General features: G+C 43.5%; 2 protein-coding genes across 8 annotated transcripts; both read right to left on the bottom strand.

Annotated features, from left to right (window-relative positions):
- Positions 1–6,370: 6,370 nt before the first annotated feature.
- lrrc71 (leucine rich repeat containing 71) lies at positions 6,371–25,000 on the bottom strand. The gene is made up of 18 exons (XM_023839744.2): positions 24,604–25,000; positions 24,142–24,230; positions 23,877–23,915; positions 23,412–23,543; positions 16,473–16,589; positions 15,354–15,429; positions 15,025–15,099; positions 14,781–14,849; positions 14,377–14,536; positions 14,184–14,267; positions 13,955–14,029; positions 13,432–13,545; positions 13,036–13,123; positions 10,588–10,700; positions 10,268–10,294; positions 9,740–9,851; positions 9,459–9,550; positions 6,371–7,974 (listed from the first exon to the last, which is right to left on the bottom strand). Exons 2-18 carry the CDS (start codon positions 24,221–24,223, stop codon positions 7,858–7,860), a joined length of 1,572 nt encoding a protein of 523 aa, XP_023695512.2. The 5' UTR covers positions 24,224–24,230; positions 24,604–25,000; the 3' UTR covers positions 6,371–7,857.
- Positions 25,001–25,246: 246 nt separating this feature from the next.
- LOC111858202 (histone-lysine N-methyltransferase ASH1L-like) lies at positions 25,247–104,540 on the bottom strand. Of its 7 annotated transcripts, XM_072705607.1 has the most exons (29): positions 103,311–104,539; positions 96,946–97,122; positions 96,778–96,826; positions 95,474–95,558; positions 94,568–95,309; positions 82,054–86,281; positions 70,890–71,715; positions 69,719–69,892; positions 69,183–69,277; positions 68,619–68,692; positions 68,453–68,498; positions 68,259–68,367; positions 63,875–64,081; positions 63,623–63,769; positions 62,960–63,068; positions 62,042–62,182; positions 61,034–61,104; positions 58,797–58,963; positions 47,321–47,473; positions 45,532–45,586; positions 45,248–45,380; positions 44,329–44,610; positions 44,016–44,102; positions 39,147–39,237; positions 38,716–38,854; positions 38,343–38,515; positions 34,824–34,990; positions 31,710–32,082; positions 25,247–27,145 (listed from the first exon to the last, which is right to left on the bottom strand). In XM_072705607.1, the coding sequence occupies exons 5-29, from the start codon at positions 95,126–95,128 to the stop codon at positions 27,054–27,056; spliced, it is 8,700 nt and encodes a 2,899-aa protein (XP_072561708.1). In that variant the 5' UTR covers positions 95,129–95,309; positions 95,474–95,558; positions 96,778–96,826; positions 96,946–97,122; positions 103,311–104,539; the 3' UTR covers positions 25,247–27,053. The 7 variants fall into 7 exon arrangements, 6 of the variants coding, with proteins under 6 accessions (XP_072561708.1, XP_072561707.1, XP_072561709.1 ...); XM_072705606.1 differs by lacking the exon at positions 96,778–96,826; XM_072705608.1 differs by lacking the exons at positions 96,778–96,826; positions 96,946–97,122.
- Positions 104,541–119,449: the final 14,909 nt, after the last annotated feature.

Here is a 119,449-nt window from a genome sequence, read left to right as displayed (position 1 = left end):
CCTGCTCTGCCTGCAGTCCCTGCAGCTGCCACCACTCTGGCTGCGGCACCCGCCGCGGTGGCCCCTGCTGGCCGCGTGATGGCGGCACCCGCCGCGGTGGCCCCTGCTGGCCGCGTGATGGTGGCACCCGCCGCGGTGCCCCGTGATGGCGGCGCCCCCTGCTGGCCGCGTGGTGGCGGCGCCCGTCCTGCCGGCACCTGAACTGCCTGTCTCGCCTGTCCTGCCGGCTCCTGACCTGCCTGTCTCGCCTGTCCTGCCGGCTCCTGAACTGCCTGTCTCGCCTGTCCTGCCGGCTCCTGAACTGCCTGTGGTGGCCACGGTGGCGCCCCCTGCTGGCCGTGTGATGGCGGCGCCCGCTGTGGCGCTCCCTGCTGGTCGCGTGCTGGCGGCGCTCGCTGAGGCGCCCCCTGCTGACCGTACGCCCGAGGCGCCTGCCCAGGCGGCCCCTGCTGGTCGCACGCCTGCAGCTGCCTCCGCTCTGCCTGAGGTGCCCGCCGAGGCGCCCCCTGCTGGCCACACGCCCGCGGCTCCGTCCGAGGCCACCTCTCCCGTCCTGCCCGCGGCTCCGTCCGAGGCCACCTCTCCCGTCCTGCCCGTGGCTCTGCCTGAGGCCGCCTCTCCCGTCCTGCCCGCGGCCCTGCCTGAGGCCGCCTCTCCTGTCCTGCCCGCGGCTCTGGCTGCCCCGCCTGCGGCCACGCCCGAGGCTCCGGCTGCCCCGCTTGTTGCCTCCCTCCTGACTCCCTCGCCCTTACCCCGGCAAGGCCGACGCCCCCCAGGACCCCGCCTTTCGGTGTCCCGTAAGGGACGGGGACATAGGCGTCGGGCCCGGGTCCCGCCCGCCCTGCCCCCTGGCTCGCCCGTTCGGCCCCTGGCTGTGGCTCGGTGGCTGCCTGCGGGTCCTCCAGCTCGGGGTCGGCGGTCGCCTCCGGGTTCCCCCCTGGTTCCTCGGTGCCGGTCCTCGGTCCCGCCTCCAGCTCCGTGTCGGCCGCCTCCGGGACCCCCTGCTCCGGCTTGGCGTCGGACGGCGCCTTCGCCGGCTCCGGCTGCGCCTCCGCCTGCCGCGGCTTCTCCCTCCTGCCTGCCTGCACTGGTGTTCCCTTCTGCTCCCTCCGTGTCCCCTCCGTCACTCCCTCGTCCCGTTCCCTTGGCCCCTGGGTGGTCCCCTTCGGTTCCCTTCTCCCTCTCGCCTGCGGCCCCTCCGGCCGCTGCCCGTCGCCCGCCTGGGCTCCCTCGGGCTCCCCTTTGTCCTCCTTCCGTTCCTGTCTGGTCTCCCCTGTCTGCTCCTCCTCCCTTCGTCCTGCCTGTGTCTGTTCCTCGTCCCTTTGTTCCTCCTCTGTTCACTCCTGGCCCCTTCGTGTCGCCTGTGGGTGTTCCCTCCGTGTCGCCCTTTTCTGTCTGCCTGTCTGCGTTCCCTGTTCTCTGTCAGGTCTTGTCGTTTTTCTCGTCTTTGTTCCTGTTCTGTGTCTCTGTCCTGTTTCCCTGGTCTCGTTGATGGTTTTGTTCTTGTCTTCCAGGTCCTGTTCCCCGGTCCCGTCCGTCGCCTCCTCTCGGGCGCGCCCGGTGTGCGCGCCTTTGGGGAGGGGTTATGTCACGCCCCGCTCCGTCCGCTCCCGATGTGTGCCACGCCCACCTCGTTACCTCGTGTGATTCCCTGATTGTTCTTACCTGTGATTCGTTACCCTTAGCCTGTGTCTTGTATTTAGTCCGTGTCTAAGTCAGTGTACCCCAGATCTGTCATTGTATTGTCCGTCGATGTCCGTCCGTGGTGAATTAAACCCAGTTTACCTGACTTCCTGGCTACGATCGCCTGCTTCCCTGCTCGCCTCCTTTGCCTGAACGTGACAGTTTCTTCATTACCTCCAACTTAAAGCAGCCCTGAAATCTAAGATCAGTCTGTCTAACAACAATCTACAGCCATCCCAATTAGTAGAAGAAATACTCAAAATAACAAATCAGAAAATTCATTGATTTCCATTCCAATCGAAGTCTGGGAAAAAGATTTGTCATTCACTCCTGATAATGAATTCTGGCTCCAAATCTGTAGGAACACCTTCACAATGACTAATAACACTAATCTTCAACTTATACAATATAAGGTGATCCACAGAGTACACATCATCCAGCACAAAATGCACAAGATGGGATTTATAGAGTAATATTTGTTCACACTGTACTTTAAAAACTGTAGATGACTATTTCCACTCCATCTGGTTGTGTCCCCCAACTCAACACTTTTGGCAAAAAGTCATCAACACAATGTCTTGTATTATGGATCGTAGCATTCCACTATCCCCATCCCTCTGTCTGCTTGGTGGCCACTCAACAATAAATCCACCAATCCCAAATTTCAGACCGCTACTCGTTGCCTTGGCAATTGCCAAAAAAACAATCCTGTTAAACTGGAAAACTAGAATCACACTAAACATCATGCAGTGGTCAAACCTCCTCAGAGAACACATATCAATGTAAAAAATAACATTACAGCATCAACTTCCACATTTCCAAGAAGTCTGGGGTTCTTTTAACACCCCTCTAGACTTGCCTGTGAAATAACTCTCAATAAACACATATATTACATTCCATTCCAACTTAAAACTATTAGCTAACTAATCTAATTAATTCCCAATATTCCCACACATCATCTATTTATTTTTTTATCTGATACAAATATACATACACCTTATTTCTGTCTATCTATTTGTCTGTCCGTCTGTCTGTCCATTTTTGTGTCTTTGTCATAAGTCCTGTCAAGTCTCTCTCTTCTCTCTCCCTTCCTGTTTAATTTTTTTGTGTTGTTTTGGGGGGGGGGGTGGGTTGTGTGTTGTTGTTGTTTTTTATGTCTTGTCAAGAGTATGTGGGTGGGTGAGGTACAACTTCACTAAGGTTTTGTAACTGAAACTCTCATTAACAATAAAGTTGTCCTCCAAGAGGGGGGGTGGTGGCTGGGCAAAAAAAAAAATATATAAATCAAATGACTTTCATTTACACAATGTGATACTCATAAGATGGGGAAGAGCATAGGGAGAGTTGGTGTACTGTTGTCTATCCTTTTAGTGACACCTCACCCAGAAGCACAGGCGATGGTCACATGGCACAGGATGAAGCCGTCAGATGTTCAGGTGATCCTCATCAAGCTAAAGGGCCCTATGAGGAGGACAAGGAGGACGAAAGCAATTCACCTACATGTTTGCATTGATTGAGTGTTGTTTCCTGGAATTTATTGTAAGAGATATAAATGTCCCTTTCTCTAGGATGATAGCAAAGATTAATTGGCCTCCTTTGAGTGTCCTAGGATTGAATAGTGTAGAGGACACCAAGGAAGAAAAAATATACATGAAATTAGCTGTAATGTTCTATTACAAATGCCATGGTTTTTTTCTGACTTTGAGTCTTACTGATGAATTGCTGATATTTTGATTTTCCGGTGTCAATATAAATATGCAGTTTCTTTTGCTGCACCATATAGTCCATCCATCTTTGTGGACACCAGCATTTCATACATTGTCCAAAACACTGCTGTCTCTCTTTGGCTCTGATCCTAACACCAGCTCATGAGTTGGCCAGACACAAGGCTAAGTTTTATAGCTTTTTTGAAACTCTCCTTGTGAGATACTTGATTACATTGAGGACACTGCTCAGCCTTCCATCTCATAAAACCTGGGCATGGTGCATTTTCCTTATTTTTAATGCTGGATTAAGACCAGTATGTTTTCGTTCCAACTTGGCATCCATTTTGAGTTATTAATCCCCTTGTGTATTTTTTTTTCCATTATTCAAAGATGTTAATGTTCTTCAGCTCCCTCTCTTGTGAACCATCATTTTATCATACAAGACATTCCATTGAACTATGGATCCCTCTCTGTACACCATGTAGACTAAACTTGTGATCATTTTGGTTATGCACACTTATTTGTTATTAAATGTTTTGGACATATACTGTATAAAGGAACAGACTCCAGATTCTCTGCAGCCAGATACTGAATAAACGCTGGAAGATGAAGGAATAGATAGATATTTAAAGAATTTGTCAAGAAAACACCATTTTATAATTAGTTGTAAAAAAAAATCCTGTAAGATCTCTGTTGCATTTTCTTTAACAGATTTCATGCTTTTATCCCCAATACCTTGATTTTTATCAAAACCCATGTTATAATCTGTGACACTGCTGGAAAAGTAACTATACAGCATATGAGGTAAAAACTTCACTGAACTACATCATTAAAAATAAATACATTTTAAAGAACAGCCATACATATATGTCTTGTGGAAAGTTTGTGTTCTCTCATTCTTGTATGGATTTTTGCGCAGGTGACATTTGACAGCTGTGTGCCCTTGACTGCTGCTGTCCTCAGATACTCCTTTTTCTGATATTCAGCTTTTATTTATTTCAGCTCATTTATTTCAAACTTTTTCGAAGACATGCAGAGGGTTCCTGCTTCTTTGTGAGATACCAGCACCTGCTTTTATGAGTCCATGGTGTCCAGGCTGCTTCTGCAGGACCATGGAGAAGTTACTCCTTCACTTTAGAATTGATCAAAGTCTCCTTGAGCATGATTACCCCTTAATGCTTAATAATCAGCATCATAAACTCAGAACATGTGTACTTCAGAATACCTGACCATTGCTTTGCAGCTAAGCTACAGTATGGATGCTCTTGTTTTTGTAGGCTATATTTTTAATCAATAATATGACTCAAGTAGATTAATAAGAAGATAATAATGGTCAAAACAAAAATAAACAATTGTTATAGCTGTTAAAAGACATCCAGCGGTGTGAGTTTGCCATTGGCCAATGAAGGCTGTTTGAGGGTGCAGACCACTAGCTTGAACAGCACGCCGCCCAGCTTGGGTTCATTCTGGATGTCTGCTGTCAACAGTCAAATTACGACATTTATAATTGCACTGTGCCTTTATTGGCTTGCCGAGAAGTGCACGCACCTCAGGGTAGCTGGTGTTTCCCCGGGGGATACTGCACAGATCAATGCCATGCTGTTCTAAGTTTCCTTTTCCCCTGTGCTATGCTGACCCTCTCAGCAGTATTAAAATCAGCCATCCGTTTTGAGTGTTTTCATGATTTTAATTAATCCCCAGACAGTGAAGTCAAATCTCACTAGTATTACTACTACTCTTATTAGTAAGAACTGCCTTGGTTGTGAAAAGCTACTCCTCACCATTTATATTTACATGCACAGTAAGTAGGACACACGTTGCAGGTTTGACATGGCAGGTGGAAAGTTGTAGACTTATTTTCTCTGCACCAACAAATGTCTCCTTTCACTGACTAATCTCCCACTGGCTCACTGTGCCTAACCTCAGGCATCACATTTTATCTCACCAGCCTGCTGCTTTCCAGAACCCTGCGCACGCACACACACACACACACACACATGCACACACACACACAGAACACACACAATCCTTCCCCTTCAGGCACACTAATGTGCTGTGACACAGGCCTGCAGCAGCCAGCTTGGGTATACCATGTCTTCTCATCAGTCTACCTATTATCACCTACACTTGCCCCCACCCCATACTGCTGAGATCTAACTGATCATGGAGGTACCTAAAGGTGTCCGTTATTCCACGGCTTGTTCAAAATGAGACTCACTCCTCGTCTTATGCTGAAGGAAAACACATCATTGTGATTTGGTATCTCTGATGTGCTTGGAAAAGGAAAACTAAATCAACCCAACCCCACAGTCCAGTCAAAACAAATCACACGCATGCTGCAACTGATGTAAAAACCTTTCTGAATGGGCCCTCTCAAGTCAGTAAGTAATGACAGAAATCTACTTTTAGCAAATCAGTAGATGCAAGGCAAGTGTTATAATTTTGCATGAAAAAATGAACAATACATGAAACTGACAGCTGGAGAAAATGGACCTTAATGAGCAGAAATGATGTACAGACAGGGACACAGTATAAGGAACAGGTACTGAGCTCCATGGGAACATCACATACCTATTGCTGCCCAGCTATGATGTGTCTGGGGCTGGCTAATGTAATGTGTCACCAGGGTTTGCAGCACATTGTCACCACCTTCTTCTGAGCCGTACAATGAAATAAACCAATCAGAGGAAGGGTCACACTGTGGCCCAGTGGGTGGCACAGCCTTACACCTTCAAGGTTGGGAGTTTGCGCTTCTCTCTATTCCGTATTTATATGTAGAATTTGTTCTTTCTGCATTATGCAGGCTTTCTCCTGCAGTCCAAAAACACAGTGAACACAGTGAAGTGGCATCTCTGCATTTCCCAGAGTGTGTCAGGACGTTTGTGCATGTGTCCTGTGATGGGCTGGTGTCCTGACCACTGAACAGATTGACAGAAGAGTTATTTCTGAATGGTTCATGTTTATTTTTGCCCCAGTTCACAACAATATTCTAGCTCTTTACACATGAATAATTCCAATGGTTTCCTAAAGCTAAATTATCTTTCTGGGGACATAGGTTTTATATTCTCTTTCCTCTTGCACCAAACGCTGGGAGTTCAGGGGAATGCTTGTATTTTAAAGAAAAACATACCCAATGTTAACCAAAGTTTGAAAAATTACTAAATATATCCACATATCATTGGATTAATTCCCCTGTAATTTAATACAGTCTCTTGACAATTGTAATATTTATGCTACTGGATCTAATGTGTGGTTGTCAGATAAATACAGTAGGCACCTCCCAAATCACACAGTAAAAAACATGGGGGGGGGGGGACGCAGTGGATGGAAGATGGTTTCTGTACAACAGGAAGCTGAGTTCTCTTAATTTTTTTTTGTTTTTGTCAAGTCTCCAGTGAACAGAAAAGACCATGCCCCATTTGTCTTTTTATAAGAACATAAGAATCAATGTTAGCGGAATAGCTTGAGAAGTCAGCCCAGACTTCCTCAAAGAAACTCTGTGGGTAGCCACTTTTAGCTTTGGCACCAACCTCCATATTTATCACTTGCAAAATGTCATCCTGTTGTCTGGGACAGAAGACAACAGCTTGAAGGTGCTAACAGGTGGCTCAGTTTGAATCCTGCATCCCTGAAGAGGATGTTAAATTAATCTGCTCCATTCCCAACGTTAAAACCTATTCTTACTTCAAATTGTTTTTCTGTCATCTTCATTTGGTATTTCCTGGATGGGTGAGTCTGTGACGAGTCCCCAGGCCAAGAGTTTGCATGCCTGTCATTGATCCTCGTGCCCATGAAAGGCCTGCACATGCATGCTGCAAAGGGGCTGAATGGGGAAATTTAGGTGTGTTATCAATACCCAGTACCCTGAGTACCTAATTTGGCCATTTTATTTTGATGTTCTTTCGACATGCCTCACCCGTAAAAAATAGCTACTACAGATTTCTGACAGGGATCTCAGGAAGAAAGTCCTGCTTCACCTGCTGTTTAGAATGTCTTTGTGGGCTGTATCTGTACTGTGGAGACTTCTACTGTGTTTTCTTTCATTCACCAGTAAAATTATGCTGTGTAAATCTGATGGAGTTTGTGTATGTGTGAGTGTATGCATGTGTGTTACATTGTGATTGCTTGCATAGCTAATTTTACCCAGTGTGCAGCAGATGCAATTGCACCCCCTACTCCTCACATGAAAATGCTATTTGAACACATAAATTTCAATAAAATTATATTGTGTTATAAAATTATATTATGTTATAAAAGTACAGTATTTGAAAATGTGGCTTGTGTTAGTCATATCAATGCATAATAATAATTTATTGTAAATGCATTTGCTATTTCTTTTTTACAAATGTATTTATTTGGATGAATGACTGGTTGGGCTCTCTCACCTTGCACCTTCTGGGAGAGTCGCCTATGATTGTGTGTGTGTGTACGAGTGTACAGCTGTGCATATGTGTGTGTACCCAAAATGCTACACCGCCTGTTCATGCTCCTCGTCTCCTGGAACAGTTTTGCTAAGAGGATCTCTGAGTGTCATCAATTCCTGTAACTTTAGAAAAGCGTCACAGTCCTCTTGGAAACAATTTCTCTGCAAGAAAAAAAAAGATACAAAATGACAGAAATCATGACAAAAGCACAACTGACTGGGGGCAGACGAGAGTAAGAGATGCAACAGGAAAGTGGATAAATACAGGAACAGAGGGGGGTGCTGGACTGAGTAGTAGATGTACAGTATAGGCAACAAGAGGACAAATAAATAAATGCAGAGAAAGCAGTGAGGCAGTCAAGTAAGAGAAACATACATACATACAGCACTGTGCAGAAGTCATAGGCAGCCAAAGAAAATGATGTTTAAATGAGCTTCGTGTTGGTGTAACACTATGCTATTATGCCTAGCAAAGTGTGCTAACTTAGCCATTTCAAAACATCTGCTAACATCACCCCAGTATTTGCACCCATGTATTTTTTGGCTCAACCACTAACACACCTTGTATAGCTAATCTATAAAATATATATATATTTTTTTTAATTAATCTAATTAATTAATTAAGGGAGCTGGTGGTGAAATTTAATAAATACACGAAATGGCTGAAGTGCTCCTGAAGAGAGTTTTGGGAACTGAAACAGTGTTCATCTAGCCATCCAACTAGATATCAGTAACTTTTTGGAGAATTGAAGTAATTCTTACAAATTTTTATTGTTATTCTTAATTTGCATATGTTCTAATGTTAAATTGTGTTTTTTATAAAAGTACACCTCCTACCTAAATAGCTTTAAACATTTCTATTGATTTCCTAAGACTTTTGCACAGTACTGTACATAGACATATATGTCAGGATCTCTCCTTGTCTTGCCCTGGTCCATGTGTTGTTTCTTCAGTTCCCATTTCCTGTCATTTCCCAGGTTTATTTTAGTTCCTAGTGTGTGGTCTTGTTGCCTGGGCTGCCGTGTAGCTCAATGGGCTGAGCCATGGCAACTAACCTGGGGAAATACAGGACATGGGATGACCAGTGACACCTGCTGGGCCAAATGGGGAAATGACAATGGACTGGGGCAGGACAGGAAACAATCCTGATACCTACTTGTGTGTGTGTGATATGTGATGTTTGGTCTGGACTCTTATTTTCTGGACCTGAACCATCCACCTCTGATGAATGATAATTTCTTGAAGAACAATAATTACACATTGGCGCCATTACAACAAGAAATAGCCGTGTGTATCACGTCACACAGCAAATGCATAATTGCGTACCATTTATGTGCATCCCTGTATACATGCATGTGCTCGATGCCGTGTGTGTTGTGACACATTACTTATGTGACCATCATCAAAATAATCTGTCACCAAGAATCGACAAATCCTGGCCGCTAAACACCCTGTCAGCAGTTTGTGGTTTTTCCCTTCTGGGATCATTCTCAGTAAGAACTCACCACAGCTGACCATAGCTGACTGTCATGATGATTTGACACTTGTCAAAGTCATTCAGATCGTTATCTCTGCCCATTTCATATAATGTAAACATGTTGTGAAAAGAACAGGAGGCAAAGTGGTCTTAAGACAGAGACACTCACAGAGAGAGAGAGGCGAAGCAGCCCTCCACCCGCTGGCTGCTGACTGACAGATGTGAGGAAGGAGCTCAGTGACTGCTCCGTCAGCCTGTTGCCTGAGAGCAGAAGGGGAGCAGGCACCCCCAGAGAAACATCACTCAGGGGCAAAGCTAGAGCACTGCCTGCCTGTGCACGCAGAAGTGGCTAAGGCTGAGCTAAGGCTGTGCTAAAGTTGTGTTAAGGCTGAGCTAAGGCTATGCTATTGGACTGATGTCCTGCTGAACTGTCATACTGAAGGCAATGACCTGAAAGGTTCAGGGATGTCAGGACATCGTTCCCCAGCACAATGACCTTCCCCTCACGGTATTGTACTTCTGTCTCCAGCACAGGGATTTCCGGCTCTGAGGTCTCGGCTACCTGAGGAAAACAGCTTCAGAAAATATAACAAAGGCCACAGCCCACTTCATACTGCTGTTATTCTACTGTTTTGGAGTTTTTGCGTGTTTGGAGGTTACATCATATGTCTGGCGGCTTACGTCATCTCATTCAAGGTTCTTGTGGTGTGTTTGAAGGTTACAGCATATTTTTGGAGACTTCTGGAGGTTTATGTTAGATGGCTTATGGATTACATCAGTTAATGTCATGATGTGAGGTTTATGGTGTATATTTGGAGGTTTATATATTTAGTACTGTAGGTGTACTTCACGATGCTGTTGCTGTAGCAGTTGAATTAAACTGCATGGAATGGAATATTAAAAAGGAAAATTGGTAACAGAATTTCATACACACAACCATGCAGGGGTGAAGGAATACGTGGAGCAGTAACATTGTACCTTACTCACAGGGATCACAGTCTTGTCCTGAGGATGAAACAAGACAGAAGCCTGTGTGACTACAGCAGATATACAGAAGTGTTTTCTACAGTTTGTAGTTAATATTTCATAAAGATGTGTAGAGATATGGTAGAATTTTTAGTTTCAGTTTCAGGTCTAGGCACACATTTTTATAGTTTACATTTCATTTAACAATGCTGCTCCATGATTCTGGCCTGAAATGAAAACAACAGATTTGCGAGAAACAGGCTTGGCTTGGTGCAGTAAGGAGGCAGATGGGCGATGATGATCCATATTTGAGAAGGCGCTGTGTTCAGTACCGCGTGCGTGAGTCTGCTCCCCTGATCTGCTACCTCTTGTTTAAACACAGAAAGATTCTTTTCTTTGGCAGCAGGTTTGACCCCCTTTCCCCGAGCCAACTTGGTGTCAGGACCTGGTGACAGGAAAGTAAGGTTAATGCATGACAATAAATAAGGCTTCATGCACGGCCTGTTGTGCATTAACCTGCTTATACCATGGTTAATACACATTTGGCTTGCAGGTTGGCACCTAAAGAAATTATTTCAAATTTATGAGTAGAACTACTTTTTTCTGCCAATGATTAAACATTTCCATGTAGTTACTGTTCATTTTACATTGTTTTCAACATTTGGAATTTTAAGTAAGAATTAAAGATTAAATATAAGTGTGAATTGATTTACTACAATGAAATAATAAACACCATTCTAACCAATCAGATTTGAAAATTCAACAGCGTTGTGATATAATGGTGGCTAATAACTCCCCAGAATTACTGATAAAAAGGTGACATTTTAATTTAATATATACAAAAAAGCATACAACTTAAACTGCTTCCAAAATGTATGAAGCCAGTGCTACTCACTGAAAAGTCAGAGAAGTTTCCAGAAATTGGCCCATGGCAAATGTGTTATCTCTTCATTTTTTTCCTACAGCTCAAGCATGTGAGTAATGAGGATGAATCAGGATGCACCATAATTGAACAGGCATTGATTTGCCATTCACTTTGTGTTCACAGTACTCCAGCAGAATCTCTGATAATTGTTCTTCCTGTCTGCAGAAAGAGGCCACTTTCTGCTTGGTTTCCATCATGTTCAGTTCAAGTCATATTCATTTTCATAAGGAGCTGAATTCTTTATCACTTTGTGAGCAAAAATTTATTAGGCTGCCCTCTTTGTTGTATATACATTAAGCTGCCCTCTTTGTTGTATGTACATTAGGCTGCCCTCGTTTTTGTATATACATAAAGCTCACAGTTAAATTATGACACCCAGCGGTAAATGGGCAGAGGTGGCTTGATGGTTAGGGTAGCGCACTTGTAATTGAAAGATTGTGGGTTCGAATCCCCCACCAGCAAGTCATCACTGAGGTACCCTGAGCAAGGTACCGTCCCCAAGCACTGCTCCCCGGGCGCTGAATTAGCTGCCCCCTGCTATGTCACGAAAGTCACATGTGGGTCAAGTGCAGAGGACACATTTCGTTGTTGCGCACTGTGTGCTGTGGTGTGTTGACACTGATCACTTAATTCTAAATTTACAGAATTCATCCTACTCCAGAATTAGGGCAGCTCATATGACACATCGGATAATACTGGTACTGTTTGGGCGATTACAGAGTAGATGTGGAAATTGCATGGAAAAGACAGCTCTGGGGTAACTTAGTACCCTGTTTAAATGTTTTCTATTCATATTAAAATGGCCTCCCCTGCCACAGTTTACAAGGGAAAACATGTTCTTCTTGTAACCATTTTCCCCGAGACAATGTCTGTTTCCCTTCAAGGAGGTCAACATCAACACAGCTATCCCACTTGAAGCAGCCACTCACTAAGAGTGCTGCATACCTGCCATGTGATTTCTGGTGAGCTATAGGCTGTAGGGCTGTGGTCTGCCAAATGGCTGGGACAGCCTCCAAGACAGAAATATTCAACAAAGCAGGACTTATGCCCCCACCCCCAAAAAAAACACAGAATGGGGACAACACCCCATTTAATGAGAGGCACAAAGAAGTAAAGGTGACTTCAAAAACCTTAAAAGAATCCCTAGGTAAAGGAGACACAGCACACTACATCAGTCCTTCAACCAACACACGTAACACACACCTGAGATCACACCTGTATCTATACCTGTAAGCTTAACTCAGAACATGAAATCCTCAGATAAAGCAATTTGTCTGGAAGTGGTAGTGGCAAATCACTCATTGGTAGGTAGATTTGGGTGAAGAGTGGAGCAGGAGCGCCCCCTGCTGACACTCTGCAGAATGTGGAGAGTTTTTCCTAAGGCCTGAAAGCATCACTTCATGATTGTTTTTTCATGCATTTCACTTTCTGTTTACACAACATTCTATGCAGTATAAATATGGTACTGTATTAATCATATTTGCTTTTGCATCAATAATAGAAAAAATCCTGCCCTCTGGTGGTTTCAGCGGTGTATTGCAAAGTTTCAGGAAAAAGTATCTCCATCCACTACACCAGGTTATAGCAGGCTCTGCTGTACTATGACTGATGCATGTCTTCAAATTCTAGTAATAGCTCATCCAAAAACACATACAGATTGTCAGAGTAAAATGTATTGTCACTCTGCTCATTTTGGAAGAGTTTATACCCAGTTCGGGGTGGGCTGATGGGGCTCCAGCCTGGCCTGAGGCACTTGCACACCTTGGTGGAGGCAGCTGGAGTTCAGCCACACCCCAGTGAACTCAGACAGCACCATGTACACTAAGCTGACATCCCTGCAGTACTGCTCCTGTACCTTTGCCGGTTAGCTTGGTCTCCTCCTTCCTTCCAGGAGTCAAATTTCCCTCACTGGCTGTCTGGTTCTCCTCCTTCTTGGGCATGTCCTGCATGCAGAGAGTGGAGTCAAACACACTACACACAAGGGCCATCTGGAACAGCACCCTCAGCACTACAATTATAAACCCAGCCATTTTCATTACATGAACTGCCCAGCTGACACGTTCTGTTTGAGGCTCTGTCAATGTGCAGGGTGCTAAGAGGGGTGGCTGGCCCCCCTCTGCCACCCATCATTGTAGTAACCTCATCTAATTGGCCTATTTTCACATCTGTTCACTGTAGAGCATGGCAGAGCGCAGAGAAGCTGGCAGAGCGTGAAGGTGAAGTTGGCAGAGATCTACTGCTGTAGGGATACCTTCTTCCTTGTGGAGCTCCTAGTGGTGTTGCTCATGCTGGGCTCCAGCGAGGAGCTGCTGGCAATCGACAGCCAGCTCTCATTTTTGGAGTCTGCAATCTGGGTCTGGCTAGGCTGGAGAAGGGGGCACATGGCTCTGAGAAGCTCCCTTTTCTCTGTCCTCTCAGTTTTTTCTCAGTTCTACCCCAACCCCCCCATTTCCTTGTGTCCTGTTTCTGTCTCTATCAGTCAAACATTACAGCTCCATTCCAAGCCTACCAGTTCTTTATACTGAAGGTACAATGTAGATGCAACATTTGGGGTTAACACACAGAAGTTCCCAACAATGTAATGTGAATAATGGACAATAAACAAGACAAACAACAAAGCAATACAGTGCAGACAGAGTAGAAATTATCAATGGTATTTATATGGAGAGGAATCTTACGAAAAATAATCATGTCCTTGTCAGTACATGTGCTTCAATCAGTACATATGTTTGTGTCAGTGGACATGTCCCTATCGGTAGGTATGTCCCTCTCACCAAGGAATTCCACTTGCCCATCTGCCTTCTCCTTTCTACGATCTCATCATGAGTGAGTGCAAAGGGCCCCAGCACCTGTGGAGAAAGCACAGAGAGGAGGCACCAAAGAATATAAGACCTGAGCTCCAGACTGTAGAAACAGGGGTCACCAGAATATATGGCACACAGTCTGCATACAGACATATCACAGCATGAATTTACAGAGCAACAAGGCTCAGATGATACATACCTCTGCCAGATATGCAGCGCCAGCATCTCCAATGCGATTGTAGGCCAGGGAGAGACACAACAAGGTCCGATTTAGCCGCAGTCCCTGCAAGTTACAGGAAGAAGGTATTTTGATGGTTTCTTCAGCTATTCGCATTAAGCTGCAAAGTGCATCACAGTCTAACTGCCTTTTGGCTTTTAGTGCTATACTGTACCTGGGCGATGTGTTTGGCTCCTACATCCCCAATTGAATTGAAGGCCAGGTTAAGGTACAGCAAGCTCCTGTTAGCCACTCTTGCTGTGGACAGTGCAGCACCAATGAGATGAGCTCCTCTCTCCCCTATGCAGTTGTTCCGCAGGGACAGGTGGGTCAGCCTAGGAATAGGGCAGGGTGGTGATCACTGGCACAAGGACCAAAGCAGATGTTCGGAAAGCTCAGAAAGGACCAGTAAATTATGTACTGTACCTGAACCCGCTTTCCAATGTGCCTGTGCGCGTTTGTGTCCGTGTTGTATGTGTTGTGTGTGTATCTTTCTGTACATCAGTACATGTGGTGTGTATTTCTGTGTGTCTGCATTCATGTGTGTGGAGCATTTGTGAGAGATTGATAAAGACCCACGGGCTGTCTTCAGCGATGAGGATGTGGAAAGCTTGTTCTGGAAGGGGATTTCCTTCTAAAACCACAGTCCTGTCAGAGAGATGGGGGAGTGCAACCTGAGTGGAGGGCAGACAGTCCTTGTGGCACCGATTTTCGGTTACATCTTAATTCATCTACAGGAAAAGTGCTACGGTTAGAGCCAAAGAGGCCGGGAGGCTTAATGATATCCAGGCTAATGGACACACTGCTCCCAGGGGCCAATTACCTGAGGTTGAGACAGAGAGACACAGTGCTCTTTAACGAAGTTAGAGTTTGCTCAGTCAAGCCTGCTCTCCATAGACTGTATGAATGATACATATGCATATTGTCAGATCACAGCTTATTAATAGTTATAAGAAACACATGTATTTAGAACTTCAGTTAAAAGCAACGTATCTCGCACTAACAAAGAATAAGGCTTTATTTCACTCACTACTACTTCTCTTCTTTACCTCCTGGTTGAGTTTGTCCTTCAAAATTTACCTCTATTCCACAGCACATGCCTCACTGGCCACTCCCACTCCCCTCTTTGTGCCCCATCTCCACAAAACTCACTGCAGCCTTTGCAGGTTGCTCAGGGATGGCAGTATCTTGCTCAGGGCCTGCATGGTCAACTCGTCAGCCTTCCAGCCTGATTTGAGGAACTCATGTTAATACTGGAGCGTTTGGATAAGTACTCTGTACTGTGCGTTATTACCTGTCTCAACCCAGATCTCTAACACCACAAGAAGTATCCAAAAAAGAGTCATTATTAAACATCAGACTGCCCACTTCTCCCAGAAGTTCCAGGAGGCTCCCACAAATTGACAGTAGCTCCCTGACACCCGCAAATGACAGTCAATGTCCCAGAAATCTGTTGTTCTGCTATTTAGTAGAGTTAAAATTAACTAGCAAGATGGTTTACTGCTGCAACCCTGCTCCACCTGGTCAGTAAATTTAATACCATCACCTTTTAGCCTTAGTTGGCAAATCTTACCACCAGGCCCCCCCTCTCCCAAGTCAACAAGTCTTGCAACACCCCAACCTAGCTAGCACTATGCTTGGGCGGTATCTCATTCTGAATAATGCTAGACCGTACAAGACATTATACTATGATATATGGTATTTTTATGTTATTTTAAAAATCAGTACTTCCAAATAAAATGTGTGTGTGTGTGGGGGGGGGGTGTTACAATGCATTATATAATAATGCCGCATTATTTAATAACTCCACAAAATGTAACAATTTTTCATCACATAATGTGAGGTTACTACATTATGCATTGTCACACACCATGTAACAACACATTATGCAATAACACCACATTATATAGTAATTCGATAAAATGTTACAAATTCATGACTACATTATAATTTTATATTGTAACATTACCCAATTAATATCATCATCATCATTATCGTTATTATTATCATCATTCAGTTCATTGCAATCTGTCGAGTTATTACATAATGCGCCGTTACTACATATTGCGTTGTCACAGGTGGGTATTTTTGAAACAAAATACAGCAGTATACCCAAAATACCAATAACACCCAAGCCAAGCCAGCAACCCCCTCCTCCCTGTTTCCCTCATCTTGAATCAACATGCCTAAATAGAGATGGCAGCAGCAAACTAGCTGAGTGCAGACACTGTGTTGACACATTCAGCAGGTGGTGCTAATTGACGTGCTCACCAAAGATCCTGAGCTCCCTCACGCTGTGAGGATCCTCTGTCTCCAGCTCTGCCTGCAGACAGGGCTTAGGAGACCACTGGGTGGTGGCTTCATCACGGACTTTTGCCAGACTGTCTTCTGCAACATAAAGGAGAGATTTATGCTTCTTACTTTTGGAATATCAGTATTTAAATAAGTATTTTATAATGTTGACCCTGGGTGCATGTAGCCCAAGTTTCATACACATTGGTGGTTACATTTCACACTGTAGCACTGAATTCACAATTTTGAGCATGATGGGATTTGGGGACTTTATGGTATATATGTCATATTCGTGCCAGCAAAAAATACTGCTGTTTACAGTGGTCTGCAGTGGTAAAGATAAATGTCAATAACGAAACCTACAAAACCAACATAAAGAAAATATGTTTTAATGTAACAAAATAGCACAGTACAGGCACTGTATATGAATCGTATCTGCTTATTGTAGCTGTCACACATACATTACTGTATGCATACTGTGTTACAAGTTAGATATGGACAGTGAGCCATTATACAGTTGGCAGCGCTGCCCATTCTCCTGCACATGTTGCACTAAGCGATACATCCACTAATGTTCTATTACGTCCGCTTACAGGCATCTCTCAGTCAGTGGGTCAGTGTATATTATGTATTATGGACCTGGGAGGTAATCAACTCATCAAACATGACTCAGTCAGGCAAAATTCAACATGAGGTCATATGTGGGGTGGTGAGTGGCTCAGTGGGCTAAGTCTTAGCAGGCCTTCGCAGAAGAGTCTCACGTTCATGGGCCCTTAAGCATGGCCCTTAACCCCAGCTCCAGGGGTGCTGCATGTTAGCTGACCCTGTCCTGTGACCCCCCCCCCCCCCCCTAGCCATGGAGAACAAGATGGGGTCAATGAAGAGAAGCATTACAATATACCTGTACCAGAGCATGTGAGCGGAGCGGAGCGTGAGCGAGGAGCGGAGCGGGCGGAATTTGGTCAGAGCGCGGAGCGGGTTTTCTAATTAAGGCTGGAGCGGTCGCTTTGTCTCGCTCCAATTTCGCTCCGATACCGCTCACACTACAATTCTGAGGCGTGCCCAAATCTACCCAGAATTCATCTGTACAATTATCAAGACTGTTACACAAATTGGCCGAGATGGAATTCGCAAAGTATTTCACAAAGAAAACTGATAAATCATACAAGTGTACTATTCTTATCAAACGTATAGATGACAAGAATGTACAGCAAGAACAACAATATGGTGAAACTGTTTCAGTGAGTAAAGATTCACTTTGGAATCACTTTTCTCAGAAACATGAGTGTGCTACACGAACAAGCGGAAGCCAGAGCAAAACGCGTGCAAGTTTTATATGGTTGTAGCATATCAAGTCTATAAAGTAAATTAATTAAGTATAAAAGCCTATAAAGTAAATATTGGTAATCAAATAAATTCGTTTTGTCATTCAAAGTAGGTCTAATAAGATTTTTTTTTAATTTCACGTAACGTAAAATTTTATTTTAGATACGTGCTGCATCAACAGAAAAAATTGAGGAATTTAAAACGTGTCTGTATATTCTTTAGGCTATTAAACCCACTGATTCCTTTATTTTTAAGCCTATTTTTGTGTGGAATGCCATTTCCAAACCTGTCCGTTGTTGCCGATAGGTTGCTTAAAAATAAACATTTTCTGTTCTGACTGGCAATGTTGCCGTTGCTCATATTTCTTTATGACATAAGGCTTCGGTTTAAGGTGACATTTGTTAGGCATGCAGATTATTTGTTCCTCTTTTAAATTGGAGCGAGCGTGGAGCGATTTGACTGGAGTGGGAGGACATTTTAGTGGAGCGAGGAGCGGTGTTGAGCGGAGCGGCTTAGTGCAAATTAGAGCGGAGGAGCGGGCGGAGCCAACAGCCTCGTGAGCGAGGAGCGGAAATTCTCACCGCTCCGCTCCGCTCACATGCTCTGACCTGTACTTGTGCAAATGGCAAATAACACACCTTTGTTTTGTTTAGGGCTATGCATGTTATTCATTCACAGCTCCACTTCCATCGTTGCCAATAAAGAGAACTGGCCAAACCCACATTCACACCGAGCCTTGCTACTCACTTATTTGCATCAACGTTTATGGATTCCAGAATAAGTCCATTTTACCCAAGAGTGAGTTCACACACCACATCATGCCGTGCATTTGACCTTGATGTAGTATGAGTAAACAAACTTAGGTTTACTGTTCCACCCCATTTCCATCCATCCATCCATCCATTATCTCCCGCTTATCCGAGGTAGGGTCGCGGGGGCAGCAGTCTCAGCAGAGAAACCCAAACTTCCCTCTCCCCGGCCACTTCATCCAGCTCCTCTGGGAGAATCCCAAGGCGTTCCCAGGCCAGCCGAGAGACATAGTCCCTCCAGCGTGTCCTGGGTCTTCCCCAGGGCCTCCTCCCAGTGGGACAAGCCCGGAACACCTCACCAGGGAGATGTCCAGGAGGCATCCTAATCAGATGCCCGAGCCACCTCATCTGACTCCTCTCAATGCGGAGGAGCAGCGGCTCTACTCTGAGTCCCTCCCGAATAACCGAGCTCCTTACCCTATCTCTAAGGGAGAGCCCAGCCACCCTGCGGAGGAAACTCATTTCGGCCGCTTGCACTCGCGATCTCGTTCTTTCGGTAACTACCCACAGCTCGTGACCATAGGTGAGGGTGGGAACGTAGATCGACTGGTAAATCGAGAGCTTCACCTTTTGGCTCAGCTCCATCTTTACCATGACAGACCGATGCAGTGCCCGCATCACTGCAGACGCCGCACCAATCCGCCTGTCGATATCCCACTCCATCGTCCCCCCACTCGTGAACAAGACCCCGAGATACTTAAACTCCTCCACTTGGGGAAGGACCCCATCCCCGACCTGGAGAGAGCATTCTACCCTTTTCCGGCTGAGGACCATGGTCTCGGATTTGGAGGTGCTGATTCTCATCCCAGCCACTTTACACTCGGCTGCGAACTGTCCCAGCGAGAGCTGAAGGTCACGGTCCGATGAAGCCAACAGGACCACATCATCTGCAAAAAGCAGAGACCTATCCCTGAGGTCATCAAACCGGACACCCTCAACACCCTGGCTGCGCCTAGAAATTCTGTCCATAAAAACTATGAACAGAATCGGTCACAAAGGGCAGCTAACCCTCACCGGAAACAAGTCCAACTTATTGCCACTCATGCGGACCAGACTCTGGCACCGGTCATACAGAGACCGAACAGCCCTTAAAAGGAAGCCCGGCACCCCATACTTCCGGAGCACCCCCCACAGGACTCCCCGAGGGACACGGTCGAATGCCTTCTCCAAGTCCACAAAACACATGTAGACTGGTTGGGCAAACTCCCATGAACCCTCCAGAATCCTGCGGAGAGTATAGAGCTGGTCCACTGTTCTACGGCCGGGGCGAAAACCACACTGCTCCTCCTGAATCCGAGGTTCGACAATCCGGTGGACCCTCCTCTCCAGAACCCCCGAATAGACCTTACCAGGGAGGCTGAGGAGTGTGATCCCCCTATAGTTGGAGCACACCCTCTGGTCCCCCTTCTTAAAAAGGGGGACCACCACCCCGGTCTGCCAGTCCAGAGGCACTGCCCCTGATGTCCACGCGATGCTGCAGATGTGTGTCAACCAGGACAGCCCCATAGCATCCAGAGCCTTAAGGAACTCCGGGCGGATCTCATCCACCCCCGGGGCTCGGCCACCGAGGAGCTTTTTGACCACCTCAGTGACCTCTGCCCCCAAGATAGGGGAGTCCACACCCAAGTCCCCATACTCTGCTTCCACATTGGAATGCATGTCGGTGGGATTGAGGAGGTCTTCGAAGTACTCCTTCCACTGACCCAAAACGTCCCGGGTTGAGGTCAGCAGCACCCCATCCCCACCATAAACAGTGTTGATGTTGCACCGCTTTCCTGCCTGGAGCTGCCGGATGGTGGACCAGAATCGACTCAAAGCCGTCCGGAAGTCATTTTCCATGGCCTCACTAAGCTCCTCCCAAACCCAAGTTTTTGCCTCAGTGACCGCCGAAGCTGCAACCCGCTTGGCCTGCCGGCACCTGTCAGCTGCCTCTGGAGTCCCACAGGCTAAAAAGGCCCAATAGGACTCCTTCTTCAGCTTCACAGCATCCCTCACCACTGGTGTCCACCAGCGGGTTCGCGGATTGCCGCCGCGACAGGCACCGACCACCTTACGGCCACAGCTCCGGTCAGCTACCTCCACAATGGAGGCGCGGAACATGGCCCATTCGGACTCAATGTCCCCCACCTTCCCCAGGACATGGGAGAAGTTCTGCCAGAGGTAGGAGTTGAAACTCCTCCTCACAGGGGATTCTGCCAGACGTTCCCAGCAGACCCGCACTATATGCTTGAGTCTGCCAGGCCTGGCCGGCTTCCTCCCCCACCAGCGGAGCCAACCCACCACCAGGTAGTGATCGGTTGACAGCTCCGCCCCTCTCTTCACCCGAGTGTCCAAGACATGCGGCCGCAAGTCCGACGACACGACTACAAAGTCGATCATCGAACTGCGGCCTAGGGTGTCCTGGTGCCAGGTGCACATATGAACACCTTTATGCCTGAACATGGTGTTAATTATGGACAATCCATGACGAGCACAGAAGTTCAACAACAGAACACCACTCGGGTTCAGATCGGGGGGGCCGTTCCACCCAATCACGCCACTCCAGGTCTCACTGTCATTGCCCATGTGAGCATTGAAGTCCCCCAGCAGAACAAGAGAGTCCCCAGAATGAGTGTTCTCCAACACCCCTTCCAGGGACTCTAAAAAGGGTGGGTACTCTGAACTGTCGCTCGGCACATAAACACAAACAACAGTCAGAACCCGTCCCCCCACCCGAAGGCGAAGGGAGGCTACCCTCTCGTCCACTGCAGTAAACCCCAAAGTACAGGCGCCCAGCCAGGGGGCAATAAGTATGCCCACCCCCGCTCGGCGCCTCTCCCCGCAGGCAACTCCAGAGTGGAAGAGGGTCCAACCCCCTTCGAGGAGACTGGTTCCAGAGCCCAAGCCGTGCGTCGAGGTGAAGCCGACTATGTCTAGCCGGAACTTCACAACCTCGCGCACCAGCTCAGGCTCCTTCCCCATCAGAGATGTGACATTCCATGTCCCAAGAGCTAGCTTCTGCAGCCGAGAATCGGACCGCCAAGGTCCCTGCCTTTGGCTACTGCCCAGCTCACAACGCACCCAACCCCTATGGCCCCTCCTCTGGGTGGTGAGCCCATTGGAGGGGGGACCCACGTGCCTTGTTCGGGCTGTGCCCGACCAGGCCCCATGGGTATAGGCCTGGCCACCAGGCGCTCGCCATCGAGCCCCACCCCCAGGCCTGGCTCCAGGGGGGGGCAACGGTGACCCGCGTCCTAGCAAGGGAAAACATGTTTCCATCATGTTTTTCTTCATAAGGGGTCTTTTGAGCCGCACTTCGTCTGGTTCCTCACCCAGGACCTGTTTGCCTTGGGTGACCCTACCAGGGGCATAAAGCCCCGGGCAACTTAGCTCCTGGGATCACTGGAACACGCAAACCCCTCCACCACGATAAGGTGGCGGCTCCAGGAGGAGCCTCTGAACTAATTTGGATCTGGGTGTTTTTTTAAAGATTTTTTAGAATAAGCATGGTTCTCAAACTGTTAAAACTCCTTTAAAAATATCTGTGAACTGAAAAAAAATGAGTTTCAAAATGAATATCTGCGTAACAAAAGTAAAATAAATGAATATTATTATAAATGAATAATATTAGTAGTACCACCTATCTTCTCTGGTTTCTGTCTGCCCTTTAATAATCAATATAATCAATAAGTAAAAGTGGCTTACCTTCAGCCTGAATAGTGGGGGGGCAAGTGAGTGGTTTGTGAAACGTACTGTTACCACAATGGAAGGAGTCTTCTTAAACAGAGCAGTCTCCCTGTCAGATATTCCATACTGAAACTGCCTAATCAATGTTTTCTCTCTGAATACTGGCTTCTTTAAGGTATTTATTAGCTTGAGGATTGCAGCCTGCTTCAGCTCAACTCTGTAACACTGATCTTGGTCAGAGTGCTGCAAGTGATGCATCATATGGAATATTACGAAAACAGGCATTAGTACCAGTCGGCTTTCCCCCTTAGTGATCCTTCTGCAGTTGAGTTTTATCTGCTGATGCAAGGGATTTGGAAAAGCTGTGACTTTAGCATGATCAGTCAAATCAGTGAGAAATACCTCCTTTATAAGAGTAATACATAGCAGCACTTTCCTAAGGCAACGTGGTACTGATGCCTTCAAAAGATGTGATTGCTAAGACTTTTAAAGAATGAAATGGACCAAAAGGAAAACAAGCATGTGGATTTTGATCATTTCAAGCCTAAACATTCACTTGAAGCCAAAATGACCAGATTGAACATTTTGGGCACATCACCATGGGAAGGCAGTAGTGGTGGGGCAGTGGTGGCCTAATGGGTAGGAAAGTGCACTTGCTATTGAAAGGTTGCTGGTTTGAATCCCCAACCAGCAAGGTACCACTGAAGTACTCTGACTAAGGTATTACTCCCAGGTACTGAATTAGCTGCCCCCTGCATCCCATATGGTTGTCTAGATTGCTAGTTGATGGGAGCAAATTGCTAATAACCATGTTTTTCACAGTATTGTGCTATGCAAAATTAATACAATGCAATAGCAACATTTGCTATAGTATATAAACCAGGGGTCTCCAACTCCGGTCCTGGAGAGCTACTACCCAGTAGGTTTTCTGTCCCACTCGGCTTCTGATGAGCCACACCTGCTCCTGGTATTTACCTGAGAACAGGTGTGGCTCATCAGAAGCCGGGTAGGATAGAAAACCTACTGGACGGTAGCTCTCCAGGACCGGAGTTGGAGACCCCTGATATAAACAGTGCTTTATTGGTGTACCTGAACTGTTTTTGAGATCTGCACCTACCAGTGGGGATGGACTCAGCAGTCGGCGATGAGGCCTTAGGTTGTGTGGTCACCACAGGTATCCTGTTCATTCCCAACAGAGCACAAACCTCTGGAAAATCAACCTCCAGGCTACCACAGCAATGGTACTCATCTGCAGATAGTGTGTTTAAAGGCATGGTTTTAAAGCTGCCATTGCAAGTTTTACTGTGTGTTGTATTAAAATGCCAAATCAATCCACCACCCACAGACTCTCAATCAGTACAGGACTGAGGTGAGAGCAGGACACATGGTGGACAGGACCCCAGGCCACTGCAGGCTACACACTCAAACACAATCACATGCAAGAGGGGAATTTGAGACTCTAATTCATATAATGGCAAAATATCAGACTATGGGACGAAACCAGATTATCCAGAGGAAACCAGCACAATGAAATTATAAAATAATACTTAAAAATTAAAAGGTCAAATGAATGCAGCCTTACCAATACTTTGGGCTGAGGGTTGTTCTTGAATATTCAGTGCTTGTGGAATAATGCATGGAGTGAGGAAAAGGGAAAAAAAATTATATTCAAGTTAAAGTTGGCACCTCTACCAAAGACAGTTGGAAACAAGCACAGAAACACGCTTGAAGGACGGACAGCTGGCAGACACAGATAGAGTCAGAGAGGGGAAAGCCAAACCCAATAGCCCATAAATAATGCACAGTTAGCTAATTAAACACAGATGTCTCTTTAACAAGATCTGTACCCGCTGTTTCTTCTTCAGCTGCTGGCAACCCCCTGTCTGTCTTTTCTTTAGGGGGCTTCTCCCCTCTCCTTTTCATATTCATACAGATCCTGCGGTGACATCAGCAGAGATCTCAAAGCAGCAGGTCACAGACAGAATTTCTATCACCAAAAGGAATCATTTCTAATGTTTTCAACGTTTCTGGTAAATACTGTAGCACGTTTAAACTACACAACGAGACACCGGTACTTATTCTATTCGTTAAGTAGCGGGGTCATAAAGCTGCATAGTCAGGTAACTGAATATTGGAACCCGAGCCCGTTCGGCAAAATTTACCGAGGGGGACCTGCTCTAGGTACAAAGATAATTATATATTCGTATATAGAAACTTATTTCGCTCAGAAAGATTTTCAATATATGAAACACGTACCATATATATTTGGTATGAAGGTGCGTTGGTAACCTTTGTATCTATATACATACCTCAAATGTGCTTACCGGACAGCGTCTTTGGTGTTTCCATAGCAATGTCGCTGGAGATCACGTGATCTGCTGTTAACTCTTTACTTCAAACCCCAGAATAATTTGGAAACAGTAGTCTATGACTTTGGACTTGGGGAGGATACCCGCTCAAACAGAACGAAGGCAGGAATCGAATCCCCAGTCTTGTAAGCGTGCGGCCATTGCCACTAACAAGGGCTATACACGCCCCAATACTTCAGACAAAATGTACCCAAGTTAATCTCCTACCCGTAGCCTATAAATTACTCATATTCTAACAATTAAACTTAGATGACAGCTTATTTTCTGTTATTCTACAGATATCGCTGAACAGAAGTGTTTATTTATAGAAGGCTTTGTTATTGCCTGTAGCAGAATGGGCAACTGAAACAATGTTCCGCCTTCAGATTATACCTGGGTAGTCTCGAAATATGTTTTTAAAAGCTTAAAGCAGTACACCACATTATACAATATAAAATGTAAAATGTATCTCTGAACAATCAAAAGCAGCATTTTTGTTTAGCAAGAGAGATGTATATACGAATTACTCACTGGATAAGTGACTGGAAGTAAGAAAAGGAAGTAGGATAAGTAAACGTATTTTAATGACAACAATAATCGTCTGTTTACTGTAACGTAGTGTTTATTTAAAAAAAATGAATAAAATATAAAAAGTAAAAACAAAGAGCATTGTCAAGACTTTAGAATCATAATTACAAACTTTTAACCAGAGTGGAAGAACTCGGGACAAACTTTTGAATCCCACACAATGTCCATCAGTCTGTCCATTTAAATTAGCATTAGTTTTTTGCGATTGTCTAAAAAATTAACAAAAATAAAATTACACAAATGCACACAGAAATACAAGCAACACATTTATTACAGCTTTCACAAAATTAGAATAGTTTTTATTAAAAAGATATGATATCGAGTTAACTTTTTTTTTTTGCCTCTTACAAATATCAATACATCACCATGTTGGGTTGCTTTTTTAGTGTTCAACACTTTTGCAGCAAATCAGGGGTTAAAGTCCTCCTCAGGAATCATGAACAGGACAGTAGGTTACTGCCTCCCCATCTTCCATCTTATACGAAATTTGTCTCCTCTTTGTTCCCCACCCCCCACCCCCACTTCCTCAGCATTTAGATACAATTAATATATATGCAAAAAAAAAAATGCTTAAGGAAATTGTATGTCACAAGATAAACACCTTCTTGCTGCGTCAAGCTTACATTTGACAACAATACTAGCAACCGCAGCAAAATTATTAATAACAATAATAGTAATATTAATAATAATACAAGTAGGCTCCATTGTCCGGATCCTGTACAATACATGAAAAACCAAATCTACCATATGATATTGCTATTTCAGACTCCATTGTAGCCTACACCAGCAACACTAAGCAACTTAGCTTGCAACAATTTGTTAGGCCAGCCTTATTTTGACAGTCCAAATTGGACAGAATGGATCAGTCCAGTGGATTTCCTACAGTCTTGTCCCAGGTCATCCATAACCTTATTAAACTTTAAAATGAAAACATAAATTTTACCATGGAAACAAAAAAAAAAGACTCTCTGGGAAAAACGGCCTTATGAGCAATCTTTCACAAACAACCTTGCCCATGCTCACATACTCAAAACCTGTGTTAGTCTCACATATCTTCTTTTATTTTGGCATGTGACTTTAAGCATTTATCAACTCTTACACCCATAAGAGTCTATGAAGTCATGCCAAATGAGCATGCACAGATGAATGTATGAAAGCATACATGCTGGCCACTGTGCTCCCAGAGCTCTGTTCTCCCCGTGAGCTGACTGCTCAAGTGAGAGAGAGAGAGAGAGAGAGAGAGAGACAGAGACCGCCAACCTGTGCTACTTCACCTACACGTCAGTCCTGTGAATTCATGCCCTTCAAGCACAGGTCCTTCATCTTCTCCATCATCATAACTCTGCTAAATATATCTGAGGATTCATCAGCTTATAGGTCATTCTCAGATTATGACACAGGTCCCTGTGTGGCACTACAGGTCACCATATCACCCTGTGACATCTCCCACCCTCCTAGTTTTTCTGTGACTGTGCTGAGGCTTGCCAGTTTTTCTGTGTTTACTTCCTGCTTTATAGTGTTACCACTTTATTTCAAGTTTTTATCGAGGACCTTCTGCTGCAGCTGGGGTTTTTGTTACACGTTTCGGATAGATTGTACTGTCTGTAATACAGTACATCGCTCTGCGTGTCTGAGTCCTTACCCTTAGCCCTTCCATCGCCATGGTTCTCTCAGGCTATATTCTGTCTTCTAGCTATCCATAATGTCCTTCTGTGTATTTTCATCTCCTTTGGAGAAAACAGAGAAGACAGACTTGAGGAGGTGACAGTGCAAAGTTTTTCCCCTGCTGCTTCTTCCCCAAGCTATAAGTGCATGTGGTGGCATCATTTCCTGCCGCTGAAGTCAGCTAATCCTAGTGTCCGTCTGCGCAGGCGGCGCCCTGGTCCCTCCTCCAGGAGGTAGGTCACATCTATAGCTAAAAACAGAAAAAGACAGTAAGAAAAAACCAGTAAGTAAGGAGGATAACACTGATTGATGCTGCTATATCGGTACTGGCTAAATCCAATAAATGTGCAATAGGTGAACCTAAGTATAGTCAAATAAAACATTCTACATGCTTAGATCATCCAGTTAACTCATACAATTGTATGAATACACAAAGAAAAAGGTATGTTCAATTTAAGCTCTTCAGACACTTGCAATGCTTTGCCAAAGTTATGTTGGTCATGTTTTATCGGCACTAAAAAGCAAACTATAGAGTCACATACTAGTGCTGGTTTAATAATTTTCATAATTAGGTACATAAAGGCAATAATTTTGTTGTCTAAGAAATATTTTACTATAGTTTTCGTGGAAGGATCACTGTATATCTGGTATATCCATTTTCAGAAGCAGACTTAAATAATATTTTTGGGCATCTAGAAGCTGTATTTATCGTAGCTTCAAAGGGAAAAATAACATTCATGTTGTCAAAAGTAATTCCCATGGAACAATCAGTGCTGTGGATCAATTATTAAGACAGATTACAATTTTAATCTTTTGACAATTTGAGTGGGCGACTTGGTGGTGCAGTGTTTTGCACTGTCTCCTCACACCTCTTGGGTCAGGGTCTCCATGTGAGTGGAGTTTGCATATTCACCCCGTGTTATGGTGGGGTTTCCTCCAGGAATTCTGGTTTCCCCCCTCAGTCCAAAATATGCTGATGCTAATTGGAGTTATCAAATTGCCCATAAGTGTGCATGTGTGTGAGTGCGCCCTGCAACGGATCGGCACCCTATCCTGGGTTGTTCCCTGCCTTGCGCCCATAACCTCTGGGATGGGCTCCAGACCCCTAGTGACCCTGAATAGGACAAGCAGTTTCAGAAAATGGATGGATGGCAATTTTATGGGGTAAGCCAAGCTTCCTATGTAGTCTTAGAGCGATCACCTGTGCTAGATAATCTTGAAAAGAATCAATCATTAAAATTGCACAGATAACTAAGTTTTGTTTCCTACAAATTAAAAATGTTTTAGTGAAACATAACCCCCATCTCCCCTCTCGCATGCGCTCTGTGAATTTTATCACCAACATTTCAAAATACCGGAACTGTATTGCAAAATAACATTATTTTAGAAAAATCTATATACTATAGATAGTAGGAAAAAGCCTGATCTCCTCTATCATGGGCCTTGCAATGTCAGAATGACATGTACATAACATGCAATGTCACAAATCACTAGGCATGTAACGAAGAATCGCGAATTGGTTAAAAATTGATGTAAATGTATGACGATTAAAACCGGCTGATGAGGAAAATGAATCGCTACTTTAGAAGTACTTCACAGTACTTTAACAGAAAGTGTAATATTACATTTGATATCACGATGTCAGTTCAATGTCAGATGTCACTGCGTATTCACGTCGATGTCGGACGTAAGTTTTTGGTTTTGACCGAATGCGAGATGGCGAGCGAATCTGAAATTGAAGACGGTGCTGTGGTGCAGTGGTTAGCGCTGCTGCCTCATAGCAAGAAGGTCCTGCTTTCGGTCCCGGGTCCTTTCTGTGTGGAGTTCGCACGCTCTCCCTGTTTTCGCTGAGGCTCCGGTTTCCTCCCACGGTCCAAAAACGTGCAGGATAGGTTGATTGGTGAGTCTGAATTGGTAGTTGTGTGAGTGTGTGCGCCCTGTGGTGTATAGGCGACTGCCTGGAGGTTGGTTCCCGCCTGCGCCCATTGTTCTCGTGATAGTCTCCGGTCCCCCCTGTGACCCCAGTTGGAATTAAGCGGTTTCAGAAAAAGGATGGATGGACGCACCGCCCAATCTTATATGGTCAGTGTGGCAGCATTTTAGCTATCCGGTAATCACAAACGAAAACAGCGAGAGAAGCACAGACAAGACAAAAACTGCATGCAAACATTGTAAAAGACTGATAACATACACAAATAGCACGATGAACATGCTTTAGTACGTCCACCGGCATCACAGTGAGCTGAGCGAAGATTATTAAAAGGGCAAACCATGCTAAAAAGCAGCACATGCAAGCCTTAGTTTAGTAGATTTTTTCAAATTTATTTACTTATTTTGATTTGAGATTTTTTTAAAACAGTATTTTATTAAATTTCAGTTGCGCTGTTAAGAAGAGGACACGTTTTGCAAAGTTTAGAAAGATAATTAAAGGAATATTTTTGAATAAACTTGTCTGCCGCTCATTCTGCTAAAAAATCATGAGAAAATCGTATCGTGAATTCAGAATCGTGAGTTGTATCGAATCGTGAGTTGAGTGTATTGTTACATCCCTACAAATCGCCCAGCCCTATTTTGGGACATTGTGTTGAAGAGATAGAGACTGATTCAAAAGAATGGTCAGATGCAAACTGAGAACAAGTAGGTGGGCCTTATCCAAAGAGCAGGCAGTGGTCTTGGAGGCACTAAATATATCAGATAGTTGAGAGGAATCAAGGGGAATGAAGAATGAGAGCCAACTTTGGGAGGAGAGTGGATAGCGATAGGAGACAGGCAGTGAGATCAGGGAGAAAGGCAGATATGAAGTACTGGCAGCCAAAGAGCTCTAAATAGTGGAAATTTTATCCTGGAAAAAGCAAACGAAGTTGCAATGATCAAATTAGGAAGGATTGGTATTATTGGGAGGTTGTAGGAGTTCTTTTAACAGTAGAAAAAAAGAGTGTGAGAATTTCAGTTTGTGCCTCTGACTAGGCTGAAACAGCAGGTCGAGGAGCTGTACAGGCATCTGCAATGAGACAGAGCAGATTGGCCTACCAATCTGCCCCTCCTGTTTCTCCCTAGTGTGGCTTTAACAAGCCACACCTGTTATGCATCAGTCTTACTTCTCGTTCCTACCCTTGTGTAATGCACTCCCACTGCCTCGCATTCTACTCCCTTGGTAGTCTTTGTATAATGGTGCCTCCCAGTCCTGTGTTCCCCAGTCTTAACATTGATGTTGTCCTTTGCCCTGATTCTGGCTCCTGTGTCTTTCGTTCCAAACCCTCACAACATTCTCTCCTCTGTATTTGAGGTCACATCAAATCCTTGCCTCATTGCAGCAACTGCAAAAAAACCCTATGCTTGTTTATACATTATGGAAAAATTTTGAGAAATGCCCTGCCAAATTTGGCACATAGCACAAAATATCATGGATTTCAAAATGCATTTTTTGAAAATGTTACATTAAAATTTGACCAAATTTTGATGGGAAGTAGTCTAGGACCTTGCCTTTGAGAAAGTATAAGAGTTGTTTATACCTTATGGGAAAATTCTGAGAAATGGCCTGTCAAACTGGACTCATAACACAAAATATCATGGATTTCCAAGTACATTTTCTTAAAAATGTAACCATAAAAGTTGACCAAGATTTGCCTGGAAATAGCCTTGGACCTTGCCTTTCAAATGCTATATGACTTGTTTATACATTAATGGAAAATAAGAAATTAATTGTATTCAAGTACATCCTATACTTCGTACATATGAGTATTAATCCTTATGTGCAACCGCTTAGAGTCTGTTATTTTCCTAAACGCGAGCTGATATTGTAATGTCTATGTGTGCACCACACATTTAAAGCGCGGATGGTTAGACCGTGTATCGGCAAAGCATGGATAGCTTGACCGCAGTTGTCAGATATGGGACATTTAGGTAATAGTTTTGAACCAAAAACTGGAAATAGACGACCGGAGTGAACACTTAAAATGACAAGCAAAGAAAACGGATTGTCTATTAAGTCAGCGTAATCATTAACATCAGGAGTCTGTATTATGTTTCACAAATGATTCCTGCTTAGCTGGATAACTTGTCAGATTTAAGGTACACCAATTTAAATGGATTTTATCTTTGTTCACTTACATTTACCACAGACTACCTTAATTACAATAAGCTATCTGGCTTATTTCGCTGTAAATGTAGACAATATGATTCATCGTAAAATGGCATGATGTAAGGATGGAGTGGTGCAAACGTGCGAGGTAAAATCAGGTACAGTAGGTGGTATGGATTGGGTAATGACAACGCTAAGGGGGTTAGCTTCTTTGTTATTTATCTCATATCTGCCCAGTACATTTTTTGTTTACAAAGCTTAAAGTAAAAATCAATTTTTTATTTATATGTTCCAGTATTCAATATTCAATTCATTGTAAGGCTGATAATGTTATAAAATGAACAAAAAAGACAATTAAATCGTTATTCACAATTATTTGTATTTCATGACTGTGATGCCCAATGACTCCAATACACCCTGCTCCTCACAGCCCTCTTTCCTCCAGGAGTTCAAGGATATGCAGTTTGGCTAAGTGGTACCCCTAAACTGCCAATAGCATGTGGGTATATGTATGTGTGCCCTGTGATGGGCTAGCATCCTAGTAAGGGTGTACCCCAGCATCGTGCCCTGTGCACACCAGAATAAGTGCCTGGAAGATAAAAGAATAAATATAAAACTGGTGCTCTTGTAAAATATGACATGTAATCAACCCACTGCTTCAGGCTTGTTTGAGATGTTCACACTCATTCAGGCCTTGGAGATTGGCTGCAGGCAGAGCCTCCACGCTACTCACTGGTCTTGCTAGGCGTTTGATGCAGAAGATTCAGCAGAATCTTGTTCAGACGCTGCCTCTGTACCTCCCTCCTTTCAGATTCAGGGAGGGTTACGGAAGCAGAGGAGAAACTCAGTCTCTCGCCCTGGTCCCCTTGATCATCGGCAACACACTCCTGCACAGGAGGGGCTGGAGACATCATGGTGGAACGGGACCGTGGGAGGGTGTCGCTGGGAGTGTCTGAGTCGCCCTCCTCGCCGCTGAAGCGTGGCCCCCCACCTGTATCACCTGGGGACGGGTGACCCCCCACGCCTGCTGAGGCCAGCTTGGGCCGCTCGCTTTTCCAGGACGGTCGTCCTCCGTTCCTCCTGTAGCTGTCAGGCACATGGTGCGGCTGGGGACACAAACACTGTATCAGGTGACTTCACAGTGCCTTCCAGCTACACAGCACATGGAGTAAACCCATCTACATCTACTTTAATGGGGTCATTCAGGCAAAGGACCCTGGGAACAACCAACTGACCACTTTTAGGCTGAAGCCTACCAGCAAAAATGACTATCAATTTTTATTATATACACTATTTTTAACATCTGATTTGATTAAAAAATTATTTTTGCTACCAAGCATGATAACCGACCTTCCATTAAAAATTTAAGAAGACTCCTCCTGCTGCGTTGAAACTTGGCACAGTGGCCTCAGACTCAGGAGTGTGAACTCCAGCCTCACGCTGTGTGTGATGAGTCTACATGTTCTCCACATGTCATGCAACTGGTATCTGTAAATTGCCCATAGTGTACTACTGTGTATAAACAGATGGGATTCAGAGCCTTCTGAGATGGATGGACAGGTGGATGGCTCTGTCATGTTGATGTGCTGATAGACTGGATGGCCCCTGACAGTGAGAATGAAGGCGTGCAGGGGCGGGGGGGGGAGATTTTCAGGTTATTTTTTCAGGTGTAGATTTTCATCTTTCATCTCTGAAGAGACAGGTAAATAAAATAAACCCCCCTGTCTGGGGCCACTGTCCCTCTCATGACACTATCCTTAAAATGATAAAGGTGCCATGCGCTGAGCATTACACTGAGTCCACATGAATGAAGTGAGAACTTTCTGTTATACTATGGTGATTTTTTTGCTAAAACTGTAATAACACGTTGGTGGTACATATGGAGCTCTTCTTCTTTTCAATTTTTTTTCCATAAACACAAAATACTAAACTGAGCTCACAAAATCCCTAAGTTGTGTACATGATAATTTTTCTCTGTTCCCAATTTGATATTTTGAATCCTTCACTTAATTTTAAATTTAATTAAAGTTAACATTTTACTTATTTGTGTTCTTGTCTATAGAAAATGTGACTGGATAATCAGAAAATGGAATGAAGTGCATGAATATATGAAAATATGTTTCAGATCTTGCAGTCAACCCCCCTGAACCTATATCTTGATAAAATGTCTCCCATTCCAAATTTATTCTCCTGTATATTTTTCTAATGGACAAAATCTATGTTTTGTAGTCATTTAGTTACCATTTACTTATTTATGTGTCAGGTATTTTGTTATGAATTTGTCTTTAATTTTAATGAGTAGATTACACAGTTGTACCGTTTTGCTTTACATTACATTGCATCCCAAACACACAACAAAAGCCAGAACATTGTCAAAGCAGGAAAGCACACCCATAGATTCCTTTGCTGTCAGAGTTTTCAACCCCATCATCCTCTAATTGCCAGCTCCCAATTAGTTAAATAATTAACTTGACCTCAATCAGCATTTTCAGAATCTCATGGTCTATCCATGTCATTGTGTCTAATATGTGGGCTTTTGGCAGTTTTTTGATTGCAGTCACAGATCTTTTTATAAAATTAAGGTTTCCCTTGTGGGGATGAAATAACCCCCACGCACTCAGACACACACATACGCACACACGCGCACACACACACAGCTGTTTCTGTGACTAGTGTTAATGTAATTAGGTCCACCGGATTTATGCATATTCTTTCATATGCCATCACTGACTAGACCAAGCCAGGGGGGGTCACCCACAATACATTTTTCCATGAAAATACTGTAGTCGAGCAACAATATTATTAATACAAGCCTACCTTATGCACTCTCCCCACCTCTCCAAAAAACAACAAAAAAACATGGTAAAACTAAATTCTCCCACAATAAATTTTGGCAAGTTTCCTGCAATACATTTCACCGAACAGCTACCGGAGTGCTACTGATAAAAATTGCCGAATGCGGGGACTAGCAACAAAAAATTCACATAAACTTTATATTTTTGGGAAGATCTATCTCTAAATTTTATCATTTCCAATTCACGACCCTACAATGTGCCTGAAAAGTTAGAAAAAGCTGCTTCATTTTTGGCATTTTTGGGGCAATTTAACATAAAATGAAACTAGATCTTCATTCATATAATGTTTTTGTTAAGCAGTAACAAGACCCTTCAAATACTTTTTGACTACTTTTTCACATTCAAAAAGTAAAATGTTGTCTGCTTTCACCCTTCTCTTTGCTGCCACTAAGTAGGGTTTGAAAAAGTTTGAAAAAGATCCACAAAAACTTTTTGAATTACCATCTTAATGGCATCGAGTGTCAAAACTGCCTTTATTTTGTTACCACTATGCAACGCTTCCACTATCTCAAAATTTAATCTGTTCCAGCTAGTCACCCATACCATGCATCTGCATAGTTTGAAAAAGATCCAGCAAATGGTTTTTAAGTTATCGTCTTATCAAAGGGTCTGTGGCAGTGGTAGCGGCGGCCCAGTCCAAAAACAACATGTAATCTTCTAAATCCCAGTAATATAATTAGCACTGCCAGTCACTGTCATTTACTGTTATATCCTCCTGAGACCCCACCCACTCATTTATGTCCATTGTAGTGGACATGTTGTTTTTGCATCTATCTTTTCACTGATGTAAGGAAACGTATTTATTCCTGTTGTACACTAAAGAGGACATGCTGTGAAATTAAAAATAAAAATAAATTTGAAAAAATCTAAATTGTAAGATGCCTTATTTCCTCCAAAGACAAATAACCTAAAATTGAAGCACACTTTTTTCCTTGGGTCTCAGGAGGATATAGTTTGGCATCAGTAAGTCACCCCTCCCCCGCCTTCCTTACTGAAAAATCCCTCTTGGGGGCTAGCCGCTTGGGAAAGTGGCTGAAGGCGTACGGCTTGGTGCACGCGGGGTAGCGGTTGCGGTGGATCTTGTAGAAGAGGTGAGCTGACTTGTCCAGCCGGTAGTCGCAGATATAAACATCCTGCTCCTTCACACTCTTGGGCCGCCCTGCAGAGGAGGCAGCTGTGTGTTGGAGCATGTAGCCGTACGCGTTCCTGCATTAACGGTATTCTGCATTCTTGTGGGGTGTGACCGGCAGGGAAAGCAGTAAAGATTACGACATACTCTAACACTCACAAAGATGCCACCTCAGTGCAGATTACAAGATCAATAATACATTTCATTTCGATGGGGGGGAGATTCAGAGGTATGTGTATGTACTGTATATACATTCATTGGCCATTTTATTAGGTACACATTGCTAGTACTGAGTTTAACCCCCTTTTGCCTTCAGGACTGCCTTAATTCTTCATGGCGTAGATTCAGCATGGTGCTTGTAACATTCATCTTAGACTTTGGTTCATGTTGACATGACAGCATCACAGAGTTGCTCCAGATTTGTTGGCTGCCCCTTCATGATGCAAACCTCCCATTCCACCACCTCCCATAAGTGCTCCATTGCAGTGGTTCTCAACCCAGGGGACTGCAGGCCACTAGGGGGGCTCAGCAAGGACAGAGGGGGGGCACGTAATATACTTCAAAAGCATAGAAAAAAGTATAATATTGTAAAAGATATATTTTCAAAATGAAATGCAGGATGACACAATACCGTTTATATCAATACACACATACAATGCATTAAAATGAGGGCCTTATTAAGGATTTTTAAATAGAAACTAATAGTATTTCTTCCCGATTGTAAACAGTATGAGAGCTTTGGTTGTGACATTACATAGAATCCCAGAATTTACAGCTAAAATCAGGCCATTTCCTTAGCGGTGTCTCACAGGGAAAAGCGTGGAATCATTGATAGATGGCTATTTCATATTAAAACAATTCAAATAATAATTTACAATATTTGTTTTACAAATGCCTTAAAATGAGGATCTTTGCAGTTATTAAGTTTATGTTTTCTGCTTGTTAGGCTTCTGATGTTAGAGCCATTTGCTAAATAGGTTTTAGATTTAGTTATTTTATCCATAAATATTCAAAATATTCACCTTCTGTTTTGAGAGCAATGGTATAGACTGAGAGAAAAAAAAAGTATTGGTGGATGCAGGGGCTTCATGGAATAAAAAACGTTGAGAACCACTGCTCTACTGGATTGAGATCTGGTGACCGTGGAAGGCACTTGAGTACAGCATCATGTTTAAGAAACCAGTCTGAGATGATATGATCTTTGTGGATGTTATACTGCTGGAACCGGCCATTAGAAGCTGGGTACACTGGTCAAAATATCTTTGTCAACGAACCTTTTTGATGTGACGGAGACGAGACACAACGTAAATGCTGGTCATGTGATGATAATTATAACTAAATATATCGTATAATATTGTTGACGGATAAAAAGGAGACTGAATTTGGTTTACAAAATAAAAACTATACTAAAATGTCTCTTCATTTTCATTGATGAAAACGAGACGAGACGTTATTTCCTCTCATTTAATCGCGCTATTATTATTATGCAGTATTTCTGTTTCCTGTGTCTCCCATTCTGGCGCACAGATGGCGGAGAAATGCGGCCACAAAATATCGGGAAAAAACACCACAAACCTTAAAACCTTAAAAGACATCTCAAGGCATTCCACAATGACATTGAGGTAAGTGAAGACTTACCTCAATATTTTAGAAAGCTCATGCCAACTGTGGTTAACATGTTATCATTAGCAATAGATGTTTTCCTGCTAGTTGGACACTTGGCGATTTGTACAAAACATCTTTTTGATAAGATGCTTGATAAGAATACGTGGGTAAAGGGAACACTTTGAAGCTATGTAGGCATTTTAGCAAGCTAAAGCTAAGTAGTAAACTGAGAATGAGCTCAGTTGTCTTGAATCCTGGTGATCTAAACTTTCAAGCTTTCATTACTGCGTGACTAGATATATGTCTAAAGGGGTAGTGTTTGAAACATTTAAAGAGCGTTTTTCGGAACATCGTGCGTGGGTCTGGCTTGCCAGGCTAGTTACCATCCACGGAGAGGTAGGCTCTGGCTACAGCTCATGTAAATACCTGCTAATTGTGAAATAATGTTCTTGTGGAAAGGATGTTCGTGAATGATTCAGAGCATGATGCATTTTGGTTCAAAAATGTTTGGTTGGCAAAAAAATTTTTATAAATTCAAATCAGACCGTCTTCCGTGTCTGGAATGGATTCAATGTATTCTTGAGTCTATAAGGTAACAATAACATAATAATAAGAACCTTGTATTAATTGTGAAATGCGTTTGACTAAAAGAAATTTTTTTTTTTGTCTATTCTACTTGGTACTTGTACTATCTTGACTAGGTAAAATAGAATTGCATTACTAAAATAAAGAGACTAAAATACAATTTTCATTGACTAAAACTAGACTAAAATGTCATCAGTTTTCGTTGACTAAATCTAGACTAAATTAGTCATGAATAATTCTGACTAAAATATGACTAAAACGCCCAGACTTTTAGTCAACTGAAACTTGACTAGACTAAAATGAGTATGGACATGACTAAGACTAATAATAACTAAAATGACAGCTTGACGCAAAGACTAGACTAAAACGGAAATTAAGACAGGCTGCCAAAAACAACTATACATAAAGGGATGAACATAGTCAGCAGTAATACTCAGGTAGGCTGTGGCATTTAAAAGATGCTCAAGTGGTACTAAGGGGCCCTTAGTGTGCAAAGAAAATATCTCCCACACTATTACACGACCATTACCAGCCTGAACTGTTGACACAAGGCAGGATGGATCCATGCTTTAATGTTGTTTACACCAAATTCATTCAATCGAATTTTGGTGAGCCTGTGGCCACTATAACTTCATTCTCCTGTTCTTAGCTGACAGGAGAGACACCCAGTGTGGTCTTCTGCTGCTGTAGCCCATCTGCTTTAAAGTTTAATGTGTTGTGCATTCAGAGATGCTTTTCTGCATACCTTGGTTGTAATTAGGGGTTATTTGAATTAATGTTGCCTTTCTATCAGCTTGAACCAGTCCGGCCATTCTTCTCTGACCTCTGCTATCAACAAGGCATTTTCACCCAGAGAAACATTACTCACTGGATGTTTTTTTTCTTTTTCTGTCCATTCTCTGTAAACCCTAGAGATGGTTTGCATGAGAATTCCAGTAGATCAGCAATTTCTGAAATACTCATACCAGCCCGTCTGACACCAACAATTCTGCTACATTCACAGTCATGTCAATCACCTTTCCTCTCCATTTTGGCATTTGATGTGATGAAGGTCCTGACCTGTATCTGAACGATTTCATACATTGTGCTGCTGATATATGATTAGCTGATTAGATGTACCTGGTGTACCTAATAAAGTGGCCAGTGAGTGTACATATACTGCTAGTGGCAGAGCTCAGCAGCTGGGCCTCACCCTTGCAGTAGGTGTAGAGGTCGAGGACACAGCAGGTGCCCACCACTGCCTCTAGTGGGATGATCTCATACAGCGGAACCCGGAAGAGCTCGTTGTGGTAGAAGCGGCGTGAGGGCGAGTGGTGTGTCTCATGAGGCCGGAAGTAGTGGTGGCCAAACGCAAAGCGCTCACCACTAGTGGACAAAAAAGTGGAGAGGGAAGGGGAGGGCAAAGGGGCATATTTCAAGCATCATTTTCACCATGCCGTGCTACGTCTTAAATTGTTGACAGGCCCCATCCTGCAATGAGACATGAACTGTTTTGCCTGCAAACTGGCATTTACTCTTGGAAATATTAGACCAATACCAACTCAACTGGCGCCCTTTTCTCTTACTTCTCATTCTTCCAGAGCTTCTCGATGCGAAAGATATCCAGCTTGTCCCTGTTTATGTGAGACAGGAGGCGGTAGGACTGTCTGACCGGCTGACCATCCTGAGTGCGTCGACTGTCCCTCATCAGGTACACGCAATCACCTACGAAGGCGTCAGGCTTGGGAATTAGCATCGTCACTGACACACACAAACACACACACACACAGATACAGAGACAAACACATACACAAACAGGCACAGAGACACAAAAACACAGAAAGACACACACACAGACGCAAAGACAAACAGACACAGACGCAGACACACACACATACAGACACACAGGAGACACAGACAGAAAGACAGACATACATGCACACACAAACACACACAGACACAGAGAAAGACAAACAGATACAAAGACACAAAGAGAGCAGCCTCCAGCCCCACCCACCTTGGTGCAGCAGCAGGTCATCACGCAGCAAGCAGATGTAGTAGATGGATCCAGACTGGGCGTAGCTTGGTTGTGGCACCATGGGTACTTCCTGTAACAAAGCAGGCAGCATTTTGATGGGACTTGTTCAGAGACTGTCTCAAGAACGCTGTTGGGTATTGAGTGATAGGACTGCCATAATAATAATAATAATAATAATAATAATGATAATAATAAGAAGAAGAACAAGAAGAAGAAGAAGAAGAACAACAACAACAACATCAAATCTGTAAAAATTGAGTAGGAAAGTAAAACAAATAAAAATAAAAGAATAAGAAAATAAATGCTTTTCATTATTGCTTTTTCTATATTGCTTTTGTGTTTGTTTTCTTGAAGGGTCAAGCTGTCAATCAACTGGCTTTGGGTGGGCCATCCTACCACGACACACCCCCTGAGATGGACTGAGAGGCAAACATGCCACAACATAGCCAATTTTAGCGGGGACTGCAAAACAAATGATTCTCTGCTCAAATTAAAGGCGGCTGGACTCAACAGGGATCCAAACAACTTCCCAAAGGATCAGTGGACCATTAACATGGATATTATAAATAAATAATTATATTATATAATTATATGATTTTATTATATTATATATATTATATGATTTTACCCAAACATCCAACATAATTCACACAAAATGACTGCAAATCCACTTTTCGGAGCTCAGACTCCAGTTGTTTCTGTCTGCAAAAAAAGCTGCAATTTCTTGTTAAATCATTCTGAACAATCAATCTCACAGCAGATCCTTCTCATTTTAGATGTGTTTTCTGGGCATTCAAGCTGAATGCTAATTCTGCCACAGTTTTTTTGCCCCTCAGTGGGCATATTCCACCTACTGTGACATCATGTGCATACCCACTATTAACTACTCAGTCTGGGCAGGAAGCCCCCCAGAGCCAGCTGATTGACAGCTTGGCCCTTCAAAAAAAGCAAAAGCAATAGGGAAAAAGCAACACAGAAAAGCATTTATTTTCTTATTCTTTTATTTTTTATATATATTTTACTTTCTTACTCAATATTTATTTTTTTATTCTTTTAAAGATTTATTCTATTTAAGACACTCCATGACTCCATAGATGGGAACCCTTGGTGAGGTTATTAAAATATGCTTCATTAATTGTTCAAGGGCTATATGAGATTCTAACAAATTATTATTAAACTGTTATTAATTGTTATTAGCTTGAAATAGCAAAATTAAGTAAATCTGAAAGTAATTTTTTAATATTTCAATTATTCCTAACAGCAGTTTTATTTAACATGACTGGAACATTTAAGGAAGCCAGCTAACAAATCTGGTTTTAAGGGAACTTTAATTAAAATCTTTAAAATTTAAGCAATTGATTTAGTGTGTGGCTTAATCAGGCCTAATCAGAAAGCTATCAGAGCTGAAAGCTAACAAAAACGGTCAGGCACAGGCCCCAAGGCTAAGGAAACACTATTTTTACGATGAGCATGTGGGACATTCGTCAGTGAAATAAAAATGTTGGTACTCTGTTGACTGTGAGAAAGGCGACGGGAGTGTTGGGAACAACAGAAGCGCCTCAACAACACTGTCGGTACTGTGCCCGGTGCCCCGCCACTCTCGCATGACACTTGTCTCTGAGGAGCAGAGTACTGTATCTTTGTCTCTGGTGATTATATCTCAAAATGCTTTGGACAGTACATTCTGTGTGGCAAAGTTTACTATCTGAGCAAGTTTCATTTGCGTAGCACCAACACAGCCAGAATTCCAAAGGGGGTGCACCCCCCTTCATCTTTGTCTCAGATAACCTTATAATATTTTCATAACACACACACTGGACCTAAAGTTATCTGAGAAAGCTTCACAGATTTAGCTTCAGTGCAGCTAGACTTGAAAACGGTGCATACCCTTATACATAAGGACACACCCCCCTTCACCCCTGCATGTGTGTGGGTGTGGGTGAGTGTGTGGCTCAGTGGGCTAAGCCGTGTGCCAGTAATCACAAGGTCGCCGGTTCAAGCCCAGCCTCAGCACATCTGCGGGTCCTTGAGCAAGACCCTCAATCCCCAGCTCCCTGGGCGCCGCTACGGGTGGCTGCCCTTCGCGGACAAGTTGAGGGAGGCGTAAAAACAATTTCCCCACGGGGATCAATAAAGTATTAATTATGTTCCTGTCAGTTGATCTTCTCCTAATATGCTTTTCATAAATCTACACAATAGACCAACATCAATAAACAGTGCGAACTTTGTAAGGTACTAATAACAGAGTTATTGAGCCAGTTTATGAAATACGAAACAAGCTGCCGTAACATGCACCCCCCCCCCCCCCCACCGCATGCTGCACGTGATATGGATTATTATGCCATCCATCCATCCATCATTTGCTGCTTGTCCGGGGTTCGGGTCGCGGGGGCAGCAGCTTCAGGAGAGGCACCCAGACCTCCCTCTCCCCAGCTACCTCTACCAGCTCCTCGGGGAGGACACCGAGGCGTTCCCAGGCTAGCCGAGAGATATAATCCCTCCAGCGAGTCCTGGGCCTGCCCCGGGGCCTCCTCCCTGTAGGACATGCACGGAAAACCTCTCCGTGTAGCTGCCCAGGAGGCATCCGCACCAGATGTCCAAACCACCTCAACTGGCTCCTTTCGACGTGAAGAAGCAGCGGTTCTACTCTGAGGCCCTCCCGGATATCCGAACTTCTCACCCTATCTCTAAGGGAGAGCCCAGACACCCTGCGGAGAAACCTCATTTCGGCCGCCTGTATTCGCGATCTCATTCTTTCGGTCATTACCCATAGCTCATGACCATAGGTGAGGGTAGGGACGAAGATGGACCAATAGATCGAGAGCTTTGCTTTTTGGCTCAGTTCTTTCTTAGCCACGACGGACCGGTTAAGCACCTGCAAAACTGCAGACGCCGCTCCGATTCGTCTATCCAGCTCCCGATCTCGCCTACCCTCACTCGTGAACAAGACCCCGAGATACTTAAACTCCTCCACTTGAGGCAGTACGTCTTCCCCGACCCGAAGAGGGCAAACCACCCATTTCCGGCTGAGAACCATGGTCTCGGACTTGGAGGTGCTAATCCTCATCCCTGCCGCTTCGCACTCGGCTGTGAACCGCCCCAGTGCATGCTGGAGATCCCCAGCAGATGAAGCCAACAGGACGACATCGGCTGCAAAAAGCAGCGAGGCAATCCTGAGGCCACCAAACTGGACACCCTCAACACCCTGGCTGCGCCTAGAAATCCTGTCCATAAATATTATAAACAGGACCGATGACAAAGGGCAGCCCTGGCAGAGCCCAACCCGCACTGGGAACATGTCCAACTTATAACCGGCAATGCAGACCAAGCTTCTGCTCCGTTCGTACAGGGACCGAATCGCCCACAACAGCGGACCCCGGACCCCATACTCCCGAAGCACCCCCCACAGGGCCACCAATAGCCCCACCCCAGCCCGGCGTTGCTCACCCGCCGCAACTCCAGAGTAAAAGAGCGTCCAGCCCTTCTCCAGGAGATTGGTTCCAGAACCCAAGCTATGTGTTGAGGTGAGCCCGACTATATCTAGTCGATACCTCTCAACCTCACGCACAAGCTCAGGCTCCTTCCCCACCAGAGAGTTGACATTCCATGTCCCGAAAGCCAGTTTTGTCAGCTGGGGATCGATCGGACTGCCAGGGCCTCCCTTGGCCGCCACGCGATCCACAAAGCACCGAACCCCTGACATTCCCCCTGCGGGTGGTGGGCCCACCTGGGGACAGTCCCGCGTGCCTCTTTCGGGCTGTGCCCGGCCGGTTGCTGCCAGGTAAGCTGAAAAAGTATAATAACAAAGTCCCGTTTCCCTCGCCCGGACTAGGGTCACCGGGGCCCCACCCTGGAGCCAGGCCTGGGGGAGGGGCCCGTTGGCTATCAAAATTTATTTAAATTTTTTTTTATTTTTTTTCTATTATGTCCAGCAAAACTTCCACCACATTCTCAGTGAAATTCTGCTTTTCCCCATGCACTTTGTTTTTTTTTTTACTTTATTGCTTAATAGCAAAATACAGTTACAAAATCACAATACAAGTGTATAGTGCAATATATCACAAACAGGAATAAGGAGATAAGGGTATACTGTATGTCTCTTCACAGTTTCCAGTTATGATGGAACACGGGAGTATACCCATACATGGTTTCTTTATTTAAATTAGTGTTACTGTGCATGTGTAGTCACATTTAGAATATGTGAGATTCAGAAACGTTCACTTTGTATGGCTGTTTGTAGGCAAGAGTGATAAAATAAACAATTTGCCGCACACTTTTAGGAACTCTTCTAAGCTGATAAATAAGTCCCCAGGTTTCGAACACCACATTCCAAAGTGTCAGCTTCCCAACAACCAGACATTTGTGAACAGAAAATACAGTGACAATATAATCAGAGTTAGATAAAGCAAACATGTATGTGTAAGCCTTTAAAAACATATGTTTTATTATAATTACAATTAAAAGTGAAATGTCAACTACAGTCTTTGCAATGATTATGAGTATGCTGACAAATTACTAAAATGAAATGTGGCACTTTGTTTGTATTACAGTCAGTTGGTTGGCAAGACGTTACCTTTGCATTATGGTACACATGGAGCATATACATAGTAGCACACTACAATTTGAAATGCATTGTGGGTATTCTATGGTGCACTACACTGGAATTTACCATTGAGAATTTCAACAACAGATTCCAGCAGAACTACAAAATGGCAGATGCACTATTCTGATAATATGCAGAGATTTTGAACACAGCCTGTGTGCAGTCTACGCAGACATTTACATCACAGAAGATTCCCATCGTGTGTCTGAATCTTTTAGCCAGGCCTCAAGGGGGCTGCTGCTTACCCTGTCCATTGGCCGTGGGTCACACTGCTCACATAGATAGTGCTCCACCTCGGCCTCCACACGCATGCAGTCGCAGTGCTGCCATACCTAAAATGGGGGCACCAGCAGATGGTTACTCTGCACCACCTCAACCACAAGCTCTATCTTTATCCTGGACAGGATAAAGTTAATTCAGTTAAAGCAAGACTAAAATGTAAACCCCTAATTAGGCTTGGATGTGCTGACGTTGCCAGTGCCATGTTTCTTTTCAGTCTAAACCCAGGCTATGGTCACAGAGGCATCATATCTAGTGTGTATGATGTAGGCTCCTTACCAAGCATTTCTCACACTGGATCATAAGGCCCTCGTCTTTGTACATCCCGCAGATGCAGCGGATGACATCTTCGTCCTTGTCGTGGGGGCCTGATGCCCCGCCCCCGTGCTGGTGGCTGGTGTTGCCATGGTCCCGGTCCAGGGAGTCGGAGCTGTCAGCCTCACTGGCCGTCTCCCCCATGATCTCGTCAATCTGCACAGCAGCCTCGTGGCGCGCCCCATAGTAAGCCTTACGCAGTCGGCACACATCCCGGCCAATGGCTGACTTTCTCCCATAGAACTTCTGCAAGACGAAGTGTGGAATAAATGGATTACGGACCAGATTGGTTTGATGCTCACTCACCTCCCAACAGTAGATAATGACCAAAGTTACATCCACCTGCCAGTCTGGATTAGATTATAACATTTGGGATAATTGAGTTAGCAGGGTGGACACAGGGGGATCTTTCAATAATTGCTGGTTGCACCAGAGCTTGATTAAGCCACGTTTTAAGTTAGCTGTCTATTCAGACTTCTATACTGCGATTTTTGACCAGTCCTGCGCTACAACATTTGTCATCAGTTTTCAAAAGTGCTGACAAGTTAGCAGGGTGGACACAGGGGGATCTTTCAATAATTGCAATAATTGCTGGTTGCACCAGAGCTTGATTAAGCCACGTTTTAAGTTAGCTGTCTATTCAGACTTCTATACTGCGCTTTTTGACCAGTCCTGCGCTACAACATTTGTCATCAGTTTTCAAAAGTGCTGACAAGTGCTTTGGGCTCTTTGTGAGAAGCTGGTGGTGAGGGTTATATTTACAAAGGCCCTCACTTGCAAGCAAGTGTAAATTCATTCCAAACAGTGAAACTCACTCATCAAACTCACATCCAAATAAAGGAGTGCAGGCTCTCAGAAAAATATTATCAGTGTGAAAACCAACCTCTGCATTTCGAAACACTTTGAGCATGTCAGTGTCAAAGGCTTCCACAGTTTTGTAGTGTCCTGTGAGGATTTGCTTCTCAATGGTACTAAGGTCCAGCGGGTCTGACACTTTCTCATAGTACTGTGCATTCCTAAAACACATAAAATGCACCCAGAACATTATGATACACAACCAATAACAGAGACGCCAACCCCATAGTCTAATTCTACATCACAGGAAAGCCCAGATATATACATCACATATACATCACAGTTACACACATATTCAGGAATGTAACTCACCGTTTCCTAGAGGGCAGAGTGAGCAATGGAGCAGCAAGCATCTGATTGGTTGAGTCTAGAGAGAGAGCGAAAGTCCATCAGTCAGGGCCGGAATCCTTGATCGTCATTAAGTCATAATAATATCAAATAATAATAAATAATAATAATAATGAAACTAATGTTATGTAACAAGCTACACAACATTTACATACAGTATCTTGTCATATCTTTATACATCTTCATAGAGAAAATGGTCGCTAACAGAAATAGAATGTTACACAGCCCTCTTGAAATGAAGGTGACTGGATTTCCTTGGTGTTCCTGCCAAGTCAGGTCTGAATTAAACCTTTCCTACAAAATAAAAAACACACAAATCACTGGCCAAAAGAGGTGCTAATGAAAGGTTAGCATCAGGGAAACCACAGCCTCCAAATACACACTGCTGCCCATCTCAAGCTTGCTAAAGATAACCTTGAAATTCCATTGCACTGCTACAGCAATATCATAAATACATACAAAGTGAGGTTTTTGCTAAATGCACTGTACTGTAAAGTCCAATCCCATCGAAAAGCTGTAGTGTAATCTGAATCAGGCTGTTCAAGCAAGACCTCCTGAAAATATAAATAAAATGAAACAATTTCGTACTGTATAGCTCATATATTGATGAGGTTTGTCAATAAAGGTTCCACTAGTTACTAAACATACTTTTCCGCATCAGTTATCTTATTGTATAACCTATTTTTAAATAAAGATATGGCTGTGTAAGATGTGGGCTAGGACTGTGACGGGAAGCTTGCTGGTTCAAGTTCAAGGGTCAGTTGAGGAAATTCAACATTGGGCCCCCAATCATAACTGCTCCAGGGATTGGTTGACTCTGCTTTCTCAAAAATGCATGTCGCTTTGGGTAGATGAATGAATGAGAGAATGAATCAATGAATGAATGAGAAATGTTATGGTTTAGATCAGCATGCTATCACTGCACGTGAAGTTGGATGAGGGACCACTCAAAAGAGATGCAGTACTGAGAGTACATGTAAATAGATTTACTTCATTAGCTTAACAATGTTAACATAAATATGGTCTTAGGTTACCAAAATGTATCATAATGTAAAGGTCCATTTAGACTGAAAAAAACTGCTGCAAAAAGATACTTTTTAATAATAATAATTTTTAATAATCCAAAATCCAATTAACCTACTCCTATCATATCTTAGCTAATACGATACAAACAAGATACAGCTGCCTAACATATTAATCTGTGTATGGTCCTATCTGATAATGCCTGGGCAACTCTTCTCTATTAGAGGCCCAGATACAAGATTCACCATGTCAGCAAGGCCATTTTTAAACAATTATTTTCATGTCCCCATACCTCTAATTGTATGTGGTGTTTTAATCATAATTTTTAAAAGAATAATAATTAGTTGAAAAAATATTTTTGATCAGTAATTTTTTAATTAATTACTAGACATTTCATGGGACCCCATTTGAATTTCATGCAACCCCACAAGGGATCGCGACCCCAAGGTTGAAAAACACTGGTTTAGATGAAGATCACATTTTATAGGCTATTCCTGCAAAAATCCATACATTTAAAATTGTTGGCAAACTATTTCTCACTATAGTACCTAAAACACCCCTGACTGCAATCTGACATGGGTCTCTCAAATAAAAAAATGCATGGGGATGCACAGGAGGGTATTCGCAGCTGCATGTAGTCCTTGCGTGGCCCCGTCTCCCAGGATGAGCAGGAAAGCGCACAGTAGGCAGGAGAAGCTGCAGGGGCAGGCGGGGCAGGCGGGGCACGCACCCTTGTAGCTGATGATCATGTCAGAGATCTCCTTGAGGATGTGCGCCAAGCGGGCAGTGCGTGTCACTTCTGTGTTTTCCTCAGCAGCAGCCAGCCTCCGCGTGCGCACCGACCGTGACGTTTGCAGTGCTGAAAACTGCGTCAGGAACACATCTGGAATGCACAATCCAGCCGGTGAACATACACAGATGAAAGCACATGCACAGCTATATACAACCAATAGTGTCAAATACATATCCTACATATACAGCAGCACAGATGACACATCTTCACACCCTAAATGCACCCTGACACACAAGCACACGCATATACTGTGTATGTATACAGTACTCAGCAGACTGTACAAAGATAGCTCCAATGTCTTGATAAATCGTTTTGGACAATCAATTACACAACAGCTCTTTCCCATTTTAGATGCTTTTGTGGCATTGAAGCTGAACGCAGTCTTTTTGCCACTCAGTTGGCGTAACCAGAGTATATTCCGCCTAGTGTGACTGTGTTGCTTAACTCAGCAAAAATACTGCAGATTTATTAGCTTATTCATTTGTTTACAAAATATACAGTTTCCTCCACAATTATTGGCACCCCTTGAAAAGATTTGTGAAAAGGGGTAGAAAAAAAACATTGTTTGGCCTCAAGTCACACTGAAAAAAATTAGAAAAATCCAACCTTTCATTGACGCCAGCATTTAATGCTTTGTACAACCTCCCTTTGCCAGTATAAAAGCACTGAGTCTATATAAGGCTGGATAGTAAAGAGCAGGGCATCTAAGACCATTCCTTTTCACAGAATCTCTCCAGATCATCCAGGGTTCTAACCATTTTTGTGTTGATTTGGACATGTGCTTAGTATCACTGTCCGACTGGAAGATCCAATGACAACCCAGTTTTCGTTTCCTGGCAGCAGCAGCCAATTTTTGATTTAAAATGTCCTGGTATTTCATGGAATCCATAGTGCCATGTACCCTAACGAGGTTTCCAGGGCCTTTGGAGGAAAAACAGCCCCACAACATCACAGAATCTCCACCATGTTTTACAGTTGGGAAGAGGTTCTTTTCATTATAGCCATCCTTCTTTTTACGCCAAACCCACCTTGAATGTTTATTGCCAAAAAGCTCCATTTTTCTTTCATCAGACCATTGAATTTGGTTCCAGTCAAAGTTGCAGTAGCGTTACACAAACTCCAGGTGCTTATGTTTGTGGTTAACTGTGAGACATGGCTTCTTTGTTAAATACCTTCCAAATAATCTGTTGGCTTGAAGATGGCATCTGATGGTTTTTTCGGAGACATGGTAGCCCCAAGATATTACTTGGTCTTGTAATTCACCAAGTGATCCTTGGGTTTTTTTTTTGCCTCTCCCTGACATATGAAGGCCAACACACTTCTCCCTCATTTGGTTTGTATGTTCTCTTATCTTTCCTACATTGATGGATGACTAAGGGAATTTTAGCTCTGTCATCTCATGTTTTCAAGAATTATTTCTTGAAGGGTTTGTTTTTCTTTGAGTACATTTATTTCAATGAAAGGTTGGATTTTCCAATTTTTTTTTCAGTGGGAGATGAAGCTACTTCACTGAAAGGCAGATTTTTTCTAACCCTTTTTACAAATCTTTACAAGGGGTGCCAATAATTGTGGAGGGCGCTGTATATTAGAAACAACTAGTAGTTATAGGTAAAACATTAATTTCAAATAGTAATAAACTAAAACCAAAATCAGACTTCTAAAAGAGCTGTTCGGAGTAAAAACTGACAAGCAGCTTCATTGAGTACATTTTAATTGGTAACACCATTGCAATGACATAAATCATGTGTGTTTAGAATTCCTTTGGGAGTCAGTGACTACAATTGCAATTAATAGCAAAATGGCACAAACAGAACTGAATGAGTCATTCAAAAAAGACATTAACGACACTTACAACACTTAATAAAAAGAAAATGTCTGTCTGGAAGATATGTGCAGATATGTTAAACATTGCTTGTCAAAAGATATTTGTTATGAAATTGATACATCTGCAACATTTTTACATAATTAAGTGTCCCAAGACTTTTTGTGAACACTGTATATACAGCATCATAAAAAAAAATTGTTTCTCAAATATATGTGTTACTCTCCTGTGTGGTTTTAGGGACATGGAAATTAACTAGATCAGGAAGTAGAAAGATACCATCTAGATATATAGTAGTTGACCTCACCTCAACGCAGATAAGGGCCAAACTAGAGTGACCATATTTTACTTCGCAAAAAAGAGGACACCAGACACAGGGTGCAAAGAGAGGCACTACAAATATGCACACTGAAAGTATTCTGACTGTAGAAAGCAAATGTCAACATGACAAAAAGTGAAATCCTGCCCAATTAAAGCATTTTTAAGACCCAAAAAAATAGGACAAGTCTGAGAAAAAGAGGACGCATGGTCACCCTAGGCTAGACCTTAATCTACTCTGGAGTCGCCTTGGGTGAGAGGTGTCCAGCAAATGTGGGTTTATTCATAACCACTTGTTCCTTGCTTATACATTGGAGCTCCCTATGGTGAACGAGTGGGTTGCCTCATTTCGATTAAGTAATATTACTAGCATGGACTGAAAAATATGCAATTAACTGCATAGTCCAAACAAGCTTATACTCTAAACAATGTGTAGAGTTTATTGGCACACAAAGATTAGCGTTACACTATCCACCCATTCACGATCTGCCAGTTTAAGGGTATCAGGATAAAGGCTAAATATTTAACAAACATGGCAGCAAAGGGATCACTCTGATCTACTGCAGCGGTTCAGAGTTTGCTGGAAATTTTGAGTAACTAGAGTATCCAGGAACAACTGGATGCAACACACAAAAAATCCAAGATAAATACGGGAATATCTTCTTACACATGCAGCATAATTAAATGAAAATTGCTGCATTGCAAATTCAATAAATTTGAAAGAGGGCTGTGTGTCATTGTGCCCAAAACAATTCAAATAAGACACAAAATAAGGACATTAACATGAACTCCATTGTACTGTGTGCAGCACTTCTCTTCCTATGTTTTCTTCAACACAAAAAGTCACACGATAATGATGAAAATGTGCTCAGGTCAGAATCATTAAGCACAATGTGACCGCAGACCAGTGGGGGAAGTGGAGAGGGGAGACTATTGTGCTCAGACAGGGTACAAGACATCCAGGCCAAGTGTGCGTACGTCCTGAATCTAGCCTAATGGTAATACATTTGTATATACTAATATATTTCTATAAACTATTGTGTTATATAACACATATAATTATTCACATGCATTTTTTATTGTAACACTTATTTCTAAATGTGTAATATATGTAGAAAGTAAAGTTTTAGCCAGCCGGGGATCGGACCGCCAGGGCCTCCCTTGGCCGCCACCCGATCCACAAAGCACCAAACCCCTGACATTCCCCCTGCGGGTGGTGGGCCCACCTGGGGACAGTCCCGCGTGCCTCTTTCGGGCTGTGCCCGGCCGGTCCATCTTCGTCCCTACCCTCACCTATGGTCATGAGCTATGGGTAATGACCGAAAGAATGAGATCGCGAATACAGGTGGCCGAAATGAGGTTTCTCCGCAGGGTGTCTGGGCTCTCCCTTAGGGATAGGGTGAGAAGTTCGGATATCCGGGAGGGCCTCAAAGTAGAACCGCTGCTTCTTCACGTCGAAAGGAGCCAGTTGAGGTGGTTTGGACATCTGGTGCGGATGCCTCCTGGGCGGCTACCCGGAGAGGTTTTCCGTGCATGTCCTACAGGGAGGAGGCCCCGGGGCAGACCCAGGACTCGCTGGAGGGATTATATCTCTCGGCTAGCCTGGGAACGCCTCGGTGTCCTCCCCGAGGAGCTGGTAGAGGTAGCTGGTGAGAGGGAGGTCTGGGTGCCTCTACTGAAGCTGCTACCCCCGCGACCCGAACCCCGGACAAGCGGTAGATGATGGATGGATGGATGGAGTAAAGTTTTATTACATGCTTGACATTTTGAACATTGCAATATTGCGCTTGGCCATGTAGAAGTTCACAGAGTGAGTGGTGAAAAATGTAATTAAAAGTGCTTAAGTCACTGGCAGAATTCACGTAAAGATTATTTACATGGGACATACTCATATTCTGCTGCATCTCTGCCCATAGGGGTCATCTCTCCCATGCGTAAGTCAAAAATGCACATAGCTGTGTACTTTTTTCACATTTTTCACCATCAACTTAAGTCTGGGGTTTATGTGTATTTAGGTCATTTACACACTTTGGGCAGTGAAACACCAAAATATGGGTGCTTTAAGTGCTTTTTTGACTTAAATGCCCAATAGAATAGACCAAACTGCTACACTTAAGTCAATGCAAAAGCACACTTACGTGAAAAAAGTGCACAGCTACCCACTTTGTTGATTAACAGCCATTGCATACTTCATTTTTGCAACATGTGCTTTCGGTCGCACATAGGGAGAAGTGATGCAAATTTTATCAACAGGGCTTTGTTGCAGACAGCTGTGGTCAGTTCGCATGTACCCCACATTTTTGTGTTTAGCAGCGATTGTGCCCCCCTGTGTATGTGAACTGTTAATGTGTAAGATAATTGACTAGGTATTTCTAGTAGGTGGCAGCATGACCTTCCACAGATCAGCGTCAATGATAAAAGGGTAAAGAAAAAATAATTGCTGTCATTGTTGTAGTTATGTGAGCAGCTGTATGAGGAGGGTTGGAGGTACCCGCATATCAAATTTTTCATACAGTCCAGACATTATACCAAGGTATACGGTATTTTAAAAAGCACATTTTAAAACATACTGGCATTTTGAAATCTTGACGATAACATTCACTAAGCAGGGATGGAGAGGGAGGGCAGTCCCAATTCATTTTGTTATACGGATTTCAAAATACTGCAGTATGCCACATTACTTTAATACTACCCAAGCCTAGACTAACAACATTAAAACGGTTCATAAAAAAGTTCCCATCTTGCTAGACTGCTTGTATTTTTGTTTGTTGCAATACATCTGGCCTCTCCTGGTCTGCAGTCAAATGTAGTATGAACACAAGCTGCTGTGCACACGACCATCTGCAGCCGAAAGCACACGCAGAAATGTGAAGTATCAAGGCTTAACATGCATGGGAGACTTGTCCCGAAGTGAGAAGCTCAGGCATTCCAGAGCGGTTCGAAGTAGAACTGCTGCTCCTCAGCATTGAAAGGACCCAGCTGAGGTGCTTCAGGCATCGGTCTAGGATGATTCCTGGATGCCTCCCATGCGGAGGAGCTTCAGGCAAGTCCAACCAGGAGAAAACCCTGGGACACACCCAGGACATGTGTGAAAGAATACATCTGGCTGGGCATTACTTTTCAGACTACTGCCTCTGCTATTCGGACCCAGATAAGTGGTGGAAAATGGATATACAGTATAATCCCGGTATAGTGGACTCGCTTATAACGGAATATTGTCTATAACAGATGAGGTCCGCTGGTCCCAGTTGTGCGCCTTTACGAACATGCAGAAAAAGTGTCGGATATAGCAGACTCACATATAACGGAATTTCGCTTATAACGGACAAACAATTTGGCCACTTTTAGCTGTAGTTTTCTTCGGCTATAACGGACATGCAGGCTCCACCTACAAGGTGCGTGGTGTGCTGGTGATATCCAGCGCAGATACATAGTCGGGATTATTAATAGTCACGCTCTATAAATAGGCATGGCGTAACAGCAGGCAACACTGATTGGTCTGTGTGGCTGTCCATCACCAGGCACGCTGTGCGTCTGCTGGAGGGATGCAGTAAGCAATGAGGTCAAGGTTACTACTGTACCGTACATGTATAACCACTTATAGGCCATGTATACTTCCAACAGTCAGGTAAAGTTGGATTACTACATGTACAATATAATAATCTATACCACAAGTGTGTCTGATTGGGTGTGGCATGAGTAAATGGTCTCCTGTAGTTGTGTTCTGGGCATACAGCAACTCTGGATATAATGGACTTTGGATTGTACTGTATGTGGTATTTAATACTGTATGTACCCTTTACCAAAATATGAGTCTTCTTTGATGAGATTGTGGAAACTGAGACCATTGCTCAATAAGAATCACTCCAGATCCAAAAGAATCATAGGTCCTCTCTTGTTGACTCACCCCCAGGTTCAGTGGGGTTTTGGTCAGGGAACACCACCCTGACTGAGATACCCTTTTTACTATAATATATTTCAATTGACAATGGTCATTAGGTGTTGCATTTTGCAAGGCTAACAATTTAACTTCAACTGCAGTAATTTTCCTTTTGTAAACCAATATAGAATAAAATGTCAGCCTGAGCCTGGCTAAGGCCTCTCCCAAGCCCAGACATAAATGGAATTTCTCAGTCTGACTTAAACCTGACACCAACTTTTATGATATGATACTAGGTAAACTCAAAGACACAAACACATAGGTACACTGTCTTACACACAAATGTAATGTTTCAAATGCATAACTAAGCAACTGGCGTCTTAGCACAACAAATAAGTCGTGAGCTGTCCATTTGAGAGAGTTCCTTGACATATTAGCAGGGATGTCAAATGACTATTGTATAAAATTGGGATTAATTGCGCACCTTTTCAATTGCTTGATAATTAAGCTGCAGGTCTCTTCGTTTTTGCAATTTAAGAAAGTAACGGAAAATCATGCACACTCCACAATCCCTGCAAGGTCTTGAAATTCGAAATCCGAAAGAACCCCATGAAAAAGTTAAAAATCAAAGTCCCGTTTCCCTCGGACGGACTAGGGTCACCGGGGCCCCACCCTGGAGCCAGGCCTGGGGGAGGGGCCCGTTGGCGAGCGCCTGGTGGCCGGGCCTTGGCCCATGGGGCCCGGCCGGGCACAGCCCGAAAGAGGCACGCGGGACTGTCCCCAGTTGGGCCCACCACCCGCAAGGGGAATGTCAGGGGTTCGGTGCATTGTGGATCGGGTGGCGGCCAAGGGAGGCCCTGGCGGTCCGATCCCCGGCTGACAAAACTGGCTTTCGGGACATGAAATGTCACCTCTCTGGTGGGGAAGGAGCCTGAGCTTGTGCGTGAGGTTGACAGGTATCGACTAGATATAGTCGGGCTCACCTCAACGCATAGCTTGGGTTCTGGAACCAATCTCCTGGAGAGGGGCTGGACGCTCTTTTACTCTGGAGTTGCGGCGGGTGAGCGACGCCAGGCTGGGGTAGGGCTATTGGTGGCCCCACAGCTCGGTGCATTAACATCGGAGTTTACCCCGGTGAACGAGAGGGCTGTTTCCCTGCACCTTCGGGTCGGGGATAGGTCTCTGACTGTCAGTTCGGAGTACCCGGCCTTCTTGGATTCCCTTAGCGGTATGCTATTTGGTGTGCCGCGGGGGGATTCCATCGTTTTGCTGGGGGACTTCAACGCTCACGTGGGCAATGACAGTGTGACCTGGAAGGGGGTGATTGGGAGGAACGGCCTCCCTGATCTGAATCCGAGTGGTGTTCAGTTATTGGACTTCTGTGCAATGCATGGTTTGTCCATAACGAACACCATGTTTGAGCATAAGGGTGTCCATAAGTGGACATGGTACGAACATGCCCGGGGCTACAGGTCGATGATCGATTTTATAATCGTATCAACTGATCTGCGGCCCTCCGTCTTGGACACTCGGGTAAAGAGAGGGGCAGAGCTGTCAACTGATCACCACCTGGTTATGAGTTGGCTCAGGTGGCGGGGGAGGAAGCCGGTCAGACCTGGTAGGCCCAAGCGTATAGTGAGGGTCTGCTGGGAACGTCTGGCAGAGGCTCCTGTTCGCTGAAGCTTTAACTCGTGCCTCCGGCAGAATTCCGACTGCATGCCGGGGGAGGTAGGGGACATTGAGTCCGAATGGACACTGTTCCGGACCTCCATTGTGGAAGCGGCCGTACGGAGCTGTGGCTGCAGGGTGGTCAGTGCCTGTCGTGGCGGTAACCCCCGTACCCGATGGTGGACACCAGAGGTGAGGGGGGCCGTGAAGCTGAAGAAGGAGGCTTACCGGGAATTATTAGCCCGGGGGTCTCCGGAGGCAGCTGACGGGTACCGGCGGGCCAGGCGGAACGCGGCTCAGGCGGTCGCAGAAGCAAAAACCCGGGCGTGGGAGGAGTTCGGTGAGGCCATGGAAAGTGACTTTCGGTCGGCCTCAAAAAGGTTCTGGCAAACCATACGGAGTATCAGGAGGGGGAAGCAGCTCCTGGTTCCTACTATTTATAGTGGGGGGGGGGGGGGCTGTTGACCTCACCTGGGGACATCATCCGGAGGTGGAAGGAATACTTTGAGGACCTCCTCAACCCTGCCTCAGATACATCTACGCATACTGCCTTTGAGACATCTGAGGGCGCAGAGCCCGAGGGTGCTGGGGGGGGCTTGCCCATCACTGAGGCTGAGGTGGCCGCGGCGGTTAAACAACTCCGTGGTGGCCGGGCCCCGGGGGTGGACGAGATCCGCCCGGAGTACCTGAAGGCTCTAGATGTTGTGGGGCTGTCGTGGCTGACACGCCTTCTCAACAGTGCATGGAGGTCAGGGACAGTGCCGCTGGATTGGCAGACCGGGGTGGTGGTCCCCTTATTTAAGAAAGGGGACCGGAGGGTGTGTTCCAACTACAGGGGGATCACACTTCTCAGCCTCCCTGGGAAGGTCTATTCCAGGGTACTGGAGAGGAGGGTGAGATCGATAGTCGAATCTCGGATTCAGGAGGAACAATGCGGTTTTCGTCCTAGTCGTGGAACACTGGACCAGCTTTATACCCTTGCAGGGGTACTGGAGGGGGCCTGGGAGTTTGCCTATCCAGTCTACATGTGTTTTGTGGATTTGGAAAAGGCTTACGACCGGGTTCCCCGAGGTGCTCTGTGGGGGGTGCTTCGAGAGTATGGGGTCCGGGGTCCACTGTTGTGGGCGATCCGGTCCCTGTACGAACGGAGCAGAAGCTTGGTCCGCATTGCTGGCAATAAGTCGGACGTGTTCCAGGTGCGTGTTGGGCTCCGCCAGGGCTGCCCTTTGTCATCAGCCCTGTTTATCATATTTATGGACAGGATTTCTAGGCGCAGCCAAGGCGTCGAGGGTGTCCAGTTTGGTGACCTCAGGATTGCCTCGCTGCTTTTTGCAGACGATGTCGTCCTGTTGGCTTCATCTGCTGGGGATCTCCAGCAGGCACTGGGGCGGTTCGCAGCCGAGTGCGAAGCGGCAGGGATGAGGATTAGCACCTCCAAGTCCGAGACCATGGTTCTCAGCCGGAAACGGGTGGTTTGCCCTCTTCGGGTCGGGGAAGACGTACTGCCTCAAGTGGAGGAGTTTAAGTATCTCGGGGTCTTGTTCACGAGTGAGGGTAGGCGAGATCGGGAGCTGGATAGACGGATCGGAGCGGCGTCTGCAGTTCTGCAGGCACTTAACCGGTCCGTCGTGGCTAAGAAAGAACTGAGCCAAAAAGCCAAGCTCTCGATCTATTGGTCCGTCTTTGTCCCTACCCTCACCTATGGTCATGAGCTATGGGTAATGAACGAAAGAACGACATCGCGAATACAAGCGGCCGAAATGAGGTTTCTCCGCAGGGTGTCTGGGCTCTCCCTTAGGGATAGGGTGAGAAGTTCGGATATCCGGGAGGGCCTCAGAGTAGAACCACTGCTTCTTCACGTCGAAAGGAGCCAGTTGAGGTGGTTTGGACATCTGGTGCGGATGCCTCCTGGGCGGCAACCCGGAGAGGTTTTCCGTGCCTGTCCTACAGGGAGGAGGCCCCGAGGCAGGCCCAGGACTCGCTGGAGGGATTATATCTCTCGGCTGGCCTGGGAACGCCTCGGTGTCCCCCCCGAGGAGCTGGTGGGGTTAGCTGGGGAGAGGGAGGTCTGGGTGCCTCTACTGAAGCTGCTACCCCCGCGACCCGAACCCCGAACAAGCGGCAGATGATGGATGGATGGATGGATGGCCTTGAAATTTTTTCAAACTGTAACTTTTCCACAAGAAATTGCCAAATCAACAGTCCACTCGCATTTGGACCACGACACGTGATGCTATCGTAATATGCATTCATCTGTGTTTTTTGCTAGGTGTCACTTGGGGAAAATGAGCACAGCAAACACATCTCATTTAGCAAAAAGTTGAGGCACTGCAAGTTGCTAAGTTGAGCCATTATATAGTGCACAGATAAGCATAGTTCATAACACATAATACATTACACAAACAATGGGGACTTTGGAAATGTGAGGCCATGACTGAATGGATTCCCAAGCACGGACAATGATTATGTGTGTGAGCTAATCCTTTTTTTTGCTATAACAACACATCCAGCAAGAGTTTTGAAAAACTGATAGATCCAGGATCATGCCAAATCGTCAACAATATTATCTGACTAAACGAGTAATCCATGTACGGAGAATACCCCCCTGATTGTAGTTCCTCTGAGGCTGTTCCAGAACCCTTTTTTAGTCCCTACTCCAGACTAGGGTGATGGTCGAATAGTGGCTGCTTTCACACCAAAGCTCCTGGAACATCTCAACTGGTTATATATTGAATTTTCCAATGCAGAAATATGGAGACATAAGAAAAAAGGTATTCACTGATGTGCTAAATGTTATTGAGGTAAAAAAAATTGTTCCATCTGCTCAACTTTCACTCTGCTACTTATCTCTTTTCCCCAGCGCATGATTTCCAAGTTAGAATATATCAGGGAAAATCAGGAATATAAAAAATAATCTTTTGTGTGATTCACAAGTAATGGATTTTTGACAATTATTCCATCAGATAATTTAAATGTTAGAGGGCCCTTTTGGGGTCCCCCTTCACCCAGGGACTGGGGACCACTGACCTGGTTTCCCCCCCATCAGTGGCCCTGTTGGGAACCAAAACTCAGTCAGAATAGCATATCCCATGAACTGAATGAGTTTTGGAATCTTGCTCTTCAATCGTAGCTCACATATATTCCAGCATATAAACACACACGTTTGTATTCATATCTTTGAGGGGACTGTCCATTAATTTCTATGAGAAAATACCAACAATGACAATCTTAGCCTCTACCTAGCCATAACCTTTACCATCAGTAACCAAACAAAAGACTTTTGGCATTTTTAATTTTTTGATTACAGTCACAGATTTTTATAAGATTGAGTTTCCCCTTGCGGGGACAGACTCCATAGCCCACAACATCAAAATAACAGGTTTTTTTTTTATCACATTGTGGGGATATTTGGTCCCCACGATGCATGTTTGCGTACCTATCTAAATGGGGACTTTTCATTCATTTATATGGGAAAAACCCCAATTATGACACCCTTTAACCCTACCCAGCCCTAATGTTAACCAAAAGTAACCAAACAAAAAACAAGACTTTTTACTTTTTTGATTGCATTCACAGATTTTTATAATACTGAGGTTATCCAAATGGGGACCTGAAAAATGTCCTCAAAAGTAAGAAGGTTTCAGGTTTTACCACACTGGGGAAACACACACAACAGGCAGAAGCACATAAAAACACGGACACTGCCATGCAGTGGAGATACACACCTGACTTGATGTTTCCATCATCCCGGATGACCCCTCCCCAGCGGGAGTACAGTGACAGGCCACAGCCTTCCCTGTCACCTTCTGCCTCCCTCTTCAACATCTCCTGTTTCTCTCGAACCCGCTCCCAGTTCCGCACAAGAAACACCCCGTGCTTCAGCACAAAATTCCTGTCAAGATGAAAACAGTATTAAAGCACTCATCATGTCCCTGAGGTGATGGCTGGTCAGCTGGGTAGTGGGTTTCTCGATGCTGGCATTGGTATATGGGCATTGGTGTGGAGCCAGACAGCTAAACATCAGCACAGTATCAGTAAATGGAAAGAGAAGGGTGATTCAGACAGTGTAATTGTGGAACAGAGAGGAGCAGGTCAAACAAACCCAAAATGTTTTACGGGGAATTAAATCAGAAAAGAATGTGCTGGGTGGGGTTGCTTATCTCTACTATCTCTGTTTATGTACAACAATCCAGAAAAAAACAACCATGGCAAAATGGATATGTGCATCAAAATGTCCATTATTAAAGAGACGTGATTCTTGATGTGAGTTAAAAAAAGGTAATACAGCAGTCTCTGTGTTAAGAATTCCCGACTTATGGACAACTAGGGCTCTCATGATAACCGCAATATTGCAATACCATGATACTGATAAGCCAAGTGCATGGGATGTCAAATAACCACCACAACCGCAAAGTTCACAAACCACAGAATCATACTTTTACTTATATGGATAAAAAAAATACTTAAACTGTAAGGTCGCTGCCCAAAATTATTATGTGTTTTTGGCATTAGAAATATTTTGCTTACCCTGGCATGGTGACTTCAAAGATATAACCGTCGGTAGAATTCTATAAGATTCTAGGAGAGATCACTTCAGTCTGGCTGGCTTTGAAAGGTGTGAATCATGTGTATATGATGTTTACATATTGAAATCCATGTAAACACGGATGACTTCACTGACCAGGAATAAGCAGGAGTAGTTTTTTCTAGGTATACCCAATTTAGCTTGTTTTTGAGTAAAGGATTATGACAAATATCAATCATTGGGTCCTTACGGAGGTACCAACGCCGATGTCAACATTTTTTGAGTGGTGGGTGCTTTGCTATTCATGTAAACAAACTAGAAATGCACAATTCGACTGGTGTCCATGTTGAAATATTATAAATATTTATTTTAATGACATTTAATAGACTTAAGAATGATTGGAACTTTAATTTTTTTTATTTAATCATTTTCAGACCTCTATTATTTCGAAATAACAATGTTTTTTTAATTTTTTTATATTTATGGCCAACTGGAACTGCAGACAGGCCCTAGAACACTCATATTTACAAATCAACCAATTACCAAATAATAGCTTAACAATTAAGTACTTATAAAACATAAAAATCAAGATAAATGAATTTGCAAAACAACAACAAAAAAGGCAATAATACCGCATATAGCAATAATGAGCCACCCTAAATCCTCGCAGGAGAAATTCCTTCACTGCATCAGCCCTATGGACAACTCATACTTACGAAGGAACTGCCATAAAGCTTATTATATAAAAATTTCGGGTTAAATACAATGGATAGTACATACAGTACAGCACAGTACTTTAAGCAGTAACTTTTATTATTATTGTATTATTATTATTATTACTACTATTATGTACTGTAGTATTATTTTTCCGACTTACCAAATTATAGACAAACTTAGGGAACGGATCTTGTTCGTAACCTGGTGACTGCCTCTAAAGTAAGGACTTGGGGGCAGAAGAATAAGCAGTCTGATATATATGTTCTTTTTTTCATTGTGATAACTTATCTCTGATCCTGTGAGATTAGTTAAAGCAGGATCAGTACATATTATCAGCCAACCTAACATTCAGAGACCAACACTGTCCAGTATTTTCACTGCCCTGTTATCAGGCTGTCTGTTCTTAGTGATCTCCAATCACAATATCACCTCTTAGAGATGAGCCACATACTGTATCTCCCCAGCTTAGCCTGTGCCTCTTTCTGTACCTCTCTCTTACAAATAATGAGCCGGTGAAAGAGGCACTCTGGTTAAGCTGGTGCTGTACCTCTTTTTCTTTCTGTTATTATGAGCAGGTTGTGTACTCTTAAAGTGATGCTGTACCTCTCCCTGTTGGTAATGGTATATGAGCAGGTTGTGTACTGTCAAAGTGACACTGTAATTGTCCCGTTTGTTACTTGTTTTATGAGTATGTTGTGTACTCTTTAAGTGATGCCGTACCTCTCCCTGTTAGACATCGGCTTCATGAGCACGTGAGAGCTGAACTTCCCACTCTCGCTGGCCTCTTCCTCCTGTCAACCAAAGAGAGAGTTTAAGCATCAAATCATAATTTAATTCAAAATAATTAGGCATAAAATAGGGATAATAATTATAATGAGCCTCTGTCTCTTAGTGTGGGTTTAATTTGCAATTGACCAATTGCAGATCACTCAGCTCATGAGTATCCTTATTCTGACACAAGGTGATGTATTTAACTGCTAAGAAAATGCCCTTAGTCGATAGTAAAACAGTTTACGATTCATACAGTGGTGTTTGAGTCTTTGAGTCTGGTTCCTCCCAAGGTTTCTTCCTTCAGGGGAGTTTTTCCTTGCCACTGTTGCCTCTGGCTTGCTCAGGGGGGGCTTTGGGCAGGGATAATGTTGTGAAAATGCGCTATACAAATAAAATTGAATTGAAATAGAACTGAGTATCCCTTAGGTCATTCTTTTGGCGGCATCTGATCATTCACTTATAGGCCCAGATCCCAAGACCAGCTGGTGACATATATAAACATTTATACAGAGGTCATGTGACAAAGTGACAAAAAGGCTTTTATGCTTCAGACCCCTGGTACAGTGCCGCTCAGGCTACACGGAGAGAAGCTGCAGCATTACAGACAGCTCAGTCGGGGGTGTTCCACTTCTCCATGGCAGCAAGCTGCTGGCTCACTGGGTTGGCAAGGCAACGGCACTCTGTTGCTATGGAGACAGCACAGCTTTAGGGTCCATATAATGCCAATGCGTCAACTGGAAAATTCGGACTTTCCTTTGATCCCAGATTCCAAAAATAGCATGGAATTTCATAGAATCTGTCTTCTAAGCCTAAAATGGTGTGTCCTGTCAAAGCTCAGAGGCTCGCAAACTGCCTTACTGTATGCAGTTTGTCTGACAGGGGGAAGGGCAGCTGGTGAAGTGTGAGTGTGGTACAAACCCAGCATGCCACGCCGGCCTGAGCCTCTCCCTCCCTCACCCGCTTCTTTAGCTGCTGCTTCGGCTTCCTCTTCTCTTTGAGGGTCAGCCCCCGTCCTGTCTTCCCTGGCAGGGCACTGACCCGCTGGCTCTTGCCCCCAATAATGCCCCGGCATTGTTCCGAGCCACACCGGCAAACTTGCTGCATAGGAAGTTGGGGGGGGGGGGGGGAGAGAGAAAGGGCAGGAGACAACATTAAGAATACATCTGTGTGCAAAGCATTTTAACCACATTTTACCATGATCTATGAGGTACAGGGGCCACCTTCACAGCTATACATACTAAACGTCATACATTGCCAGTAGCCATACCACCTGCAGTTCAGACTAGGTAATCCGACTGAAACTAAGCAGGTTTGGGCCTGGCCTGTACTTGGATGGGAGACCAAATAGGAAAAGCTGGGGTGCTGCTGCAAGAGGTGTTGGTGTGACCAACAGGTTAGCCCATCATGTGGTCTTTGTGGGTCGCAGTGAAGGGGACGCAGCTGTAAAAATGGTGCCATTCTTTGGGTGAGATGTAAAACCAAGGCCTTGACTCTCTGAGATCATAAAAGATCCTTGAGCATCTTTGGAAAGAGTAGTGGTGGTACCCCAATATCCAGGCTAAAACTGTCCACTGTGGCCCTTTCAAATCTGGCCTCCTGTGTGGTGAGCATATTGGCACAGAATGGCTGCTGTTGCATCATCAAGTGGGTGCTACATGGTGGTGGTGGTTGTTGAAGCGGCTCTCCAATGGTTCTATAAAGTGCTATATAGATGCAACCTTCATTCATAAATAACCACATTTTCCAAGACTGACCCTGTCCTAGTGGTTAGATGATGGATGGGAGACAGGGAATGCTTTATAATGAAATTAAAGAAATGTGTGATGTTCCCTCGGACTGGTGAAAGGAGGGCAGAGGCTTGCACAGGAGTTTCACCTGATCGTCCGTGTTGAAGGAGTGGAAGTTGTAGTCGTAGGTGAGCTCTGTGCCGCTGCTCATATCCTTCAGGGCAAAGAGGCCGATCCGGTAGACCCCATTGACCGACCTGTAGGGGGAAGACCAGCCAAGTAAGAGGCGCTCTCATAAGCACCTAAGGGTGCTTTCACTATGCAATGAAAAAAATAAGGCCCCTGGATTTCTAGAAGCCTCTCTGGCAATCCATGAATTCATATAAATCCTTCAGTATAACTCTGTATCAGTCTATAGGGACATTTAGCCTCAACAGTGAACAAGGTCAAAGGGAACTAATCGTGTTTTGGAACGTGCCCTTGGCTGGCAGCGTGATTTCACCTCTGGGTCTGTGAGCTTCAATGACACTGTCTGACCCTGCTTTCTCCAAAATGTATGTTGCGTTGGATAAAACCAGCTGCTAAATGAAGAAATGTAAATGTTTCCAAAGTGTACATCCCATACAAAATTAGAGTAGCAGGCATTCCAGATGGGTGGTGCTGATTAATCAAGACTGGCCCTGAACTTTGAGCCCTGTTGGTGTGACAGAGACCATGCTCAGGAAGCAGCTGGATCCCTATCATGTCCCAGGCCCCGCCCTCCCAGGCCCTGCCCTCCCAGGCCATGCCCTCCCCAGCCCCGCCTCCTTACCACTTCTGCATCTCACAGTTGGGCTCACAGCTGTGGTTGATGAATCGGGCCTCATTGCCCATACGGTAGCTGTCGATCACCATACCACTGTCCAGGTTCAGGCAATAGTGGTCACTATGTGACGAGTACTGTTCTATCATGCGGTTCCTGTGGCCCAGAAGACAAGCACAGCTGATTAAATTCCAGGATGTTCTTAATGGATTTACCAAGGGGCATGGCTAAGCTCACCTGCTCATTCAGCTAGTCCCTCACCTGAACTCCTGCTCGCTGACCACCTCACCCAGGTACTCGATGATGAACTGGCCGGCCCGCAGTGGCTCCTTGGTGCGGATGCCCCAGCCCTTGCCCTCGGCGCGGAAGCGCTCCAGGCACTGCACCCATTCATGCCGCTGGACGCGCTGATTGTCGCAGTGCTCTTCACAGGGGCATGTACTTGGGGAGCACTCTGCAAATATCATCCTGAGAGATTGAGGGTGGGGACGTGGGGGTGAAGAAATAGCAGGAAGACTAAATGGTCGTAGAGCACCGTACAGGGACATAAACCGGGAGCTTCATATAGCGATTATTTAATGTGATGTGCGCTTACACAAGGTCAAAGTTCAGATACAGACTACAAAGGAAGCTGTTAAAACGGCAGCATTGTATTCCCAAGACAGCCATGTAACCATTATAAAAAAATAAAAATCAGAAATTTGATGCAAGTAAGTATGTTTTTGAACCTGTACGTATGATTTTGACCCTGTGTTTGTTTCAGGTCGTATGAGGGTCTGATGTTTACTAGGAGAGTAACAGTACACGTATTTGCACTGAAAATTTTCGGTACGGGTCTTTCAGTTTGGTATGCATATGTACCGAACGAATGCGGCAAATGCAGAACCTTTGTGTATTTGTGTGTTTCCTCCGAGTAACATTCGGAAAAGGGCGGATGAAGCCGCACCACTAGGCATGCGCGTGTATCCTAATGTGAAGCTGGGTTGTTAATGTGAATACAAGTACTGCACACATATTTTTTTAAATGCTGCACCATAAGGGATATTTATTTTGTCATGCTTTGTATTTTTGAGACAATATTTGTCTTGCACAGTTCTAATATGAAGCTGAAAGCTGCTAATGTGAATACTGTACAGATTAATTTTCTAAATGTGCACCTTAATGGATATGTATTTTATTTTTATTTACTTGAGAGAATATTTAGATTTATTTTAAGTAATTTTTAGCTTTTTATTAGTAGATTGCATCTGTATTGACTTTTTATTTAAGAAAGACAGTCATACTTTGTTTGGTGAACCACTGTTTAATAAAGAAAAAAGCAATTTACGTTTTGTTTCTTTTACCTCCACTGTACCAAAAATGTACCGAACCATTACTTCAAAACCAAGGTACGTACCGAACCGTGATTTTTGTGTACCATTACATCCCTAGTGTTTACCTGTTCAGGTGAAGAGGGTATGGCTGTGTTTACCTGATCAGGTAAGGAGGGTATGGCTGTGTTTACCTGTTCAGGTGAGGAGGGTATGGCTGTGTTTACCTGTTCAGGTGAGGAGGGTATGGCTGTGTTTACCTGTTCAGGTGAAGAGGGTATGGTTGTGTTTACCTGTTCAGGTGAGGAGGGTATGGCTGTGTTTACCTGATCAGGTAAGGAGGGTATGGCTGTGTTTACCTGTTCAGGTGAAGAGGGTATGGCTGTGTTTACCTGTCCAGGTGAGGAGGGTATGGCTGTGTTTACCTGATCAGGCGAAGAGGGTATGGCTGTGTTTACCTGTTCAGTTGAGGAGGGTATGGCTGTGTTTATCTGTTCAGGTGAGGAGGATATGGCTGTGTTTACCTGATCAGGAACGGAGGGTATGGCTGTGTTTACCTGTTCAGGTGAAGAGAGTATGGCTGTGTTTACCAGTTCAGGTGAAGAGGGTATGGTTGTGTTTACCTGTTCAGGTGAGGAGGGTATGGCTGTGTTTACCTGTTCAGGTGAAGAGGGTATGGCTGTGTTTACCTGTCCAGGTGAGGAGGGTATGGCTGTGTTTACCTGATCAGGCGAAGAGGGTATGGCTGTGTTTACCTGTTCAGTTGAGGAGGGTATGGCTGTGTTTATCTGTTCAGGTGAGGAGGATATGGCTGTGTTTACCTGATCAGGAACGGAGGGTATGGCTGTGTTTACCTGTTCAGGTGAAGAGAGTATGGCTGTGTTTACCTGATCAGGTGAAGAGGGTATGGTTGTGTTTACCTGTTCAGGTGAGGAGGGTATGGCTGTGTTTACCTGTTCAGGTAAGGAGGGTATGGCTCTGTTTACCTGTTCAGGTAAGGAGGGTATGGCTGTGTTTACCTGTTCAGGTGAGGAGGGTATGGCTGTGCTTACCTGATCAGGTAAGGAGGGTATGGCTGTGTTTACTTGATCAGGGGGGTATTCCAGAAAGCAGGTTATGTGACATACCCGGGTAAGTTTAAGGGTAAGTTAGTGGATAACCTCAACTTTCGGTTCCAAAAACGGAGGTTAACTTTCTGGGTATGTACTGTACGTAACCATAGCAGCTTACTCTCTGAAGATAACCTGCTACTGAGCAGGTTATGTTCCAGGGTCAGTTTGTTGCAGAAGGTTACTGAGCATGGCATGCCCTTTTGATGACGATCCTGTGAACGTGGAGGCATAAATTATACAAGGTTTTTTTCGCCGGGAGAGAGTTATAAGACCGCGTATTGATGTCTTGTCATTTCCTAATGATTATTTGAAAAAGCGTTATCAGTTTTCAAAAGAATCGTTCATTTACTTAACATCTCTTGAAACCGCATATTGCAAATGTCACAAACCCAAACCGCGGGTCTGCGCTTGGCACAGAAAACATTCTGTGCATAGCACTTCGGTTTTTTGCGTCAGGGCATTTTTTGTACAATATGGGCGACGCAGAGCATATAGGAAAGGCAACTGTGTGTAGAGCCGTTCGCACAGTATGTCTGGTACTTAATGCTTCTTACACACGTTTATACAGTTCCCTGTCCATAAAGCTGTGTGTGTTATTAAAGAGGAATTCCACAGAGTGGTAGGTTTGTCCTTTGTAGTAAAATCTATGATGCATATTTAATATGTAGTCATACTATTTATATCTATAGCCTACATGTATTCATCCTGCACACACACACATTTGATACTTCCCTATATGACTTTCTATTTCAGGGTTTCCAAATGTAATTTGGAATACATGTAATACATGTATAGTGACAATAAAAGGCATTCATTCATTCATAATTGGGTGCATTGATGGCACCTACATTCCTATTAAAGCTCCTTCAATAAATGAGGGAGACTATGTTAATAGATAGATAGATTGATGTCTTTATTGTCACTATACAAGTACAGCGAGATAGCGGAGGAAATCTATTCATAGTATCAATGTGCAGGTAACTTGATTTTGTATCCTTAATTTTTTGCCTTGTTAATCAAACTCAAACTCATTACTTTTTTCCACTAACTATAGGTAATCATTACAGGACAGTACAATGCTGGTTACCACTGGTTGCCCTCAGATGGGGTGAGGGGAGGTGGTGGTGGGCTCCCGCCAGTTAGACGGGCTTCAGCCTTTTTTCTATTAGCTACATGACAGAAAGAATATACTAAATCGTGTTTAATAAATAGTTAAGTGATCGTGTAATCAATTACCTTTTTGCAGAATGTTTTTGTGTTTCATTTTGACTTGGCTCAAAGTTCTTCTGTCTCCAGAAGGATTACACCTTATTAAATAAGAAACCATATATTCCTAGTCGATACACATTGTTATTTTAACCTAAAGAAATGAATGGCAGGAAAAGTAAATGCTTTCATAGTGATTTAACAGTAAAAAGGATGCGGAAGGGTTATGTGTTTAATTATTTTGCATTATAATAAAAGGGGAGGCGATGTCAAATTTGCAATTTAATACACACGCATTTACTCTGTCCGTTATTTTTTGCCAAGCCAACTCTTTCTTTAGCCGATGCAGCCGTATTGCTTTTTTTCATTATTATTGGCTTGAATTCCTCATATGCGTGCATTAAAACTTCCAACTCCGCCTCTGTGAAGTATGCCGCTCTCTTTTTTTCACTTTGATTTTCCATTTTGACTCGTGAAATCGGCGATCAATTGAAAACGTCTTTATGTATGCACGGTGCACGCGCATTAACTCTGGGTAACCAATAGGAGGTTGATTGAACTTACTCTTCTCAGGTGTTTTGGAACCGACATACTCATGGTATGCGGGTTTGGGGTATATCAACCCCGAGGTTAAGATTTACCAAATGGTAAGTTAACCAAGCTTTCTGGAATACCCCCCAGGTGAAGAGGGTATGGCTGTGTTTACCTGTTCAGGTGAAGTGGGTATGGCGGTGTTCACCTGTTTAGGTGAGGAGGATATGGCTGTGTTTACCTGTTCAGGTGAGGAGGGTATGGCTGTGTTTACCCGATCAGGTAAGGAGGATATGGCTGTGTTTACCTGTTCAGGTGAGGAGGGTATGGCTGTGTTTACCCGATCAGGTAAGGAGGGTATGACTGTGTTTACCTGTTCAGGTAAAGAGGGTATGGCTGTGTTTACCTGATCAGGTAAGGAGGGTATGGCTGTGTTTACCTGTTCAGGTGAGGAGGGTATGGTGTTTAAAAAGGTATGATGCTCACCTGTTTAGGCAGTCCTCTGTGCAGCCCTTTTCACTGGGGTCCTGGGGCAGGTTGCAGTTACAGGTAGTGGCTTCATACCCAGATAGAGGCTTTACATCCACATACACATCTGCATGTAAGACACACACACATACATGAATGCAACAGGTGGTGTTTGGACAACATGGTGTTGTGGGAGCAGGTTTGGTACTCACTGGAGCGGATCTTCTTGTACAGTGGAACGTCAGGCTTCTTATACAGCTGGAAGAGACATGGACACAATGACACCGTTACCTACATATGATGAGGATGATGATGCTGCTAGCTGCCCCTCCCCAGGCCTCAAAGGCAGGAGTCAGACCCACCACCCCACTACCATACCTGATCATGCTTCCATAACCACAGGATGTCATAAGGCAGCTGGAAGTCCCTCCGTTTTAGTCTCAGGTGTTTCCCTACCAGACACATTAAAAGACTTCGTCAGATGAAGCTGTGAGCAGCTCCTCTCAGCTATGACCATGACAGGCAAGACGACAGCACTTCTCTTGTCACCCTTTCCTACAAAGCCTAATGCAATCCATGCATAAAAATAAAACTATGTGAATTCAGATCTGATGGTAAAACATCCCGCCTGCAGGACTTGCTCCTTTTCCTCATAAAGACAACAGGTTGACAGACAGGCAGAGAAACTGACTGAAAAAGAGATACTCAGAGCCTAAAGTGGACAGACATAGACTGATAAAAGGCTGAAATTCACAAAGAAAAAATACATCAAGTCACACAAAAATAAAGCAGATTAACAAAGACATAAAAGCACTTTTTCAACTAAACAGGCATTCTGATAAGACAGACAGACAACAAAATAGCAAAAAAGCAGTGATATACCAATAAAAACACAAAGAAAGCCACAGACTGACAGAGAGAGACAGGAAGAAGGAGACTGACCGACGTGGATAGGCGCTGGGAGGAGGCCAAATGGATGCTCCTCGGGTATATACACCAATCTTTCCTTCTTCAGCTGCAGGATCTGGCTACGGGGGCTGGGGGGTAATAAGAGGCAAGGTTCAGCTGTATGGAGAGGGATCGGGGAGGAGCAAACAGAGACATCTGCACACAGGCCACACCAGACCATACAATCAGGGATGTCTGTTAGCAGGCCACACCAGACCTTACAAACAGGGAGGTCTGCTAGCATGCCACAGCAGAACATATAATCTGGGATATCTGCTAGCAGGCCTCACCAGACCATACAATCAGGGATGTCTGCTAGCAGGCCTCACCAGACCATACAATCAGGGAGGTCTGCTAGCAGGCCTCACCAGACCATACAATCAGGGATGTCTGCTAGCAGGCCTCACCAGACCATACAATCAGGGAGGTCTGCTAGCAGGCTACATCAGACCATACAATCAGGGATGTCTGCTAGCAGGCCACATCAGACCTTCAAACAGGGATGTCTTCAAACAGGCACCCAGACTCACTCAGCATTTTTGTAGACATCCGAAAAGAGCCCCGCCTTCTGAAATTTCTTTTTGGGTGGCCTGGGTGCCCTCTTCTCCCGTTGGCTGGGCATGGTTGTGGGTGGGGCTTGCTTGAGTGCTGGCAGATCTGTGCTTTCTGTGGAGGCACAGCCTTGGAGATTGGTGCCCAGAGCTCTGAGAGGGATGGAAACATGCTCAGTCTCCAATGAGGTTCCTGATGTACACTTCGGAGTGACCACGGTGCTTGTGATACTTCTCTGAAAGTCAGCAATTTTAATTATATGTAAAGTCTGCTATTAAATCCTTGTCTTATGCTATATTTAAATTATTTAAATGACTGTATTTCTGTTTTAAACATCTTGGCCTACCAACTGGACCAGATCTATAAGGTATAAACATTATGCCTAATAGACCCAGAACATTTTCTTGGAAACCTGTGTAATTTGAATCCAAAAAAGAAAGTGAGATCTTTCATGCTGTGAAATATTTTAATGGTTCACAAAATATCAAAAGTTGATGGTAAGAGAATGTTTAAAAGTGACAATATACACTCACCTAAAGGATTATTAGGAACACCACACTAATACGGTGTTTGACCCCCTTTCACCTTCAGAACTGCCTTAATTCTACGTGGCATTGATTCAACAAGGTGCTGAAAGTGGTTATTTCAGTCAAAGTTGCTCTTCTATCAGCTTGAATCAGTCGGCCCATTCTCCTCTGACCTCTAGCATCAACAAGGCATTTTGGCCCACAGGACTGCCGCATACTGGATGTTTTTCCCTTTGCACACCATTCTTTGTAAACCCTAGAAATGGCTGTGCGTGAAAATCCCATTAACTGAGCTAATTGTGAAATACTCAGACCGGCCCGTCTGGCACCAACAACCATGCCACGCTCAAAATTGCTTAAATCACCTTTCTTTCCCATTCTGACATTCAGTTTGGAGTTCAGGAGATTGTCTTGACCAGGACCACACCCCTAAATGCATTGAAACAACTGCCATGTGATTGGTTGATTAGATAATTGCAATAATGAGAAATTGAACAGGTGTTCCTAATAATCCTTTAGGTGAGTGTAGATAAAACAGTGCAGTTTTCCTTCATAAGGGCACAAAGCAGTAAAGTGATGTGCAAGATGCGAGTCAGAATGGAGTCTCCGAGGTGGCTCTCACCTGTGCAAGTGTTGCACCTCCTCCTGGGGGAGCCACCCTTCTGCAGAGTTCTTCTCAGACGATTCACCCCTCTGCTCAGAGTCCACCTCTTGCTCAGGCGGTTCATCCTCCTGCTGCTCCTCACCCTCTCCCTCATCTTCGTCTCTGTCTCTTCCCAAACGTTTCCTCTTTTGACCTTTGCCACGCTGGCCCTGCACCACCGCCTCTATCACATTTGAGACAGTGTCGTCTGTGGCTTGCCCGGCCACCCCAAGGCCAGGTGGAGGGGTCACAGACTCTGGTGGGTGGTAAGGCAGGGGGTGCTTCCTGGGGCGCCCCGGGCGCCGCTTCTTCACCATGTTGTTGCCAGTGCGCGCCTGTCGCTGCAACTTCTTGGCCCGGAGGATTTTGTTAACATGGGTCAGGCTGCGCTTGGTGGAGAGAATGCTGTCACTGGCCAGGCCGGGGGACCGGGGATAGGGGTACAACGAGGTTGGCAGCTGGTTTGGACGTGGAGATGAGGTGATGGACTCTCCACCACTAATACGACCCGTCCCATGAAAAGCGGGGTCAGAGTAAGCCGGCTGGGGGGAGTGCAGGGAGGGGCTCGCTTGCCGACTTCCGCTGCTTCCCCTCTCGTGACTCGACGGCCTCCCAGGGCCATGGCCCTCTCCACTGCTGGGCACTTCAGAGGTGCAGCAGGGATGACAGGCAGAGCAGCATGTGGGGGAGGGGGCACACAGCTGGCTCACTGGGGGGCTAGTGCTGCAACAGGTGTGCAATACCCCTCCTGGACATTCAGGAGTAGTAGAGTGACACCCACAGGTTTTGGCACCCGGCACAGATTCTGCAGAGGAACAAAGGAAACACCAGAACATGCAGCTGATTACATCATCATCACAAGGAAAGCCCTGAATGACTCATATTTAATGAGTCACAAATGGCTAGACTAATAACTAATAATATCTTATATATTTCATCATTATCATTATATAGAAGCAGAAATTCAGTTGTTTTTTTAGACTTAACTCAAAAATAATTTCTCTCTAGAGAGCAAAGGCAGATGAGTGAGTGTGGAGCCAGAACACACCAGAGCACCGTACACAAGGGTCACATGTTAGTTTATCATGAGTTTTATACAGCTGTCAGAGCACTGGAATCTGATTTTAAAGGAATAAGAGAGGGTGAGCTCGTGAGGATCATCCTTAAACCCTAGAATAAACAATGTCCACGTTTACTGTGATGTAACAGTAAGATCATTACAATCACCTGAGATTGTCACTAATGAATGGGAAGGCATGAGTAAAATAACATCACACTGAAATACAAGTCTAAGGCAGCAAAAATTTTACCAAAAGAAATATTCTCCTCACAGCTCCCCTCCCAGTCTAATGTCCTGGTTCATACTTCCTGCAAACATAGCTAAACCACAACACACACAAAGTTGTGCTGGACAATCCACGGTCCTGAATGTTCATAGTTATCACTAGTGATGTGGATGAGACCAGCAAAACTGAGTCTGATTCAAGACCAAGACCTTAAAGCGCAGAGTGCAAGTCAAGACCAAGACTTTGGTGGGGGCGAGACTGAGAAAGACCAAGACCTTAAAGCCAACATGCCAGGCAACTGTGCATTACTCCGCCAGACCTGGGGTAGCGCTGTAGAGCAAATCTGAAGTCACATTAATGTTGAATGAATGTTATATTAAATATGAATTTTACTAAAACTAACCATTAGCGCAGGATGATTTATCGATTTCAAATCAAAATCGCGATTTGAAACAACACAATCAGCAAATCGCAAAGGCTGCAATTTAGGATATAAATTATACAGCACCCAGGGTTTAAAACTGTTGTGACAATGGTTTTACAAATTCATGCCGTGCTCCTTGTGTGACAATCATGCTCACCAATCACAAGCGCCGTGCTTCTTGCGTGCCAGTCATGCTCACCAATCAGAAGTAGCCCAAAAAGACTGCGTATAGACCCACAAACAGCAAACACGTGAAACCCAAGGAAAATGTTGCATTCGTGGTGCGGAAAAAATACTAATTCCACTACTGAGCTATAAGTGAATAGCCTTCTTATTTTATGGTCCGAGATCTGAAAAGGTCCTTTCTGAAAGGTCCTATCATCAATAGAACTGGTGACCTCCTTTTAAACACCAGCAGCGACATACTTCAGCATATCATACCTTTTGTTTTTGTTAATGGGCAATAGCATTAGCATACCGCTAACCCATCAAAACAACAATGAGACTAGGGTTGCCAACCGTCCCGAATTGTCCGGGACATCCCGAAATATGGGTGATTTTGATTCGTCCCTTCACTGAAATGACGACAGTCAGTAATCCTCACAGCAGCCCCAAAAAAGCTGTAAAACCCATAATACAGTCGTGTTTATGTCATACGTTTTTATTCTTATTAATTTAAGTATTTCCAAAGATTAAAAGAATAGATTGCTTTAATTGCTATTACATTTGGGTATGGGCACGCGGTCTTATTATTTAGAAAAGATACAAAAAGAGACACATATAATGTTTATTCATTCATTTTGTATTTGTCCGAGTAACAAAGCAAAGGAATGATAAGCCACTCGAAAACTGCATTTTACTTCTCATTTCAAATAAAATGCAGGGTTGCCAACTTTGGTCAGCTGCATGGAGTGAGACTTTCTGTTCTCTGTTCCGCATACACATTTACATGTATGTAGAAGTTTTATTACCTTGCAAATAGTCTGTAGGGTTTGCAAACTGCCCTAACGTTTTTGATGCAGCTAATTTTAAGTTCAGAATGGAATAATATAGACTTGCTGTTAGATTTCTTGCATGAGAGTCTGAAAGAGTTTGCAACCCTGAACACGTACATTTTTTTGTTTCACCTGAATTGATTTATATATAAGATAACCATATACAGTTGTTAAAAAGTAGAAACTTTGACCAACATGAAATCACCTATAATGTCACGACCAGCTCCGTACGATCCTCGTGTGTGCCACGCCCACCTCGTTACCTCGTGTTTGTGCCTGATTGTTCTCACCTGTTGCTCGTTAAACTCAGCTTGTCTTGTGTATTTAGTCCACGTCTCGGTTAGTTTCCCCCAGATCTGTCATCGTCCATACCTTGTGTGAGTACCAGTCCTGTCTGTTTGACTTTAACAAACCCCGTTTTCCGTCAGCCTGGCTGCTCTCGCTTCCCTTGCCTGCTCGCCGCTCGCACAGTGTGACAGGATGACAGATCTCCCAATAGACGCACCGCAGCAGGGCGAGGACCTCTGGCTCGTCCTGCTGCATGAGACTGCGTGTTGGCGAGAGCAGCCCGAGGTCCAAGAGGACCCTGACTTATCCGCCCTCGCCGAACAGAGTTGGAACCTCTTGCAAGAGGTTACCCCACGCACCGAGGAGCGCGTAATGGCGGAAGCAAGCTCCCTTCTGCAACTAATCGACGACCGCGTAAGAGAGAAGCTGCTCCAGCCCCTCCCCTGCATGGAGGCAACCCCGCCTCCACCTACCGGTCGGCGCAAGAAGAAAAGGCGTGGAAGAAAGGGAGAAGAAGCCCCAACGCTCTTCGTTGGAGCCTGCTCCCTAGTTCCCGCCTGGGAAGATGCCGCTGAAGCCGGTAAGCCTCACGTTGAGGAAAAGCCACCTCCGTTAGAGGCTTACCATTACCGGCCAGCGCGCCTAGGTCAATGAAGAATATTCTCCGTAAAAGACGCGATTCCCCGGATCCCTAAGGCGCTTTAAAGGGGCAGTGTCTTCCTGCCCGATGTTCCGGATGTGCCTGTCCCGGACCTGCCTGTTGCTGCTGCCGCCGCACTGCCCACGGCAACCCCTACTGCAGCTGCCGTCGCCGCTCTGCCCAAGGCGCCTGCTACGGCCCCGCCTGCTGCTGCTGGCCGCACGCCCGAGGCGCCCCCTGCTGGCCGCACGCCCGAGGTGCCCGTCGAGGCTCCCCCTGCTGGCCGCACGCCCGAGGTGCCCGCCCAGGCGCCCCCTGCTGGCCGCACGCCCGATGTGCCCGCCGCTCTGCCCGCGGCCCTGCCTGTCAAGGCCGCCACTCTGCCCGCGGCCCTGCCTGTCACGCCCGCGGCCACCTCCCAAGGAGAAAGAACTCCTGACCCCCCAGCACTAGACCCAGTACCCGAGGAGGTCCCGGACAACCAGGAGCCAGCTCCTTTCTCCAGTGAGGACGAGGAGCTTGAATAGGACCCCTCGGGGACCTTCCTATGGACTCCCGCTCCCTGGCCCTGCCGGGATCAACACCCCTCGGGACCCCGCATGTCAGTGTCCCATAAGGGACGGGGACACAGGCGTCGGGCCCGGGTCCCGCCCGCCCTGCCCCCTGGCTCGCCCGTTCGGCCCCTGACTGTGGCTCGGTGACTGCCTGCGGGGCCTGTGTCGTCGGCTTGGTGGTTGCCTCCGGGCCCTCCCCCAATTCCTCGGTGCCGGTCCTCGGCCTCTCCTCCGGCTCCGTGTCGGCCGCCTCCGGGCCCCCCTACTTCAGCGGGGCGTCGGATGGCGCCTTTGCCGGCTACGGCTTCCCCTCCGCCTGCTCCGGCTTCCCCCTCCTGCCTGCCTCCGCCGGTGTTCCCTCCTGCTCCCTCTGTGTCCCCTCCGTCTCTCCCTCGTCCCGTTCCCTCGGCCCCTGTGTGGTTCCCTCCTGCTCCCTTCTCCCTCTCGCCTGCGGCCCCTCCAGCCGCCGCCCGTCGCCCGCCTGGGCTCCTTCAGGCTCCATTTTTTTTTCCCCCGTCCATTCCTGTCCTCCTCCCTTCGTCCCGCCTGTGTCTGCTCCTCGTCCCTCTGTTCCTCCTCCATTCACTCCTGCCCCCTTCGTGTCGCCTGTGGGTGTTCCCTCAGTGTCTCCCTTCTCCGTCTGCCTGTCTGCGTTTCCTGTCCTGTGTCAGGTTTTGTCGTGGCTTTTGCCTCTATGCCTGTTCTGTGTCTCTGTCTTGTTCCCGGTCCCCCGTTGATGTTCTGCTTTTGTTTTTCAGCTCCTGCCCCTCGTCTCGTCCGTCGCCTCCTCCCCTCGGGCGTGCCCGGTGTGCGCGCCTTTGGGGGGGGTTCTGTCACGATCAGTTCCGAACGATCCTCGTGTGAGCCACGCCCCCTCATTACCTCATGTCAACTCCTGATTGTGCCCACCTGTGTCTAGTTAATTCCAGCCTTAGTCCGAGTCCAGTCCCGTCAGATCTGTCATTGACGTTTCGTGTATTGTCATGTTCGATGTCTGCCCGGATCCCTTAATAAACCCCGTTTGTGCGTATTACTGGCTACTCGCCTGCTTCCCCGCTCGCCTGCTTGCCTATATGTAACAGCTGCATCATATGTTTTAAATTTACTACACACTGAATATTGAACTGAAGCTTGACGTAAAAAATTATATCGCAAATCAAATCGTAATCGCAATGTCTGTCAGAAAAATCGCAATTAGATATTTTCCCCAAATCTTTCGGCCCTACTAACTATATGTACTTCTAGTACACAAAGCAGGGTTATTATGGCTAACAAAAACGATAATAAAATAAAAGAATAAAACAAACTAAATGGAAACTATATTGCTTTCGGAACTAACTGAAATAAAATAACAAATGTCATAAACTTTCCAGTACTATTTTTAAATACTATTTCACTAAAGTAATAAATTGTTTCTTTGGGCCACTTTCATGCAATGTAGTTGAATCGTAGAAATAACCAATGGCACTACACTGAGAAATTTCATAGTAGCTAGCAAGTCCAGCTAGCAACTTTCCATCTATCCCTGGTAAAAAAATTACCAAAACTTAAACTGAAACTAAATCATATAAAAAACTAAATATACATTTCCATTCATCAATTTTCTGCAACCACTAGTCCTATTCAGGGTCATGTCAAGGTCAGAGCCTGTCCTGGAGGCTATGGGTGCAAGGCAGGGCACAACCCAGGGTGGGGTGCCAACGCATTGCAGGGCACAATTTGGTAACTCCAATTAACCTCACCATGTTTTTGGACTGCAATGGGTGGGGGGGACCAGAAGACCCTGGGATAGGAAGAACATGTGAACACCACACACAGGGAGCCATGGTGGAGACTCGAACCCTGATCCCAGAGACAGGGATGGGGGGGGAAAAATCGATTCAGTTATATATCGCGATTCTTTTGTGCAGTATTTCATGTATCGCCACACTAACCCCATATTATATGTTCGGATTCAAGGTGGAGAAACATTGCAGTTCCTTTATGATCCTACAGGTGGCACACTCTAAACTATTCCTACATTGACAGGCAGTATAGCATCCCATGCAGTAGGAGCCAAATATTTTCTAAATTTGTTTAGCAATAACGACATAGCAGAGATTCGTGCTGCTCCTCCAGTTTAAATCCAATCTATGGAGGAACTTTGGCTTTCAAAACTTAAAAGGTAAAGAGGAGTTTGACATGAGAAATGTTAAATATTGTCGTAATACGATGAAAATATGGGCACATACTGCATCCTGATAAAGACAAGGCAGCGGAGAAGCATAAAAGCTTGGTGTAGTTTATGCCACAACTGCAGGAAATGTAGGTTTTTGTTAATTTTTAATTTTAAGCTAAAATTTATACTGTTGTATTTGAAGTTGTTTTGCATTGTTTCAATGCTGCCTTTGGTTTTTTGAGGAGGAAAAATTATTTGGAGTATGCTACGTTTACTCATGTTCAATTCAGCTGTGTAGCTATTGAATAAAAGTTTACCATTATGACTCAACTTTTTTTTTTTTTTTTACATGTTCAAGGTTTTAAAATTCTAAAAAAGAAAAAAATCATAATATCGAATCAGGACAATCATAGAATCCTTACATAATCGCAATACATATCGAATCGGCACCTAGGTATTGTGATAATATCATATTGGGAGGTCACTGCATGGTGATTCCAACCCTACCCTGAGGTATGAGGCAACACTGCTAACCACTCTGCTACCGTGCCATCGTGCCACCCCACTAGATATGCATCTTTAAATTATAAACTAATAAAACTAACATAAACTAAACTGGAATTCATATGACAATTGAAAATAATATAAAGACTAAATTTAGTTTGCAGCCACCTGGGAGTCTTTATACTCTGGTAGCAAGGAATCATATAAATGCTGGCATTTCCTCAGCCAAGCTTTATTTGATTCTGCTAGCTAGCAGAGAGTGTAGAAAAGGTGTTTACAGTATATGCAATCTTTCGTCAGATCTCCTATCTGACTATCTATGGAGGGCTAAGAGTGCCAAAATTAAATAAATAAATACACCAATAATTAATTAATTAAATGTGCCATGAATTGTTTAAAATGGGAAATATAAAGATAAATTATTACTTAAATGTGTCATGAATTATTTAAAATGGGAAATAAAAATATCGTTAATTAAATGTGCCATGAATTATTATCTACCATTAGAAATAAAATCATTATTAATTAATTACATGTGTCATTTACAATTATTTCACTATTTATTTAATTTTGGCACTTTCACCACATCATGAATTAATTTTATCTGTCAGTGTGACCCATCAAAGTCAGTAGGCGGGACAAACAATGATCTATCTGGATCTTGTGCAGCCGATTGTTTTGGTCTGAAGCTGTGTCATTTCCAACATGGCGCTACCAATCATGGACCAGGCCCAATACTGCGCATGTATTCACTTGATTCACGTGATTCAGGGCATGGATATCGTGTATCATCATTCATTGGTCACGTATTGTGAGATGGGTCATTGATGTTTATATTTATAGTTCAGCCGTCACTTTATTGTGGTATTTAAACCATATTGCTTTGCCGATTGTAATATTTGCATCTGTGTGCGCGTTGCTTTTAGTGCCGGACAGTAATCTTACACTTTCCCAATTGGTATTGCTGAATAGATGCCTTTTCTTTAGAAATCGTAATAAAATTGGGGTATATATCAATCTCGTGTACCCATATTGCTTATCAAGGGGCTGTGATATATGTACAGCATTTTCTAAAAAAAAAAAAAAAAAAAAAAGTCACTCCAAAATAATAGTTAAGAACTTTTATTTGCAGAACATAAACAATGTTTAAGTTGTGCGGTTTGGCCCAAGATAAAACAATCGGTCGTCTGTCAGAAACAAATATAATTTGCTTCATTTAGCACCACAAGACACAGCTGCCATAACTGACACGAGTGTGTGGTAATTACACTGATACAATTAAGAAAAGAAATGACTAAGGAGAAAAAAGGAGGCTTAGTTTAAGAAACTTCACAGCACATCGAACTGGGAGTAGTACATAATGGTAACATTAAATTAATGTCACCTTTGAATAAAATTGATGGCCATACCCTGTATTTTACGTTGCTCCTTCTGAAGCACATTAGGTATTAAAGGCCTATGCGAAATAAAATCTTTTAAAGTCGAAGGACTCCATCATTATCCGGTTAATTCTCTTTCCTCTCGCTGTCGACATTATCATAAAAAATCAACAGACGATGAAATGTGACGCGATGCCATAAAAATAGCACGCCTTCTTCCAGAAGTCGCAAGCGTGTGCGCATGCGTAGTAGCGGAAGTTACATTTTCGGTAGATGTAACATTTTCGGTAGTGACACCCCTACCTATATCGCTCAATTAAGGCCGTTGCGAAATTCTTCTTCTTCTTGATTATTATAGGTAGCAATGTGAAAACAAATACTGCCATCTATTGTCTCGGAGTATGTTGACGGGTCCCGTACCGATCCATTATCTGGGATCTATTTGTTTTGACTTGCTGTACAGGGTAACCAATCAGATGTTACTCTCGGTTGACGACCCGCAGTGACAGATAAAATTAATTCATGATGTGGTGAAAGTGCCAAAATTAAATAAATAGTGAAATAATTGTAAATGACACATGTAATTAATTAATAATGATTTTATTTCTAATGGTAGATAATAATTCATGGCACATTTAATTAACGATATTTTTATTTCCCATTTTAAATAATTCATGACACATTTAAATAATTTATCTTTATATTTCCCATTTTAAACAATTCATGGCACATTTAATTAATTAATTATTGGTGTATTTATTAGGGGTGCACCGATTGCAGTTTTCTGGCCGATCAACGATCACCGATCCTTAGGCAACCTTACCTGCCGATCTCGATTTTTTTTTGCCGATCTTGTTTCTTTCATAACTAAAAGACAGTTACTTCAATGTTTCCATTTTTATTGAGTAAATTGATATGAATACTCACAAAACATGAGGTAGTGTCCTCAAATATAAACAAACATATAAATGAGCATTGCTGTTTGAACTACAAAATCATATTTTTTCTTCCAGACTTTAATTTCTCTAATTTTGTAAAAAATATATATATATATAGCTGTTATGACACACTTGTCCAAAAAATAGGGAGGGAGGCAGCCTGCACTGCACCTCTCTCGGGAATGGGAGAAAAGGCTGATTTAACCCTCTGGGGCCTAGGGGTAGGAAACACACTTTCACTGACTGGGGCATGATCACACATTTCATCACACTTAATTCATGGCAAATAAATTATTTCTTATATATTTGTTTTGCCATTACACTCATCTTTATTTTAATATATATTGTAAATATGTCAGATTTTTGTTAAGTTTGAAACTTGACATCAAAGTATAGACATTGCAAAATGCAGTTTGGAACACTTGCAGAAACATTATAAAAGTACATAGTAAGCAATGCTGGCAGTTTGTTTTGATCCCAGATATCTGATCACCAAAGTCTTGGCTACATGAAGATGACTAAATGGTGTAGATGCAACATTAATTTGGATAAATAAATAAGAAAAACCTAACTCATGTAACTATTTCTGGCTCCTTTCATTGAATATGTAGCAACTTTCATGTGTATGAATGAGCCATTGTCACCTGGCCACGTCCCCAACCCCCTTTTATGGCGCTGAAGGGGATGTATCTGGATCGCGTTTCACCGTTGCGCTGTTAATCAAATTACCATGCGAATGCGATTTGAATACGCGCTAATGCGGCTATTTAGAATGTGAATAGCGATCTTCGGGTGAGAGCGGTACTACACGCCCCCGATGTAGGTAAAACAAAGTAAGATGACATGGTTTACTTTTTTGCCGATTTAACCTAATTTTTAAAACTTTAATACTTCCGACAATGGACGTTTTGAAAAGAAGACAAATTACGGATTTAGCCAGCGTTTTTTTCATGATTATACATTAAGTTTTCAGCGAGATATTTATAAACTGAAATAGACGCGAAAAGTATGCGATGTCGTCGACGACATACTCGACCCCAAAGAGTTAAAAGCATATAACTAAGATCGGTGGATCTCATGGGAATATGGTCGATTTCTGATCCCCTCAAATTAACGTGATCGAGGCCGATCGATCGGTGCGCCGATCGATCGGTGCACCCCTAGTATTTATTTATTTAATTTTGGCACTCAGCCCTCCATAACTATCTGCTACTTTCCCACTGGCCAATGAATGACCTAGGCTCACTGAATCACTGAATGGACCATACACATTGTTTCAATTTTCTAGTGGTACGCACCCTAGAGTGCAGCCACCCTATGTGGTCTCCATGCCAGCCCCTGTAGCAAAAATGATGTCACCACAGCCATGCACACCGTTGCACGTCCGCATGAAGTATGAACCAGTCCTTAGCTGTCTTTCCTCTACATGCCGCCATCTCTGAGCAGCAGACATTCACAAGCTTCACACTTGGCTACCAAAGGGCAGCTTTACATCACACAGCACTATAAAAGTACAGAGCCCCTGAACTGGAGTGCATCTGAAGGCAAGTCTCACTTCTGTACCACCATAGATATTGCATAATTTTTAATATTATACCAATCCAGGTATTACATCATTAAAGCCTGTTAAGTTATAATATTTACTTGCATTTGATTTTCAATAAGAACAAAAGAACAAACAGATAGAACAATCCATGATAAATGATTAGCTGTGACCTTGTTTGTTGTTTTTGTGGGTTGTACCTACATACATTTTAGGCTTTACTAAAAGGCCATAAAAACACTGTGCAAAGTGTTTCTTATTCACTGTTCAGTGGTAAAAATGCCAGTTACGGGACATTTAGTTCTAGCAATTAAAAGTTAATTAAAAGACTATACTGCTATGTGTAATACATAAAAATAAACTTTGTAGATATCCCTAATACTACAAACACTCCAAAACATTGCAAATCAAATGTACATAAGCCACATCTTTACCTGTGTCTCGCCTCTCAGTCGATAAGTGTCGGTCTTTCCTGAGCACCCTGTGCAGTCCAGAAAAGGTTAGTGTGCTCCCTGCTCCACTCTTGCCATCTCCCCCACTCAGAGCATTGCGACTCAGGGCAGAGAACAAGTTTGTATGCTGTGCAGGAGTGCACGCCTGCAGAGATTTTGGTCGAACCAAGGGCTCCTCTTCCTCACTGTCGGAGTCACCAGTGAGATTCAATGGCTGTCCCCCTGGGAAAGATTCTTGGTTGAACCTGGAGCTCCTAGACAAGTTAGTGCAATCAACATCAGAGCCACCATTCCTCTGCCAAAGCTCCTGGTGATAGTGGCCCCTACTTCTCCCTCCAGAGGATAAACAAGAGGAGCTCAGGCAGGAAAGAGGACTTTCCTTATGCTTATATCTTTCTGCTGCTGATGATGAGGAGGAGGAGGAGGAAGGGGAATTAACTAAGGGTGCAGTTGCTAAACTATCATTGCTGGCAGAAGCAGTGGAATCCTTGCCATACTGGTAGCACTGGCGAGACTGTGCAAATTCCCTAGCACTCGTACTATGCCTCCCCGTGCTTCCGGTGGCTCCATCTCCTATGTCTACCATGCCATCTTCACCACGCCAATCCCGATGCTTATGTCTCCGCTTATGTTTATGAAGCCAGCCACAGGAAAGTTCTGGGGGCACAGAAGAGTACAACATGGGGGACCGGCCCCCTCCCAAAAACTCCTGTCGCAGGAGCTTGTGTTTCTTCTTGTGAAATTTAGTTTGATTCAGCAGGAGGTGTGATGGGTGGTGGTGTATATATGGAGATGGAGGCGGGGGAGGGAATGATGCAGAGTGGTGGGCTTGGTGTGGAGAAGCGTGTGGATGTGGATAGAGAGCTGCTGCTGGAGAGTACCCTCTGTAATAACCCAATCCTAAAGAGGATGAGGAATAGGGAACACTATAGGAGGGGTGATAGAACCCAGCCCCAGAGAGAGGGAACCCCATCCCATGAACAAATGGTACCTCAGCCATAGCTTGACGCAGTTTTGGTGGACGACCTCGCTTCTTCTTGAGGTCAGGCTTACGGACATAGTGCAGAGTGTCACATGGGTAAGCAGGGTGTGGAGAGTAGAATCCACTGAAGTTTATTCTGAAGATGGTCGGGAGAAGATCTCTATGTACATAGTGATGAGATGGAAGACCTTTGCTGCCACTTCCTCCTCCATGACCTCCTATGCCTGTTCCTATATCTGATCCATTCTTTAGCCCTACAGATGTGCTGCGGTGAACTATCCGAATCTCACTCAGTCTCACAACTATGTCCTCGAGTTCAGCCAAGAAATCTGGATCTTGTCTGCAAGACCTAAGCTGCAGGTATTTCTTCTTGCGTTTGCGTTTCTGTCTTTTCAGTTTGTCATGCCCCTGGCAGCTATGGGCCCGTCGCTTGCACTTGTGCCTGTGTTTCTCTTTATGACCAAGGGTCAATGCTGAGGAAGGTGGGGTCAAGTGAGTCCGACAGATGTCTGGAGAATCCCCATGGCTTAAGGAGGAGAAAGCAGCTGATGGACGGTCCAGCAACACTGAAGAACAATGTTTGCGTCTTTCTCTGGGATTTCCTTCAGCCACCATCCCAACCAATGACCCTATTGCCTCAGGCATGACAAGCCCTCCTGACATTCCCTGGGATATGCTTATGCTTCCCAGTCTACCAACTCCTCCCCCTTTCTCTCCCCGGTCAGAAGTGCTGTTGTTGTCTGTTCCTATGCCACTATCGCTGGGTACAGTCTCATCACTGTGGGACTCACTGACAGGTGAAGGTGTTGCTTCCTTTAGCTCACTCAGGTGTGCTGGAGACGCAGGTAGAAGGGGTGGGGTGGGAGAGAGCTTGCGATAAAGGTGCTGTTGCCGGTAATCATGATGGTAATATCCCCGACACATGGGCTTTTTTAGAGAGGTACTGGAGGAACCCAAGCTTGATAGGAGCCGACTGGAAGAGGTTGAAGATGAGGGCAATTGGGAGAGGGAATGGCGAACATAGCTACAAGATGTGTGTGATGAGAGGTGAACTGTACCTGAGCCCACAAAGCCGATGTCACTATTGGGACTTTGCCCTCCACTGGATTGTGAGAGAGATGGTGAGGGAAACATGTCAGAGGATGGCATTTGTTGTTGAGGTTGTTGAGACTTCAATTGATGGTGCTGCAAAGGCAAAGCAGAAGTTGTGGGCAGTAGAGGTTCAGCAGGGAGAGAAGGGGCACTAACAGAGGTGTTAGTTATTACTTTTGGCTTGCGTCCTCTCCTTTTTCCCATGTATATTGTCCCCTTCTTGCTAACATTAATTTGGGAACCTAATCTCCCCCCAAAAGAAGCTGCCAGGGATGATAAGGAGTGTGTGGCTGCCGTTACAGATCCAATGACCCCTCCAGGGGACACAGTAGTGGATTCCTCCTCTGATTCAGCCCCGGGACCCAGTAGAATCTGTTTGAGGAGGCGCTTTCGTTTCATGGACCTCATCTTATTAATTTTGCCAATGATTGTTCTCATTATATGCTGCCCACTGCTCCTCCTGCATAGGGAACTCTCTGGTTCCATCCCCCGCCCCATTCCTCCTCTCTCCTCAGGATCCAGAGTTGGGGGCTGAGCCTCTTGTGGCAGGGTTGGAGGCAAGCGCTTTGGCCGCCCACGTTTTCTGGGCATCACTTTTGGAGGATTCAGGTCCACCTCTGGATGCAAAATGGGAGGATCCTGCTCCTCCTTGGACTTCAGCAGAGAGTATACTTTAGAAGAGGGCATTTTAAGTGTGTGACCAGGGCGAGGAATATCCAGTCTAGGCATTTTTGACCTTGGTCGTCCTCTCTTTCTGGGTGGACCAGTAAAGAGCTGGGAAATAGAAGTGGAAGTTCGGTTTGGATTAGGGGGCCGACCGACTGGCCTGGGTTTATGCAGCGGTTGGGAAAGGGATGTGGATGTATGCAAACATGGTGGGTCTTGATCAGCAACACTAGTCTGTGCCAACCTGTGGGTGCGATTCACAACCCGAGTCCAGCGTGGACGCCTGCCTTTTCGCTTCTTCAGGGGTTTGCAATCATGCTCTGCGGGGGAGCCAGGAAACACACTGAGGGTACCCTCTGAACACAGGGATGGGCTGCTTGTAGCAGAAGAGTTCATAGGAAAGGCCATGGGTCTTGTGGATTCAGAAATGGTTGCTCCACTAGTGTTTTTGTCCCTGTTTGGACTTCTAGGTTTGACAGGAGCTGCATTCTTTCTGTTTTCATGTCCAGGAGCTAATATCTCCCCAATGGTGCTAGAGTCATTTTTCTGAGCTCCCAAAGAAGAGGAGCGTTTGCTCAAGAGTTGTAGCTGATACTCTTTGGATCCATACCTGTCCTCTTCATCTGTTCTTCCATGACTTTCAGTTGCCTGCAAGGGACCACCTCGGGAAATGGTGCTGAATATAGGAGTACTCCCTTGCCGATATTCTGCTGCACCTTCTCCTCTCCGATCTAATGAGAATGATAACAATGACGGGACAGGGGTGTGTCCCTGTGACTTATTGCTGTTGCTACTGCTGCTCTGGCTGGTTTTTACAGCCATAACAGTGCTGTCACCATTAACACCTGCAGAACCACTATCGTCACTTCCCACCCTTCCAACTCCATTGGCTTCCATTTTCCGAGATGTTCCCGAAAACTTTTCCAAAATGCTGTCCTTGTGACGGGATAGGCGGCCAGGAGAGTGCAAGACAGGAGGTGGCAAGTGGGACTGTTGGGAGTTACTCACAGGGGAAGACTTTCCTGCTTTGATTAGTGCAGAAGGATCTAGCCATTGTGTGCCAGATGTCAGACTGTTAACAGCTGTGTTTGCAATGAGAGCAGTGGAGGAAGTGATTTTACAAACCTTAGCCTTACTGGACTTGGAGGGTGGGCAAGTGGCAATGAGCTGGGCCAGTTTTTCAGTGACGGTGGGAGTTCCTCCATTTAACACAGCTTTCTCCTTGTCCCTGTCATTCTCATGGCTCAACTGTGGTTTTATATTGGTCACTTCACTTTTAAAGTCAGGCATCTCCGAACTGGACGAGGAGGGTGCTGGAGTCAAAGAGCTCAGGTGGGTCATTTGGAGAATAGGGCTTTTCTTCCCAGGGAGGGGGGGCTCACAATCAGCAGCAGGACGGTGGAGATTCAAGGGTCTCTCTGTACAGATGTCAGACTTCATCTCAAATTTGTGGGTGAGCTTCAGGGGACCCTGTTGAGGTAAGTAAACATTATAGTTGCTGTCATGGCAACAAGTATCAAACATTAAGATGTGTCTCATCCATCTAATATGGACCTGGGCCATATTCGCCCAGTAGAGCTATTTCTTCATTATAATGAAAACAGGGGTAAAGTTTTATGTTTAATTGCCATGAATAGTCACAAATACAACTGCAAATTCCATACTGGCAGTGCGTATTTGTGCTGGAGCTCAGCTCCAGGATCTCTGGCTCAGAGCAGTCTGCACTCCACCACCTCAAATGATACACACAATATACTGTATTACCCAGTATAAAAGACAACCCCAATTATATGACGACCCTCCCCCCCCCCCAAACACGCACTTTTTGACAACTATTTTTAGAAAAAAGTTTTTATAATACCAAATCTTAGCTTTATTAAGAATAATAATTGTATTTCACTAGAACATATAGTAAGATAACCTGCAACCACAGCTTATAAAGCAACCCTAGCAAACATAGCAAAAAACAAATGTATTTGCAAAATAGCTGATGTTTCACACCAGGTTGTTACAGCGAAATAATTAAAAGAAATGCTGAAAAGAAAGAGTAATATTTTGAATTGTTTTTGGCAAAGCAACAAAGCCAATGGGAACCCAAGCAGGGCAGAAATGAACCAGAAACCCAGGCAGAAGAACAAGCAGAGGACAACGCAGAGAGGAGTATTGTTTGTGGATGCTCATGCTAATGAGAAGGACCAAAAAAAAAAAGTTTGATGTAAACAGGTTTCAATAGAAAATGCTGCATTGTTACATGTTTAAGTAATTAATAGGGCATTATCATTGTTAAAGACTAAGTTCTGTGTATGACATCATCATGGTGTTCATGCACTCTGGCACCTCATTAAGCACTGCATACTGGCACATAAAATTGAGCGTCTACCACAATGTTTTTTAACCTTGGGGTAGCCTGGAATTCAAATGGGGTCCCCTGAAATGTCTAGTAATTGATAAAAAAAAAAATTACTGATAAAAAATATTTTTTCAACTTATTATTATTCTTTTAAAAATTATGATTTAAACACCACATACAATCTTAAACATCTGTTCAGAAATATTAGAGATCGGATCGGTATTGGCGCCGATCCAGCCTATTTGTCGGATCGGGTATCGGCCATGCCTCACCGATCCATGTCCTATACTTACATATTTAGTTTTTTGCAATCTCTAAAAAGATAGCTCCTACTTCGTTTTAAATATATTTGTACAATCAATTGCACGACAGCACTTTCCCATTTTACATGTGTTTTTTGGAACATTCAAATTGAACGGGTCTGAAACGCTGCCCCTCAGTCTTTTTTGCTACTCAGTGGGTGTGAGCACAGTGACTTCCGTCTGCTGTGACGTCATGCGCATACCCGATGATCTGGGAATATTTTACGCTTTTAACAAAAACCAGTAGCACAGCGATTTGCAATCTTTGTAAAAAATAAAGTTTTGAGAGGTGGGAATAGCATTTAATGGACAATCCCACTTAACAAAGCGCACGCAACTGCGAGACAAAAAAAAGCAATGGATTTGAGAGTCGCTAACCTGGACTGTCTTGCGAACTCGCTGCAGTTTGTGATACAAGAGGGGCTGCCATCGCAACAAAGTGTAACTGAGCTGACGCAAATGGGAGAAAAATTGTCTAGTTAAAATTTTAAGCATTCGCAAATGCCTCAAAAACGCTTTAAAACAAGACGTTCAAACGAGGTGGAACAGTAGCCTACGTTATGTATGTTTGTAGTAGCCTAATTAAATATTTTTTGTCATATATCTTTTCCATCTATATTTACTAGCTTAAAATAATAATATATAAAGTATAACAAAGTAAAAAGAGCTTCTGTATCGGAATATGTATCAGTATCAGCAGTTGTGTATCAGAATCGGATCGGAACTGAAAAATTGTGGATCGGCCCATCCCTAATAAATATAAATTAGTTCAAATAAAATAATCGCGATCACCTTCAGCCTTGTAAAGACAAGCTCGCCTGACTGTACATGTGATCATGGAAAATAAAATGTGACTGTGCACTGATCTGGCTACTGTATATTTACAGCATGGTGTAACAAACATATGATCAAAAACTAATTCTAGAAGAAAAATGTCTATGGGGTCGCCAGAAATTTGTGACGTCAAAATGGGGTCACAGGCCAAAAAAGGTTGGGAACCACTGGTCTACCAAAAGATGTCTCCTGTTGTAGCTGTCAGGGGACATGAAAATAATTGTTTAAAAATGGCCTTGCTGACATGGTGAATCTTGTATCTGGGCCTCTAATAGAGAAGAGTTGCCCAGGCATTATCAAATAGGACCATACACAGATTAATATGTTAGGCAGCTGTATCTTGTTTGTATTGTATTAGCTAAGATATGATAGGAGTAGGTTAATTGGATTTTGGATTATTAAAAATTATTATTATTATTAAAAAGTATCTTTTTGCAGCAGTTTTTTTCAGTCTAAATGGACCTTTACATTATGATACATTTTGGTAACCTAAGACCATATTTATGTTAACATTGTTAAGCTAATGAAGTAAATCTATTTACATGTACTCTCAGTACTGCATCTCTTTTGAGTGGTCCCTCATCCAACTTCACGTGCAGTGATAACATGCTGACCCACTTTGCGGATAACAAACCCCTCAGTCACCTAGAGCCACTAAACTTCCTTTCAACAAAATGCTTTTGGATTATTGGAGGAAAGCTGAGCACCCAGGGAAAACCGGAAAACACCCAGAAGTAGGGCTGAACAATTTATCGATTTCAAATCAAAATCACGATTTGAAACAACGTGATAAGGAAATCGCAAAGACTGCAATTTAGGTAATGGATTTTACAGCACGTCTGACCCAGGGTTTAAAACAATTTTTCCAAATTCATGTCATCCTCCTTGTGTGACAGTCATTCTCAGCAATTAGACATGTCATGCTCCTTGCATGCTAGTCATGCTTACCAAACAGAAGTGACCCAAGGCGACTGTGTGTACGTTTATGAACAACAAACACATGAAACCCAAAGAAAAGGATACATTTGCGGTGCGAAAAATATTAATTCCACTTCTAAGCTAAAAGTGAATTACCTACTGATTTCATGGTCAGAGACTGTTTACAGAAAGACCCTAATATTTATGGAGTGATTATTATGACAGAATTCTGTGGTTGTTTAAAATAGATTTGCACACTTGCAATTTAGTTTTGTACATCCATGGAGCAAAGTTTGTGTTTACAAAAATGTTTTGCACATTTATGTTTTCAAAGTTACAGATTTGCAAACATTTACACAAATTTTCAGAAGCCACGTTACAACTACAAATTTGGATTGCACAAACAGGGAAGGAAACCCTGCATTTAGATTTATTCCTGTCCTGAAGGTGTGTCTATAGAGTAGCATATTGATAGTCAGGCAAATCCAGTCAATAATATCCCAGACAAAATCAAACTCTTTTTGACTGACTGTCATGGTCTGAGGTGCACAGATGCCACCCACTTGCTGCTCCATGTCTGGCAGTTATGGGTTTACAAAACTTTGGGTGCATGACAAAGCTGCCAGAAATTCTCAGCATTCTGAGCGCATTGAGTTCGTGCACTTGTAATCCCGATTCATAGTTGTAAGGTGGTTTCTGAAAATACAGTATGTGCAAATGTGAAGTTGCAAACCTATGACTTTGAAAAGACAAGTGTATAAAGCTTTTTTGTAAACACAAACTGCATAAGTATACAAAACTGAAATACTGGAAACCGCTTATAGTGATCAGTGAAATTGATCACTATACGCGGATGATTATAATAACCTATTTTTTTCTTCTTCTTTATGACTACAATTACTATGTAATTGACATTTGTATATTTATTACATGAATAAGACAATAAAACAGACAGCATCACTATTTATGTAATTTTATTGACGATAATACAGTACAGCTGTTTCAAATGCTTTTCAAATTGAAGTATTGTACAAATTAAATTACTGAACTGTGTATAATTCAAGTACGCTATAATACAGTACAGTACTGTACATAATATTAAATTCAATTTTATTTATACAGCGCATTTTCATAACGTTACACTGTATCAAAGCGCTTATTGAAGTTTCACTGCTGAATCTAGGTGGCTAATTTTTGGCGGTTTATCATAAACTTTTACGAGTCTATATTTGTTACTGAGAGAAAATGACTTTCCTTTTCCCATCATGTGTTCTGTGCACACAGCATTAGCCTCAGGTAGCTAGCCAGAAGCAGACAGGTTACTGTAAGCCAAAGTATGGCAATCAAATAAATTGAGAAAAAAAAGAATTACTACATACAGTATTTAATTTTTTCCATATCTTGTCATGTTTAAAAAAGACCCTAAATGAATACTGGAACTAAGTGGACTACATTGGTACCTCGGTTCTCGAGCTCACTAGAACTCGAATTTCTTGAAAGTCGAACAAACCAGTTGTACACGCCAGGAAATGAGTCATACTACAATGTAATTCTTACTTGAATGCCTTCTTCACAGACTGCACGATTAACCAAATAAAGCAGCGCAACATTACAGTAATTAACAATAAATAAACCACTAACTTACGTGTACTATTAGAGCATTTATGTCATTTATTTAAACTTTATTTTACCAGGTAAATTAACTGAAAACCACTGCTTTACGTGATATTTGGGAGAAATAGCAGATTATGCATCGGAACTGCCTGGGATACAAACGTCATGCGTGTAACTAAACTCTTCAGCCAATAAGAGCAAAGGTGTGTCGTCACGGAGGCGGTTCCAGTTTGTGCAGCCGGGTGAGAGGTTGCAATGCATCTAACCGTAATGCATTGCATCAGGATCAGAATGCGTTGCTTTAAGCCAGCACTGTAAGCAAGTCGAACGCACCCAATGACCGGACTAGGGAAACAAACTGAAACGCGGACTTAATACAGAGGACTAATGACAACAACCAGAAACAGCTGATCACATGGGGATCCCACACGAGGTTAACGAGGGGGCGTGGCACACGGAAGGAGCGGACGGTCGGAGCAGGACAGGGGTAATGTTGGGATAAGATCTTTATCGTTTTGGAAGCCATTAAGAAAAAAATGCTCTTCTTGTTTTATCCTGTTCATTTTGTGTTTAAATGCTAAAAAAAAAAAAAAAAAAAAAAAAACATTTAGGTGTAATTTCGGGGGCCGGGAACCAATTAATTGGTTTTCTATTATTTCTTATGGGAAAAATTAGATCAGAACTCGAACTTTTTAGGATTCGATCCGAAGTCCGAAACGGATTAAGTTCGAGAACCGAGGTACCACTGTACTTGATTACTATAAGCAAATTATTCAATAGTATTGGTAATGATTGTGTCCCCAGCTGGTTGATCCATAAGCAGTAGACTATAAGCGGTTTCCACTGTACAATTATATTTCTGCACGAGTACACAAAACTAAAATATAAAATGCACAAATCTCTGCACAGGTGTACAAAACTAAATTACAAGTACATAAATATATTTTACACAATCACAGAATTCTGTCATAATAATCACTCCATATAGGGGTGGGCGATATGCCGGTAGACACGACTAACCGGTAGAAATTTGTCAACTGATAGAGATTTTGGTCTATCTTCTTAATCGCGAATAAGATCACGTGACATTGCACGTTAGGTAACCACGTAATACACTTTCACTTCGACAATGGAAGAAGACGGTGCAGCGGTGAGTTTGCTTACATGTGACGAAACCAACAACGAGGAGATTGTAAAGAAAAAAGGTGCATCGTCTGTGGTGTGGAATTGGTTTGGGTATAGGAAAACAGGGCTAGACATAAGGATTTAGGAGGGCACAGCCACTTTGGCCTTGGCTATTCATATTTTTTCTAGGGCACAAGGCCATTAAGCCTGGGCACAAGGCCAAAATTACTGTAATTACCAAGTTTAGACAACCTACGCAATACGACCTTCGATTTGAGACAGAATATATATATATATATATTTATAGATATATATATAGCTTTATTTCAAAAAGCAAAATCCAACAATAAAGGAGCCGTCAATATTTTTGTATTTGTTTGCTCAGAACACCCGTATTCTTTTAGTGTACATGACGATTGACTTGACGTTCGTTTTTTGCACACTGCACGCTACCAGTCCTATATCCTCCCAGCAGAGCTTGGTACTTCTCTGAGTCAAATCTGCTCTGCCTCGGCAAATGTTTTTTTACAACACCATCTGACACTTACCTGAACAAAGTAGATAATTTGCAACATTTTGCGGCAGTAGCCGCGAGTTCAGCTTGCTTTATTTTACGTTCTCGATCTTTGCGAGGCATGGTGACAGCATAAGCAGCAGACGACAACTACACGATGATTACCGAAAAGGACACCTATCTGTTATTCGGAAACCGTCGGATGGCTTTTCCAATCAAAAATGTAACCCCCGATGATGCACCATTGTCATTGCTGTGGCTCCATAGTAGGCTGGACGATACATACCGTACTAGCCAATCATGCGACGAACACATGATCGTATTAGTCCAGAATTCATTGCGGTTCATTCAGTAGTTGGGAATTACGAGATGTGCGGGTCGACCTCGTTTCTCGTATCGAAGGTTGGGTTCGGGTTCAGTACAGATGCATCGATTGTTGACGAGGTAAAGTGGACCGTGTCGTGCGCAAGTCTTTTGTGTAATGAACGTTACTTTCGGTAAAAAGGGGGCATACGGCCAGACAAACATTAAAGGCAGGCCAATCTTGGCCGTAAGGTACTTCAATTTTGAGGAGGCGTGCGGCCAATTTTGAAAGGCACGACGGCCATTGGCCGCGGTGCCGCGGCTTATGTCTAGCCCTGGGAAAAGTGATACGAATGAGACAAACGTGATTTGCAAGGTATGCAAGAGCACTGTTTTAGCAAGCGGTGGAAACACGTCAAACCTTTTGTATCATCTCAAATCCAAGCATCCAAACGAATATGGCCAAAGTAAAAAAATGCAGCATAATACATTGCAGTAAATAGTATGGTTGTTTTTTTACTTAAAGTAATGCTGCAATTCACAGTTTAAATAAAATTACATTATATAAAAGTTTCTTTGTGTTTGAATTTTTATTTATGCATTTCCAGATACAAATTGCTACAGTATATTGTGATATATATCGTTATCGAGGTAGAAAATTGCTTCTGGTTATATCGCCCACCCCTAACTCCATAACTATTAGGGGTCCATACAGAATTTTGTTTTTTTCTTACTGTTGTTTTATTTTTATTATTATTACTGTACTTTATTTAACTTAACATAGTGACAGCTTATGTGACAGATGTTTATGTTTGATTGTTCTCTGGTAATTAAAAAAAAAAAAAAAACATTCTGGAAGCAATTCACATGTTGAAGTCATCCTTGCATTAAAATATAGATCAATTACTATTTTGATGGAATCCCATATGGTAATGCTGCGTCATATGTTCTAAATATATTATATACTGATTATTGAACTGATGCTTGACTTAAAAAAAAATCACAAATCAAATTGCAATCGCAATATCTGTCAGAAGAATTGCGATTCATTATTCAGCTCTACCCGGGAGAAAATGGATATCACCTCAGGGAATCCAGGGAGTACCCAGGGAAAACTGGCAAGCACTGGGAAGTATCTGTGAATACCTGGAAAAAGCCCAGGTAGAACCAGAGCATACCCACAAAAAATCTGAGCACCAGAGAAATACAAGGAGCAACCAGGGCAAACTCATGCAAAACATGAAGAGCTCCACTCCACACACAATGAGCAAAGGCTACTCTGTACACCCACAGCCTGGGGCAGGGCATGCACAGCCCCCCCCCCCCCCCCCCCAACCCCAACACCTGCCTGAGGTCCTTGGCAACTCCAGAGCAGGAGACACTCAATGAAGAGCTTTGGTTCCAGAGCCCACACTGTGTGTGGAGGTAAGGCCAGCTACAGTCAATACCTTTCTATCAATTATACTGGCTGAGGCGTTCCCTGGGAGGCTCAGTCACCTGGTACTCACCAGATTCAGGAATAATTCCTGGTAACTCTATTCCAGATACCATGGTGTCTCCTGGTATCTTTCATAGGGGTCTTTAATGAATCAGTAATTGTCTATGCAATTAGTAGTTTTAAAATATGTAGACATAAACTGGCAGTATCTATTCCAGAGAGCTAAATTTAAAAATAAAACACATTAAAAGTGATCTGCTTTTCATCGACTGACCACAGAAGGCTAGATATTAGGTTGCACGACACGACAGTCAGACAGAATCTGTGACAATGCATCAAGGTGCTTCTTTCAACTCACCCTTTTTCCTGGAGCCTCCCCATGGACTGGGGTTGGTGGGGTAGCAGGTGGAGCAAGAGGAGGAGGAGCAGGTGTGGCGGCAGATAGAGATGAGGAAGGAAGGGGTGGCTGGCTGGTATTTGGGCTGTAGGTGAGGTTCTGCAGAGGGCTGTATGCGTGCTTGATGCCCATTCCGACGCTGCCACCCCGCCCACCACTGACCCCGCCCCCACCTCCGCGCCCAGGACCAGGCCGCACACATGTCCTGATGGCCGGTCTGCATACATAGTTCTCCAAGATCTTGGGAGGTTTCTTTGTGCGTTTGGCTTGGAGCCCAATTTTGAGCCGGACCCCCCCTTCTGAAAGGGTGGTCTCCTTAACAGAGAACTGAGGCTGTAAGGGTTTCTGGTCGTTGGGGCCACTCCTCAATTTGCTGGCATCTGGCAGGGCTGTCCCTTTTTCCTCCTCTTGCTTCTCCACCTCCATCTTCCCACACAGCTCTCCTTCCTCTCCCACTCCTGAAGGAGCTGTAAGTGGGAGGGGGGGCACAGCTTCAGGCCCCCCCTGAGTCCTCTGATCCATCAATGATTTGAGGGAAAAACTTATAAAGGGTTTTGAAGGTTTATGCGTTCTAAGGAACACTGGGGAAGAACAAAATCAAGGCTGGGAGGCTGAAGGTGATGATCAGTGATGAAGCAGCAATCCTCCTTCACTGGAGACACATGTCTTCCAAAGGAATGGTCTTCTTTCACTGTCATTCAAACTGGAGAGATGAAAAGTATAGATCAGCCATCTTTGTGACAGAGAAACAGTCCTAGTGAATTTCGACAAGGAAACTCAGCTCCACAAACTAAGTGCCTGGATCTTGAACCAGGATTCACGCGAAGTACAGCTGTACCCTTGAGTGAGTTGCATAACATGAGTCACCTCAACATCCACCTGAGCAAACTTCAGACGCCTGCATAATGAGAAGGAGGAAGCCTTTAGAAGTGGCCGCTGGGATTTATTCAAACTGGTGAAAAACACAGAGGAGAAAGGGATCAGAGATACCAAAAGGCAATACTACAATGGACTTCAAGAATAGGTTTCTTCTAACAATCACATCCGTGTGTGTAGAGGTCCACAACAAGCCAAATTATAAAATTAAAAACTCAACAAGCTAAAGTACCCAGATTTGCTCAGCCAACTAAATGGGTATCCTACAATGTTATACCTCACAGTAGATATGTTAAAGTCATATTAGCCATTATTTATTTTCCCAGGGGTTTCAGGCACTCTAAAGACTGTTTTAAGCCACCTGTCCTGTCTCATTTTATTGTCTTGGTTTATTCTGTCATGCTCTCAGTTGGTTGTTTTTCTCCTTATAGCTTTTTAATCTGTTAGCCAATCATTTTATCTTCTGCTTTAAAATACTTAGTTTTGGCTTTTTACCCTGTCTTTTTCATTGGGTAACACTTTACTTGACGGGGCACTAATATAGTATTATACTATTACTTATGTATTAAGTAACCACAAACTAAGTCTTAGTTACATACTGATCTCATGTTAATTCATCATTAATGAATTGTGAAACATGTTTTATCTCAAAGTTACTGTAGCTGTAACTATATCTGTTAATTCTGCAAACCTTTGTGAAGTACTGAAGGAACAAGTCACGAATAACACAAGTGAAATACTGATGTCATGTTTGTTCATCATTAAAGAATCATGATGCATCTCTCATCCCAAGCAGTTACTATATGTTCCCATTATCTGCTAATTTCCTAAGACTTTGTACTACTGAAGGAAAAAGTAATGCATAGCATGTTAAATACTGATCTCATATTAATTCATCATTAATGAATAATGGTGCATCTTTCATCCCAAGCAGTTACTATATTTGTTACTATATATTTTAATTCTGTAAACCATTGTAAACTACTGAGAGAAGTAGTAAGGAATTGAGGAAGTAATGAATAACAAGTGAAATACTGATGTCGTCATTAATGAATCGTGATGCATCTGATCTCAAGTAGAAACTATATTCGTTCATGATTTGTTCATAAGTTGTAGTTCAGTACTAACTGATTTATTACTAAGTATTTATGGCCCAACAAGTAAAGTGTTACATTTAATTGTTTAAATGTGTCTTAGCTTAGTTAATTGTGCAGCACTTTGGGTGACACCTGCTGTAATTTAAATGTGCTATATAAATACAGACAACTTGATTTTGGACACTTTGAAAAACTTACATATCCTAAGAATGTGACAGCATCATCAGTTATTACACCTGTAAGCAAACTGAAAGGGGTCTAGTGAACATCTTATTTCTGTTTTCAAAAGGTTCATAATAATTTTCTAAAAACATTTCATAACTACTGAAGTCAAAGCAACTGATCAATAGTAGTTATTTTCCTTACAGCATGCTTTTTTAAGAACAAGAACAATAATGGAGTTTTTCCAGGAGGAAGGAACAGTATGTGTGTCCAAAGATTTCTGGTAGATGGAGCATCAGGCCTCTGCCATCTCTTCACTGCATGATTTCAGTAGGAACTGTCGGAGTCAGAAGCTTAATACCATCGAAGCCAGAGGCCGTCCTGGGGAAGGCACACGAAAAGGGTCTCTGTACAACATGCTGGGCCATGGTGATTTTTGGTCAGGTATAGATAATACATTTAGAGCCACTTCTTAATGTTGTGAGAAAACGGCTGTTTCAAACCTTGTATCAAAGTCATTGTTAACTAAACCATAAAATGGGATGGATATCTATCAAATATCATCATAAAAGGGCAGCAAAAAATTATCTTCCTACGGCAGCATGGGAAATTCAGTCTTCTCAAACCTATACTAGTTCTGTCATACACAGCAGTAGCTGAGACCATCCTCACAGCCTCTTTTACTATCTGGCTCAACATAGAAATGGCCTGATCTAAAAAGATAATACAGGACATCATCTGATCTGGTCATTGACTGCAGCCACCCTTAATCCAAGAACTGTATGCATCCTGGATAAGGAAGCGAGCTGCGATTATCACTGCTGATCCCTTTCATACTGGTCACAAGCTGAAAGGATCACAAACCAAAAATGTTTAATAAACAAACAAAAAAAACTTAATAATGCAGTATACAATTTAAACAGGGCATAATCAAAAGTCAAGATCAGAATATAATGTATGTATCTGAAAGCAAGCTATGCTGAAGCAGTTACCAAAACCTACGAAAAACTATTTACATTTCAGTATCAATTTGAGGTTTAAGTTTTGGATTTTAGGTCACCACCCGTGCTAAAATACCTTGTACATAAAAAAAACATTTGATAGCCAACCCATACTGTAACTTGTACTGCACAGGACATCTCAAAACACATGAAACACAAAAAGGTAAACAAGCTTTCATGTAATTAAAGGGGCCCTATTATGCTTATTTTCACTGTTCACAATTCTATTTTGGGGCCTACTAGAATAGGTTTACATACTTCATTGTTCCAAAAACACATTCATTTTCTCGTACTGGACATTTCTATTCATTCTGTCTAAAACATTCTTTTAGAGCTTTAACCTCCACCCCCGATGAGCCCAGTGTGCCCTGATTGGTCAACTTGTCCTATACGTTCTGCCCCTATCTTACAGTCAGCAGATAGATCCTTGCAAGTAGGGAGCCAATAAGGATTATGTTGCATGGTGACCTCACCATGCCACAGAAGTAAGGGCAGGAATTCCAACAATGCGTATCAGGCAAATTAGAGAAGAGGAGTTTCTGTGGTGGGAGTTACTCCCTTTGGCAGGTACTTTGGGCCTTAAGAATTTGAAGACCATTTACCATACATAAAGCTATATGTATATACCATACATAAAGCTATATAACAAACTAAAGGTAAGGAAAAAACCAGAAAAGCATAACAGGGCCCCTTTAACTGCGCTTGAATCAAAAATTCAGATTCTGCTTCTTAATAATGAGTTTTAGTTGCGTTTTGCAAAGGACTCAGTAAATCCCTTTGGGCGGCACAGTATACTGACGGATACTGTGCTCTCCTCCCGAAATGGCTTCTTGTGTGCCCCTGTTTAGCGATGTCGCCTTGGCCTGTCAGACTCAGCTGATGCTTCCCTCTGATTCTATCTGAAGCATGACGTATGTGCCCCCCAGCGGCTGACACCTTGGTGCTCATGAGGCCTTAATTTCCAGGATGTGACTTGCACTGCTACCTCCCAGCCCTCACCGCTCATCTCCTTCACATGTACTACTGCCTGCTATTCCCTTGCTTCCTCCGCCTCCACTGCCCCTCCTCTCCCCATCCACTCCCTGTCTCCCCACTTCTTTGGACTCCAGGCAGAACAGTAAGACTAGAGGAACTGTGTTCCATGGAATTGAACACATATTTAGCCCTCCACCCCGCTCTCTTTCACATATGCTCTTTCCATCCCATTCTTCAATCAAACTCATTCACTTATTCCATCCATTTAATTCCCGCCACACTTAGTGTTATTATGAGCACATTTATACCATTTCCTCCAATTTGCTGCTGGATAAAAATAGTAGCTGCTGTGGTAGGTCAGACTGAAGCGGAGGCTAAAAATATACAAGCCAGAAGGGAGTGCTTAATGATTAAAGAAGATTAGGACAGTCCTCTTCTACCTTCAGAGAGATATAAGCTTTTTGTCGGCTCTGCCTTACAGTGAAGCTGCAGTGAGGTCACGCAGACATTGTGGTTGAGTCGCTGCATTTCATAAGATTGCATTTCAATGTCTCTTCCCTCACTCTCCAGGCACATCGCTGTCAAGATGGAAATTCTCCTTTTCACCAAAGCACGCCCTTCTAAAGCTCCACTGCATTTGTTGCACGTCAAAGGAAAGATGTTGCTTTACATATTAAAAAATAACACCAAGCAACCAAATTTGCCTCAAGTGAGAAAATCTCTTACAATAATCGCTATTAGGATGAGTACCGCATTATGGGACATCATCCCCAGCAAAACATGAGGCTCCTTTCTCATTAAAATTCTACATATGATCCATTCATCTTTCAGCTTATCCAATACAGTATTAGGGGGAAACTGCAGCACAGGCCACACCATCACAGGGCAAACACACACACACACACACACAGATTAAAAATCTATATCTTTATGTGTACTCTCCATTAATTTATATGGGCATAACCCTAACCCCAATCTAAACTTCTACCCAGTCCTAACATTAATCATAAGTAACCAAACAAAATACAAGACTTTTGGCATTTTTTGTGTTTTAATCGCATTCACAGAAACTCCACAAGCTGCATTGCAAATTTTGAGAAAAGCTGCTGCAAAATCAAGCATTTTTGGTTGCAACAATCACAAAAGAAACTCAGTGAAATCCTGTAGGGACTGAACTGGCAGTGTGACAGACGGTGACTTGTTCTCCTGCTGGGACAAGCCATTAAAGGACCAAAGGCTGATGAGAGTACTGACTGTAAACCATGCGTCAGCAGGCAGACTGACAGACAAACTACCTTACAGATGAAAGACTTATATAAGCCAGCGAGTCCCGTTTGTGGCCATTTACATTCCAGTTCTAAATCTGAGCACACACAGTGTAGCACCAAAATGAACAGCCATTATCATCCCAATACTGACCCCAGTCCAGAAAGCCCTCAAGCAGGGCCAGCATCAAAGGTTTGTATGAAAGAGAAAACAGAGAGGCAGCTGATGAAAAAATCATATATATATACTGAGAGAAAGAAGGCAGAGAGCAAGTCAGGCAAGACACAGCAATCCCATTAAAGAGGTGACATGAAGCCAAACAAAGACCAAGGGGCAGTAATGATAAACACTCAGCACCCTTAGTCTGCTCAAACACACAGAAGGCACCAAAGGCCTCAGACAAGCCATACTCTAATTATTGGTAACTGTACTACAATTTTTATGTCCCCATCATTAATATCAGCTGTATCACCCTATAACCACTGATGCTGGTCAGGGTAATGGGGGCCCCTAATGGATCCCAGGAGCAAAGGGCACAAGGCTGAAGTGCACCCAGGATTTCAGGCCATTGCAGGGCACACAGACATACAATGGGCGATTTAGAATTAACCAAACTCCGTGACTATAGGTTCACTGGTGTCTCTGAATTACACTAAGATGTGTGTGTGTGCCACATTGTGAACATTTCACACTAAATAAACAATTAAGAATACTAATATCTGTCAGGGGGCTGCCAAGGACTAGGTTGAAAAGTGCGGTCTTAATCAATTAAACACTTTCAGTTAGTCAATCATTCAGTTAGCTTCTTTACTAATAAAAATAAAGAAATAAAAGAAACATATTTCATACCCCAAAACCGCTTGATCAAATCTAAATTTAAAATCAGTTTAAATTAAAAGCCTTGTTTCAAAGAACACTTTCAAAACAAGTGTTGAAAAAGCATCCAATGAACCAGACTGAAAATAAGGTTAAATGAGGATGACAGCGAAGAGAGAGCACACTATTGGCATGATCGTCTAAGTATAATCGAACTCAGTAAAAATGGTTTCATGTATCATTAAAATAAATATTATGACCACCACTACTGCTTATAATAATAACAACAACAAAAATAATAATAATAATAATAACAGCGTAAAACTTATTGATGTAATAACTTCTAAAAGAAATAAGAACATAAGAAATTTACAAACGAGAGGGGGCCATTCGGCCCATCAATCTCATCAAACTAATAACTCAGAGTTGTTAAAATTTTATCTAGCTCTGATTTAAAGGAACCCAGGGTTTTAGCTTCCGCTACACTAGCAGGAAGACTATTCCATACTCTAACTACACGCTGTGTAAAGAAGTGCTTCCTCAAATTTGTTTTAAAATGTTCTCCCACTAATTTCCACTTATGGCCACGAGTTCTAGTATTTAAACTAATATTGAAATAGCCATTTGGCTGAACAGCATCCAGACCCGTTAGAATCTTATAGACCTGGATCATGTCCTCCCTTAGTCTCCTTTGCTCAAGACTAAACAGATTTAGCTCAGCTAACCTCTCCTCATAAGACATTCCTCTAAGACCAGGAATCATTCTCGTAGCCCTCCGTTGCACCTTTTCTAAGGTAGCAATGTCCTTCTTAAGGTATGGTGACCAAACTTGCATACAATATTCTAGGTGGGGTCTTACCAAGGAATTATATAAATGTAACATCACCTCCCTTGACTTAAACTCCACACACCTAGAGATATAACCCAACATTCTATTCGCCTTTTTTATTGCTTCCCCACACTGGCGAGAGTGGGAAATGGAAGCATCAACATACAAACCAAGATCTTTCTCTTAATCGAGTACTTTTATTTCAGTGGAACCCATAAAATATCTGTACTTTATATTTCTGCTCCCTGTATGGATTACCTTACATTTATCTGTGTTAAATTTCATCTGCCAAGTATCAGCCCAGTCGTTAATTAAATCCAGATCCCGTTGTAGCCTCTCTGCTGCTAGATCAGTATCTGCTACACCACCCACCTTGGTGTTGTCTGCAAATTTAACCAGTTTACTGTATGTATTTGTGTCAATATCATTAATATAAATTAGGAACAATAGTGGTCCTAAAATTGAACCCTGCGGTACCCCACTATGAACTCAGGCCCACTGTGACATTGTGCCTCTAATAACTACTCGCTGCTTCCTGTCGGTTAATCAGTTTTCGATCCAAGCTGCCACAGTTCCTAAAATCCCTGCAGCTTTGAGCTTTAGCAAGAGCCGTTTGTGGGGGACAACATCAAAGGCCTTCTGGAAATCTAAGTAAATCACATCGTAGACCTTTTTGTGATCAATTTCACTTGTAGCTTCCTCAAAGAACTCAAGTAGATTCGTTAAACAGGATCTACCTCTCCTAAATCCATGTTGGCTATCCCTCAGAATGTTATTTGCATCCAGGTAATCTAGCATTTTCACTTGGATTATAGCTTCTATTATTTTTCCAGTAATGCTAGTTAAACTGATTGGCCTACAGTTTGCTGGATTACTTCTATCCCCTTTTTTGAATATGGGTGTTATATTAGCATGCTTCCAATCTGAAGGTACCACACCCGCAGATAACGATTTCTGGAATATTAAAGTTAAAGGTTGGCTAATAATATCCCTCATCTCTTTTAAAACTATAGGTAAGATGCCATCAGGGCCCTGCGATTTATTTATTTATCATCATCAGTAGCTGGATATTATCCCCCATTAGCCATTTGTGAATGATGCACGTGAGATATGGGTGCGATGTTACACGGATGCTAGGACTTGAGGCTCCCCCGCATTCCGCCGCCGGCTGCGCGCGCACCCGCGGCCACGTGATCACCTCTGCGACTCGCAGGTGAGGAATGCGCGCAGGGCTTTTACCGGCAGCGTCATCGTCGGCGTCCCCGTGCAGTGCTGCGGGGCGCCCCAAATGCGCGCGCTGTCGCACCCCAGGGGTCAACCACAGCGAGGAAAACGCAAGGCAGTCTATGAACTGCATGCCAAATGTCACATATGCACTGTTTTTATAGCCAACTCAAGATCTATATAACCATAAAATTAAATAATAGCGGAGCATGATCGTCATTACACCATTTATTTTGATACGGTCTAGAATCAGCAGGATACAGTGCAGCTAACTGCGCAGACTGATTGTGGAAGGTGGTAGATTACCCAGCCATCGACCTGCCTAGTAATATTCGTTAAATTACTTCGCTTTCCAAAAAAGACGCTGACTACAGTTCTGTAAGCAAAGCTGCATTCACGGAGACTTCAGAAACAATTGAACCGTTACATTGATAATGACGAAGTAAGGTTTTGCTCACCTTGAAGAGTCCCAAAAATTAATAAAATGCAATGCTCACATCATTTTGAGTGAAATCCCGTTACTGCGCATCAACATAGTAGTCGTGTTTGCTGCAACTGCCGTTTTGTCCAAATAATGCCAAAAAGGTCTCTTCAGAGCGATTAGACAAACATCCTAAATGATGCGACCGACAAAAATAATAAACTGACGTGTCCATCAGAATTGGTAGGTATGAATCACGCTTTACCGAAGGGTCCTCATCCTTGGCATAATGCAAACACCTCAGTGTGTCATCGAGGTAAAAGGTTTTTAATGATAAAAATTGAAAAAAAGGTAGTTGTAGGTGACCAACTAGGAATTCGGCCATGCAACGCTCACGTCCCAGTAGACATTGTGACAGGGGAAATGTATCCCCTGACCACCACCACCACCACACAGATCAGAAATTAGAAAATAATGCGCGCTAAATGTTAGCACCAAGCATCCGTAGAAATGTCGTCCGATCAACCAGATGATTGTTGATTCTTCTCTCCCCCAACGGTAGGTCGATACTGTAAGTGGTTTCCTCGCAGCTGTTCTCCGTTCCAACAGTTCATTCAGGGCGCTGAGATAATGTTTATTTCTTAATCAGAGTGCCAGTATAATACACAATGACAGCATCTCACGTCTAACCGGCAATGCTGCAACATGTGAGCTTTGGTGTGCTAGTGCAAGCTGTATCTATGCCATCTCTCTTGTCAGGCGTTTAAGTAGTTACATCTTTTTTTTAATAAATCAAGCTAGCTAGCTACCCTTCCTTCTATCATATACATAGGCACTGTGCTGTGATGGTGGAAGTCCAAGAGCCGTCCACTTTGGGAAAGTCAACAATTAAATACAATTAAAGTAGCACAAACCGGTGGCGATTTCCTTGATAAATTAGCTTTCGAGCAAGAAAATTTTACATTTTGAAAAAGGGAAAAAAAACATGAAGTGACAACAAAATGGCGGCTGTGTTAAATCAACTGTGCCCCGAAATGGATCTCCCCGTCAATTTCTTCTCTTTCACGCCTTGTCGTTCTCACATCGATTGTCGCTCGTCCAATCTCCCATGTCACCGATCTCACTCGGGGCACGCATTGTACCTTAGCCGAACCGAGTCGAAGCGGAGCGGGCCTCCTTCACAAATCCTGGCCTCCTCTCTGCTGAGCCCGTATAAATTCTGTCAGCAAACCACTGGCATTCTCCCAGGAACAGGGAGGGAGGCCAGCCGGGCGAAGGAGGAGGGGAGGGCTGGAAAAGCCTCATACGACTTTTTCACTTTCTTCCCTTTATTTTACTTGATTTAATTATTAGACTTATTGGTTTTGTTCTATTCAGAAAAAAATGTTGAATATTTTAACGGTGTTGCCTTGTGTTCCCGAAAAAAAACAGAACAGTTATGATTACAGTGGGAATTATTATTATTATTATTATTATTATTATTATTAATAATAATAATAATAATAATAATCTTGCCTGTGACTAAATGTCCATGCCCATGAGATATTCGTTACCCCTGCTGACCGACACTCCTTTATTATAATAATAATAATAATAATAATTCTCCAATCAATATGTAACGCAGCAAGAAGATATTCTCAGGAAGTAAAGCTAAATATATAAATAGTAACCTAAAATTTATTTCTAAATAATCATCATAGATGTCACTCAGAAAAAGAGCCATCTAGTTATTTTTATTGTGACTACAATCAGAACAACTTTTGCTGTTGATCTTAAATTGGCCGCCATGATACAAAGCCGTCATCAACACTTTGGTACTAATACGAAAAGCAGAAACACCTTTAATTCTCCATGACTGATTACCCACTTAAAAACTGAGGTACAGATTTTCAGAAATGATTACCTCTGGAGATCTCTTGGGATATGCTGATTATTTCAAACAGCTATACCATTTGGCTTTTCTATACTGAGAGTCTTCATGCCACCTTTAAGAAATATGGCCACTTAAGAACATGAAAATAGATGAACTAATCAAAGGCGGTCTGTAAATTCCAGAGTCCATCTATTGCTACCTCATTTCTCAACTAATGTTCCATGTGCAATATCTGACTGTTACATTTGTGCAATATTTCTCCTTATCTACACGGCATTTCTAGTGCATTACTAAACATGTGTGCTATATTTAATTGAATTTTATTATATTTTACTTCTACTTATTGGTATTTTTCTTTAAATTTTTATATCTATATTTTTCCATTCTAATACTTTTTCCTAAACTATTTCCTTTTTTTTCCTTTCTTCCCAGTAAATTAATCAGAGCAACTGTATAACCAAGACAAAGCAATTTCCCTTTGGGATTAATAAAGTTCTTTGAATCTTGAATTTTGAATCTTGAATCTTAAAGAACAAGCCCCACCCCATGCTTATTTTTTTCTACAGCTAATTTTTTCCTGTGTCCTGTGGTTATTTTCACAGTGCCCTCTGTAGTCTGTTGTATTACTTTCTTAATAGCATTTAAAGGCTTAAATATCATAGCCCAGTGCACACTGGTTTAATTTGCCAGCTTGCAGGCTCAGGTTTTTCCATATTTCATGAACCCACTCCACTTTCCTTCAGGTCAGAACCAAACTAGCTGTCTTTCAAGAGCAATGGAAATACAAATAATTAAAAAACCAAATCTACATTTGGTGAATCCACTTTTATAACATTCCATAACAGGTCCCTGTGAAACCCCTTCACTCAATACTGATTCCTTCCTGCACCACAATCGCAGTCTTGATCCACTTGGCAGAACCTTGCTGCAATTTCCACTGACATCCAAGCCTCCCCCCCATCCAGCCTCCATCTGCTGTAACGAGCGACCAGCAGCGGTTATAGCTGTACACTAACTCAGTACTGTACAGTCTTCTGGCTTCATACAGCGATCTCCGTTTCCATCTGTCCCCGTAAAACAGACCTACTTCTTTGATCAGAATTGCAGCGATCTGGAGTTCATCATGACATCAGCCAAAGTGCCCTCCAGGTGGCGCACTGGCTTGGCACTGCACACTCTGACAAGAACATGCTATCACATCCAAGATAAGCAGACACACTAAATTACCTGAAGAGCATGTGAGGGACACATAAGTCCCTTTCAAAACTATAATTAGCTTTAAAGAATATCGATTTTCATATGACACTGGTCTTAAAGTGAATTATGTGCAATTATTGCCTTCTAAATCTGTCCATGGTTTTCAACATTATTGATGACTATTATATGTATATTATAATTTGTGGAACATGTAGGCCTTTGCTCTGAAGTTTGCTCTTACTGGGAAGTCGTGATTAACAGCTTTGGATTTAATCATACTGAATGTGAGCAGTGTTGGGAATATCTTATTACAATTAGTGACGCTACTAACTACTTTTTTCAGTAGCTTATCAATAGTGCAGCTACTTTTAAAACGCTGTAGCTTTTCCAGTAATAATGTTATAGCAATAATGAACTAAGAAAATGGTAATAAAAAGGTTAAAAAATACACAAAAAATGTGACTTAAAGATGATATAATTTTATTACACAGTATACTATACATGTGATCATTTTTGCATAAGATTTTAAAATATTAAAATAAAGGGCCGACTTGCAACCAAATCGACTTTCGGACCGGTCAGTCGGAACATATCGCAGTTGTAAGTCGACGACGACCTGTGTTATTTTTCTCTCTTTAAAAAGACTGGTATTTTCAGCCACCGGGTGTTTCCGTCTCATGTTGTCTGTTTGAATACTCTGGGGACGGATTGGGGAATTTAGACACTTTAATTAAAATGCATCGGAACACTGGTTCTTGGACAGATCTTTTCAAGATCTTTTTTTTATTGTTGTAACCCAGGGGTAGCCAATCTTATCGGCAAAGGGCCGGTGTGTATGCAGGTTTTCGCTGCAACTGCCTAATTAGATTACTAATTAGAGGACTGATTGGCTGAAGAGTCCTCACACCTGGGTTTGAACAGCTGACCTACAGGTTATCCCAAAAACCTGCATACACACCGGCCCTTTCTTGGTAAGATTGGCTACCCCTGTTGTAACCCTTCTGATTTTCTCACAGCAGTGTGGCAGTGTGCATAAGAGCGATTGTGAGGCTGAAAACATGAAACATTACAGTAGCTTCATTCCCTTAAAAATAGACAGGATAGGCTAGATCATGTAGTTAGAAGGTATGGCATATAAATATGGTAAAACAGAACCAAGACTATGAAAATTTCATGCAGAATTAAAATATTACAAAGAAAAGAAAGGACATTGATGTATGTCTTGACATGATGGGATGGCTTTGTGAGTAGCCTCACACTGACTGCTTTGGGGTTCCATGTCTCTGTATTGCGGGGTGGGGTGTGCATGCTCATGAGATGCGCCTTTCATCTCTCCTTCTGATGCTCCATTTAGGTGCAGTACAGGGATAGGCTTGTTAAATCACTGAAAACAGTTAATTACCATTCCTGTCTTTTTAGTGGTGTGAAAGGTATAAAATAAACTCCCTTTGCTTCTTTGGAAGAGCAATTTTTTGAAGTGCATTTGGTCATGTTCCCTGCTGTTAAAGTTAAGCTCTGAATAAAATCCCTAAATACATCATTTTAACCTCAACATCACATGGATCTGTTTGTGCTCACTATAATGTGTCACAGGCTGAGTGGAGTATTGAGTTACAGGAAGAGTGAGAAGAAGGATAATGTGGTATCATATGCTGAATGCCTTCACATTAAAGAGTCACATATTAATTTTAAGTCACTAGAGGTCTTGTCCATGTCCCACCATATCAGAGATGTCAGTGACATCACATGTAATGCAGACACATGTCAGGGTTTTATAAAAGCCATTCAGACACAAAAGATCAGTCAAGGCATATATTACTACTTGTTGAAATATACACTCACCTAAAGGATTATTAGGAACACCATACTAATACGGTGTTTGACCCCCTTTCGCCTTCAGAACTGCCTTAATTCTACGTGGCATTGATTCAACAAGGTGCTGAAAGCATTCTTTAGAAATGTTGGCCCATATTGATAGGATAGCATCTTGCAGTTCATGGAGATTTGTGGGATGCACATCCAGGGCACGAAGCTCCCGTTCCACCACATCCCAAAGATGCTCTATTGGGTTGAGATCTGGTGACTGTGGGGGCCATTTTAGTACAGTGAACTCATTGTCATGTTCAAGAAACCAATTTGAAATGATTCGAGCTTTGTAACATGGTGCCTATCCTGCTGGAAGTAGCCATCAGAGGATGGGTACATGGTGGTCATAAAGGGATGGACATGGTCAGAAACAATGCTCAGGTAGGCCGTGGCATTTAAACGATGCCCAATTGGCACTAAGGGGCCTAAAGTGTGCCAAGAAAACATCCCCCACACCATTACACCACCACCACCAGCCTGCACAGTGGTAATAAGGCATGATGGATCCATGTTCTCATTCTGTTTACGCCAAATTCTGACTCTACCATTTGAATGTCTCAACAGAAATCGAGACTCATCAGACCAGGCAACATTTTTCCAGTCTTCAACTGTCCAATTTTGGTGAGCTTGTGCAAATTGTAGCCTCTTTTTCCTATTTGTAGTGGAGATGAGTGGTACCCGGTGGGGTCTTCTGCTGTTTTAGCCCATCCGCCTCAAGGTTGTGCGTGTTGTGGCTTCACAAATGCTTTGCTGCATACCTCGGTTGTAACGAGTGGTTATTTCAGTCAAAGTTGCTCTTCTATCAGCTTGAATCAATCGCCCCATTCTCCTCTGACCTGGCATTTTCGCCCACAGGACTGCCGCATACTGGATGTTTTTCCCTTTGCACACCATTCTTTGTAAACCCTAGAAATGGTTGTGCGTGAAAATCCCAGTAACTGAGCAGATTGTGAAATACTCAGACCGGCCCGTCTGGCACCAACAATCATACCACGCTCAAAATTGCTTAAATCACCTTTCTTTCCCATTCTGACATTCAGTTTGGAGTTCAGGAGATTGTCTTGACCAGGACCACACCCCTAAATGCATTGAAGCAACTGCCATGTGATTGGTTGATTAGATAATTGCATTAATGAGAAATTGAACAGCAATTGAAATTTTCTACCCTAGTTGCTTTATATTGTAAATAGCAGTTCATTTACTTTAATATTTTTCATCTACAGACCATTTTACAGGGCCTCATTCTGACCTTTTTATGCTGGGGATAGTCTACACCGCCCTACAGGGCCTCATTCCAACCTTGTTCTGCTGTGATTGGTCTGGATCATTCTACAGGGGGGTCATTCTGACCTTGTTGTGCTGTGAATAGTGTATACCGCTCTACCATGCCTCATTCACACCTTGTTATGAGTGTTGTGGTTCATTTTATGGGGCCTCATTTAGATCTTATTTTGAAATTACAATGAAATGGTCAGAGAAACACATAAAAATATTTTTGTCAATTAGGTATTTTAACTGAAAGTTAACTTAAAAATACAGGTGTCATGATAGCTTCATTATTCACTGTGTCAGCTAACCAAATTTAGTGCAGATAACTTGCGAGTTTTTGCTGACTCAGCATGTGCCAGTGACATTGATTCAAGTCACTGTCATGCACTGCGAACATACCAGTCATCATGCCAGAGAAATGCAGGCTGCCAGAGAAAGCAGTCAGCATTGCCATAAGGCCAGCTCATCCTCTATGCATGACTATTTGGAGCATTTATTTGATACTTTATTAGCGTAGAAGACATATTTCTGGATGGATTCAAAATCAGACAAAGTTGTTGAGCTAATAAGGTGGTTTAATAAAGATATGTAAGCTGAAAATCCCATGTTTAATATCCATTGGAACATGGTATATATCTAATCAGGTTTAATGATCGTAATTGACTTTATGTAATTAAGTATTAACTGGACATTATCCAGCTTTGATGGACATTATCATCATGGGGGGTGATGGTTTTGCACCAGAGGGAGGTGGGTTCAGTGGGCCCCTGCTGTCATTCTGCTCGGACTCTTCCTGCACACCTTTAGCAGGGGGCGCCGCCCAGCTTCACATGGAATGTTCCCAGTGCCCATCACTGCTTTCTCATATTCTTCTTCCCACTCAGTGCACAACACATTTAACGGCAGGTCTTATATCTTATCGTTTCACAAATGTTTCTACTCTGTTTACTTAGTAACTACAACTAAACTGCAGCCCATAAGTCATATATTATTTCCACTCATCTTTTCAGTCTGTATTCCATTCCCTTGCTCCCCTTGTGTGTGAAGTAGTACCACATATCACCACCTGTCCCTGTCCCACCCCTGTCTGCAAGGCACCAGTTTGATGGCTCGATTCTCACTGGGAACTCCAGTCAAAGATAATGGGGGCAGGGCAGGATGGTAGTAGGGGTGATTCTGATGGCAATGATAGTACAAATGCATTCAATAAGACCACAAAATACTGTTTCTGAGGTGCAGGAGGCTAGGAAATCTTTAAGGGTTTTGTGTTTCTTAAATATATGAACAAATTCAGAGGTGGGTTCTGCTCACTGCTCACAGCCATCATATGCTCATATCCTAAAGTGTGAAACAGTTATTTCAACACAAAACTCATCTTAATCCAAGCAAACTACTGCTATTATTTATTTTCATGTATTTTCTTTGGAAAATCAAACCAGACAAATTCAGCTTCATTTTCATTGCAATAAATGTGTCTCCAGACTTTCATAGTCCACTTCTAAACATCAAGGACAGATGATTAAGGATTGCCTTGGGCAAATGATGATGACTGTCTCACCTGCCACTCTGACACATTTTATTGAACCTATTCTTCAACCATGCTGCTCTGCCTGGGGTGTAGCATTGCAATAGATTTTTTATCAGCTTTTGTTTCTGTGAATTTTATCTGCTAAAAGTGTATATGTGATGGTACATAGGCAGAGATGATTATTGAACTGGGTGTGTGCACCCATATGATAGCAACTGTCATCTGTTCTATGTAGATTGACTTGGTTTGTGGGAAATGTAGAAACAGACACACCCAAGACCAGGGCTAGACTGGGTTTGTTTAGGCAGGAATCCTAACTAGGCCTAGACATGTCAAATTTGTTGTGCACACATACACTCACAAACTCACAAACACTAACACATAATTTTACACATCAATAAAAATAAGGCCTAATTTCAAAATAACAATTTTGTCCTACCTTATAAGGTCAGTTGGCAGCACAATAATTTGCTATTTTCTGTCAGGTTGTCAGTGTTAGCTTCAATGTGATGTCCCATTAAAATCTTCTCTGTTGACATCAAAAGGAGGTCTTTCTTGAGAGAGAAGTTTATCTTTAAATGTAGGACGACCCTATATGTTACAGAGTTGAGATCAATTTATGGCAAAAAATGTATGGAAAGCAACAGAGAAAGTAAACTAACACTCAATTTGCAAATTCATGCCTACTAGTGAAGTGGATGTCAACCTTCTTTTATCCAAGGTCCCCCTGTGTCCAGGCAAGCATGTTTGTCCACCCCCTCAATGCAATGTCCACATTTCCGCGAAATCGAAAAGGAGGCAAAAGCAGCTGTCATTGGATTGGTTAAAGTCGCACAAAAAGAAAAAGATTTCATTGAGCCAACAGATAGCAGTGATTCCGTTAGTTATAGAGGGTCGTCCTACAAAATAACCCTCCTCTTCTCCTCTCTCTCGTCTCCCTCACACCATCCACGATTCTTTTCAAAGGTAAAGTGCAGGTTAATTTGTTTTATGCATTTTTACTTTATAATTTATATTAAATCATTTTTATATTAATATTTTTGGGTTGTGGAATGAATCATCTGAGTTTCCATTATTTCTAATGGGAAAATTCGCTTTGATATATGAGCGCTTTGGATTATGAGCATGTTTCCGGAATGAATTATGCTCGCAAACCAAGCCACCACTTTTATTTTAATTTGCTTACACTGCCAAAGAAAGTAATTTCTTTTAAGCATGACTCAAATAAGGTTTCACTCCACTATGTCCAACAGCACTCTTATTTTCTCAGTTGATGATATTGCTTTCAAAACCGAAGGTGAATGTTTGTGAACAAAGTAACAAAATATAAAACCTATTTGGTTCATTAGCAATATACTGCATGTGCATTTTGCACAAAAATATCTGGTTTGCTTCACCATCTAATTATTAAAAGGTTTGCTATTGATGGCAGGCCAGGCCACCAGGAGATCTCCCGATGGTCAGTCTGGGCCTGCACATGATACATGCTCAGTCCCAAATTAATGTTTCTGAAAGGTTCTCCTGCCATACAGTAGACCGCTATAAATTTTGATCATTGGTCATTATATCCTCAAAGATCAAAATGAGACCCTGTTGAATGTGACTTTTAATCACTCTGTGAAGTTTACAAAGTATTGGCAAAATTTTGGAGAAGCCTTGTCATAATCTACTTGTCTTTCACAGCATGCTTCTCAGTCTTCTAGAAATTTCATTATAGCCTGAAAATCCTAAATTATCCCAACCCGAGACTCACAGAGACGGCTGAGCAGCAGATGCTCCAGGTGTCTGCCAGTGAATCATTTATTACCCCTGGTAGCAACAACATTTTGCTCTCTTTCATTTTTCTGCTTGCTGCTGTTATCAGGCCTCCAGGCTCATATGCTGCTTTATCTGTGAATTTAGTGACTTTCTCCCTGATTTTCTTGTCACCACTGATGAGATTATTATAACAGAAGATTTAATATTCAGGTAAGGAGCATGCACTGATTACAGCCTGTTGCTGTACCTACCACATGTATCCATTTTCCATTTACATGACAAACCACCTCAAGGATGAGAACCTGAGAGCAGCCATGTCTCTGTCTGTGTGGTGTTGTGATTGTTAGATTGTGGGGACCAGACTTCCCCACCTTGTGGGGACATTTCTGTGAATACCCACAAGGAAAACCTAAATTTTATAAAAAAAACTGTGAATGCAATAAAACACTAAAATTTTCAGAAGTCTTATATTTTATTTGCTTACTTATGATTAAGGTTAGGGTTTTTCCCATAGAAATGAATGGACAGTCCCCATGAAGATATGAATACAAATGTGTGTGTGTGTGTACAGTTTGCTCTACAATGGGCAACTTCCACCATCTAAATACATATAGTGAAGTGAATTAGAGGTTCTAAATTACCCATAGTGTGTAAATGTATATGTGCATCCCTTAACAGCTGGCACTGGCTCCAGGCCCTGTGAACCCTGTACGGGATGACAATGCATGCAGTAGGTCCTACTTATTGTCATCATTGCACTGTAGATCCTGCTTTAAGCAGCCGCGACTTTTGTGTTTTGGTTTTGCTAGGTTATTCTCTGCATTTGCTAAACATACTTACAATGAATGTCGTGTCACCCTGCAGCAGGAAATTATAGAATATTTGAAAAGGAAAAACAACAGGCATTTTTATAATGAGAACACTAGGGTGTTAAAAACAGCTTCCCACAAATCAGAACACAGATGGCACTCTTCTAAATTAGAGGTATTTCATCCTGTCTGTAAATACACCCAAGTGAATTGTAACAATGTGCTTTCCACTGAGTCAGCATAATTCTCTAATTATGCTTAAAGTGAAGAGAACACAAACAATTTCTTTTAATTGAAGTTGCTGACCTATTTATCAAGTAATCAACCAATGTGCTTACCTTCATGTGGTGATGAGTCTATTAATTTTTTTGAACGACAAAATATTGAAAGCGTGTCATAGGACTCTAAAAACAACTAGCGGATTTGTCACTTATCCGTGACATTCTTGATGTTTTGCTCCACATGCTGAATATTTTGAGGCAGTTGAGGCAGTGAATTGATTACATTTGTTAATTAAACTCTCTAAATCATGCATTTACTTCATTGACGCTTGCTTGATAACAAAGGACTTTCTTCCAAGTTAGACATAATTCATCCATCTTCCAGCTGTTTGTCCAGGACAAGGTTACGGGGAGCCTGAGGTCTTCCGCAGGCAGTACACATGGCTGGGAAACATCCTGCAGGGATTTCCTGGCCATACATGTGCATATAATCACACGCATGACAGTACAATTTTGGCAATTTGAAATGAAATAATGCTTTATCTGTTATTTGCACAAGTACAAGTACATTGGAATACATTATTTGTGTTTCATTCACGACTTCATCTCTAGCCATCTTGACTACTGCAACTTATTACTTCCTGGTATCACTGCTGAATCTCTCTATAAAAACCAGATAGTCTGTCACCCCCCCCCCCCCCCGAATAACACTTGTTCGTACCAGCACATCATGTCCATACTTCAGAGCCTTCACTGACTCGCTATAAAAGAACACATCCACTTTAAAATACTTTCAAAAAGCTTAAAATACATTCAAAGCTCTTAACAACCAAGCCACACCATATCTCTCTTACTTGCTTCTCCCCTACCACCCTCCCTGCAGCCGTAGATCTTCCTCCTCTGGTTTCTTCTCCATCCCCCCATCCAAACTCCACAGCTTTGGTGACCATGCCTTTTCCCATTTAGCTCCCCGGCTTTGGAACTCCCTCCTTACTGCCATTCGTCAGTTGAACACAGTCTCCAATTTCAAAACCACACCTTTTTATTTGCTCAAGCCTATAACCTTCCCTATCCATAAAATGTTTTTGTTGTTTGTCAGATATGTTTACTTTGTTATGTCCTTTGCAAGCATATTTGCGTTTTTGACAATACTATATAAATAAAATGTATAATTACTATTATTTTGAAATATCCTGGGTATGAAGTTAAAGTGCATCCGGCCCTGCAAGCAGTCCTCCAACTTGAAGGGAAACAATTTTTGGGGGTTGGTAGCGGGATTGGCACTCCAGCCGCCATAAAACAACTAACAACTGCACGATTTAAACAAGCATGATACTCTTCTGCTCACCGTGGGAGTAGCTCTGCTGCAGCCGCCCACAGATGTGCTGCACGCACCATGAAGGGAATGGGGGAAAACCTTCGGGAGCCCCATCCCTGGACAAGTTGAAACCGTCGGAGAGCTAATAGGGTCAGGCCTGTTGGGGATCGGGGCTGGTGTGGTACTGAGGTGTCGCCTGCTGCATGGCAGCACTTGGGTCTCAGTTTGAGGTGACCCATCCAGGTAGGCACGTGGAACATCTGGTCTCTCCAGCAAGATGACCATCTTCCTCTGCTTTTGGGGAAGCTTTGTACAGTAACTTGGTACTCTAATGCTGGTGGTGCGGCAAAGGAGATCAAGCGCATCTTCGTAGGCAGACACTGGAGGCTCCTGCAGTACTTCAGGGTCTACAGAAGTGCCTAGTTTGTGAATTCTGACCACAGACTTGTTGTTGCTACTCTGAAGATTCAGTTTAGATCCAGTAGGCTACCACCTACTAGGAGAATGAGGCTGGACTTAGCCAGACTCCAATATCAAGCTGTTTCTGATGTGTTTGCATGCAATTTGTGTGAGGGACTTGCAGATTTGAGTGCAACTGCTGACTCTGATGTGGGAGACCTTCCGTGATAAGACCCTAAAGGTTGCTGAGGGTTGTGTTGATGTTGCCAGTGTTCCCAGAAGTAGGTGTTTCATCTCGCAAGGCACCCTGGATATTATCAAGAGAAGTCGCAATGCACGTCTTGGTGGCAACTCCAGTTTGTACTGAGAACTGAGAAGGACAGCTGTGAGGGCAAATAAGGATGCGTTTGTTAGATGAATCTGTGAGCAGGTGACACACCATCTGTGGTTTAGTGACCTAAGTCTTGCTTACAGAGGAATCAAAGCATTACGCACATCTGAATCTGTTCCTCGGAGACTTGCAGTCAGGGCAGATGATGGAATGGTCCTTACAGATGACATTGCAGTTGTGACCCACTGGGCCATTGTTTAAAGCTGGCCTTCCAGTTAGGATGTTGGACATCTCTGGGTCCACAGTTACATAAGAACATACGTTCTCAAAGCTGACCCTCCAATCAGCTGTTAACCACCCAGTCTCACTGAGATTGCACGTGTGGTGAATCAGCTAGGGCTAGGGAAGGCTGCTGGGATCTGTGTTATCTGGGGTGTACTTCTCCAGGCTGGTGGTAAGGCTGTCCTCCTGGCATTGCAGGTAATCTTTGCTTCCATTTGGGATTCAGGCGTCATCCCAGCTGACTGACTTGTAGTCCCTATCTGTAAAGGGAAGTGTGATCGCCTGGATTGGGGCAACTACAGGGGGATAACACTGCTTTCAAGGTCCTTGCTAGGGTCATCTTTAACAGGATCTGTGATCACTTGCCTGTCAGCGACTAAAGCAGTCTGGTTTTACGCTTAAGAAGTCCATCATCGACCATATCCTTGCACTGTGGGTTCTCATCGAGCACAAGCGCGAATATCAGCACAGGTTCTTTGCAGCCTTTGTCAATTTTCATAAAGCATTCAACTCAGTTTATCGAGATGCCCTGTGTGACATCCTGAGACTTTGTGGGATCCCCCTGAAGTTGCTGGACATCATGGATGGCCTGTACACTAGTACTGTGAGTGTTGTACAGAGTGGAGGGAGAACCTCTGTGTTCTTCCCAGTTGATTTTGGGGTTCACCAAGGGTGTGTTCTTGGGGTCCAGCAGCTGTGGGGTGTCCGTTGGTGAAGAAAGCTTTACTGATCTTGCCGATGATGCTGTGATCTTAGCGGAGTCAATGGGGCTCATCAGGGCTCTCAAGAGATTGAGCGAGGAATCTGAGTGCCTGAGATTGCGCTGGTGTCCTGGATAAAGACTAATATCCAGGCATTTAATGACTTCTTAGGCACAGCCATCAGTAGTGTGTCTGCGAGGAGAATGTCGACCTTGTCGAGAGATTTACCTACCTCGGTCTTGACTTTGTGTCGAATGAGCGGTTGCTAGAGGAAAGAGGCACATTACCTCCATTGTGAGGTAGCGCCAGTTATGGCACTATGGCCATGTGGTGCGTTTCCCTGAGGGTGATCCAGTTTGCACAATCCTCATTGTTGAGGACCCAAGCAGCTGGACTAGGCCAAGGGGATGCCCACATAACTCCTGGCTGCGGCAGATGGATGACTATTTCCGGGGGGTGGGACTGGACCATGTATCTGCCTGGGGGATCGCCGGCCGGGATCCCAAGGAGTTTCGCTGTGTGGTGGGTGCGGCAACGTGCTGCATCAGGGTATGCTCCCCAATCTGACTGGACCTGACCTTCTTGCTCTCCTTTATGAGAGATATACACATACATAAAGTTGAGAGCACAGCTTGGGGTCCAAGTGCAAGGTGAACTATTTATCCGGTGTGCTAGAGCATTTTGGGGGTTAAGGCACTTGATAAAGTGCCCAATGGAGACGTGGCCATTCTGCCATAGACAGGACTCAACATGGCAGCTTTGTGAAGACAGGCACAGAGTCCTAAGCCCACCCAAAAGAGGAAGTACGACTTGAAGCCAGGATCCCTAACTTAGGAGGCCTGCACATTACCGCTTAGGCCACTGGGCCACAGTTTAGAGATGCAAATTTGCCTAATTGCACATCTTTTATCTGTGGGAGGACACCAGAGTACCCAGAGGAAACCCACACACCAGGAGCAAGCATGCACACAGAGGGGGACGGGACTCGACCTCTTATTCCTGAAGGTGTGAGGACACAGTGCAGAGCCGCCGCGTATCACTATGGCACTCATGCACCTGAATTGGTATTATACATTAATCCTAATCCTCCCTCTATAGTCACACTTCTTTGTAATCCTAATAAGTGACTAATCCTGCCTAGTTACAGGCCTGTCTAAGGGTGCATTTCCACCACACCAGGTACCAAAGGTACGGTACTTCAAGGTGTGGTTTTCCACTGGCGTAAAAACTGGTACATTGCTAGCCCTAATATTGTGTGTATTTAAAAATAGGTTATAATTACTTAAGTTTGTGTATAAAGTTAACACAACTTAAATCATACAAGTATTTTTCATTAGCTAAAACAACAAAACTTATTCATTTACATGAAGGAAACTTAACGAGAAACAATGGGTGCGGTCGACTTCATGCAGCCGCTTACAGTGCTGGCTTAAAGCAATGCATTCTGGTCCTGATGCAATGCATCATGTTTATATTTTCTTGTCCGACTTCAGCCGGCACTGCAAAACGTCACCACGCATCACCATGTCACCATGTTAAAATCTTATCTAGCTCTGATTTAAAGGAACCCAGGGTTTTAGCTTCCGCCAGGGACGGATTATGGGTTGTGTGGGCCCCTGGGCAAAATGTTCGCGAGGGCCCCCCCCTCAAAAAAAAAAAACAAAAAAAAAAAACCGCCAGCATTGTCTGGGATGGCTAGTTGCTATGTCATCATGCCACTTGTGGGTCCAAACTAGTGCGGCGTACCGTGTTGTAAAAGCAGAATGATGTTGACAAAACTATCTTTTGCCTCTTTTTACCTCGGAAAAAGTGAAAAGAAGGTGGCTTAAGTTGATACAGTAAGTTGGATCTCAAATTATAATCAGTACAGCCTAATGCCATTACCTCACGTTAATGTTAGCACCAGGTTACCCATTTCTGTTTATAGAGACAGGTAGCAACGTAGCACAACCAGATCGTACCATAACAAACATTATTTGTTTGAATAATCCAGAATGTTCTGTGATCACATTTTGTGCATAAACTATACTATGATGTGAATTTAGATCAATTGAGAAGTGGGTAAACTCTAATTCTGAAATTTCAGAGGTGGGTAAACCGTGTTTACTTGCGTTTAGCCTCCACTACAGCCCTGGGAGTGATTACACTGGTCAAACTCTTACACTGCTACACTGGTCTGGGGGCCACTCAGCGGGCAGGTTAACCGCCTCCATCCCACCATGCTAGGGGTGGGCGATATACCGGTAGACTCGACTAACCGGTAGAAATTTGTCAACCGATAGAGATTTTGGTCTATCGTCTTAATCGCGATTGAGATCACGTGACGTTGCACGTTGGGTAACCACGCAATACACATTCACTTCGACAATGGAAGAAGACGGTGCAGCGGTGAGTTTGCTTACATGTGACAAAACCAACAAGGAGGAGATTGTAAAGAAAAAAGGTGCATCGTCTGTGGTGTGGAACAGAGCATGTGAGCGGAGCCTGAACGAGGAGCGGAGCGGGCGGAATTTGGTCAGAGTGCGGAGTGGGTTTTCTAATTAAGACTGGAGCGGTCGCTTTGTCTCGCTCCAATTTCGCTCCGATACCGCTCACACTACAATTCTGAGGCGTGCCCAAATCTA

This window comes from Paramormyrops kingsleyae, chromosome 23 (assembly GCF_048594095.1).
Source record: "Paramormyrops kingsleyae isolate MSU_618 chromosome 23, PKINGS_0.4, whole genome shotgun sequence".
Classification (NCBI taxonomy): domain Eukaryota; kingdom Metazoa; phylum Chordata; class Actinopteri; order Osteoglossiformes; family Mormyridae; genus Paramormyrops; species Paramormyrops kingsleyae.
The sequence above is the reverse complement of the archived record's forward strand: the minus strand, read 5'-3'. Positions and strand labels throughout refer to the sequence as shown.

What these genes read in the sequence shown, in the direction of transcription:
- lrrc71 (XM_023839744.2), bottom strand. Translation starts at nt 24,223, where the DNA reads ATGAATATGAAAAGGAGAGGGGAGAAGCCCCCTAAAGAAAAGACAGAC. An exon ending in GAGGGAGCTCAGGATCTTTG is followed by an intron (nt 15,430 to 16,472) that starts GTGAGCACGTCA and finishes TCCTCAAATCAG; the next exon opens with GCTGGAAGGCTGACGAGTTG. An exon ending in GCGCTGCATATCTGGCAGAG is followed by an intron (nt 14,030 to 14,183) that starts GTATGTATCATC and finishes CTTTCTCCACAG; the next exon opens with GTGCTGGGGCCCTTTGCACT.
- LOC111858202 (XM_072705607.1), bottom strand. Translation starts at nt 95,128, where the DNA reads ATGGATCAGAGGACTCAGGGGGGGCCTGAAGCTGTGCCCCCCCTCCCA. An exon ending in AAGCTCTGGAAGAATGAGAA is followed by an intron (nt 38,516 to 38,715) that starts GTAAGAGAAAAG and finishes TTTGTCCACTAG; the next exon opens with TGGTGAGCGCTTTGCGTTTG. An exon ending in CCCCCAAGAGGGATTTTTCA is followed by an intron (nt 32,083 to 34,823) that starts GTAAGGAAGGCG and finishes TTGTGTCCCCAG; the next exon opens with CCGCACCATGTGCCTGACAG.